We start from the raw sequence: 113,034 nt of genomic DNA, 5'->3' as shown, positions 1-113,034 counted from the left end.
TCTGGGCCAACCCTAACAGATGTTCCTCCCCAGCCGCCTGGCGAGGTGGGTGGGGACCTTCCCTTTGTTGGGTTTCTCTCCCTTCCTGCCTGGCTTGTGAGACTCAACCAAGGTCAAATGTTAACTTGGTCTGTCGAGCCAAGGGGGCAGAGGTCTCCACACGTCAGAGGAGGTGGGGGGGAAGGAGGCTCGGAGAAGCCAAACATGTTCTTGCCTCCTGGGACGCTGCAGGCTTCTTGACCCCCCTGAACCCTCCCACCCCCACCCCAGGATCTCCTTCCCACAGAAACAAACTGTTTTTCTTCCTCACAGAGACCCAGGGGGGAGAAACCCCTTGCTCATTCTGGAGATCAAAGCACACTGTTGCGCATTCCCAGCTCTTCTGTACAGAACTTCAGTCAGCTTACGTATCATACTAAAAGATATACTGTTGATGGGGAAAAGTTAATTGTGTTTTTCCAGTCTCCACTGTAGCCTATGGGAAGTATTACAGTCAATGGGCCCTTAGGGTTAGGGTAAGGGTTCGAGTCCCACTTAGGTTAGGGTTGGAGTTACAGTTAGGGTTTGGGTTAGGTTAAAGGTAGCTTACATATCATAATAAAAGTTATAATGTTGATGGGGAAAAGTTTTTGATGTTTTTTCCATTCTCCATTATAGCCTACAGTCAATCGGCCCATAGGGGTAGGGTTATGGTTCGAGTTACATTTAGGGTAAGGATACAGTTATGGTGGAAGACAGGAGGGCCTGGCGTGACTTTGTCCATGGGGTGGCAAAGAGTCGGACTCGACTGTGCGACTGAACAACAATAAACAGTTATGGTTAGTGATAGGGTAAGCTTACATAGCATACTAAAATGTAGCATGTTGATGGGGAAACGTTTTTGATGTTTTTCCATTCTCCATTAAAGCTTATCAGTATCATTACAGTGAATGGGCCCATAGACTTAGACTTAGGGTTAGGGTTCAAGATATAATTAGGGTAGGGGTACAGTTATGTTGAGTGTTATGGTAAGGTTACAGGTGACTTACGTTTCCCACTGCAAATAATACTGTTAATGGGGAGAAGTTTTGGTGTTTTTCCATTCTCTATTATACAATTTGGGAATCATTAGAGTGAATGGGTCCAAAGGGTTAGGGTTACAGTTTGAGTCACAGTTAGGTTAGGGTTGGAGTTAGGTTTAGGGTTAGGTTAAAGGTAGTGTACAAATCATACTGAAAGCTATTCTGTAGATGGGAATAGGCTTTTGGTGTTTTCCCATTCTCCATTGTAGCATATGGGAATCTTGAAAGTGAATGGGTCATTAGGATTAGGGTTACGGTCACGATGAGGTAGCTTGCATATCATACTGAAAGGTATAGTGTTAATGGGAAAATTTTTTCATGTTTTTCTATTTTCTATTATAGCTTATGGGAATCATTACAATCAGTGTGTCCAGAGGGTTAAGGTTACGGTTTGAGTGACATTTAGGGTAGGGGTACTGTTAGGGTTAGTGCTAGGGTAAGGTTATAGGTAGCTTATGTATCATACTGTTAAGTGTAATATCGTTGGTAAAATGTTTTTGATGTTCTTCCATTCTCCATTATAGCCTATGGGAATCATAATGTGAATGGGCCTATAGGGTTTGGATTAGGGTTATGGTTCAAGTTATAGTTAGGTTAGGATTAGATGAAAGGGTAGCTTAGTTATAAGGTAAGGTAAGGTAAGGTAAATTTATTTTTGTATCCCGCCCTCTCCCACCAAAGGCAGGCTCAGGGCGGCTCACAGACATGGAACAACCATGATTTCAATAAAATACAATCAATACAATAAGACAAATTAAAATGCAATTAAGTTACCGGTATAAATTAAGATAAAAATTAGATAAAACAGCTGTTATATGTTAATAATTAGGTGCTACAATTCACAGTCATATATAAGATGGCTAGATGGCTAGAAGTCAGTTTAGCCGGGTTCTGTCTTGAAAGCGAGCTGAAAGAGGGTGGTTTTGCAAGCCCTGCGGCACTGATTAAGGTCCCGCAGGGCTCGCACCACCTCCAGGAGTTGATTCCACCATCAGGGGGCCATTGCTGAGAAGGCTTGCTCCCTCGTTGTTTTCAATCTAGCCTCTCTTGGACCAGGGATTTTTAAAAGATTTTGAGAACTAGATCTCAGTGCTCTCTGGGGAACATATGGTGAGAGGCGGTCCCTAAGGTAGGCAGGTCCTTGGCCATATAGGGCTTTAAAGGTAATAACCAGCACCTTATAACGAACACGGTACACAACTATCATACTGAAAGATATAGATGGGTTTTTTTTTTTAATGTTTTTCCATTCTCCATTGTAGCCTATGGAAAGCATTACAGTCAATGGGCCCTTAAGGTTGGGTTAGGTTACAGTTTGACTTACATTTAGGGTAGAGGTACACTTACAGTTGGTGTTAGGGAACCTCCATCCCACTTCTGATTTATCTGCTGTGTTGTGATACCCCTGAAGCTTCTTTATGTGGAAAGGGAACACACTCAGGCCTGGATTCACCATGCCTATCAGTGATGTGAAAGTCCAAGAATCTTCTGCATCCACAGCAAGAGTTCTGAACTTCCCCCATCTAAGAGTAGAACAAATTTTGAGTCCTGCGGTGCCTTGAATGAGCTTCTGATGGTCTTAAAGGTGTCACTGGACTCAGATTTGTTCTGCTGCTTCAGACCAACACAGCTGCCCACCTGGGTCAAACAACTAAAAATCAATCCAGATGGGCAGCCGTGTCGGTCTGAAGCAGTAGAGCAAGGTGAGAGTCCAGTGACACAGGTGTTTGTCTTAAATGTGCCACCGGACTCTAACGTTGTCCCACAATTCAAAGTACGAGAAAAGAGCAGGAAGCCAAACTGTGGCTCAGGAGTCGCATGTGGCTCTTTCACACATATTGTGTGGCTCTCGAAGACCCCACTGCTCCATCAGGTGGCTTGAAGAAAGGGTTTGTCTCTTGAAATAACTTCTCCAAACCAAGCCAGCTGGCAGATTGGAGAATGCATGTAAAGTTAAAGTCGCTTTCTTTCCACCTCTCCTTCCCCTTCCTTCCTTCCTTCCTTCCTTCCTTCCTTCCTTCCTTCCTTCCTTCCTTCCTTCCTTCCTTCCTTCCTTCCTTCCTTCCTTCCTTCCTTCCTTCCTTCCTTGTCGCTCTTATGCAGGGGTGGAATTCTAGCAGGAGCTCCTTTGCATATTAGGCCACATACCCCTGATGTAGCCAAGAGCTTACAAGGCTGGCCCATAATTAGAAAATTTTTGGTGTGTGGGGGGGGCAGGGAATAAAATTTCAGATGGAGGATCTCCCCGCTCTTGTGGGCCCTGCTCTCTCTGCCACCGCCTCTCTGGTGGCACCGCACCCTCCACGGCACCTCCCCCTCCCTTCCTCCCTCCCCATGAAGTGCCGGCTCCTCCTGGGGCTCTTTTCAGCCCCCCCCCCCAGCCGATGACGGGAAAAGCTGCCAGGAGGCGGGAGCTCCCCTGCCAGCCTTCCAGCACCGTCTGAAGCTTTAGCCGGGGCAGCAGTGAAAGGAAGCACCAGTGCTAAAGCTCCAGACAGCGCTGGAAGGCCTCCCTGCGGCTTTTCCTGTGATCGGGGGTGGGGGGGCTGGAAAGAACCCCAGGAGGAACCGATGCTTCACGAGTGGGAGGGAAGGGGAAGTGCGGTGCGGAGGGGAGCGAGGGCCACGAGAGCCACATAGTCAAAGGGGGGGGGTTTCGATGGGAGGGCCATGCCCCCCCGTGTCTATGGGCCTGTTACAAGGCTCTTTTTTGTAAGCTCTTGGAGGATTGGCTACATCAGGGGGTGTGGCCTAATATGCAAAGGAGCTCCTGCTAGAATCCCACCCCTGGGCCACACCCCCTGACACCAAGCCAGGTGGAACTGTGTTCCTGTGCATCTCTGCTCAAAAAAAGGAAAAAGCCCTGGGGTCACCAGCTTCCAGGGCAGCTAGGATGTCCCCTGCGATTACAACTGATCTCCACAGAGTTCAGTTCCCCTGGAGAAAACGGCCACTTTGGAAGGTGGGCTCTGTGGCATTAGACCCCATTGGAGTCCCTCCTCTCTCCAAACCCCACCCTCCTCAGGCTCCACCCCCCAATTTTCCAAGTATTTTCCAACCTGGAGGTGGCAGCTCTAACTGATGTTCCAGGGGTGAGGGGGTAGGGTAGGGTTGGGTTGCCATCTCCGGGTTGGGAAATACGTGGAGATTTTGAGGTGGAGCCTGAGGAGGCCAGAGTTTGGGAGGGAAGGGACTTCAGGAGGGTATAGTCCCCCTTCCAAAGCAGTCCTTTTCTCCAGGGGAACTGATCTCTTTCATCTGGAGATCTGTTGGAATCCCAGGAAATCTCCAGTTACCACCTTGAGGTTGGCAGTCATAGGCTGGGTTCAGTTGGGCAGCTTACGCCAACACAGGGATGGCTCACAGATGCAGGGCTTTTTTTGTAGCAAGAACTCCTTTGCCTATTAGGCCACATCTCTTCTGATGTAGCCAATCCTCCAAGAACTCACAGAGCTCTTAGTAAAGGGCCTGCTGTAAGCTCCAGGATTGGCTATATCAGGGGTTGTGGCCTAATATGCAAAAGAGTTCCTGCTACAACCCCCCCCCCCGCACAGATGGATTAAAAAATCAAGTTCAAACGCACACACCTCCCTCCTGTCCCACTCCCATACTTCCCCTGTCCTCCAGAGTCTCTGAGGCAGCTCAAAAAGCTACCTGTTCGAAAGGGGTAGCAAATTCTTTTGCCACAAGCTATCCACCTTTCCCAGCATCTGAACGTGGAAGCACGCAAGTGAGGCAGATTGGTGGTGTGGACCTGCCAGGGCACTCCAAGCTGCTTCCCACAGGCCCGGCCCTAGGGCACATGGCACCCCAGGCAAGCCTGCCGCCTGCGTGGCAAAGTAGGGCAGGGAGGAAAGGGAGGTGAAGGCACACAACCCATCCAGCCAGCTGGCTTTGCTCCTCCTCCCTTCTGATTGGAGGGAGGCGGAGCAAAGCCAGCAACCCATCCAGCCAGCTGGCTTCGCTCCTCCTCCCTTCTGATTGGAGGGAGGCGGAGCAAAGCCAGCAGTTCTGCACGATTGGAAGGGAGGTGAAGCAAAGCTACTGGCCACAGTGCAACCGGAGCATTTGCCTAGAGCACTGAGGGGGGGGGGACGCTCAATTCGGCACCCCCAGCCTGGCACCCTAGGCAAATGCTTTATTTGCTTAGTGAAAGGGCTTCCGGTATTTTTTTATTGGGAAAAAAAATAGCCGCCAAACACATGAGCACATATGCACATGACCGATAAAATGATCATGGAAAAAAGAAACCCAAACCGAGCTGCGGTAATGGTACACAACAGCAACCGTCTGACGATGCCAAAGCACCTCTTGTGCAGGAAACAGGTGACTCGTGTGGATTCAGCTGCTCCATTTTGAACTGGCCTGATTTGGGACGCCTCCCAGGAGCCCGAAGCTGCCAGTGTGGACCTAGCTAGCCATGCTGTTGTTTCATCTCTTTTTGACCTTCCGGAGAACATTTCTGTTCTGGAGGGCCATGCGATCAATCAGCTTATGATACCATGGTGGCCCAATTTATATCATTTGATATATTTTTTTTAAAGTTTTAAAATCGTTGGAGGGATGCTGGGGTGCTGAAAGGTGATATACGCTTCAACAAAATAAATACAAAGACCCCCCCCCCCAAAAAAAAACCTCAATGAAATTGCTGAGCAGTCGAGTTAGAACAGATAAAAGGAAATACTTCTTCACCCAAAGAGTGATTCACACATGAAATCCACTGCCGCAGGTTATGGTGGCAGGCAGCCACAAGCATAGATAGCTTTAGGAGGGTATTGGATAAACATATGGAGCAGAGGTCCGTCATTGCCTATTAGCCACAAGGCATAGATGGATCTAAGAGCCTCGTGGCACAGAGTGTTAAAGCTGCAGTACTGCAGTCCTAAGCTCTGCTCACGACCTGAGTTTGATCCCTGATGGAAGCTGGGTTTTCAGGTAGCTGACTCGAGGTTGACTCAGCTTTCCATCCTTCCGAGGTCGGTAAAATGAGTACCCAGCTTGCTGGGGGCAAAGTGGAGATGACTGGGGAAGGCAATAGCAAACCACCCCGTAAAAAGTCTGCCGTGTAAAACATTGTGAAAGCAATGTCACTCCAGAGTCGGAAACGACTGGTGCTTCCACAGGGGACCTTTCCTTTCCTATAGATGGAACTCTCTGTCTGGGGCAGTGATGCTCTGTATTCTTGGTGCTTGAGGGGTAGCAGTGAGAGGGCTTCTAGTGTCCTGGCTCTACTGGTGCACCTCCTGATGGCACCTGGCTTTTTGGGACTAGATGGGCCATTGGCCTGATCCAGCATGGCTTCTCATGTAAGACTGGAACACCCTGTACTCTAAAATCCACTTGGTTGCCAGATTTTTGTTGAAAAACTCCTGACCTCTGGGGGTGGAACCTGGGGAGGGACAGGGACCTCAATGGGGCACAAGGCCAAAGCATCCACTTTCTCCAGGGGGATGGATCAATTTAGTCTGGAGATGAGCAGCAATTCCAGGGATCTCCAGGCCCTACCTGGAGGCTGGCATCCCTACTCCCAGCTCATTTGCTGCTCAGACACCATCCTGTTAATTTGCTCCTCTTTGACCTCCCAAAATACCATAAAAGGACAGTATTTTGCAGAAGAGCTTTTTCTTCCTCCAGAACAGACCGTTTCTTCTGCAGCTGTGCAATTCCCTGAGCAATCTTTAAGCAAACCAAGTGCATTAAAAAAAAAAAAAAGTCAAGGGCTTGAGTTAAGTTGTTCCATTGATCTGTCAGACTGGGGACAGGAAAGCTGACATCAACAGGAAATCCCTTAGAGCATTCCACAAACCAATTGGATCCATTAGTATCGGTGGGCGGGCTCACTTAATTGGCCTCTCCAAGGCTGGAGGAGCCCCAGAGATGTCTCCGAAACGGGCCATTGTGATGGTGCCGCTGATATCTTCCCGTCATAACAAACCACAGGAGTCGACTGGATTTCCCTTTTCTGTTCCTTCATTGATCTATAATTTTTCTGCCTGTTCTGCTCCTTCTTCATTCTAGTCTGATCAGCAGAACTTGGAATATTAATTCTGGAATTGGAGCATGCAGAGATTTGCTGCGCTTTTCCCACACATGTACTTTCATTATATATTTTGGGGCGGGGGGGGGGGGGAGTCACCTTGATGGAATTATAATACAGTTTCTCTGTTGATCATATCAAATCTCCCTCTCTGTAACCTCCCACTGGGAGTTTAGGACTAGAGTGGCTTCCTTGTTGGTGGCCCTGGAACTCTCCAGGGCAGGGGTGCCAAACTTGCTTAATGCAAGAGCCACATGGAATAAACTTCAGATATCTGAGAGCCATAAGACAGGGAGGGAGGAAGAAGAAGAAGAAGAAGAAGAAGAGGAAGAAGAGGAAGAAGAAGAAGAAGAAGAAGAAGAAGAAGAAGAGGATGAGGAGAAGAAGAAGAGGATGATGATGATATTGGATTTATATCCCTCCACTCCGAAGAGTCTCAGAGCGGCTCACAATCTCCTTTACCTTCCTCCCCCACAACAGACACCCTGTGAGGTGGGTGGGGCTGGAGAGGGCTCTCACAGCAGCTGCCCTTTCAAGGACAACCTCTGCCAGAGTTATGGCTGACCCAAGGCCATTCCAGCAGGTGCAAGTGGAGGAGTGGGGAATCAAACCTGGTTCTCCCGGATAAGAGTCTGCACACTTAACCACTACACCAAACTGGCTCTCGGAGGGAGGGAGGGAGGGAGGGAGGGAGGGAGGAAGGAAGGAAGGAAGGAAGGAAGGAAGGAAGGAAGGAAGGAAGGAAGGAAGGAAGGGAAGGAGGGAGGGAGGGAGGGAGGGAAGGAGGAAGGGAAGGAGGAAGGGAGGGAGGGAGGGAAAGAAGGAAGGGAGGGAGGGAAGAAGGGAGGGAGGGAGGGAGGAAGGGAGGGAAGGAGCAAGGAAGGAAGGAGGGAGGGAAAGAAGGAAGGGAGGGAGGATGGAAGGGAGGGAGAAAGGAAGGGAAGGAAAGAGGGAAGGAGACAAGGAGGAGGGAGGGAGGGAGAAAGGAGGGAGGGCAGGAAGGAGGGAAGGAAGGAAGTAGGAAAGGAAGGAGGGAGGGAGGGAGAAAGGAAGGAAGGGAGGGAGGGAAGGAGGGAGGGAGAAAGGAAGGGAAGGAAAGAGGGAAGGAGACAAGGAGGAGGGAGGGAGGGAGAAAGGAAGGGAGAGAGGAAGAGAGGCAGAAAAGGAAAGGAGGGAGGGAGGGAAGGAAGGAAGGAAGTAGGAAAGGAAGGAGGGAGGGAGAAAGGAAGGAAGGGAGGGAGGGAGGGAGGGAAGGAAGGAAGTAGGGAGGAGAGGCATCTGGATAGAGATGGCTCGGCGGTACTGATGCTTCTAGATCTATTGGCTGCATTTGATACGGTCGACCATCAATTACTGACCTGCCACCTTGCTAACACTCGAATACAGGGGTTCGCTTTACATTAGCTCTCCTCTTTCCTACAGGGTTGGGGACAAAGTGTGGTGATAGGGGAGGAACTGCCCTGACGGCACCCACTTGTATGTTGTGCACCGCAAGGGGCAGTTCTCGCCCCCATGTTGTTCAACATCTATATGCGCCCCCTTGCCCAGAGGTTTGGGCTGGGATGTCACCAGTATGCAGATGACACCCAGCTCTATCTGCTGATGGGTGGCCAGTCCAAATCCTCCCCGGAAGATCTGTCCATGGCACTTCGCTGTGGCAGGGTAGCTCAGGCAGAGTCGACTGAAATTGAATCCAACTGAGGTCCTGTACCTAAGTCGTGGCTGTCCAGGATCCAAGGTCCTATTACCGACCGTCGACAAGGCGCCACTTACACTGCTGCCCAAGGTTAAAAGCATAGGGGGTGCTTCTGGATCCCTCTTTAAATATGGAGGCCCAAGTGGCAGCCACTGCCAGATCAGCCTTTTATCATCTTTGGCTAGTAAGGCAGCTGGTCCCTACCTCGAACGCAATGACTTAGCGACAGTGATCCATGCTACAGTCACCTCGAGATCGGATTACTGCAATGCCGTCTACATGAGGCTGCCTTGTCTCAAACCTGGAAGCTCCAACTAGTGCAGAATGCTGCAGCCAGGTTGCTGATGGATCTTCCCCTACGGGAGCACATCCAACCTGCACTGAAAGTGTTGCACTAGTTGCCCATTGCATACCGAGTTCCTTTCAAGGTGCTGGTTCTTATCTTCAAAGCCCTATAGAGCCAGGGACCTGCATACCTTAGGGACCACCTTTCCCTGCATGTTCCCCCAGACAGCACTTTGGTCTGGGTCAAAACACCTGCTTTCAATCCCTGGCCCTAAAGAGACACGGCTCATGTCAACTAGGGCTAGGGTAGGGTTGCCAATCCCCAGGTGGGGGCAGGGGATCCCCCGGTTTGAAGGCCCTCCCCCGCTTCAGGGTCGTCAGAAAGCGGGTGGGGGGGAGGAAAATGTCTGCTGGGAACTCTGTTATTCCCTAGGAGATTTATTCCCATAGAAAATCATGGAGAATTGATCCGCGGGTATCTGGGGCTCTGGGGGGGGCTGTTTTTTTGGGGTAGAGGCACCAAATTTTAAACACAGCTTCTAGTGCCTCTCCCCAAAATACCCCCCAAGTTTCAAAAATATTGGACCAGAGGGTCCAATTCTATGAGCCCCAAAAGAAGGTGCCCATATCCTTCATTATTTCCTATGGAAGGAAGGCATTGAAAAAGTGTGCCATTTAAAGAAAAGGTCCCTTTAAATGTGATGGCCAGAACTCCCTTTGGAGTTCAATTATGCTTGTCACAGCCTTGATCTTGGCTCCACCCCTAATGTCTCCTGGCTCCACCCCCAAAGTCTCCTGGCTCCACCCCCAAAGTCCCCAGATATTTCTTAAATTGGACTTGGCAACCTTAAACTAGGGCCTTTTCTGTAGTAACCCCACACTGGTTGAATGAGCTCCCTGAGGAGGTCTGGGCCCTTTGAGAGCTCATACAGTTCCACAGGGCCTGTAAGACGACACTCTTCCAGCAGGCATTTGCAATTGAGATCATTGGCTACTGCAGTGATCCCAAAATATCTGGATTACCTCTTGCAATCGGCTTCATATTTGGGGAACATCTAGCCAGAGTAGCAGGGTAACATAATTAAGATCATAGCACCTGAATTGTTAATTTCTATGTTTTAAATTGTTTTTATTGTTTTATGTTTATTACATGTCTATACTCATGTATAGTCATGAGCATGTGAGCCGCCCTGAGCCTGCCTCGGCAGGGAGGGCCGGATATAAATTGAATTAAATAAACAAATAAATTAATAAAATAAATACCTCCTCCTAATGGCCATCCAGTCTCTGTTTAAAAACTTTCAAGGAAGGAGAGCCCACCACCTCCCGTGGAAGCCTGTTCCACTGAGGAATCACTCTAACGGTCAGGAAGTTCTTCCTAATTTTGAGTTGGAAACTCTTTTGATTTAATTTCAACCCACTGCTTCTGGTCCTGCCTTCTGGGGCCACAGAAAACAATTCCACACATTAATAAATATTCTTCACAAGTGGGAATTAAATTGTTTATTTTGCGGAGGGGCATTCATTTTTGCACCCTATGCATTTTGAAAATACAGAGCAGAAAGATGTCTTAACACATTTGACTTTTCTGAAGGAAGCCTCCTTCAGAAGCTTCTCTCTCCATTCTCATGTTCTCCGTCATTAGAATTGTCTTCTTTTGAAGGGACTGTTCAGCCCAGCTGCGTTTAATGTCAAAAGCATTTTTTTATTGTTATAATTCCTTATGCAGCCAAGAAAGTCAAAACATATAAAACTGCGTAAAAGGGAAAAAATGAATTTCTATCCTTTGTAATTGTCAGTTTATTTTATCCTGGGATTATTTAAAATTTTATAATTAATATTTAATGGCTCCCCCCTTCATCTTCCCGTGCAGTCAAACCCAGAGGCTTCCCCTCTCTCTTTCTCTCTCTCTTCAATTTAATTTTTCAGCTTCCGTCTCTTCTCACTCGTTAATACTCGCTGTTCTAAATTATTCAACAGCTTCTACTTCAAATTCATTAGAATGGAAGTTTCCTTCGCAAAAACTCTTCTGCTTCTCCCAAAGATCTGATTATGATGCTTTTACTCTGAATCGAACATCAGTTTCAAATGACAAAAGTAAATGTATAACTCTCTCCCCAAAGCCGTTCTACAATTCAGTAGGATAACTGGAGAGAAATTTGGCAGTAGAGAAGGCTCTAAAAATGCACCCAGCGTCTGCTTACCTGGCGAGTAAGATCCAGAGAATGAAACAAGACTTTCTTCTCCATCACGGCTGGCCCTAGAGCAGGGGTGTCAAACTCATTTATTATGAGGGCCGGATCTGACATAAATGAGACCTTGTCAGGCCAGGCCATCTTGGGCCGGGCCATGTGTTTACCTATTTAAGATTAGGTAGCAGAGATATAAACTTTTTAAAGGACACAGACAAACATGATTAAAGATTTTAAAAACCCTTAAAATAAAACATGCTTAAAACATTAGCACTTGCTGGTCTTAAAGGTGCTTTCTTTGTATTTCTCCCATGGGATCCAGGAAACTGGGCAAAGGAAGCTCTGGCTCTTTCCTTCCTTCTGTCAAGCATGCATATTTCTAAGCACAATGGTGGGTTCTTAGACAGAAAGGAGACTGTTAGTATCCCCTGCCTCCCTCCCTTTTATTCCAAAGGTTGGGCAAACAGTAATTCCATCTAGCCCAAGGATGTTCTTGCTGCAGCCGGACTGTGAGGTGCCTCTCCCTCACATTCACACAGACAGCTCTTATCAGGTCTGGAAGAAGTGTGAGAAACGGAGATGTTTTTAATAATCTACATTCCTTAGTAGTAAACTAGATACAGTGTACTAACCTTTGAACCCGTGACTCAAAAAGCATTTGTAGTCCTTTGAACTAATCCTATATAGCAGCAGTATAATCATGTATATGTCATTACTTCCAAGGATTCTGTCCTTGTTAAAGCTTCAGAGTTTCTACAATAAAGCAACTTTTGATTTCACAACAAAAAACTGATTATTGAGAAATATCAATGCTTGACACCTTCCCCAGGGGACCAGGAGGGGGAGGAGCCTCTGCCAATGGAGTTAATAGTGGTTTTGCTCTGTGGCTCCTGTGCAATTGAGCAAGCCTTGCAAAGCAAGCTGTGATGCAGAAGGAAGCAAGAGAGAGGGAGAAGGAGGCAGATGGCAGCCAATTGCTCGGGGGGCCTGATAGGAGCCCTCTGGGGGCCTGATTCGGCCCCTGGGCCACATGTTTGACACCCCTGCCCTAGACTGTCTGGCACCCTAGGCAAGGCAAACTTCTAGCAGCCCCCCCCCCCCCCCCGCCCTGATAACATCGCTGTGTCACACTGGGGGTAGCCCAATTCGGCGCCCCAGAAGGTCAGTCCCCTAGACAATTGCCTAGTTTGTCTAGTGGCAGGGCCGGCCCTGTTCTCCGTAAACCTGCACAGAATTGCACTGCAAACTTTGCATGTGCATCTGAGCCAATATTGAGAGATCTCCAGGTGCTACCCTGAGATTGGCAACCCTTCTTATCATTCTGCCGCCACACATATGAAGAAATGCAAGGCTGGAAATTCTGGGGTTGAGAACATACAGGCTTATTTGGAAACGAGAGAGAGAGAGAGAGAGAGAGAGAGAGAGAGAGAGAGAGAGAGAGAGGGAGGGAGGGAGGGAGGGAGGGAGGGAGGGAGGGTGGAGGGAGGTGGGGGCTGAAGCTTCTCTTTTTTGGCCACTTTTGTGTCCCGGGGCCAGAAAACGGGCTTTGGGGAAGCTGGAGGCTGGAATTCCTCCGGAGATCAAACGGTGTGGCCAGCTGGACAGAAATGTCAAAACAGACACGGGCTCTGTCCAAGGAGGAGGGGAAAGCTGGGCCCAAAATGGACAGATCTGATTTCCTCCTTTATTGGGGAGGTTATTATTTCAGGGATGGGAGAGGAGTGGGAAGTCGGGAGGAGGAGAGGGCGCAGGCCATAAATCAGTCGTTGGTTCAGCTGCAGGGAAGAGAAAGGCGGCCAGATGCTGCAAGCTGTGTGTGTGTGGGGGGGGTGTCCAAATAAGACTTTGCAGGAAGGCTTTTAGTGGAGGGGAGGAAAAAAAAACAGGGCACAGTTTGGCTTGCACTGCACTGTGAGCATGTAAGAGCTACCATGCTGGATTCTGTGGCATTCCACCCTGCTGAGGCCCCTCCCTTTTCTAAACCCCAGAGTCCCCAAGGTCCACTCACAAATCTCCAGGTATTTCACAACCCAGACTTCCCAATGCTATAGATTAGGGGTGGCCAAACTGCGGCTGGGGAGCCACATGTGGCTCTTTCACGCATATTGTGTGGCTCTCAAGCCCCACCCCCCCATCAGCTGGCTCGGAGAAGGCATTTCTTTCTTTAAATCACTTCTCCAAGCCAAGACAGCCGGTGGCTTGGAGAATGCATTTAAAGTTAAAATTGCTTTCTTTATACCTCTCCCTCCCTCCTTCCTTGTGGCTCTCAAACATCTGATGTTCATGACTTGCGGCTCTTAAACATCTGACGTTTATTCTACGTGGCTCTTACCTTAAGCAAGTTTGGCCACCCCAGTATGGATGAACTAGGGTTACCTCCTCCAGTTTGTAAATTCATGGAGATTTGGGGGCAGAAAACATGAAATGTCTAGGCTTTGTGAGCTATTGTACATAAGTTGTATTATGTACAACTTATGGGCTCTCCTTCCTTGGAGCGGTGGGCTCTCCTTCCTTGGAGGTTTTTAAACAGAGGCTAGATGGCCATCTGACAGCAATGAAGATCTTGTGGATTTAGGGGGAGGCGTTTTTGAGTTTCCTGCATTGTGCAGGGGGCTGGACTAGATGACCCCGGAGGTCCCTTCCAACTGTATGATTCTGTGATTTTATGTGTTGATCAGCCAATGGAGAAAATAGAGACTTTGCCCTGTAGCACCTAAGCGATTGAGCAAGCCTGGCAAAGCAAGCTGTGATGCGGAAGGAAGCAAGAGAGAGGGAGAAGGAAGCAGATGACAGTGAGTTGCTCACGGGCCTGATAGGAACCCTCTGCGGGGCCTGATCCAGCCCTTGGGCCGCACGTTTGACACCCCTGTGCAAGAGCCTGCCTTAATTTTAAAATGACATCTGGGAATTCAGAGAACTCGATAAGATTGCTATCCTGTTATAATGCTGTAACCGCACACCAATGGCCGATTTAAAAAATGAGATCAAAAAACCTAGCGGCATGCGAGAGTAGAGGGTGGGCTGCGGTAGAGAACTGCGGCAGTGAAAATACAGATGAACCTGCCCTGTAAACATGCCGCTACCGCCACCCCGTAGCAACAGCTTCATCAGTAATGGGGAAACCACCAAGTCCTTCCCTGTATGGAAAACACTTCAATAATGACACTCAGCAATCACGATAACAGTCTCAAGCACATCCGGAAATATTTACTGTCTCTATGGCAGCAGCACTGTAAAGGTGAAAACAGAAGGGAACTTGGTCTCTTGCTTGCTGTTTCTCTGCTTTGTTGTTTTCATATATTTAGGCACTGGTTCTCAAGTATCTGTCAAGTATCTGAGGTTTCAAAATAAAAAAAGTCATCATAAAGCATGAAAACACTTCAAGACCTGGAGCCATTAGGACTTTTTAAATATATATAGCAGGAATGCATAGGAATGCAGTTCCGGCTGGTTTGGCGTCGGGGGTGTGTGCGTGTGGCCTGATATGCAAATTAGTTCATGCTCAGCTTTTTGTACAAAAAGCTCAGTATGAAATAATGGGGACACCAGGGGGTATGGCCTAATATGCAAATGAGTTCCTGCTGGGCTTTTTCTACCAAAAAAGCCTTGGGAGTCAGAAATGTCAATCTCATTTTTGGGAAATTCCTGGAGAGTTGGGGGTGGGAGGCATGGGGGCAGTGGAGTTTAGGGTGGAGATGGAGCTCAGCAGGGAGGGGTGTCCATAAACTTCCCCTTCAAAGGTGCCATTTCTCCCCAGGGGAACTGATCTCTGTAAGTTTGGAAATCGGTTGTGATTCTGGGAGGGCTCCGGTCTCCACTTGGACGCTGTTAGCTCTAACCTCATAGGGTTGTTGTGAGGATAAAATGGAGAAGGGGAGGACCTTAGTCCTTGGGGGAATGGTGGGGTAAAAATGGGGGTCCTGACGGAGGGGCATTTGGCTGCTGCCTGCCCTCCCTCTTGTCATATCCTGGCAAGTTGTGAATTTGGTGATGTTCCCTTATTGCACTGTTTAGTTGGTCTCCCCTAGTCCAGGGGTGTCAAACTCACTTGCTACGAGGGCCAGATCTGACATAAATGAGACCTTGTTGAGCTGGGCCGTGTGCGTCATAAACGTGATAAAGGACAGAGTTAAACACAATTAAAGATTTTTTAAAAAACTTAAACCATGCTTAAACATCAACACTTGTTGGTCTTAAGGGTGCTTTCTTTGTATTTCTCCCATGGGATCCAGGAAACTGGGCAAAGGAAGCTCTGGCTCTTTCCTTCCCCAGAGGACCAGGAGGGGGAGGAGCCTCAGCCAATAGAAGGAAGAGAGGCTTGGGTCAGTAGCTCTGCTGTGCAATTGAGAGAGCCTATCAAAGCAAGCTTTCCTTCCCCCACCTTCCTCCCCAAGGGAGGAGCCTTAGCCATTGGAGAAAATAGAGGCCTTGCTCTGTAGCTCCTGTGTGATTGACAGCACCGGCTCTAGGGCATGTGGTGCCCTAGGCAGGCTACCTGCCTGAGGCCCATCCCGCCTCCGCCCTTTTGATAAGCCATTGCTCCATATTTTAAAAATATTTCTAAATGCTCCATATTTACAAGGAAAGAAAGATTGTCCCTAGTAAATAGTAGGGTTGCCAGGTCCAATTCAAGATATATCTGGGGACTTTGGGGGCAGAGCCAGGAGCAAGGGTGTGGCACTAACAAGCATAACTGAACTCCAAAGGGAGTTCTGGCCATCACATTTAAAGGGACCAGACACCTTTTAAATGACTTCCCTCCACTGGAAATAATGAAGGATAGGGGCACCTTTTTTGAGGCTCATCAAATTGTACCTCCTGGTCCCATCCTTTTGAAACATGGAGGGTGTTTTCAGAAGAGGCACTGGATGCTATGCTGAAAATTTGGTGTCTCTACCTCAAAAAACAGCCCCCAATGAGCCCCTGATACCTGTGGATCAATTCTCCATTATACCCTGTGGGAATTGGTCTCCATAGGGAATAAAGGACTTCCTAGCAGACATTTCCCTCCCCCAACCCACTTTCTGATGACCTTGATATGGGGGGAGGGACTCCAAATCAGGGGATCCCCTGTCCCCACCTGGGGATTGGCAACCCTATTTAATCTTGACCAATTTAAAGCTCTCATGATGGCAGCCCCCCCCCCCCCACCTTCCGTTTGCAAGGCCACATCAGAGGTTCCTCTTTTGTTCAAGCAAGGAACTCTGGGGAAGATGACAGGAGGAAAAGGAATTCCCCAAATTTATGCCTCTTCCTTCACCCACCCTCTCTGTGTTTCTTTGTTTGCCAATTCTGCCTAAGTCAGCTCTTTGCCCCTTTCCAAATTCCATCCACAGATTTTGGAGTTGGGAGGAAACAGAGGCAGAGAAAAAAGATGACTAAGAGTCGTAGGGCTTTTTTTGTGACTGACCCAAGGTCATCCTGCAAGAAGAGCCCTGTATGCTCTTGGGGAGGATTGGCTACATCAGGGGTGTGTGGCCTAATATGCTAAGGAGTTTCAGCAACCTAAAAAGCCCTGGATTTAGGAGTTGCAAAACTGAATTTGTTTTATTTTTTAAAAAATGGTATAATCAGCTTTAAAAAAAAATATTCTCCAAAGAACCTGCTTGAGGTGGCTTCTAATGAAAACATGATAAAAATATAAAATGGTGTAAATTGCTAACAATTAACAAATGATCAAAATCCCAGGCCCAGCATTAGAAGAAGGGTAGCTTTGAGTTCGATCCCGGCAGAAGCTGGGTTCAGGTAGATGGCTCCAGGTTGACTCAGCCATCCTTCTGAGGTCGGTAAAATGAGTACCCAGCTTGCTGGGGGGGAAGTGTTGCTCGGGAAGGCAATGGCAAACCACCCCGTAAAAAAGTCTGCCGTGAAAATGTGAAAGCAACATCACCCCAGAATTGGAAACGACTGGTGCTTGCTCAGGGGGCTACCTTTACCTTTTTAGGTTTTTATACCCTGTTTTTCTCTATCTTAAGGAGACTCAAAGTGGCTTATAATCACCTTCCCTTCCTCTCCCCATGTGAGGCAGGTGGGGCTGAGAGAGTTCTGAGAACCGTGACTGGCCCAGGGGCACCCAGCAGGCTTCATGGGGAGGAGTGGGGGATCAAATCCAGTTCTCCAGGTTATAGTCCATCGCTGTTAACCAGTATACCACACGGACTCTCATTAAAAGCCCAACAAAGGTCCCTCGAAAGCACAGTACACAAAATAAGAAGCTGGCGATGCAACAGGTACAAAGGTTGGTCTTAGACCAGGGGGAACCGGGGTACAAATGCCCAGTCCACAAACCTGATTGGCTGCAGGTTTCCATCTCTCAGCCTAGCCTACCTCACAAGGTTGTTGTGAGGATAAGGAAGGGAGTAAGAAAACGTGTACGGTCCCTAAACTGCTTGAAGGGAGTGGGATAAATGTTTTATTGCTAATAGTTTATTTATAAGGCTATATAATTATTACGAATAGTTCCTTACAAATACATTCAGTAATTACAGTACAGTACGGTACAGTAATGTTTAATTACTACTAATTGGCAAATGCAATACATTTCTATGATCTCAAATTAAAAATATACATTAAAACCACAGAAATGCCCTAAGCATTGTAAAAACATTTTAAAAACCCCCACAACTCTGAATATATACATCAGCAGAAATAAGGCCAATAAGCTGATTGGTGACGCTACTCAAAACGGAGAACAAAAGATCCTGTCTAAACAGACCAATTTTATTCATTTTTGTAAAACAAACAAACAAGCAAACTTTTAGCCAAAAAATGGGGTCCTCGCCAATAAAATATTATTCCAATGCAAAGTTTAGTATGAAGTGGCTCTTTGGTGGCAGGGAGTTCCACAAGCAAGGGGCCGTTACCAAGAGAGATCTGTTTAATAATCGAGGACTATTTTCTGTTTGGCGACGGAGTAAAGTTATACTATTGGATCTCGGGGTGCGGGTGAAGATGTGCCTTGAGTAGCTTGGATCGAACTTTAATGCCATTGTCCCCCCTCCCAGTTTTATTCTCACAACAACCCTGTGATACACTGGTTAACCCTGTAACTGCCTGAAGGGAGTGGGATAAACGTTTTATTGCTAATAGTTTATTTATAAGGCTATATAATTATATACTGTAAAATATATGTATATGTGCTGTAATTAATTATATAATTATTACAAATAGTTCCTTACAAATACATTCAGTAATTACAGAACGGTACGGCCAGGCTGAGAGAACAAGATAGACTCAAATCAACCGAGTGAACATCATGATTCAGAGGCGTGTTTCTGCGGGTGGGCAGATTTCTGCCACGGAAAGGGATTTTCTTACCTTCCACCTCTAACACAACCTGGAACCCTTTGGTAGGAGAAGGTACTCTTCCCACCTGTGTTAACTCTCCACTGTATCCAACCTGATCCCTTCCCTAACAAAGTGCTAGGGTTGCCAGCCTCCAGGTGAGGCCTGGAGATCTCCCGCTTTTACAACTGATCTCCAGCTGGCAGAGATCAGCTTCCCTAGAGAAAATGGCTGCTTTGAAGAGGGGACTCTAGGACATGGTACCCTGCTGAGGCCCCTCCCTCCCCTTTCCTCCCCAACCCCCCCCCCCCCTCTCCTGGATCCACCGCAAATTCTCCAGGTATTTTCTAACACAGACCTGTCCAAGTGTAATGTCATGAGTGCTGGCGACCCTGCAGAAGAAGCTGAGCCTGCAGAAGAAACTGTGCCCCTGCCACCTGCACCAGGGCCCCTGCCTCCTGCCAGAGAAGATCCAAGCCCTCCTGCCTCGCCCTCTCGGGCGGCTCGTGTGCGTGACCACCTTCGTCAGGACCTCAGGGATCGGAGGACGGCACGCTCACGAGCAAGACGCTCCCTGAGCCCTGAGTTTTAAAAGGATCCTGGCCGCCCTCTGAGTCAGCAATTAGCCCAAAAGGGCAACAGACAGCAGAGGGCTATATAGCTGTGGGCTTTGGGAGGAGGCTTCATGGAAGCAACTAGTCACTCACCTGACATTCTAGCATCCACTTTGGTGTCTGACTCTGGCTTCTGGACCCCCTAACTTTGGCTTCGACTTCTGGACTCCCTGACTTTGGCTTCTGAACCTCTGACCTGTGATACCTGGACTGTGATTCAGTTTTGGCGCTTTGGACCCTCTTCGTGCACCAGCTACAGACCTTGGACTGCCCCTGGACTTCACCTGACCTGGCCCTAGCCTGTGACATGTAACCTTTTACACCGTACTTGAATTTCTGGAAACATGAAAGAGATACACAGTGAGACTTGATGGAACAGTGCAGGATAGAAAAGAAACAATGTGGGTAAGAAGCCAGCTGTGATTAAGAAGTTTTTGATTTCATCTGGCCCCGGGGATGTTTAGGAAACTTTGCCAGCCTCCATGAGTGGATGCAGCAGAGTTCTGAACCCGGGAGATCACACCCTGACTTTTAATTTTATTACACTGTTATCCCGCCCATGCAAACCTTTCTCTGTCTCTCAGCCTTGCTTCTTCCACCTGTAATATGGGGATACTGATATTCCCCTGCCTTACAGGGCTGTTGTACATACTACGACTGGCAAAGGTGCTTTGGAAGCATAAAACACACGACTGGTGTTAATAGTATTCCCATTAGGTCTCCCATCCACATGGGGAAAGTACCAGGGAAGAGGGATAACAGAAAAAAAAGAATGAGCAGAGAGAGGTGCAAAATAACAGAAGAATGTGCAGCAGAGAGCCAGCATAGTCTAACGGTTAAGAGTGGCAGACTCTAATCTGGAGAACTGGGTTTGGTTCCCCACTTCTTCTCCACATGCAGCCAACTGGGTGACCTTTGGCCAGTCACTGTTCTCTCAGAGCTGTTCTCTCAAGAGCAGTTGTCTCAGAGCTCCCTCAGCCCCACCTATCTCACAGGATTTCTGTTGTGGGGACAGGAAGGGAAGGAAATTGTAAACCATTCTGAGACTCCGAGTGAAGGGTGGGGTATAAATCCAAACTCCTCCTCCTCTACACAGGGATAGGCCTGGTTTCAACCAGGGTGGAGGTTTCATATTGTGCTGTGGTTAGATCTGGATGGCCCAGTCTAGCCTGATCTCATCAGCCTATATAAGTGGTGGCGAACCTATAGCATGGAGCCCTCTCTGTGGGCACTCGCCCCCCCCCCCCCCCCGCCTGAGGCTATGGAGTCATATCTCATTGAAGCTCCTCCTCTCCCCAAACTCAAGCTCCTTCCTCAAAATCTCCAGGTATTTCCCAACCCAAACCTAGCAACCCTAACTGGGCCTCCTTCAGAGAGACAAAAGGGCACTCCAACCTTTATATCCTGCCCTCCACTCCGAAGAGTCTCAGAGCGGCTCACAATCTCCTTTCCCTTCCTCCACCACAAGAGACACCCTGTGAGGTAGATGAAGATATTGGATTTATATCCCGCCCTCCACTCCGAAGAGTCTCAGAGCGGCTCACAATCTCCTTTCCCTTCCTCCCCCACAACAGACACCCTGTGAGGTAGATGAAGATATTGGATTTATATCCCACCCTCCACTCCGAAGAGTCTCAGAGCGGCTCACAATCTCCTTTCCCTTCCTCCCCCACAACAGACACCCTGTGAGGTAGATGAAGATATTGGATTTATATCCCGTCCTCCACTCTGAAGAGTCTCAGAGTGGCTCACAATCTCCTTTACCTTCCTCCCCCACAACAGACACCCTGTGAGGTAGATGAAGATATTGGATTTATATCCTGCCCTTCACTCTGAAGAGTCTCAGAGCGACTCACAATCTCCTTTACCTTCCTCCCCCACAATAGACACCCTGTGAGGTAGATGAAGATATTGGATTTATATCCTGCCCTTCACTCTGAAGAGTCTCAGAGTGGCTCACAATCTCCTTTACCTTCCTCCCCCACAACAGACACACTGTGAGGTAGATGAAGACATTGGATTTATATCCCGCCCTCCACTCCGAAGAGTCTCAGAGCGGCTCACAATCTCCTTTCCCTTCCTCCCCCACAACAGACACCCTGTGAGGTAGATGATGATATTCGATTTATATCCCACCCTCCACTCCGAAGAGTCTCAGAGCGGCTCACAATTTCCTTTCCCTTCCTCCCCCACAACAGACACCCTGTGAGGTAGATGAAGATATTGGATTTATATCCCGTCCTCCACTCTGAAGAGTCTCAGAGTGGCTCACAATCTCCTTTACCTTCCTCCCCCACAACAGACACCCTGTGAGGTAGATGAAGATATTGGATTTATATCCCACCCTCCACTCCGAAGAGTCTCAGAGCGGCTCACAATCTCCTTTCCCTTCCTCCCCCACAACAGACACCCTGTGAGGTAGATGAAGACATTGGATTTATATCCCGTCCTCCACTCTGAAGAGTCTCAGAGCGGCTCACAATCTCCTTTCCCTTCCTCCCCCACAACAGACACCCTGTGAGGTAGATGAAGATATTGGATTTATATCCCGCCCTCCACTCTGAAGAATCTCAGAGTGGCTCACAATCTCCTTTACCTTCCTCCCCCACAATAGACACCCTGTGAGGTAGATGAAGATATTGGATTTATATCCTGCCCTTCACTCTGAAGAGTCTCAGAGCGGCTCACAATCTCCTTTACCTTCCTCCCCCACAATAGACACCCTGTGAGGTAGATGAAGATATTGGATTTATATCCCGCCCTCCACTCTGAAGAGTCTCAGAGGGGCTCACAATCTCCTTTACCTTCCTCCCCCACAACAGGCACCCTGTGAGGTGGGTGGGGCTGGAGAGGGCTCTCACAGCAGCTGCCCTTTCAAGGACAGCCTCTGCCAGAGCTCCATTCCCAAATCTCCGGGAGCTTCCCAAATTGGAGCTGGCAACCCTATGTGACCCCCCATGGTCAGGGAGGACTTGGCAACCCCCATAATGCCAGGCTTGGCAACCTCCATAATGCCCCTTATAATGCCAATTCATAGTGCCCCCATAATGCAAGACTATTTTACTGGCAGCCGTAATCAATAAGGCTCCAGCCAGCTGGGATCTTCTGTGGGATTCAAACAAGTTGAAGGGTGTCCCTCATTTGTGCTGCATCAGCCTGTCCCAGACTGCAAATCGTTACTGGCTGCAGCAAGGCAGGAGAGCAGGTGGTGGGGCAGGGGGTTGTAACCCCCCCTCCCCCGAGGACCTATTTGGCTCGGCTGGACCGATTCGACCTGCTGTAGAGGAGGGGACTCCGTGCTCGGTGTGTGAGAAGCAGCGACATTGATCGGAGCCAAACAGCTGCTCCGCAGAGACCCTTGGCCTTCGTTCCACGCTGCGGCCCCTGTCATCTTGGTTTCCTCTGTCTGCTACTGGACTTTGTCCCAGGGAATCTTGCTTTTGAGATACAAGGGTCAGATAGCTTTGCATCTCCACGGTGTCCTCACTGCTGCTCCAAATTTGTTTCTTTTCTTCATCGATGGCCCATGTTAGTCCCTGACTTTCCAGTTTGGTGTAGTGGTTAAGACTGTGGACTTAATCTGGGAGGATCGTGTTTGACTCCCCACTCCTCCATGTGCTGCCAGCTGGGTGACCTTGGGCCAGTCACAATTCTCTCAGAGCTGTTCTCTCAAGAGCTCTCTCAGCCCTACCTGCCTCACTGGGTGTTTGCTAATAGGGAGGGGAAGGGAAGGAGATTGTAAACTGCTCCATTCTTCTTCCTCCCCCTTCTTCTTTCCTCCTCCCCCCTCTATTTTATCCTCACACCAACAATGCGAGGAAGGTTAGGCTTGGAGAGTGTGACTGACCCCAAGTCACTCGGCGAGCTTCCACGGCACGAGTGTGGATTTGAACCTGGGTATTCCCAATCCCCAGGTGGGGGCAGGGGATTCCCCGGTTTGGAGGCCCTTCCCCCACTTCAGGGTCATCAGAAAGTGGGGAAGGGGGAAAATGTCTACTGGGGACTCCATTATTCCCTATGGATTCCCACAGGGTATCATGGAGAATTGATCCATGGGTATCTGGGGCTCTGGGGGGGGGCTGTTTTTTGAGGTACAGGCATCAAATTTGCACTATACCATCCAGTGCCTCTCCTCAAAACACCCTCCAAGTTTCAAAGGATTGGACTGGGGATCCAATTCTATGAGCCCCAAAAGAAGGTACCCCTATCTGTCTTTATTTCCAATGGAGGGAAGGCATTTAAAAGGTGTGTGGTCCATTACATTTGATGGCCAGAACTTTCTTTGGAGTTCAATTATGCTTGTCCCAACCTTGCTCCTGGCTCCAGCCCCACAGTCTCCTGGCTGCACCCCCAAAGTCCTGTGCCTGAGGAGGGCAGAAAGGCAGAGTATAAATTTTGTAAATAAATATCTTTTAGCTATGACAGTGAAATAGACCCTCCATAATCAGAGGCAGCGTATCTCTGAAGAATGACAGGCACAAATGGAAAGGCCAGCATGTTTGCCCCATGCTCGGAAGGGTTCCAAAAGCATCTACCAGGCCTCTGTTGGGCTGGTGGACTAGCTGGAGCCCTTGATCTGATGATCCAGCAGGGCTCCTCTTACATTCTTAATCTTGCAAAATGGGTTAGTATCAGAATCCCCTTATTTTAAATACAGATGCTAAGGACACAGAGTTATCAGCAGGGGTCGTTTTGTAGAAAAATACGTAGTGGAGCTCACTAGCATATGCCACCCCCCACCATCCTAAAGCAACCCAACGCAAGAAATGAGAGCCCCAGGTAAGCGAGGCCTGCTTGGGCTGGCTAGAGATCCAGTCAAAAGGCCAGTAAGCAACCTGCCACCCAAAATCACATAAGAAGTTGAGAAAGGGTGCTGTCCTTCTGTGAGATCCTGCTTAATTCAAGGCCTGGATATCAGCTAGCTACTGAAACCAGCTCATACATTCATTCACAACAAAGCAATATCTGAACTCAACAGGGCTATTTTTGAACAGGCACGCAGTTCCGGTTGGCTTGGTGTCAGGGGGTGCGGCCTAATATGCAAATGAGTTCTTGCTTTTTCTACAAAAAAAAGCCACGTGTGAAACAATGGCTGTGACCACACACTAAACAATGCAGTTTCAATCCACTTTCAGTGCATTTTACAACTGAATTTTACTGTGGACTGGAAAAAATCCAGTTGGAAAGTGCATTGGAAGTGGATCAAAAGTGCATTAATGTGTGTGTGTACGATCATAGCCAATGGTGATGTTGGGGGTGTAGTCTAATATGCAAATGAGTTCCTGCTGGGCTTTTTCTTTCTTTTTTCTTTTTTTTAAAAAAGCCCTGGAACTCAGTATTCTCACTTCTGCTCTTGGATGTCTGAAATGTGTCATGTGCGAATATGAAAATGTGGGCATCCCCAATTGAAACCAGTTCTATGAAGATCTACAACACTTTCTAGAATTAACACCAAAAAAAGATGTCCTCCTCATCACAGGGGACTGGAATGCCAAAGTAGGAAGTCAAAAGGTGACCGGAACAACTGACAAGTTTGGCCTTAGAGAACACAATGAAGCCGGGCAAAGGCTAATAGAGTTTTGTCAAGAGAACAAGCTGGTCATAGCGAACACCCTCTTCCAACAACCTAAAAGGTGACTCTACATGTGGACATCACCTGATGCGCAACACAGAAATCAGACTGATTATATACTCTGCAGTCAAAGATGGAGAAGCTCCTTACAGTCAGCAAAACAAGACCCGGAGCTGACTGCGGCTCAGATCATGAGCTACTCATTGCAAAATTCAGGCTTAAACTGAAGAAAACTAGGGAAGCCATTAGGCCATTCAAGTTTGATCTTGATCACATCCCTTATGAATATACAGTGGAGGTGAAGAATAGGTTTAAAGAACTAGAGTTGACAGACAGAGTGCCTGAAGAACTATGGACATTGTACAGAAGGCAGCAATCAGCACCATCCGAAAGAAAAAGAAATGCAAGAAAGCAAAGTGGCTATCTGATGAGGCTTTACAAATAGCTGAGGAAAGAAGAAAAGTGAAAGGCAAAGGTGAAAAGGAAAGATTCACTCAACTGAATGCAGATTTCCAGAGAACAGCAAGGAGAGATAAGGAGTCCTTCCTGAAGGAACAATGCAAAGCAATAGAAGAAAATAATAGAATGGGAAGGACAAGAGATCTATTCAAGAAAATTGGAGAAATCAAGGGACCGTTCCGTGCAAAGATGAGCCGCCCTGAGCCACCTTGGTGGGAAGGGCGGGATATAAATCATGAATAAACATAAAAAAGATGGCCATGATAAAGGACAAAAATGGTAGGGACCTAACAGAAGCAGAAGAGATCAGGAAGAGGTGGCAAGAATACACAGAAGAATTATACAAAAAGGATCTCAATGTCCTGGACAACCATGACAGTGAAATCGATGATCCTGAGCCAGACATCCTGGAGAGTGAAGTCAAATGGGCTTTAGAAAGCATTACTAACAACAAAGCGAGCGGAGATGATGGTATCCCAGCTGAGCTATTCAAAGTCCTATGCTGTTAAAGTGATGCACACACTGTGTGAACAAATCTGGAAAACACAACAGTGGGCACAAGATTAGAAAAGATCGGTTTATATTCCAATCCCAAAGAAGGGTAATGCCAACGAACCTTCAAACTATCGCACCATTGCACTCATTTCACATGCCAGCAAGGCCATGTTAAAGATCCTACAAACTAGGCTTCAGCAGTATGTAGATCGGGAACTACCAGAAGTTCAAGCTGGGTTTCGGAGAGATAGAGGAACTAGAGATCAAATTGCCAACATTCGATGGATTATGGAGAAAGTACGGGCATATCAGAAAAATGCCTATTTCTGCTTCATTGACTATGCTAAAGCCTTTGATTGTGTAGACCACAACAAACTGTGGCAAGTCCTTCAAGAGATGGGAGTACCAGACCACCTCACATGTCTCCTGAGAATCCTGTATAAGGGTCAAGAAGCAACTGTCAGAATGGGATATGAAATAACTGATTGGTTTAGAATAGGAAAAGGAGTTCGACAAGGATGTATATTGTCACCCTGTTTATTTAATTTATATGCAGAGTACATAATGAGGAATGCTGGCCTGGATAAAGCACAAACCAGGATTAAGATTGCCGGGGAAAACATCAACATCCTCGGATATGCAGATGACACTACTCTAATGGCAGAAAGTGAGGAGGACCTAAAGAACCTCTTGTTGAGGGTGAAAGAGGAGAGCACAAAAGTAGGCTTGAAACTCAACATCAAAAAACCTAAGATCATGGCATCTGGCCCCATCACACCTTGGCAAATAGAAGGGGAAGACATGGAAGTAGTGACAGACTTCACATTTCTGGGATCCAAGATCACTGCAGATGGTGACAGTAGCCATGAAATTAAAAGATGTTTGCTCCTTGGGAGGACAGCTATGGCGAACCTGGGCAATATAATAAAAAGTCGAGACATCACCCTGCCAACAAAAGTCCGTATAGTCAAAGCGATTGTATTCCTAGTAGTAATGTATGGCTGTGAGAGCTAGACCATAAGGAAGGCCGAGTGCAGAAGAATAGATGCTTTTGAAATGTGGTGCTGGAGAAGACTCTTGAGAGTCCCTTGGACTGCAAGAAGATCAAGTCAGTCCTAAGTGAAATCAACCCAGACTGTTCACTGGAAGGTCAGATGCTGAAGCTCAAATACTTTGGCCACCAAATAAGAAGGGAGCACTCACTGGAGAAGATCTTGATGCTGGGAAAGACAGAAGGCAAAAGATGAGATGGCTGGACAGCGTTACCGATGTAACAAGCATGAATTTGAGCAGACTTCGGAGGATGGTGCAAGACAGGAGGGCCTGGCATGACTTGGTCCATGGGGTCACAAAGAGTCGGACTCAACTGTGCGACTGAACAACAACAATTGAAAGTGTGAACAAGCAAAGCCCAACCGGCCATGGCAAACAGGTGTGAAATATACATAGCCGTTTGGGAAGCCATGCAGGAGTGGCAGAATAATCATCATCACTGGCAATAATGGGTTTAAATAACCAGTGGAAAGATACCAGCTGGATATTAGAATTTTTTTTTTGCAGTAATAGTTCCTCAGTGGAATCAGCTGCCTAGGGAGATGTTGAGCTCCCCCTCCCTGGCAGTCTTCAAGCAGCACCAGGGATCCTGAAGGCTAGGGGTGGCCAAACTGTGGCTCAGGAGCCACATGTGGCTCTTTCACACATTCTCCAAGCCCCCACTGCCCTGTCAGCCGACTTGGAAAAGGCATTTCTCTCTTTAAATCACTTCTCCAAGCCAAGCTCGCTGGTGGCTTAGAGAATGCATTTAAAAGTAAAGTTGCTTTCTTTCCACCTCTCCCTCCCTCTGCCCCCATCTATTTCCTTCCTGCCTGCCTGCTCTCAAACATCTGACATTTATTGTATGTGGTTCTTACATTAAGCAAGTTTGATCTAGGTTGATCCTGCATTGAGCAGGGGGCTGGACAATGGCCTGTATGGCCCCTTCCAAATTCTATGATTCTACATTCTCCGAGGTGTGTGTTCAGGATTACTGCTCTGTCATGTGCAAATGCAACAGCCAAAAGGCCCTGAGCCCTTGGCTCCCTGATAGTTTATCTTCCAGAGAATGATCTGTAATGGAACCAACTGGCAGCTCTTATTCAGTTCTTCCATCCTGTATGTGTACATGAGTGGTCAAAAGGTCTTTAAGGAAAATAATGAAGAGTTCCGTAATTCCTGTAACCGAATCTCTCAAGCACGGAAGCACCCAGCTGACCCCTTTACACAAGGAAAGCAGCGATGAACATTGGCAAAATGGAGCCTCTGCCCTTTGCCGCCCCATGGACATTCTTTCCTTTGGAGGGGTTGTTTAAAAATTAATTTTGGAGAGGGCTGCTCTCTTATCCTCCCCTCCACAATTCTGCAGAGCACAGCTCTTTCGAATCAGGTTTTTTGGCAGCCTTGTCAATTTCACTTCCTTTCTTTCTAAAAGCCCCTTGTCCCTGGGTAACTGATTCAACATCTGCCTTTTGCTTCATTTGTATCCCTCTTGTCACCCCTACGGTGACCTGGAATGGCTCACATCCTTCCTCTTTCCTCCATTTTAGCTTCATAACAACCGGGGGCTTTTTTTGTAGCAGGAACTCCTTTGCATATTAGGCCACACACCCGATGTAATCAATCCTCCAAGAGTTTACAGGGCTTAGTACAGGGCCTACTGTAAGCTCCAGGAGGACTGACTACATCCGGGGTGTGTGGCCCAATATGCAAAGGAGTTCCTGCTTACAGCAAAAGCCCTCATAACAACCCTGTAAAGTAGACTAGGTTGAGAAACAGCAACTGGCCCAAGGTCACCCAGCAAGCTTCCTGCTAGAGTGGGGATTTGAACCTGGGTTTTAGTTTAGTTTAGTTTGGTGTAGTGGTTAAGTGTGCGGACTCTTATCTGGGAGAACCGGGTTTGATTCCCCACTCCTCCGCTTGCACCTGCTAGCATGGCCTTGGGTCAGCCATAGCTCTGGCAGAGGTTGTCCTTGAAAGGGCAGCTGCTGGGAGAGCCCTCTCCAGCCCCACCTACTTCACAGGGTGTCTGTTGTGGGGGAGGAAGGTAAAGGAGATTGTGAGCCGCTCTGAGACTCTTCGGAGTGGAGGGAGGGATATAAATCCAATATCATCTTCATCTTCGATTTCTATACTACTCCATTTCCTGCAAACAAGGCTCTGGGTGGCTTACAATACATAAAATATGTAAAATGCAATTATTCTGCTCAGCAACTTAATCTACTAGATGGCACGGTATATTAATCCTATGGTACAGCTATATCAATGGTACTAGCTTCACAGCCTAAACATTAGATTAGGAACTTGTGACGTAGTATTTACCTAAGAGCTTCTTGACCCACCAGTACAGATAATATACTTGAAGAAATCCTAGAATAGTGTGACCCTCATAGTATTTCGACTAAGTCAGTTCATGCCATACTGTATGATAGGGGTTGGGTTTTATCAAATATACCTCAGATGTTCATCGCAGACCTGGCTGCCGATTACATTTGCTCCTATGGATGGAAAAAGGTATTTAATATGTGATTTTATCCTTGCCCCTTGTTGCTTTGGACAAACACTTTATAGGTCTTTGGGCAGAGCAATCAGGATTCATTCTTTAAGAAATATTAGTGGGCATTAATTGGGTATTTGTGTAATGTACTAAAGTGAGTATGCTGCACACTAGAATACTATATGATTAACAATAACTGCAACATAGTTTTAATTTTAAGAAACGGTTTTAACTTTGGAACAGGTTTCTCTCTGTCTCAATTTATGGGGTTCTTGCCAGTCATTCCCCACACCCTTACTGAACCCGGTGGGAATGGGAGTCCTAGAAAAGTCTCTATACTCCAAAAATCCCCTCATAGCATACATGCTGTATTCTAGCCATAGGGAAGGATCTTAAACAGAAGAGGATAAAGGAGGAGAGAAAGAACCTGGGAGGCCACTCTTCTTTCTAACAGTTGCTGTTCTCAACTGTATGCCCAGTGGACATGCCCACATACAGGCCCCTGTGGAACTAAACCAAGTCCCGCAGGGCCCAGATCTCACTGGGAAGAGCGTTCCACCAGGTTGGGGCCAGGACCGAAAAGGCCCTGTTGAGTTGGATGCTCTTACCCCTAAATCAGGCTGGCTCGACTTATTTTATTAATTTGGAATACATTTCCATGTGATCAGTATGGTCAGGTATTCCAGGAAGGTGAGGCATCCTGAGAATTTAAAATAGAATGTTCATTTTCATACGGGCATCTTCAGTTTATTCTTCTTCATGCCTGATCCCAGTAGCGCTCCGGACCCAAAACAGCCTTTTTCTTAAACGTAAACAAATGTGCCACCTCCCGCCCCTCGCCCATTAAAATTTCCCTTTGCCGAAGGGAAAAAATGTCCCCCGGGGAATTAATCATGGAGAACTGCTCTCTCTTTTCCACCATCGAGTTGAAACCAATTTATGGAGACCACCCCCCCCCAATAGAATTTTCAGGGCGAGAGACATTCAGAGGTGGTTTGCCCCTGCCTGTGCCCCTCGCATTGAAACCCTAGAAGACTTCCTTGATGGTCTCCCATCCAAATGCTAAACCCAGGGCTGACCCTGCTTAACTTTCAAGAGCTTCAATTCGAGCTGAGAACATTTCAGTGACCATCCTATAAACTTTGGGTGGCCAATTTGCAGCGCAGGAGCCACATATGGCTCTTTTGCTCATCTTGTGCGGCTCTTGAAGTCCCCACCACATCATCAGCCAGCTGGGCGAAGGCATTTGTCTCTTTAAATCAGTTCTCCAAGCCATCAACAAGCTTGGAGAATGCATTTAAAAGTAAAGTTGCTTTCTCCTCGCCCCCCCCCCCTCCCTGTATTTGCCAGCCTGCCTTCCTCTCATGCTCTACTGTTCCCCCCAAGATGATGGCGGTGGGTTTGAATTAACAGGTCGCCATTTGCAGGAATGAGGTTCGGCTTTTGCGCCTGGGCTTTTTAAAAAGCAAAGCGAAAGGAACTTTGTACTTGCTCGGAGAGTCCCTTTTCTGTTCGGCGGGGAGCAGTAAAAGGTACTAGCTTCTCAACTCATGGGTGAGAGAGGCCTGGGCGTTGGAGAGGCTTCGAAGTGGTAAAAGCACGCCGCACGTGGCCGGCAATACGAGGAGGGGGGCCGAATCGGAGCGAGGCTTAGTACGCGGGGGAGCAAAAGGGGAAAAAAAAAAAGCTCTCTGCGTGTGCTCAGGAACCCCGTCACCCCCGGGCTCTGTAGCCTGGAAAGTCCAGTTCAGGCGTGCGCATTGGCGAGGTTGGCTTGGCTGGAGAGGCGGGCAGGAAGCGGCGGGCCGGGCGGGGGCCCGAGGCGGGCCGGCGGAAGGGGAGGGCCGGCGAGGGAGGAGCGAGCGCGGCGGGGGCTGCAGCACCAAGGAGCAGCAGAAGCCGCGGCTGCACGGCCGAGTCCTGCCGGGGCCTGAACTTTGCGCCGCCGCGATGCGCTAAAGGGAGCCGAGCCAGCGCGCCCCGGCCGTGCGCCCTTCTCTTCCCCCCCGCGCGCTTCGGCCCCGCCGGGCAGCCGGAGGAGAAGTCGAGCGAGATCGAGGCCGAAGAGAGCCCAGCGAAGAGCCTTCGCGCCGCACTGGGTGGCGCGCCATGGGGCCGGCGGGCGCCCGCGGGAGAGAGCCTCCCTAGAGGCGCTGGGCCGCGGGGCTGCCCCTCTTTGGCGGCGCCGGAACCGAGCGCCCCGCAACTTGGGACAACTTTATTATTATTATTTTTTTTACCATTGGATCCCCCCCTCCCCCCTTCCGCTTTTTCCCTCCCGGGCTCGCCGCGACGGAGGCGACCGTGCAGAATTCCTCCCTCCTCCCCCGGTGGCAACTTGGAGACACCTTTGGAGCGGCGTGGAGACCTTTGGAGAGGCGGTCTGGATTGAACAAAAAAACCCCCCACCAGATTGGGGAGCACCAACCCCCTCCAGATTTCTCTTGCGGACTAACGACGGCCGCCCTGCTTGTGATCCGCCCCCCCCCCCTTAATAATTAACCTACCTGACCTCAATTTTTGCTAGAACTGTGCGCCCCCCCCCCCTCTTTTACCGTCGCCCCCCAAACGGCCCCCTCCGAGGCCCACGTTGATCAAACATTAACCCTCTCTTGGGTGGCTTCTTCCGCTTGGCTTCCCTTCTGGCCTCTTTCCGCGTAGGTCGCTCTTCCCACCGCTGCTTTTGCTGGGGGGGGGGGGCGGCGGATTTTTTTAACACCCCCCCCCCCCCAAAAAAAAACACCCCGCCTCGGGTCGTTTGGAAGAGAAGCGATTGGCAGCCTCCCTCCTCCCCCGGTTGCGCCCGAGGCGCTATGGCCATGGTGACCGGGGGCTGGGGAGACCCGAACGGAGACGCCAACGGGGTGGAGAAGGGCTACCCCCGCAATTCCGAGGACGACTCGGCCTCCCCCCAAGGCGGCACCAGCGACCAGGAGCCCGGCGACGACGACAAGGCCGGCCTCCAGGTGGACTGCGTGGTGTGCGGCGACAAGTCCAGCGGGAAGCATTACGGCGTCTTCACCTGCGAGGGCTGCAAGAGCTTCTTCAAGAGGAGCATCCGGAGGAATCTCAGCTACACTTGCAGGTAGGCGAGAGGAGAGGGGGGGGGCCTCCTGGGGAAACGGGGCTTTCCGAGCTCTTTGCAATGCTGCGGGAAGGAAGGGGAGGGGGGAGAGGAAGCCTCACGCCGCCCCCTCGTTTGAGAGCGGGTCGCCAGCGGCCCCCGTTGCGCCACGACGACGGTGATCTGGCCTCAGGACTCTTCCGCCCCAGAGACCTCTTGGGGCCCTGCCTGGATTTCTTAGGCTTGGGCTTGCCTCGAAATGGCATCCGCCACGTTTCCAGTTTCCCGGACGGAGAGAAACAGGCCTTCCCGTCAAGGCTTTTCTGGTCAAGGCGGGGGGGGGGGGGGGTTGCAAGGGCGGCCTCTGTCAGCTCCTACGGAGGGTGCGGCCTCCCTTGCTGGCCAGAGCAACTTGGTTCATTCTCCCTTTTGCTTTGATGCAAGAGGTCCTGGACGACTGCAGTTGCCTTGCCTTGGTAGCCCAGGGGAAAACCTTTCCCAGACTGACCCCCTCCCCCACATGTCCTGCCCAGCCATACTGCCCAGTTACCGGAGTTGCATGGAGTTCCCCACACACAAACACACCATCGTTGGGAGTGTTTCCGGGGATGGATTCTTTGCTCCTGCTTAGGACCATTTTTGCCTTGCTTCCTCAGATTTTGGGCTGTTTCCTTTTATTCTGTCTGGCTTGGCTCGCTGGCTTGAGTGATCTAAAGATCCTGCTCTGCAGGGGGTGTTTTCCTGCGGTCCGCTGTCTTTGGCACACAGAGCTGGCACACATTGAGGTTTAGGGGTGCCGGCCTACCCAGAGTTTGGCCCTGATTGGTACGTTGCTCCTCAAGTGTTCTCTGTGCAGGATGCGCTTCTTGGATGTCTTTGGTTTACCTATCGCTGTGCGTTAAAAAAATTAGACTGTCACTTCTTGCAGCCGTTGGGGGAGCGTGCAAATGGTGGGGTGGGCGAACGGCCTGGATTTGCCACAGCCGAGTGGTCTCTTTCAGGCTTGTGAATGAGCCAAGCGATGCCCCTTGAAGCGGAAGGAAGGCCACCCGGTAGTTATTCTGGGAATTCCTTTCTGCTCCTTGGGCCTCTTCTCTTCCCGCTGGCCTGTGTTTCTGCACACGCCTTGTGGTGCCTTGGGCCTCTTCCAGTGTGCGTGGCTGTGTTGCACTGCCAAGCGGAGGGGTTTCTATTGCTTGCTGGTGAGTGATTCTCTGGTGTCCTCCGAGAAGGCGTGGTATGGTGGCATGGGTAGAAATCAGGGCAAGATGTGGGCATTTTTGCACAACGCAGTGGAGGAATTAAAACCCCAACGAGCTATCTCTCCGCGTCATGGGGTCATTTCTTCGCCGAGGTCTATGGAAATTATAGCCGCATCTTTTTGGAGGTAGACAAGACGATGGAAGAATCGTAAAAGCTGGCGTGCAGTTTCAAGGCTGGGAAGGCAGAGCTGAGTTCAAATGCCACCGCTTTTGTGAACTCGCTACATGGCCTTTCTTCGCCCCTCATCTGGTCTGCAATTCGGTGCGCACTTACTTGGGAGTAATAAAGTGAGATTTCCTTCTGAGCGTGCAGTGGCTTGCATTGTGAGAACTCTGGCCTACTTGACATGGTGGTCAAGGTCTTTGTCCCTTTTCTGATATCTTCCAGGCAAGGTGCGCTTTATCCCTAGAACTTCTGGTGGGAGGGGCTGTGCCTCAGTGGAAGAGCATCTGCTTGGCATTTAGAGAGCCCTGGTTCAATCTCTGGTATCTATAGTTAAAAGATCTGGCAGTAGGCAATGAGGCCTTGGAGAGGTCTGAGCGGACGGTAATTACTTTGATGAGCCATGGGTCTGGATTCAGCATAAGGCAGCTTCCTGTATTCATGTGTATTTCAAAGGACCATTTTAAAGGTATTTATCAGCTTTCTGTCCTGGATTCAGAAGTGGATTTGCATTCAGAAGTTCAGTAATGGGGTTAAAAATCTGGATAGCAGCTCTGTATGTGTGTGTGTGTGTGTGTGTTCATATGTGGCCTCCAAATGGCTCTTTTCAGGAACAGAATATTTCTTTCCGGGTTGGGGAGTGTCAGTGGGGTGTCTCAGTACTGTTCAGAAACGGTCCCCCAAGCGAGAATTCATTTGCAAGTTATGGACCAGAACTGGATCGGATTGCAAATTGAAGTGTTGCACAATTGTGCTATGGTTAGTAGAAGGATACTTTGCTTCTTAGTTGTGTAGCAGACTGCCCAAGAACCAAAAGGGAAATCTGAATCAGTGTCTGCCCCTGGGGCAACCAATGAGTTTTGGTTTTACCGTTCCTCCCAGTAAACCCTCCAGACCAGGGGTGGCCAAACTGTGGCTTGGGAGCCATATGTGGCTGTTTTGCATATATTGTGTAGCTCTTGAAGTTGGCCCTGTCAGCTGACTTGGAAAAGGCATTTATCTCTTTAAACCACTTCTCCAAGCCAAGGTAGCTGGCGGCTTGGAGAATGCATTTCAAATTAAAATTGCTTTCTTTCCACCTCTCCCTCCCTCCCCACCTATTTTCCTCCCTCTTTCCTTCCCTCCCTCACACATTTGACATTCATGTCTTGCAGCTCTCAAACACCTGACATTTACTCTGTGTGGCTCTTACGTTAAGCAAGTCTGGCCACTCCAGGTCCAAATCCTTCCCAGTTTCTCTTCTGTTTCTCCTAACCTTGCTTCTTTGCTAGAAACTCCTGATAGATTTGTGTTGTGTGGCTCCTCATCATTCTGCAGGAGGACCGCTGGTGGATTGGACCCCTTGTGAATATGTACTGTTCAGATTTTTTGCCTTTGGATCCTGCCCCCCTGCTGTCAAACAAGCAGACTACTGAACCATCACACAGACGCTGCAAGGGAAAGGCATTCAGTCTGCGTGAATGTCACTGACTTTCTGAATTAGTTTTCTTTTTCCTTTTGGAAGGGGTCTTTCTGATCCTTATGACCAAAGAGGGGGCAAGGAGGTAGAATCTGGATACAGCTGCCATGGAGGCTGGTGAGAAGCCCGTGTTTCTCAGATGTTGCAGGCCAGTTTTTTTTTTCAGTGTCACATGCCTTTCCAAATTTCTTTCCAGGAAATCCCATCCCCAAGCCTTTTGTGTGAGGGAGAGCCAGTTTGGTGCAGTGGTTAAGTGTGTGGACTCTTATCTGGGAGAACCGGGTTTGATTCCCCACTCCTCCACTTGCACCTGCTGGAATGGCCTTGGGTCAGCCATAGCCCTGGCAGAGGTTGTCCTTGAAAGGGCAGCTGCTGTGAGAGCCCTCTCCAGCCCCACCCACCTCACAGGGTGTCTGTTGTGGGGGAGGAAGGTAAAGGAGATTGTGAGCCGCTCTGAGACTCTTTGGAGTGGAGGGCGGGATATAAATCCAATATCATCATCTTCTTCTTCTATCACAGATAAAGATATAAGGTAATAACACCATCCATTTTCTATCTCAGTTCAGGGACAATTGCCTGGGACGCTTTTTGGAAAGTTGGATATTTTTAACCCCACTATCCGGTTATTTCCAGGACCTAATTTTTCTGCAGATCTCCAACCTGAAAATGATACAAGAATGCCAACTGCATGGCAAATCAGAAAAGGGCCTTCTGTAGTTGCCAACCTACAAATGGGCAAAATCAGCAACTGCTTGTACAAGTGCCTTCTCTGTGGTGGCCCTTGCCTTGTGGAACATTCTGCCTGAAGAGGTCATGAAAGCTCCTCTCTCCTTGTTTTTTGAAAACCATGCAACGCTGAATTATTCAAGAGGGCTTTTCTACACAGGCAGTCGAGTTGCAGTGTACTGGGGTGGCCAGACTTGCTTAACGGTAAGAGCCACGTAGAATAAACATCAGATGTTTTGAGAGCCGGAAGGAAGGAAAATAGATGAAGGGAGGGAGGAGGTGGAGGTGGAAAGAAAGCAACTTTAATTTTAAATGCATTCTCCAAGCTGCCAACTGGCTTGGCTTGCCGAAGTGATTTAAAGAGAGAAATGCCTTCTCCAAGCCAGCTGACAGGCTGGTGGGGGCTTTGGGAGCCACACAATATGTGTGAAAGAGCCACGTGTGGTTCCCGGCCACAGTTTAGCCTCCCCTGCACTCTATTAAAAGATTCGCAAAGGTACCTTCAGTCTAAGTAAGAAAGGTGGCTATAAATAACATAAATAAATTATTATAACGGACCAACATGGTTTGTTTTAACGGTTCAAAGCGTATTGCAAAAGGTTATTTCAGTAATCTGGCCCTTAATGCAATGTTACATGCATGGTGAGTGAGCACAAGAGACTGAGATGAGCTGTTTGAAACCCACCTGGTTGGCCTGTGGCAAAGTCAAAACATTAACCGGGGCCTCAGATTCATAATTCAGCCACTGTGCTGCGTAAAAAAATGGCCCTCAAAAAGGAGAGCGATGAGGTCCCTTTTCGGACCCATGTGAAATAGCCGTACAGGAGAGCAAACACCACAGTGCAGTGCTGCGTTGTTTCTCTAAGCTGCTGTCCACTGAGATAGCCTTTTCAAAGAAAGATCCATGCGGGCAGCCATGTTGGTCTGAAGCCGTAGAACAAAGCAGGAGTCAAGAGGCATCTTTAAGACCAACCAAGTTTTATTCAGAATGTAAGCTTTCGTGTGCTAGAAGCACACGTCATCAGACAAGAGGATGGAATGGCAAGCAGTCCTAAATATAGAGAAAGTGGGCAGTGAGTTAGTATGCAAAGTCATGGAAATGGTTTTTAGCAGATTAAATGAATCACAAGTGGGGGTCTGGTGATTGTTAGTTTGTGTTGACTGGGCTGAAACAACTACAAAGGCAATATAAGTCAGAATAGCAGGTTGATGTGTATGTCATTAGATGTGAAGTGCAATAAATAATAGTCTGTTGTAATGTTAGCTCTGGGTTAAAATGAGGGCATTAGTTTAGAAAGTCACAATCAGCCAAAGAATCCTCTTCACAGTACATCGCTAGTGGTAGACAGCACCTTCCAAAGGTCTGTCAGATTTCTTCAAGTGAGGGTAGCATCTGTTTCTGCCTCCGAATTTGCTCAGCCCCTGGAGTTTTTTTTTTAAATCAAGAACATCAGTGAAAGGTGCAAGCTTCAAACTTCCTTATTCAGTTAATTGCTGCAGACAAGAGACTTGCTTTTTCCATTAGCACACCACGAAGAGGACATCCCAGCATCCTCTGCAACGTTCCAAGAGTTTGTATGCCGTGTCTGTCGGACTGCATGCTGCTTCATTGGCATCTCGGTACCTGAACATTGCCCTAACCTTGGGTAGCTTGTGCTGTTGGGCCAGACTAGCACTTCCTTCCAGCATCCAGAATTCTTTGCTAGGAAGTTAAAAAGATAAAGGGAACCCCCTGTGCAAGCACCGAGGTTACCTACCCACGGGGTGACGTTACATGTCATTTTCTGGGCAGACTTTTTGTGGGGTGGTTTGCCATTGCCTTCCCCGGTCATCTGCACTTTACCCCTAGCAAGCTGGGTACTCATTTTACCAACCTTGGAAGAATGGAAAGCTGAGTCAACCTTGAGCCAGATACCTGAACCCAGCTTCCGTCAGGATCAAACTCAGGTTGTGAGCAGAGCTTGGACTGCAGCTTATCACGGGGCTCCTAGGAAGTGAGTTGCACCACAGGGCTCCTAGGAAATTAGCTGGCCTTAAAACCAGTAATGAGCATTAGATTCATAGTTGTAGCTTGCTCAGGCTATGAAGGATGCCCATATCTTGTCCCTGCTGCACCCCAAGACCTTTCTTTTGCGATGCCTTAGCTTGGACATGTCTCTTTGTTGATAGCTCTGAAAGACATGCTTGGCTGCTGCTACCAATATGCTTTGTATGGAAGGCTGATAGCGACTTGGAGAGGTAGTGTACCACTGGCCGTGTGTGTTCAGAGTTTGAATCTTGCTTCTATGGTGGGTGGCTTCTGTCTCCAGGATGCCAAGTTAAAAGAATTTTACTCTCAAGTTTTGGGAGGAGCAATCTTTGTGCCATTTTCGCGCCTTGTCTTCTTTCTCCTGCTGTTTCTTGTGTTTCAATGGGGTAGGGAAGCATGGGAGACGCGCCTTCAGCAGTTAGAAGTTGTAGTGTGGGATGTCTTTTGATAGGTATTTATTCCCACGCGCGCTTTCTAGGAAAGAGCATTTCCAGGAATTTGAGGCAGGCTGTGGGATAGCGGGTCGCCTTTTCTTGCCCAAGCCCATAGAAATGGGTGGGGCTGTGGACATTTCATTATTTCGCATTTGGAACTAGGCACAGAGTTCAGCATTGTGCAAGTCTCAGCTTCAAGTTTTCGAAAAAACTATGCCAAGTCTCTAGTGCCTTTTAAACATTATGTATACTTTGCCTTTGCAGGGAGCTCCCAGCAATGGTCTCCACTTTGTTACCAAGCTCAGCTTAAAGTCCTGGCTGTCACATAGAAAGCCTATCATGGCCTTGGTCCCTCTCATTTGGGAGACTGCTTTCCTCTCCCCTCCGACCTTCTCCTTGCTCCGCCCTGGCACATTTGCTCATGTCAGCAGGGGCTCCTGTAGGCAGGGCTTTTTTTTTGTAGCAGGAGCTCCTTTGCATATTAGGTCACACCTCCCTGATGTGGCCAATCCTCCTGCAGCTTACAGTGGGCCTTGTACTAAGAGCACTGTAAGCTCTGGGAGGATTGGCTACATCAGGGAGGTGTGACCTAATATGCAAAGGAGTTCCTGCCACCAAAGAAGCTCTGCCTGTAGGTGCCAGCCTGTAAACCGCTGGGACCGCCTCTCTCAATAAACCTCCAATAGGGTGTTGCAATCTGGTACAAAAAAAATAAATAAAATCTCCTGGTGGTCCTTGGCCTGAGAGAGATCTGGCTGTCCTCAACCAGGGCCTGGCCCCTGCCTAGTGGAACTCTCCACCAGAGAACATCTGGGCCCTGCAGGATCTGCTGCCCTTCTGCAGGACTTCCAAGACAGAGATGTTCCGCCAGGCCTTTGGTTGGGGACAGCGATGGGGCAATAAATACTTGGGTGTTGTCAGGTTCCCCTGTCCCCCTTACCTGCTCCCAGGAGCTAGGGAGTAGTTACATCTAATTTTGCAGGGCTTTTTTTGTAGCAGGAACTCCTTTGCATATTAGGCCACACACCCCCTGATGTAGCCAATCCTCCTGGAGCTTACAAGGCTCTTAGTACAGGGCCTACTGTAAGCTCCAGGAGGATTGGCTAAGTCAGGGGTGTGTGACCCAAGGATTTTTTTGTAGCAGGAACTCCATTGCATATTAGACCCCCCCCCCCCCATGTAGCCAATCCTCCTGGAGCTTACAGTAGACCCTGTACTAAGAGCACTGTAAGCTCTTGGAGGATGGGCTGCATCAGGAGTGTGTGGCCTAATTGCCAGGGAGTTCCTGCTACAAAAAAAGCCCTGTTCACAATGAGGTTTCACAACAAATTCAAGGTTTGGATTTTGACCTTTAAAGCCCTAAGCAGTTTGTTGTAGTGGTGAAGTGTGCGGACTCTTACCTGGGAGAACCTGGTTTGATTCCCCACTCCTCCACTTGCACCTGCTGGAATGGCCTTGGGTCAGTCATAGCTCTCGCGGGAGTTTTCCTTGAAAGGGCAGCTGCTGTGAGAGCCCTCTCAGTCCCCCTACCTCACAGGGTGTCTGTTGTGGGGGGAGAAGATCTACGAGATTGTAAGCCGCTCTGAGTCTCTGATTCAGAGAGACGGGCAGGTATAAATCTGCAGTCGTCGTCTTCTTTAGTTGGAGACCAACATACCTCCAGGACCATCTCCCGGTGGACCAGGAGCTGCTGGTGGTCCTCGGCCCCAAGGAGGTCTGCCTAGCCTCGTCCACAGTCTATTTGGCTCTGTTGCCACTTGGTGGGATGCTCTCCTTGCTGCGATCCAGGCCCTGCAGGATTTTAATGCAGTTCTGCAGGGCCTGCACGACAGCTGTTCCACCATTGTCAACGGTTGAGGCGGTGGAGATCTAATTGTTTTGGCCTCTCCCTCCCAGCACTGTCTGCTTGCTTGCTGTGTGCAGTCTATTTTGTCCTCTTCTGCCCCATCAGCACTAATGGTCATCCATCCGCACATACGTGGGGAACCTCTGCAGGAGCAGTCAGATAATGGCATAGCTGTTGACACCATCTATTGTTATAATTGTGTTTCTTTTATTCATTGAGGTTTTATTGTCATTTATTGCTTGGGTTGATGTTTTAGGACAGGGGTGGCCCAACTTGCTTAATGTAAGAGCCACATAGAAGAAATGTCAGATGTTTGAGAGCCGTGAGATACGAATGTCATAAATTTGAAAGCCATAAGGGAGGGAAGAAAAATTGAATGAAAGGTGGAAAGGAAACAAATAGATGGGGGGGAGGGGAGCAGAGGTGGAACGAAAGCAACGATAACTCTAAATGCGTTCTCCAAGCTGCTTACGGCCTTGGCTTGGGGAAGTGATTTAAAGAGATTAATTAATATACATATATCTATATGTATGTGTATACACACACACACTCTTGTAAGGAGGCTGAGCCAATTTGCTTCACAGATAAGTAAGAATTTGAACTTGGGTTTACCCCAACCCTCGTCTGACCTGTCTACACCACACCATGCTGACATTGTGACGGAGCTAGCTGGGCATTTGTGTCATCTTAACTCCTTAAAAAGATACGCCCACAGCTGATTGTAAATTTGACTACCAATTGGGACAGTTGTATGGTGCATAAAATGTGATTTTTTTTTTTAAAAAAGCGTTTATTGCAAATTCTCAGCTGCCGGGTATTTTGCCAGCCAAGAGAAACACATTTAAACGTGGAATAATTTCACGAGCGAGGAGGAGGTGATCTGCTAACCCGCATAATTAACGCCGGTTGCAAAAACCAGCTTTCCCAGGTACTGAATCTGGATCTATTTTGGGTGCTAAATCGACGCCGCGCCCGGGAGGGCAGGTTAGGCTAGGTGGTGGTGGCGGCCAGGCCACCCAGAAAGCTTCATGGCAGAGTGGGGGATTTAATCTCTTTCCTCATATTTGGCTTTTTAGGGCTTCTTGCAAGCCATCCTCGAAAACACCAAGCGCAATGCGTTTCGGTGAGCACTCATTGCTCCCTGGGCATGCTGTGCTCAGAAGGAAGTCTATCACAGCCACGGATCCGTGGCTAAGCAAAGAAATGCCTTGTGTGTGTGTCTGGGTGTATACACATTGGCCACGTTTTCATCACGGTCCTCCTTGTCATGTCTTCAGATTCAGCAGCTGCAAGGTACAGCAATAACCCCAGAAGGTTTTTTGCTAGAGTTATGGAGGAAAAGCCTGTATGTGGTAGCTAGATAGAACCTTCGCATTCAGAGTCATTATACTTCTGAATCTCACTTGCTAGGACCGGAATGTTGAGGGTGGGTCTCTCTCCAGGGGTACCTGGCTGTCCTCTGCTGGAGACAGGATGCTGGACTAGATGGACGCAGGTTGGTTTGATCCTGCTGGGCTCTTCTGCTCCGTGTCTGGCTTTATTTTCCTGGAACACTGTGGCTCTTACGAGGTCTTTGTGTTAATGGGCATGGATGGACTGGTGGGAGGGACGTTAGCAGCAGATGTGTGAAGGAACAGAATTCATGACTTATATGAGATGTGGTACATTGACCCTCTATTTCGGCAAGAAAAGAGATGGGAGTGGTTTGTTGCAGGCATCCGGAGGCTTCTGCTTATGTTGCAGGCATCCGGAGGCTTCTGTAAATCTTGATATTCTTGATGGCCCTGTGTCTGGTTACAAGAGATGGTTGGTGCCTGATAGGGTATAGAGTGGGGGTGTCAAATTCATTTGTTATGAGGGTCGGTTCTGACATAAATGAGACCTTGCTGGGCCACGTGTACCATAAAATTTAATGCCAGGTAGTAGAGACATAAACTTTATATAGGACGGGGGTTTTTTTGTAGCAGGAACCCCTTTGTATATTAGGCCACACACCCCTCTTAGATAGCCAGTCCTCCCAAGAGCTTACAGGGCCTACTGTAAGCTCAGGGAGGATTGGCTACACCAAGGGTGTGTGGCCTAATATGCAAAGGGGTTCCTGCTACAAAAAAAAAGCCCTGAGACACAGACAAATACAATTAAGGGTTTAAAAAAAAGGAATTCAATGAAACATGCTTAAAAGATTAGCACTCTTGCAAAATTTCATTTAACAGTCTCTGATAACTGAAGGAAGCAAGAGAGTGGAAGCAGACCTGCTCGCAGGCCTGATAGGAGCCCTCCAGGGGCCTCATTCGGCCCCTGGGCCACATGTTTGATACCGCTGCTTAGCATCAGATTTTGCCTGGAAAGGCCTGGGTTCAAGTCCCCACTGAACCATTAAGCTCACTGAATAACTACAGGCCCAGTCACTGTCAGCTCACCCTACCTTTCAGGCAGGGCTCTTCTTCTAGCAGGAGCTCCTCTGCATATTAGGCCACGCCCCCTGATGTAGCTAATCCTCCAAGAGCTTAGAGGGCTCTTAGTACAGGGCCTACTGTGAGCTCCAGGAGGATTGGCTACATCAGGGGGGCGTGGCCTAATATGCAGAGGAGCTCCAGGGTTGTTGTGAATATCCAGGGAGGGGAACGAGAACCATGTTGGGAGGTTTGGTAGATGACAAGATGGGGGGAAATTTGCTGCTCCCAAGACATCAAAAGAGCTCCTCTGGATCACATCAAGGGGACAACTGCTAGAGGACTAGCTAGGTTCATGTCCAAATCCGTGGGGGGGAGGGATGAAAGAAAAGTGCCTCAAAAACAAATGCTTGTGATTGTAAATATAAGGGAAACAGACAGTTACTGGTTTCATTCGCTTCTATGGCTTGTCTAGATAGTTCAAGGTGATCCATCCAGGAGAAATTGTATGTGTGTTAACTGCCATCAGGTTGCTTCTCAGAGGCCCTGTGCGGTGTAGTGGTTAAGAGAGGCGGACTCTAATCCGGAGAACTGGTTTTGATCCCCCATTCCTCCACCTGCAGCCAGCTGGGTGACGTTGGGCCAGTCACAGTTCTCTGAGAGCTCTCAGCCCCACCTACCTCACCCGGTGTCTGATGTGGGGGAGAGGAAAGGAAGGAGACTGTAAGCTGCTCTGAGACTGAGGGAAGGGCAGAGTATAAATCCAGTTCTCTTCCTCCTCCTCAACCTTGCTTAGGCCTTGTGACCTAAGGGCCGTGGCTTCCTTTATTGAATCAATCCATTTCATGTTGGGTCTTCTTCATCTTCTTTTGCCACCTTCACGTTCCCCTACAATTGCTGCCTTTTCCAGTGATGTGCTCCCATAGCATGATCAAAGTCTGATAGCCTCAGTTTATTCATTTTAGCTTCTAGGGCAGGGGTGGCCAAATGGCGGCTTGGGAGCCTCATGTGGCTCTTTTACACGTATCGTGTGGCTCTCAAAGCCCACCCTGCCCCTTTGGCTGGCTTGGAGAAGGCATTTGTCTCTTTAAATCACTTTTCCAACCAAGTCAACCAGCAGCTTGGAGACCACATTTAAAGTTAAAGTTGCTTTCTTTCTACCTCTGCCTCCCCCAAACTCTTTCCCTCCCTCCCTCCCTTCCTTCTTTCCTCTGACGTTCATGCCTTGCAACTCTCAAACATCTGATGTTGATTCTATGTGGCTCTTGCATTAAGTAAGTTTGGCCACCCTGTTCTAGGGAGAGTTCAGGCTTGATTTGATCTCAGAGCCACTTATTTGTCTTTTTGGCAGGCCACAGTATCCGTAAACCATCTCCTCTCTAACGCCACATTTCAAAGGAATCCACTTTCTTCCTGTCGGCTTTCTTCATTGTCCAACTCTCACACCCATACATAGTAACGGAGAATTCTGTGGCATGAACTAACTTGATTTCAGTCACCAGAGACACTTCCTTACACTTAAGAATCCTTTCTAGTTTTTTTTTTCATGGCAGCCCTTCCCTTTCTCAAACCCTTTTTGTTGATGGAGCCAAGGAATAGAAAACATTAAACAATTTCCATTTCTTCATCCTCAGCTGTGTTGTGTTATTCCTCAGTAGTCCTTCCTTTTGTCTTCTTGATATTTGGCTATAATCCTGCTTTAGTCCTTTCTGCTTTAACCTTTATCAGTGCTTTCAAGCCTTCACTTGATGGAAGAGATTAGGAGGTACGAAACTGACATTGAAGCTCTCTGGTCACCCCTCTCGAAAGCTCTCGCAGCGGAAGCAAGCAGGATCATGCACTGCTTGCCGAAATAACTGAAAGGGAATAAATTGAAGTATTTTTCTTAAATCATTTATCAGGCCTCTGTATCTCTTTCTGATTGTGAATTCCCGCTGCTTTTATGCCAATAAAGGTATGAAACTGAAACTGAGATTGAAGTCTTATTTGTTGGAGAAAGGAACACACAGGGCTTTTTTTGTAGCAGGAACTCCTTTGGATATTAGGCCACACACGCCGATGTAGCCAATCCTCTAAGAGCTTACAGGGCTCTTTGTGCAGGGCCTACTGTAAACTCCAGGAGGATTGGCTACATCAGGGGTGTGTGGCCTAATATCCAAAGGAGCTCCTGCTACAAAAAAAGGCCCTGGGAAACACATAAGGAATATAGTAAAAACAAAACTTCGTTCTGGAAACAGAAAACTGAAATTGTAGACAGCTGGTCTAGCAGTGGGATGGCCTTGGAATTCTGCCTGTGATTTTCCCTTGGAGTGGATCGAAGGCACCCCTGCAGTCTCTAGTGTATGTGGGAGGCGGCTGCAGGCAAACGCCATTCTCGGGCAAGAAGCGTCTTGCAAAGGCACTGAGAAGTCAGCTTGAAACCGAGCATCCAGTTTGCATCGCTCTAGGGGTGGGTTGCGGGGAGAAGACATTTTAAGGCAGTGACCCTCGCATTTTACAGGATTAGAATTATGTGCAGAGTTGCACCCACAGGCTCCATTGACATGTTTCACATGTGCTACCGGGAGTCTTCTTCAACCTCACAGCCAGGAGAGAATGCAGAAATGCAAGTTTGAGCCCTCTTGGATCAGATTTATAAATAGATCAGCGGCCATGCAGGAAGGTGGATTGACAAGTTGCATCTCAAATGGGTTCTGTCCAAACTGTATGTCTTAATGCAGGGGTGTCAAACATGTGGCTTGGGGGCCGAATGAGGCCCCCAGAGAGCTCCTATCAGGCTCTCAAGCAACTGGCAGTTGTCTGCTTCCTTCTCCCCCTCTTTTGCTTCCTATCTTGCTTTGCTAAACTTGCTCAATCACATAGGAGCTATAGAGCAAAGCCTCTTTTTTCCATTGGCTGAGGCTCCTCCCTTGGAGAGGAAGGGAGACGGAGGGATAGCTTGCTTCAAAGGAAGCTCTGGCTCTTTCCTTCCTTTCCCAGAGGACCAGGAGGGGGAGGGGCCTCAGCCAATGGAAGGAAAAGAGACTTGGCTCAGTAGCTCTGCTGTGTGATTGAGAGAGCCTGGATTGCACGGGAGAGAGACAAAAAAAACACCTTTAAGACAAACAAGTGCTAATGTTTTAAGCATGCTTTGTTCTAAGTTTTTTTAGGTGTGGCCTAATATGGTTTTTTTTTAGGTGTGGCCTAATATGCAAATAAGTTGGGCCTTTTCTACAACCCACCCCCTGCTCGTAACAACCACCCTGTGGAGTGTATTAGGCTGAGAGTGTGTGACTGGCCCAAGGTTGCCTAGTGAGCTTCTGTGGCAGAGAAGGGATTTGAACCTGGGGCTCCCAGATTTTAGTCTGACACTGTTGCCGCTATTTGATGCTTTTATTTTTTGCTTCTCCTCCCTGCCCTGGAAGATTATTCTCAGTATCGCCGTTCCTTAGCTGTCCTCCACTGCTCTCTGGAGAAACTGAGGAGGCTAGGATATGCTTGCTGTTCTCATTAAAAGCAATCTTTGCCCATGCACCTCACTACTGTAGGGTCTTTGAGGCTGCTTTTGCCCCCAAGAGTGTGTGGGTGTCGATGCAGAAGTTTTCCTACTCAAATGCATGGCCTCATGGGTCTCCTGCGCGAAATCTCTATTGAACAATCATTACATTTTCAGAAGGGGGTCATTCCCCAAAAAGCCAGCTAAATGCTCCTTTATTTGCCGATCATGGATACTGAATTAGTTGAGCTACTATGTAGCTTGTTATGATGTTAAAATCCTTGCTTTTTTTCCATTGACTGTTGGAATGCTGCCCCTTATTGTTTTGGCTTTGCGTAGGCCTACCTAAGTAGAAACAGATGAGGTGTAAGTGGAAACTGTCAAGGCCTTCCCCCTCTAACCTTTTCTCATTTGCACTAGAGCAGGGATGTCGAACTAATTTGTTACGAGGGCCGGATCTGACATAAATGAGACGTTGTTGGGCCGGGCCATGTGTGTCATGGAATGTAATGCCAGGTAGTGGAGACAAAGGACACAGATGAACACAAATACTTTTTTTTAAAAAAAGCTTTAAATCAAACACGCTTAAAAGATTAGCACTATTGCAATATTTTATTTAACAGTCTCTGATAACTGAAGGAAGCGAGAGAGAGGAAGAAGGAAGCAGACTTTCTTGAAGGCCTGATAGGAGCCCTCCGGGGGCCTGATTCGGCCCCTGGGTTGCAACGTTTGATACCCCTGCACTAGAGAAAGGGAATAGTGAAGCAAGCTAGAAGGATACCTGTGAGACTGCCTCCAGATTTAGTCTCAGGGTGGTATTGGCTAGCATCCGTGATGCGGCACGATATAAGAGAATATATAAGAGGAGCCCTGTTGGGTCTGACCAGTAGTCCGTCTTGTTCAGCATCCTGTCTCCAACAGTGTTGAGCAATAACCCTATTCATGGATCTGTCCATATAAAAATCCATCTAAGCCAATAACTTATCACTGCATCTGACGACTGTGAGTTTCACACCAGATTGTAAGATGTGTGTAACAGTGCTGGTTTTTTTTTCTTTGGGTTGAAGCTACTGCAGTCAGTTTTAGAAGGGATTTCTCCCCTGCCCTCCAGCAGGTTTTATAGCTGCATTGAAAGCAGGAAAATCCTAATGGGTGACGGCAGGCGAAGCGTGTTAACTGAAGCAAGAGTGATCTTATAAGTGCCTTAAGAAAGCAGATTGTGATCTTGACCTTGGCTTGAACTGCAGTGCATCCTGACCTCTTGCAGCAGGGGTTGAAGGGGCCATCATCCCCCGTCCTTTTCTCCTTTCTTGCCCTCCCTATTTTGATTTAGACCAAGGGCTTCCAACCGGTTTTTTTGAGCCTGTGGAAATTTTTGGAATCCTGACATGGCATGGTGGGCTCAGCCACAAAATGGCTGCCGCACGAGGTGGAGCCAGCCACAAAATGGCTGCCCCAGCTTAACTTCAGTCATACAGTGCAGATCCTCATGCTGTGGTGGCAGCTTCTGCCAAAGCAACACTAAGCAAACAAACAAACTGCACAGGCAAGTGTATCTCCAGTAATCAGAAGCAAAAGACGATTGAGGGGTGACATGATAGATGCTTACAAGATTATGCATGGGATAGAGAAGGTAGAGAAAGAAGCAGTTTTCTCTCTTTCTCACAATACAAGAACTTGTGGGCACTCAATGAAATTGCTGTTGTTGTTGGGTTAGAATGGATAAAAGGAAGTACTTCACCCAAAGAGCGATTAACACATGGAATTCACTGCCACAGGATGTGGTGGCAACTACAAGCATAGACAGCTTCAAGAGGGGATAGGATAAAGGATATGAAGGAAAGGTCCATCAGTGGCTCTTAGCCACAAGGTTTAGAGGGAACTCTGTCCGGGGCAGTGATGCTCTGTATTCTTGGTGCTTGAGGGGGGCAACAGTGGGAGGGCTTCTAGTGTCCTGGACCCACTGGCGGACCTCTTGATGGCACCCGGGTTTTTTTGACCACTGTGTGGCACAGAGTGTTGGACTGGATGGGCCATTGGCCTGATCCAACGTGTCTTCTTTTATGTTCCTACCTGGCCCAATACACTTCCTCAAAACACTTGGGTGGCACCAGAAAAAATATCAGCCCCACAGAGCTGAGACTTCCTTCCTCCCCTTTGCTTATTTGGTGAAGCCTGAGGTAGACTTCATTATGCTTTATTATTACCCATTTTTCCTTATTACTGGACTGGTTCTCTTACTTTGTTCTGAGAGGAGATGCTGTTTTTGATGAGGAAAGTGCTGATAAAGATGTAAGATGCTCATGGGCTTGAGCCAGAGCTGAAGAACTTCTCCCCTTTGACCCCCTACCCTCAAACCAGAGCCGGATTCTCTCCTCCCTTCCCCCCAGATTGTGTTTGAATACGTTTATTTTGTTTGGAGCCGATGCTGTCAGGCCGCAGATTGGGACTGGGTTCAGATTTCATCTCTGATGCAGATTTGGGTGAGCAACTCTCCCCAGCTCTGCCATGTGGGGATGGCAGCGCCAGCCCTATCACACAGGTCTGTGGTAATCAGGACTTTTTTGTAGCAGGAACTCCTTTGCATATTAGGCCACACACCCGATGTAGCCAATCCTCCTGGAGTTTACAGGGCTTTTAGTACAAGGCCTACTGTAAGCTCCAGGAGGATTGGCTACATCAAGGGGGTGTGGCCTAATATGCAAAGGGATTCCTGCTGCAAAAAAAGCCCTGGCGGTAGTGCTTACTGGGGTGCTGGAGGGAGGATTCATCGTATGCCAAAAGCTGTGTTTAAGTATTATGGAATCATAAGTATTTGGTGTTGCTTTTCAGTAACCCCTCCCCCCCTTCCATTATGGGAGTCAAGGTGGTCTGGGGTAAATTCACAAGGCACCAAACTGCATGTGGAAGGGGCCATGGCTCGGTGGTATACAGCAGCTCTTCCCAACTTTTTAGAACATAAGAGAAGCCATGTTGGATCAGGCCAATGGCCCATGTAGTCCAACACTCTGTGTCACACAGTGGACAAAAACCAGGTGCCATCAGGAGGTCCACCAGTAGGGCCAGAACTCCCGAAGCCGTCCCGCTGTTGCCCCCTAAGCCCCAAGAGTACAACACATCACTGCCCCAGACAGAGTGTTCCATCTATACTTGTGGCTAAGAGACATTGATGGACCTCTGCTCCATACATTTATTCAGTCCCCATTTGAAGCTGTCCAGGCTTGTAGCCTGCGGCTGAATTCCACATGTTTTCTGTATGGCAGCCCACAAGTACTCAGTATGGTGACCCGGCCAGGACTGGCCCAAGATTTTTGGTGTCCCAAGCAAACTATAACCTTAGCGCCCATCTGGTTCAGCATTCTGTTTTCTACAGTGGCTACTGGGAGGCTTTAATGGATGCTGAGCAATAACACTTTGACTTTCCATCCACTCTTGGTGCACTTTGCAATTGGATTTTATTGTGTGAAATGGCAAAATCTACTTGCAGACAGTTGCTGAAGTGCACTGGAAGTAGACTCGACGTGCATTTATTCAGCAGGTATGAAGGCACCCCAGATGTTTTTGAGAAACCCACAAACATTGCACAAAGGATGCCTGTTTCCCACCACCCAGTATGACCCCCATGCAAGCATCATTCTTGCCAGTTTGGTGTAGTGGTTAAGTGTGCGGACTCTTATCTGGGAGAACCGGGTTTGATTCCCCACTCCTCCACTTGCACCTGCTGGAGTGGCCTTGGGCCAGCCATAGCTCTGGCAGAGGTTGTCCTTGAAAGGGCAGCTGCTGTGAGAGCCCTCTCCAGCCCCACCCACCTCACAGGGTGTCTGTTGTGGGGGAGGAAGGGAAAGGAGATTGTGAGCCGCTCTGAGACTCTTCGGAGTGGAGGGCGGGATATAAATCCAATATCTTCATCTCCCTCACAGGGTGTCTGTTGTGGGGGAGGAAGGTAAAGGAGATTGTGAGCCGCTCTGAGCCTCTGTCCTTGAAAGGGCAGCTGCAGTGAGAGCCCTCTCCAGCCCCACTCACCTCACAGGGTGTCTGTTGTGGGGGAGGAAGGGAAAGGAGATTGTAGGCCGCTCTGAGCCTCTGTCCTTGAAAGGGCAGCTGCTGTGAGAGCCCTCTCCAGCCCCACCCACCTCACAGGGTGTCTGTTGTGGGGGAGGAAGGTAAGGGAGATTGTGAGCCGCTCTGAGACTCTTTGGAGTGGAGGGCGGGATATAAATCCAATATCATCTTCTGCTTCTGCTGCTGCTTCTGCTTCTTCTGCTGCTTCTTCTTCTTCTTCTTGGAACTGACATTCTTCCAACCTTTGACCATCCCTCTCTTTCTCCATTATGCCTTCTAATCCCACCCCAAGAGCAGGGCTGACCCTGCCGCTAGGCAAACTAGGCAATTGCCTAGGGCGCCAGCCTTCTGGGGACCCAAAATTGGGACTTGGTGATGTTATTCAGTGCAGGGGGGCTCCAGAATTAGCCTTGCCTTGGGTGCCAGACAGTCTAGGGCCAGCCCTGCCCAAGTGTCTAAGAAACTTAATCTAGTAACCCTCAGGATATATTTTCTTTGATCCACATGCATATGCAGTGAAGGGAAAATGCCGGTTGATGGATGACATGAAAGATAACTGGAGTCCAGTGGCACCTTTGAGACCAACGACGTTTTATTCCAAGTGTGCTCCGGGGTCACATACTTCAAATTAAACTTCGTTGGTCTTTTAAGGTGCCACTGGACTCCAACTTTGTTCTGCTGTTTTGGACCAACTTTGCTGCCCACCTGGATCTATGGAAGATAACTGATTTTAAGAGTTAGATCTTGGGTTCCAAAATACAGCAATGGAAAGAAAGGGCAGTGCCAGCCATTAAGGAGGCTGGCCTGCAATGCGCAGGTCGGGAAATCCTGGTGTAGACCATCTGCTTGGCATGCAGAAAGTCCCAGGTTCAATCTCTGGCATCACCAGTTAAAAGGATCAGGTGTCAGGGAGCCATTTTGGTGTAGTGGCTAAGTGCTTGGTCTCTTATCCTGGAGAACTGGGTTTGATTCCCCACTCCTCTACTAGCAGCTACTGGAATGGCCTTGGGTCAGCCATAGCTATCGCAGAGTTGTCCTTGAAAGGGCAGTTTCTGGGACAGCTCTCTCAGCCCCACCTACCTCACAGGGTGTCTGTTGTGGGGGAGGAAGGTAAAGGAGATTGTAGGTCACTCTGAGACTCTGTCCTTGGAAGGGCAGCTTCTGGGAGAGCTTTCTCAGTCCCACCTATCTCAAGGGAAGAAGGTAAAGGAGGAAGAAGGTAAAGGAGACTATAAGCCACTCTGAGATTCAGAGTGAAGGGTGGGGTATAAATCCAATATCTTCTTCTATATGAAAGACGTTGGATTTGAGAATGGCTGCCAGGAGGAGACAACGTGGACATTGCAAGACCAATGGCTTGCTGCAACGTAGAGCTGCTTCATGCGTTCATTTCTCCAACCGTACTCTGGGAATACAAATGGGTCACAGTCCATATAGGTCCAGATAGCCCACTGCCATCTGTAGGGGCTGCTGGAGGTACAACGGAGGTCTTCTAGAGAGCAAACAGAACAGGAATCTGGCTAGTCCAGTTCAGGCACATTCCGGCCTTGTGGGTGCGGAGGGATGGCTTGGAGGATGGATTGTCGCCGAAGAACTGGGAGCCAGGGTGGCTTCAGCGCCCACCTGTTCCTTGTGGCTTCCCGCCTGTGGTCTGCCTTGTACAGACTGCCTTTCACTCTTTGTGCTCCATCCAGATAGTTGGAGCCGAACTTTTTTTTAAAGGGGGGAGGTGTTTATTATGTTGTCCCCTTAATAAGGGGACTTTTCCCTTCTCCTTCCTCTGTTTTTCCCCTTGCCCGGCTGGAGTCCGTTGAGTCAAAAGAATCTGAAGTCAGCTCCCGAGAATCTGAGCTAATTTGACTTATTTGAATTGCAGCAGGGAGGGCCGTGATGGCGTGTGCGTGTTTTGTGGCAAAATAATTGCCCGTCCTAATGATGCAATTAGCACGTCCAGCACAATTGGGAGAGTTTCCCGCCTCTTCATGCCTACCTCCCCTTTCAGTGTTACCGTATTGGTGGTGCTTTCATGGATGCCACAGCAACCAAAGGCTATATCCAAATTTATATCTTCAATGAAGGTTTCAAATGTAGAGGGGAAACTGGAACACTTGAGATTGTATCCTGGGGCAGGCAGGCCCTGACAGGTATCTCTTCTCTCCCACCCTGTCTAGATTTGGAGAAGTCTTCTTCTTCTGAAGAATATGATGATGATGATATTGGATTTATATCCCACCCTATACTCTGAATCTCAAAATCTCAGAGCAGTCACAATCTCCTTTACCTTCCCACACACACACAAACAACAGACACCCTGTGAGGTAGGTGGGGCTGAGAGAGCTCTCCCAGAAGCTGCTTTTTCAAGGACCGAGTCTCAGAGTGGCCTACAATCTTTTTTCCCTTCCTCCCCCACAACAGACACCCTGTGAAGTAGGTGGGGCTGAGAGGACTCTTGCAGCAGCTGCCCTTTCAAGGACAACTCCTGCGACAGCTATGGCTGACCCAAGGCCATTCCAGTAGCTGCAAATGGAGGAGTGGGGAATCAAACCAGGTTCTCCCGGATAAGGGACCGCACACTTAACCACTACACCAAACTGGCTGTTTGTTTGCAAGGGACCCAGTGGATTTTGATTATCCTTGTGAGCCTGCCTGGAACATTTCATGGGTTACACATCTGAAAGCTGGAAATGGTTTCTGAATTCATCAGTGTCGTGTGGGCACATGCGCTTGATCTTGTGCTGTTCAGGGGCGAGTTCATTTTCCATCTCCTAGATCAGTGTTTCCCCACCTGTGGGTTGGGATTGAAAAGTGGGCCATGAGCCATCCTTCCCTAATGGCTGTCTCTGCCCGTTCCCTTGCTTCCTTTTGTATTTGGAAGCTTGAGATCTGACCCTGGAAACAAGATCTTCCACGTTGTACATTGGTTGGTCTTTTTTTCTTTACTGCTTATACATGTCGATCAAGTAAAACGTGTTTTGAAGGTTACTAGAATGAGCTTCTCAGAATAGGAGTGGAGTTAGGGGGAGTAATGGAGAAGGAGAGGGTGGAATGTAACCTTAATGTGCAAAGGCTTCGTATGTTGGAATGCTGCTTGCATGGGCAGCAGTGTTCTTTGTGCTGTGTTGGTTGGTTTCTCAGAAACATCTGGTTAGCTAGATGGGACGTCCGGTTAAATGGAATTCTGAACTAGGCGGGTGCCGAGGTCTAGTTTGCTTAGGGTGCCAACAAATCTTGGGCCAGCCTGCCAAGTAAATTTGGACTTTTGGATTACCATACCAAAAAAGATTAGGAACAGCTGTCCTGGATGGTGTCTTGCCATGAATTGGATTGCCCAGGCTAGCCTGATTTCACTAGATCTCAGAAACCAAGCAAGTTCAGCTCTGGTCAGTATTTGGATGGGAGAAATACCAAGGCTGGGACACAGAGGCAGGCGAAGAAGGGAGGGGGAGGAGGGAAGGAAGGAAAAAGAGGAGGAGGAAGGAAGGAAAAGAAGGAGGAAGGAAGGAGGAGGAGGAGGTAGAGGAGGAGGAAGGAAGGAGGAGGTAGAGGAGGAGGAAGGAAGGAGGCAGTGGAGGGAGGAGAAGGAAGGAAGGAGAAGGAGGAGGAGGTGGGGGAGGAAGGAGAAGAGAAAGGAAGAGGAAGGAAGGAGAAGAAGAAGGGAAGGAAGGAGGAAGGAAGGAGGAGGAGAAGAAGAGGAGGAAGAAGAGATTGGATTTATACCCCACCCTTCATTCTGAGTCTCAAAGAGGCTTACAATCGTCTTCCCTTCCTCTCCCCACAACAAACCACCTCTTTATGTCTCTTGCCTTGAAAACCCCACAGAGATCACCATAAGCCAGCTGTGACTTGACAGGGCAAAAAAGGAAAGTGTCTGAGCTTGTATTATCCTGTAGTTTAAAACAGTTAAAAACAGAATAAAATGGACTGCCTGGTTAAATGGTGGGGGGCATGTTTTTCAATGGATCCCAAGTGTTTGTGAGCAGGCGTCCTGGTGTGCAATTTTCTAGCACTGACCTGTCCTTGGCAAGTCACTCCAAGTTAGTCCTTCTTTCCCCCGAGGCTGGAATGTGCCTGAACAAGATTAGCCAGATTCCTGTTTCGTTTGGTCTCTGGAAGACCTCTGTCACGCTGCCAGCTCCCCGCAATCTGCACAGGTCTCCTGTGTGCCCCCTGCTGTCTATATGGGCTGCTGGTTTGCATCCTGGAAAAGTGCAAAATGGTTCTGTACAGGGCTTTTTTTGTAGCAGGAACTCCTTTGCATATTAGGTCACACACCCCTGATGTAGCTAATCCTCTTGGAGCTTACAGTAGGCCCTGGACAGGGGTGTGTGGCCTAATACGCAAAGGAGTCCCTGCTACAAAAAAAGCCCTGGTCTGTATCTCCAGAGCACGAAATGGCCTGGTGCTGGCATACCTGAAGACTGGCCTTTTCCTTCCAGTTAAGATGGGCATTGAAAGCCCGGCTTTGTAGGCCCTCATCTTCTGAAGGGCAGAGATTGGTTGTTAAAGACAGGGCCTTTCCAGGGATGGCTCCTTGGCCGATAGAACCTCCCTGTGGAGATTCATTGGTGGCCTGGTCTTATTTATTTTTGCTTCATTTACTCCTTACTTTCTCCCCAATAGGGACCTGAAGCGGCTTGCCTAATTCTCTTCTCCTTGGTTTTTATTGTCACAACACCCCTGTAAGGTAGGATAGGCTTGAGAATGTGATTGTCCCGAAGTCACCTGGCAGGCTTCATTGGCAAAGTGGAGATTCTAAGCTGGGTCTTTGAGATCCTAGTCCTGGAACCTCTGCTTCACGCTGGCTGTTCTTCTTGGGCACCAGATAAAAATGTTTCATTTCTGGTCCATATGATCCTGTATAAACAGCCATAAAGTCTTTTTTAAAAACATCATTTCACTTGCCTTGCAGAGTCTGCACTGCAAATTTTTAGGTGGCTGTCCCCCCCCCCACCACCACCACACTGCTGTTTCCCCTAATTTCACAGATTTGGTGTCTTTTCTTGAGCTTTCATGTGTGGTACTTAAGTGGCAAGAGAGTTGTTTACTGGGGAAGCGGCAGTCGGGCAATCTGGATAAATCCAGGGTGGGGCAGAATCCTCCCCAGCAAGGACAGTAATTTTGCATTTTCACCTCTGGAACAGTTTTCCTGTGACCTGCTCCTATTGCCCTGAGCTGTGCTTAAATTTGTGGAGAGCTTTTCTCTCTGTGGTACTTCAGGGAGAATTAGAATCCTCTTGCCCCAGGGCACCATTAAAAATGTGATTTGGCAACTGAAATCCATTCGAACAAGAGGTGGTAATTTACCAATTCCAAAAACCTTTATTGGCACAACCGCAACTGAAATCACTCCGATGTATAGGACAGGTGGGCTCACGTTCCAGCTGTATCTGAAGGAGTGAGCAGTGACTAATGAAAGCTGCCCTGCCCTGCCACAAATCTGGTTAGTCTTGAAGTTGCTACCGGGCATTTGTGCTTTTCTAGTGCTATAGATAAACATGACAACCCATCTTGATCCATTAAATGTATGGGGGAAGGAGGGGTGCCACCCTCCAGGTGGGGCCTGGGGATCTTCTGGAACGACAGCAAATCTTCAGGCTACAGAAATCAGCTCCCCTGGGGGAAATAGATGCTTTGGAGGGTGGACTCTGAGACATTGCACCCCACTGAAGTCCCTATTCTCCCCACACCCCCAGAAGTCTCCCAACCCCCAAACCTCCAGGAGTTTATCAGTGTTTAGTTCTCATGGTCCCTTCTTATGCTCCCAGGAAAGTGCCCATCTCCAGGAAGCAATTTTCTCCAGGCCACTTTGGCTAAAGATCCTGGAGGGTTGGTTTTTTTTTTTTGCCATCTTTTTGGTACGGAGCAGGGCTCACTAGAGGTAGGAGGGCAGGGCTTCATGTAGAAGGAACTCATTTGCACATTAGGCCACACACCCCTGATGTAGCTAATCCTCCTGGAGCTGACAGTAGGCCCTGTAAGTTCTTGGAGGATTGGCTACATCAGGGGGTGTGGCCTAATAGGCAAAGGAGTTCCTGCTACAAAAAAAGCCCTGGGGGGCAGTATTTGTTGATTCCCTGCATTGCGCAGGGGGTTGGACTAGATGACCCTGGCGATCCCTTCCAACTCTATGATTTTATGATTCTAGCCCAAGGGAGAAGCCTCCTGTTTTTATTAGCCTCCTGCCCCCCTAAGGCCACTCAGGAGCTCTGCTGGGTGAAAGCTCCACCTGGTCCTGCTAGGAATGCCAGCCTCCAGGTGGAACTTGGGGATCTCCCAGAATTTCACCGATCAGTTTACTGGAGAAAATGGCTGCTTTGGAGGGTGTGCTCTGTGGCAGTGTACCCCATTGAGGCCCTGTCCTCCCCAGGCACCATCCTCAATCTCCAGGAATTTCCCAACCTGGAGTTGGCAATTTCACCTCCCCCATCCCCTTCTGGTGAAGGAGAGCTGGTTTGGTGTAGTGGTTAAGTGTGCGGACTCTTATCTGGGAGACCGGGTTTGATTCCCCACTCCTCCACTTGCACCTGCTAGCATGGCCTTGGGTCAGCCATAGCTCTGGCGGAGGTTGTCCTTGAAAGGGCAGCTGCTGTGAGAGCCCTCTCCAGCCCCACCCACCTCACAGGGTGACTGTTGTGGGGGAGGAAGGTAAAGGAGATTGTGAGCCGCTCTGAGACTCTTCGGAGTGGAGGGCGGGATATAAATCCAGTATCTTCTTCTTCATCTTCTGGTGGCCATGGGGGGACCTGGCAACTCTTGGAGAGGACTCCTCATTTTATTAACTCCCCCTCCCAGTTGTGTTGGGCAAAATGGCCTGTCTAACCGGAGTGTGAATTCCCACTCCTCCAGTGAGATAGGGCCCTTTGTTCTCACTGTGTCTCAGCTTAACCTACCTCCCTGGGTTGTTGTGAGGAAACAGGGGAGAGGGGGAGACTATTATAAACCAGCTTTTGAAGAAGAGTTGGATTTATACCCTTCCCTTCACTCAAGAGTTTCAGAGCGACTTACAATCTCCTTCCCTTCCTCTCCCTACAACAGACAACACCTTGTGAGGCAGGTGGAAGTGAGAGAGCTCTGAGAGAACTGTTCTTGAGATAACAGCTCTGAGGGAGCTGTGACTGAGAAGGGGGAGGAATTGGTTCTATATCCTGCCCTTCATTCAGGGTCTCAGAGCAGTTTACAATCTCCTTCCTTTCCTCACCTCACAACAGACACCCTGTGAGGCAGGTGGGACTGAGAGAGCTCTGAGAGAACTGCTCTTGAGAGGGCTGTGACAGTTTCAAGATCATCCAGCTGGCTGGGGAAGCAAACCCGGTTCTCCAGATTAGAGTCCCCGGATCTTAATCACTACATCAAAGTGGCTCTTTTGGGAAAAGTGGGGTATAAGTGAAGTAAATGAGTAAACCAAATTGTTGTTATCCATGCCAAATTGTTATCTACATGCTGTTGGGTGGTTTTCCGTCTATATCTATAAGATTTACTGTGCTGCTCCTGTTTATAATGTCTGTTTTTATGATATTATTTTAACTCTGTTCTTTTACTGTTGTAAGTCACCTTGAGCCCGCTTGTGAGATAGGGCGGGATATAAATCCAAAATTAAATTAAAGCAGGACAGCTAGGGCAAGAGACTTGAAAGTCCATCCAGTGGACCCTTCTCCAAGTTTCGTGTTGTAGGGAAGTGGCACCTCTTTGGAGCATGGGCTTTTCTGTGGTGGCTTCCCTCGAGGTAAGGTATCTGTTTGTGTCCCCCCTCTCTTTGTGGGCATGCAAAGAGTTTTTAGGAAATCATTTGGAGATCCAGTGTGGCATAGTGATTAAGAGCGCTTGTCTAGTATCTGAGAGATCCAGCTTCAAATCCCCATCGCCAGGTGACCTTGAGCCAGTCACATTACTTCCCCAACCTACCTCACAGGGTTGTTGTGAGAATAAAATGAAGGAGGGGAGGATGATGTAGCCACTTTGGGGGGGGTCCGTATTGGGGAGAACGGTGGGATATAATAAATGAATTGGAGATTTCCCCCCCCCCCAAAAAAACCCCTTATCCTTTAAATCTATGTTAATCTGTGTTAATTGGATTGATTTTATATGTGTGCATGTTTGCTTGCTATATTGTGAAGCAGTCTCTGGAAATATCCCAGGTGAAACAAAGGGGTGGAAAGTGTGAGTCGAAGGCACATTGAAGCAGGGCTCGAGATCTCCGCCACCAGCCAGTGATGTGGGGAGAATATTGCATACTTCCTCAGGCTTTGGGGAGGCCCCCCCACCCTGTACTTCTCCTTCAACCGATAACCTTCCCCCCTTCCCTGCTCGGTCGCTCCAGGTTTATGATAGATGGATGTCCAGAGGAAATTGCTGGAATTCCTCATCCCTTCTGATGCGTTTGCTCCTTCGCTCTTGCGTGACGGGAGGGCGTGGGGGGAGGACTGATTGTTCCTGGCATTTGGCAGGGGGAATGATGGGGAGGCATTTTAAGGAGCAACGCGGGGAGATTCCTTGCAAGCCTTTTGGACAATGAATGAGGTGGATGGGGAGGGCTTTAGGTTCCCTCGTGTTTAATGCTTAGCCGTGTTCAATAAGGGCTTGGAGACATCTGAAAAGACTGCATTTTACTTGTATTAAGACTGTCCAGGGGGAGTTTTAGGGAGGGATTTGGGTGGGTGGGGGAGAAGGGAAACCAGGTAGGTGTTCTGTTGGCAGGAAAAAAAAGGGAGGGGGGGGCGCAAGACTGGGAAATGAAATGGGAGGGGGAGAGAGAGAACACCCATGACGTTCAACATCTACTGTTGATTCCACACTAGTGGGCTTGGGTCTCCTGGGGTGGGTGTCTGTAGGAATCTGTGTAAATGTTTGCCAGGCGAACAGAGAGCCATCGCTTCAGTTTTGAAGCTGTAAGAGTTGTGGCTTGCTGGCTGGGCAGGATCTGGCCAAGCCTCGCCTTTTTATTTTTGTGAAAATACAGCAGTGTGGTGCTGTGTAGTAACCTTGTTCGTGCCCTCGTGCCCGTGGGCATAAGATGTGCTTTTCCTTTGGCTGCTTTCTGGCAAGCCGCTCAGTGCCCGCTGGTTGCTCGGATGCTTGCGGTGAATGCCAAGTTGGTCTGATCCGGCTAGGCGTGTCCTTCGAGGACTCTGCCAGCACCCGTCAGCCAGATGGAGCCTCCCTGTACGAGGTCAGTCTACCTTTGCATGTTGCGTGCAAGACAGAACCCTTTCTGATCTGCTTATGCTGGCTTCCAGGAAGCATCTGCCTTTCCAGGGCTATAGCCGGAACTTAAAGTTTGATTGGGGCCAGGAGACACAGTTTTTGATGGGGGGGGGCAGGGGGCCGCCAATAACTCCCTCCCCAAAACAACTGTGGGGATGATCTACTTCCTGATAGAAGTGAGGAGGAATTAGACCTATTTAGAAACAGAAATGGAGGGGGAAAGGACTGCCGAGGCCACTTTCACCCCCACTAGGGATCGAGAGGATAGCAGCCGGGGCAGAGACCGCAGAAGAGCCGGCCCTAGCAGCAGAGATGGTGGCAGGAGAGTTAGTGGCAGCAATAAAGACAGTAGCTGGTAACGGCATGTGATGCTGTTTGCCTCAAGGTTTGTTAACGCTGGTTCTGGTGGAGGACGGGTGGCCCGTCGTGGTCAGAACAAACCATTGAACTGCGGGCACTGAGGGGATCGCTCTCCGAGCTGGTTTGGTGTAGTGGTTAAGTGTGCGGACTCTTATCTGGGAGAACCGGGTTTGATTCCCCACTCCTCCACTTGCACCTGCTGGAATGGCCTTGGGTCAGCCATAGCTCTGGCAGAGGTTGTCCTTGAAAGGGCAGCTGCTGTGAGGGCCCTCTCCAGCCCCACCCACCTCACAGGGTGTCTGTTGTGGGGGAGGAAGGTAAAGGAGATTGTGAGCCGCTCTGAGACTCCTCGGAGTGGAGGGCGGGATATAAATCCAATATCATCATCATCATCATCATCATCTTCTTCTTCTTCCTCTTCCTCCTCCTCCTCCTGCAGGACCCCGCCAGAGGGACTCAGTGCCACAGTGCAGTCTCCCTGGGCTGCCCGCTGCTGAGAGCCGGCTCGGGCCTCCTTGCTGCTGTCACACCCAGGGCTCATTTTGTAGCAGGAGCTCCTTTGCATATTAGGCCATACACCCCTGATGCAGCCAATCCGTTTGGAGCTTATAGAACGCCCTGTAAGAAGAGACCTGTAATCCGTTGGAAGATTTGCTACATCAGGAAAGTGCGGCCGTTCCAAAATGTGTGGTTGCTTCCCCTCCCCTGCCCTGGAACATTAATCTGATGCAAGAAAAGCAAAGCGGAGAGGGTGGTGCAGTGTGCCGGAGCAATGGGGGACTGATAGGTGGGGCCACAAAGTTTAACAGGAGTTTGATTGGTGGGGCCGGGATCTCTTGGGGCCCCACTATAGCTACAGGCCTGAATGCTTCTGTTAGAAACAGGAGAGTAGGCTAGGTGATCTGATCCAGGTCTCTTGCAGCTCTTATAATGGTCCAAATCAATTCATGGAGGAGATATATTAGCTAAAGGCAGAGCTTTTTTGTAGCAGGAACTCCTTTGCATATTAGGCCACACAACCCTGATGTAGCCAGTCCTTCAAGAGCTTACAGTAGCTTCTGTATTAAGAGCCCTGTAAGCGCTTGGAGGATTGGCTACATCAGGGGTGTGTGGCCTAACATGCAAAGGAGTTCCTGCTACAAAAAAAGCCCTAGCTCGAGGGAACCTCCATACTCAGAAGCAGTCTACCTCTGAAAGCCAGGCACGGAGGAAAAAATCAGGGAAGATCCCCTACAGTTCTAATAATGGACCAAATCAATTCATGGAGGAGAGATTAGCTGAATGCTAGCCTCCATACTCAAGAGGCAGTCTACCTCTGAACGCCAGGCATGGGGGGGGGGACAACAGAGAAGGGGCCATCACAATATGTGTGAAAGAGCCACATGTGGCTCCCAAGCCACAGTTTGGCCACCCCTGGCTTAATGCTTGCTTGTGAGAATCTGGGTGGGGCATCTTTGGGGCTGCTCTTGGACACAGGGATTAGAGGGACGGAACAAATGATGTTTATGTTTAAAGAAATCATGAAAAAAATTTTCTGCCAGCTTTTCCTCATCCTCGGTGAACGGAACCTCATGTTGCCAACAGTGTGTACAGAATAAACCACAGGGTAGAATGCCAGTTTGGTGTAGCTACCTGAATCCAGCTTCCACCAGGATCAAACTCAGGCCGAAAGCAGAGCTCAAGACTGCAGTACTGCAGCTTTAACACTCTGCACCACGGGACTCTTTTTGAATTGAAATTAGCATTTTCCTTGGCCAATTTCATCATCAATTTTTCTGCTGCATCAGGATTATCAACCTGTCTTCTGATTGCTGCCCGAGGACAATTGATAAAGACTAAACAGGGCTCTTGTGGCTTTTGACAGACAGTTGCAAAACTATGGGCTGGTTTCCCTATGCCCATATCTCTGATAGCCTTTACCAGTAAAAGGTCAGGCAACTCTTCCCCTGTCAGGGCAAATAGACAACATTTCTGCCAATTCTGGGACATCTTCCAATTTTGCCTGATCAAGTTCCTTCTCCAAAACTTGACAGACCATGCGTCCCGGGGCGTTAGATGGTGGGCCCACGGGTAGATCTGTTGGTGGAGGAGGGGGATAAGGAGGAGGAAGAAGAGGAGGGGCAGGGGGCACAAGTTGAACACCAGTGCCTTTTAGGGGACAATCTTTGGAGAGCTGGCTTGGGTTAGAGACGGGCATATATTTCTCTACTGCATACCTGCATTTATGCCAGACTTGCAGCAGTTCAATAGAAGCTCGGGGCTCTGTGTGAAAGGTCTTCCCTATCTTCTCCCAGCCCCGAAGTTTAAAGGAGTCTCCCTTCGGATACTAGGGGCATTGCTTACTGATCTCTTGTAACAGAGTCTTAAGTTGTAATAGAGTCTTAAGTGCAGAGTCTAATCTGGGAGAACCGGGTTTGATTCCTCACTTCTCCACATGCCGCTGCTGGTGTTACCTTGGGTGAGTCACAGGTTCTTCCAGAGCTCTCAAGAGCAGTTTTGGGAGAGCTCTCTCAGTTCCACCTACCTCACAGGAGGTCTTTTGTGGGGAGGGGAAGGGAAAGGAGATTGTATACCGCTCTGGGACTCCCAAGTGAAGGACAGGGTATACATCCGATCTCCTCCTCCTCAGTGGTAGAACATCTGCAGAAGGTCCCAGGTTTCAAGCTCTGGCACTTCCAAGTAAAAAGATCAGGAAGTAGATGATGTAAAAGACCTCAACCTAAGATCCTGGACAGCAGCTGCCAGTCTGAGTAGACAAGGCTGACTTTGACAGACTAAAGGTCTGATTCAACGTAAGGCAGCTTTATGTTGGTTTTTGGTGGAAACAGGATGCTGGAAATAGGCGAGTCTTTGAACTCTTTAAGCTGGAACCGAGACGCAGATTTGCTTTTAATACACCTTAATTCTACATCTGGAATCTATCAGAACAAAGTTTTGAGTCTGGCGGCACCTTTAAGACCAACAAATTTTTATCCAAGGTATAAACTTTCGTGTGCAAACCACGCTTCTTCAGATACGGTGAAAACAGAATTTCCTCAACCATTACTCAGTTAATTACTCTCAGCATTCTATAATTAAGGATACATCCATCTCCAATTTTGACATATTTATTTCCTTCACTGGTTTTGCCCTCGAATTGAACCCAAATAAATGGTTACCATATAAGCTAAGCTTATTTTTCCTGTTTGATCCTCAAATCTGTTAAACATCTTCATTATGCTGTGTGATAATTTATTGCTAACCCCCTACCCATATGGATGGAATGATGAGTTCCAATTTTGTTTCTGTCTGCGTCTTGACTCTAATTGGCCCTTCCTAGCCATTAACCCCCTCCCTCATCGCTTTCTATATATAATGGTTGATATCTAGATTTTATCTTAACATCTTGATTTTCAATTCACTCAGCTGGGGAGTGTTCAGTTCAGTACCTTTATTGGCATACAAGAGAGAGTTCAGAGAGCTCTATCACATCTCCCTGGAAAGCACAATGCTCACATTTTTGTGACAGATGGAAAATAGTCTGGCAGGCTGCACCACAATCACATTCAGATCTTCGTATTTTGCTCCGTTTAAACCGGGTAGCTACCAAAGCCTGTTTGTTATTCTGTTATCCGTCTTCCATACTTTACGTTCCAAGTCAAATCCTGCGGGCCTCTTGTGGGTGTTTATCAGGCTATGGAAATCAGGCAGAACAGATTTGCATCCATGTTGGTAACCATTCATTTTGTAGGATGGAATTTTGTGATTGCAGGATTTGTGCAGATTTTATTGCTGGGTGTTGGGATCATAGTTTGGCTAGGCCTGTTCCACCCGTGTCTTTGTGGGTGGGCAACTCTGTGTGTTCACAAAGAAGAGCATCTGGTCTTCGGAGATGCGGGGGAAGCTGTGTTTCCTCTCTACGCAGCATCTAGCTTTTAATCTGTCTATTGGAATGGACAGGGAGAAATGTAATTCTTTTTTTTTTTAATTTTAAAAGACTTTTATTGAAAAATAACTGAAACCATACAGCTATATCACATACAACATTAGAAATAAATCAAACTAAAATATACAGTTTTGAGGTAAAATATTTTCTTTTGTGAGGTAAGTGACCACAGGAAACTGAGGTACCACCATCTTTCTCTCATATACCTGAGGAGAAGACTGTGAATAAGAATATGCCAGTTTGGTTAAAATAAATTCCTTGGTATAGTTAGCTACAGCTAAAACATTGTTTGGAGTCTATGCTGATTAAAATGTATGAAGTCAGAGCAACAGCCTGGTCTTGTAACTAAATTGTATTTAATTCTTGGGGAAGAAAGTTTGCCTTTTTCCCCTTCTGAGAACAATAACCCCATTTGTCGGAGGGCAAAAATACATACATTTATTTAAATTTTTGTATGAATTGTCAACCAGTCCATAACAGAATTTCCCCTCCAGAGGCTGTGTTTGTTACCCTGAACAAGGGATGTTTTGTGTGTCTGTGTTACGAACAGCTGATCTCCAACAATGCTTGGTTTTTAAATTTGCACAGGTCAAACCGAGACTGCCAAATTGACCAGCACCACCGCAACCAATGCCAATATTGCCGCCTGAAGAAGTGTTTCCGTGTCGGCATGAGGAAAGAAGGTAACGTGCCTTTCCCTTCCAACTTGGGCATTAGTTCGGCCTTTAAAAGACAGCATGATGCACCTGCCCGTTTCCACTCAAATTGCATTGGAGGTAATTGAACACTGCGGAGTCCATTGAAATGCCTGTCTCTGTAACACCTCAGTGGCTAAGGGGATTGCAGCTTTGGAAGCTGGAAAAACAGGTCTACTGTGGGCAATTGGGTATGCTCTTAAGGTTAACTTTGCACCTTTCACTGCAGGGTGTAAATAATCACTAGCATGAGGTAGTGGTAGATTTTGCAGGACTTCGATCTAGGAGACCTGGGCAAATCCTGCCTCTACCACTCAACTTGCTGGGTGACCTTGAACCAGTCAGGTGCTTGTTGTCTGACCTCCCTGACAGGGTTATTGTGAGGATATACAGTGGGGAAGAGGAGAACAACATATGCTGCCATGAGGAATGGGAAACAAATGTACTTAAATTGGCTATGGGAGTTTCTAAAAACTCTTTCAGTCTGGTGCTCATAGTCGTGTAAGCTTGCTCTGGCATTGTCGGTTCGCATTTTTTGTGTGTGTGAGATAATTCCTACACGTTTCCTTTTTCAGTGAGGCCAGAGAGCTGGCAGTGGGTATAAGGCTGGCCTTGCCATTAGGCAAACTAGGCAATTGCCTAGGGTGCTGACCTTCTGGGGGCAACCCACCCCCCCATGTGATTCAGTGCAGGGAGGCACCAGGCGTTAGCCTTGCCTAGGGCGTCAGATAGGCGAGGGCCGGGCCTGAGTGGGGGTTGAAATTGTCTCCATATTTTTGTGGGCCAGTTGAGGGCCATCCAGACTCTGTTCTCATATGAGCAGCATAAAGCAGCTCTGCACCTCGCTTGAGGAACCTGGAGTGTTTCCAAGGCAGATGTGAATCTGTTTGATACTTTGGCCCAGAGCTCTAGGAGTCCAGGGTTTCCTCTCTGTGCCCCGGGCACCTTTGGGTGTGGGTCTTCCCACCCAAGAGTGTGGCTGAATAGATTGTGTAGTGTGTGGACTCTTATCTGGGAGAACCGGGTTTGATTCCCCACTCCTCCACTTACAGCTGCTGGAATGTCCTTGGCTCAGCCATAGCTTTCACAGAGTTGTCCTTGAAAGGGCAGCTGCTGTGAGAGCCCTCTCAGCCCCACCCACCTCACAGGATTTGTGCAGATTTTATTGCTGGGTGTGGGGGAAGAAGATAAAGGAGATTTTAAGCTGCTCTGAGACACTGATTCAGAGAGAAGGGCAGGGTATAAATCTACAGTCGTCTTTTTCTACACTCAGGCTGCAATGTGGGCACAGTGTCTCTGGAGGGTGGCATTGTCTGGGTGACTGACTGGAATTCCCAGTCATCCTGTACCAGTTCTGAGCCCAAACGAGCAAAGATCTGACTCCTTATAAAGCCAATGAGAACGTGAAGAAAAAGACTAGGTTTTTATACCTCGTTTTTCTCTTAAGGCGTCTCAAAGAGGCTTACAATTGCCTTACTTTCCTCTTCGCACAAAGGCACCTCATGACAAAGGTGGGGTTGAGACAGCTCTGAGAGAGAGAGAACTGTGACTGGCCCAAGGTCGCCCAGCTGGCTGCATGTGGGGGAGGGGGGGAATCAAACCTGGTTCTCTGGATTAGAGTCCACCACTCTTAACCACTACACCATGCTGTCTGTCTGCCAGATCAACCGTTTACACAAATGGAAACAATGACCCAGTGGGAAATGACAGATAAATATCCCAGCAATAAACTTCGCTGTTTGCCCTGACCTGGGTAGTCCAGGCAAGCCCGATCTCATCAGATCTCAGAAGCTAAGAAGGGTCGACTCTGGCAAGTACTTGGATGGAAGACCTCCTTGGAATACCAGCAGTTAGGAGGGCAAGGGCAGGCTTTATTCAGCCACCTCCCTGAATATCCTCCAAGCCCCCAGTATCGGTCAGTCACCAGAAGTTACCATGACTTCCAGGTACCCACACACATACAATTTTTAAAATCACCAATAAATAAATAAATGTCCCTGTTAATTGGATGCTGCCCCTCTAACCTGTGAAGAACTTTATTTTTTAAAAAATATTTTATCATTATAGAATCATTATAGCTCCACAGAGCCTAGTGAGGATATATCCTGTTTTATTCACTTATTTAGATGTCCGTATGCTGGTTTTCACCTCAAAGCTGCTTACAGTGCAGTTCTCTTCTCCTCCATTTTAAACCTGCAGCCAGGGCTTCTTTTTGTAGCAGGAACTCCTTTGCATATTAGGCCACACACCCCTGATGTAGCCAATCCTCCAAGAGTTTACAGGGCTCTTAGTACAGGGCCTGCTGTAAGTTCCAGGAGGATTGGCTACATCAGGGGTGTGTGGCCCAATATGCAAAGGAGTTCCTGGTACAAAAAAAGCCCTGCCTGCAGCAATAAACTTGTGAGATTCATTGGGCTTGGGAGGGGGGTTGCTACCTCTGGGCAGGGACCTACCTGGATATTTTGAGGGTGGAACTCAAGGAGGGGTGGGGTTTGGAGAAAGGAGAAGGGACTTCAGTGGAGTACAATGCCATAGTGGCCACTTTCCAAAGTGGCCACTTTCTTCAAGGGAACAAATCTCTGTTGCCTAGGGATCCATTAGAATAGCAGATCTCCTGCCACCATCTGGAGGTTGGCATCCCTAGCTGGGAGTGTGTGACTGGTGGGGATTCGAACCTGGGTCTCCCAGACCGCAGCCTGACACACTATAACCCAGGGTAGCCAAACTTGCTTAAGAGCCACATAGGATTAATGTCAGATGTTTGAGAGCTTCAAGACATGAACATCAGATGAAGGAAGGAAGACAGATGAGGGCAGAGGGAAGGAGAGGTGGAGAAAAGCAACTTTAACTTTAAATGCCTTCTCCAAGCCAGTCAACAGGTCAGTGGGGGCTTGGAGAGCCACACAATATGTGTGAAAAGGCCACAGTTTGGCCACCCCTGCTATACCCACTGTCTTTATCCTGAAGGGTCTTCTGGGAGAGGGAACTTGGCTCTCCTGTCTGTATGTCTTGATATAGCCTGTGGTGTGTGTGGGTGGCTTAGAAGTTACAAATGACAGGAATTGTAAAACAAGCTCTGGCCGTAGATCGATAGAAGTTTCTAGATCAGCTGGAAATCACCCCCTTCGTTTTCTGGCTTGGTTTGAAGTTGGGCCTCTGAGGTCAGAAGGAGCCTGCTGACGAAGGAAAGGGCAGGTGTGCTAACCTCACCTGGGCCCCGGCAGGTGGCTGCCTGTAGCCGAAACCCTGTCGCTTCTGTTAGAAGCTGCCTGAGGGCCTAGTGGATGAACCGGTAGAACAAGGTGGTGTTTGTTTGGAGAGCCTCAACCTTTTTTTTGCTGTTGTATCCGCAGGGCTCGGAGGTCATGTGCCACAGTAGTGGTAAAGGTCGTCGCTGGAAAACAAGAGCAAGTTGTTGTGGATTTTGACTGCAGGGCCCGTTCCTTTTGTTAGAGTTCGGAAGGCTTTTCGAACATCAGCACACCTTGTTTTCTAGAGTTGGAGGATTTGGTGGCTTTCCAGAAAGCCACAGGCCTACCTAAGAGATGCCCAGACTTGGTTAGGCATGTTCCCCAATATCTTTCTGAGCTGACCCGGATGGCCCAAGGTAGCCCCATATCCTCATATAAAGCAGGGTCAGCACCAATGTTCCCTCTAAACTGTGGAGTCTTATGAGCAAAAATTCTACTTTGTGAGCTGCTGGCATTATAGTTGTGAGCTACTGCATAAATCAGCGTGCTCTGGGGCCATTTATCCTGAGCTGAGGCAAAATTGTGAGAGCTGGAGGCAAAAAAATTGTGAACTAGCTCACACTAACTCAGTTTAGAAGGAGCACTGGTGTTTGTGTGGGAGACCCCAAGGAGCGTTTGTGTGGGAGACCCCAAGGAAGTCCCGGGTTATGACATGGGAGCAGGGAACGACAAACTGCCTCTGAACATCTCTTGCTTTGCGAACCCCATGAGGAGTTGCCATAAGTCGGCTACACCTTGATAATACTTTCTACCACCTAGAAATGCAAAGACTGAGAAAAAAAACTGAAACATTTAGAATGGGAAACCCTTATTTTTCCTGGCCCCCAAAACCTTTGTAAAAAAAAACAAACCCAATTTTTCTGAGGGAAAAGGGGAAATTTTGTGGAGTGCCGAGGGGGGAAAAAACCACCATGATTGTTTTTTTTTTTTAAGGAGTGGAATGCTTTTTAAGACAAGGTTTTTACTTCGTCTCAATGTGCGGCTTGAAATTATTTGGATTTTTTTCCCCACTGAAAACTACCATGAGGTGTTTTTTTTTTTTTTTTAATGACTGGCATCCCCCCACCCCCGTCAATATTTTATTTGCAGTCAACCACTTCACCATATCTCCAGTGTGCGTACCAAGCACCCTCAGCTGCTTTGTTTGGGTCGCAGCCACCATTATTTATTTCCACGATTTATGCCCCGTCTCTCTGCTCTCATTAGGGCACTTAAGGCAGTAAACAGATTACAAACACACACAATAAAAACAAACCTTTAGAAACTATTAAAGCCAAATAAAAACACATCCTTAAAACTGAGCTGAAAGGCTTGTATGGGACAATAAAATATACATACATAGTAAGAACAATCTGAACAGGGCATGAAGGAGGGACCACTGAGAGAACACTGGGTGAAACAGCAACAAATCTTTACCCACTGGTGGAAGATGGAGCAAGTAACCGGTACTCCCTCTAAGCTGTGGAGTCTTGTGAGCAAAAATTCTACTTTGTGAGCTAATGGCATTAAAGTTGTGAGCTACTGCATAAATTAGTTTGTGCTGGGACCATTTTTCCTGAGCTAAGACAAAAATGTGTGAGCCTGAGGCTAAAAAACTGTGAGCTAGCTCGCACTAACTCAGCTTAGAGGGAACACTGCAGGTGGGCCTCTCTGAGGAGAGATTCCCTGCAAAGCTGCACAAAGAACGTGTTTTGCCTTTTCTGACATAAAATCAGGGCCCCAGGACCCTTTTTAAAACATTGCAGGCCCTGACTTGAATAGCCCAGGCTAGCCCAATCTTGTCAGATCATGGAAGCTAAGCAGGACCGACCATGGCAAGTACTTGGACGGGAGACCTCTTTGGAATACCAGGGCTGGGTCACAGAGGCAGGCTGTATCAAGCCACTTCTCTGAACATCCTTGCCTCCCAGCCCCACTTGGGGTCAGCAGAAGCCAACTCTGACTTCCAGGCATACAAAAAAAAAGGGGGGGGGGAGAATGCCCTGTGGGAAAAGTCCACATTGAGGTTTTGCCAGCCCAGTATCCTGTTTCCAACAGTGGCTGGTCACGTGCCCTGCCATAGAAGCCCAGAAACAGGGCAGAAAGGCCTTGCGGTAGCATTTAGGCCTGTACTCGATTTTCAAGCTGAAAATCTCTCCAAAGCCCCTGTAGGAGGACAGGGAGTCCATGTGAGTAAGACTTTGGGCCCTCTTCTGTGTCTGAATGACTCTTCTCCGTCTCTCCTCCCAGGGCCAGTTCTAGGTTTTGAGAGTGTCAGACAGACAGTGATCTGGGGACCCCCCTCCCTTCCTCCACCTGCTCTCACCTCCCTTCTGGCTCCCCACATCCCCCCCAACCCTGTTTTTGCACCCCCACCCTTCTCTTGCTTGTTCTTGACCACTCCCGCCACCCCTGCTCGCAGCTACCAACATGCCTTTCCCTCAAGGGCACCAGGCAGTGTGGGTAGCTGCGACTGTCTGGAGTGCTCGCACACCGATCCCTGGAGGTGCTTGGCAGCCAGGAACATAGGAGGTGGAGCTAGGGTTGCCAATCCCCAGGTGGGGGCAGAGGATCTCCCGGTTTGGAGGCCTCCCCCCCCGCTTCAGGGTCATCAGAAAGCAGGGGGTGGGGGAGGGAAGTGTCTGCTGGGCACTCCATTATTTCCTATGGAGACTGATTCCCACAGGGTATAATGCAGCATTGATCTGTGGTTATCTGGTGCTCTAGGGGGGCTGTTTTTTGAGATAGAGGCACCAAACTTTCAGGATAACATCCAGTACCTCTCCCAAAAATACTGTCCCAAGTTTCAAAAAGACTGGATCAAGGGGTCCAATGCTGTGACCCCCAAAAGAAGGTGCCCCCATTCTTCATTATTTCCAATGGAGGGAAGGCATTTAAAGGGTGTGTGGTGCCAGAACTCCCTTTGGAGTTGTTGTTGTTGTTATTTTTTTTTCAATTTATAGCCTGCCCATTCCGAAATGGGCTCTGGGTGGGTAACAACAATCAATACAAGATTAAAATCAAATGCATATAATAAAACAATCTACAATCTAAAACAAACTCCAGTTCTGCAGTTGGTAATATCCATCATGCTTGTCACACCCTTGCTCCTGGCCCCACCCCCAATGTCTCCTGGCTCCACCCCCAAAGTCCCCAGATATTTCTTGAAATGGAGCTGGCAGCCCTAGGTGGAGCTTTCTGCTCACAAGCGAGTGTGGCAAGGGAAGCGTGAGCCGGGAGGTAGCCGAAGAGGTGTGTGGACAGGGTTTAGCACCTGCTTGCCCCGGAATCTGCCCACCTAAGGGTTACACCCATGGCTTTTTTTGCCGCAGGAGCTCCTTTGCATATTAGGCCACACACTCCTGATGTAGCCAATCCTCCACGAGCTTACAGGGCTCTTCATACAGGGCCTACTGTAAGCTCCAGGAGGATTGGCTACATCAGGGGTGTGTGGCCTAATATGCAAAGGAGGTCCTGCTGCAAAAAAAAAGCCCTGGTTGTGGCAAAAGTCTCCTCTCCCTGCCCAGCAACTTGGAAGTCTTTCTCTTTTTATGTTCTGGTCTTTGGTCTTACATCCAGCCCAGAAGCAGCGGCACAGATATCCATAGTGGGCCTGGTGTTCCCCGCAGCAAGCGGCCGACATGTCCCTTCGGCTCTTCCATGTGATTTATGGCAGCAATTTACGCTGCACAGGAGAGCAGTACATAAATTAATTACCAGGCCCAGCCAGTAATGGGATTTGGAGCAGATGCTTGAGAAATGGCTGGCGGCAGCTTAGAATGCATCGTGTGTGTATGGGGGGGGGGGGGGGGGAGAACTGCACTGGCTCTGCCCTTTGCCTTTACCCCCCCCCCCATTTCTCCCCAAGGGATTCCCCTGCTGCAGATGGGGACCACAGACATCCAGGGGCCAGTCTTCTTGTGATCAGTAAGCCCTTCATTATGCTAGAACAAATGTTGAGTCCTTTAAGACCAACAAAAGTTTATTCAAGATATGAGCTTTCGCATGCAGGCACACTTCCTCAGATTTATAGAAGTGGAAACTAACAGATGCCTCTAGGTGAACAGCAAATTAGCATACAGCTTAATGAAGATGTTTTGATATATGCAAGGACTAAGTAGCAATAACAAGCTAAGTTTATAGGTCACAATATGTTTGGATTTAGTTGGGGGTGGGGAACAGTGGAGCAATAAACATGTCAAAGGAGGAGATTAATGTGTAAAAGTATCCTTCTGGATTGTTAAGAGTAATTGAGATTCTGTTATGCTCCAGTCATCTCCTCTCAAGCATGAAGTTAACTGACAGCATTGTTTCCTTTGAGGTGTGGGGTGCAGTGTTTAGTCAGAGGAACCTATTCCAATATACTATTAAAAAAAAGTACACTGAAATACAGAGGATGTTTAGCCCTTCTTAGTGAGCAGCTGTTTGTCCTTCCTATGTAAGGACTGGATGAGTTTAGCATATGTAATGAGATTAAAAAAACACAATATTTCTGTTAAGTCCTGGGGGTCTGTCTGATCCTTGCTATGAAGTATTGTCTTTACTTGGCAACTTTTTTATTTGGTAAGTTTGCGATCCTTGCTATGAAGTATTGTCTTTACTTGGCAACTTTTTTATTTGGTAAGTTTGCGATCTTATTTGGAAAGCTTGAGATCTGCACTGCAGATTCAAGAACCCTGAGAATATTTGTGATTTGGTTTAAATCCAAGTTTCTAGCACTTAAGAAAGCAGCAGTTGTATGTACTTGGGATGTGTCTGGTGTAAGGAACTGGGCAGAGTGGCTCATCCATAAGCAGAATTTCCACTGGACCGGGAGTGGAGATTCTGGGGCCTGTATGTTCCCTGTGTTTGTGACTGGATCCTTTGTGGGCAGAAAAGCAGTGGCGTTTGATAGATAAGTTTTGATAATTGGGAAGGGGGGTATGGATTCTCTTTAATATATTTTTGCTAGATTTATTTCTTTTTTGTTCAAGTATAATTTTAACTTGAAGAGACTAGGCCCTAATAGCTTGAAATAAAACTTTTTGCAGGGAGCAGTGACGGAGCCCTAGTTCAGGGAAGACATAGAATATAAACAAACATTCAGTCAGTCAAGTTTGACATCCCAAAGTGGACATGTTTTTTTTCCCTTTCCCATTGCCGCATTTTGGGCAGTGCAGACTTCTGTTAGGTCTGCAGTCTGAACCTTTTTCTAAATCTTCCGTTGCAGCTGTCCAAAGAGGCCGGATCCCTCCCACCCACTCCAGCGCCAGCCCCAACACCATGCCCAGCGGGGAATACTACAACGGGCAGCCCGTGTCAGAACTGATCTCTCAGCTGCTGCGGGCCGAGCCATACCCCACGGCCCGCTTCAGCTCGCAGTACGCCCAGCAAGGCAGCGTGATGGGCATCGATAACATTTGCGAGCTGGCGGCTCGGCTTCTTTTCAGCACGGTGGAGTGGGCCCGCAACATCCCCTTCTTCCCGGACCTGCCCGTCTCGGACCAAGTGGCCTTGCTGCGCCTGAGCTGGAGCGAGCTTTTCGTCCTGAACGCGGCCCAGTCGGCGCTGCCCCTCCACATGGCCCCGCTGTTGGCGGCAGCTGGCTTCCACGCCTCCCCCATGTCCGCAGACAGAGTGGTGTCCTTCATGGACCAGATCCGCATCTTTCAGGACCAGGTGGAGAAGCTCAACCGGCTGCAGGTGGACTCGGCCGAATACAGCTGCCTCAAAGCCATAGCGCTCTTCACGCCAGGTGAGTGGGTTCCCAGCTGGCTGTGTCCCTTTTTTTGCAGTGAGGGGGGACAGGATTGCTCTCTTGAAGTATTGGAAGGGCTGTCACTTAGAGGAGGGCAGGGAGCTGTTCCTGTTGGCAGCAGAGGAGAGGACTTGCAAGAATGGGTTTAAACTGAGGGTAGGACGCTACCAGCTGGATATTGGGAAACGCTTTTTTACGGGAAGAGTTTGGTGTAGTGGTTAAGTGTGCAGACTCTTATCTAGGAGACCTGGGTTTGATTCCCCACTCCTCCACTTGCAGCTGCTGGAATGGCCTTGGGTCAGCCATAGCTATCGCAGAGCTGTCCTTGAAAGGGCAGCTGCTGTGAGAGCTCTCTCAGCCCCACGTCACAGGGTGTCTGTTGTGGGGGCAGAGGTAAAGGAGATTGTGACCCTCTGAGATTCAGAGTATAGTGTGGGATATAAATCCATCTCCATCATCTCCTCCTCCTCCTCCTGGCACTGGTATTCCAGAGGCTGGCTGCCTCTGAACATTGGACCGAATTGTCCTCCACGAACCTGTCATAACCCCCCTTTAAACCGGTATGTATTTTCTGACTCCGAATTCCACAGTGAAATGACTCATTCAATGCAGTAGTTCCTTGTGCATGCCTGCAGCACCCCCTGGTGGTCAGATGGATCCCATGCATGCTGACAGATATTGTGACAAACTGCAGTTTTTAGTGCACACATTGGACCAAATGCGGTATAGGCATGTGTTTATGCACATAATATACATCAGTTTATTTGTGCAAAAGCACATAATTGCAGTTAATTCCTTTTGTCTTGTAATCTTTGTGAGAAATACACAGGTGTATATAAATATAAAGGAGGCTTTTTAGCTAATTCAGTAGAAAGCAAGGATAATTTTCAAAGAAAAGAGTAAACTGCTATGCCCTGAGGAGACGCTGGACACTCAGTGGTGAAGGTTAATTTGATGGGGGGGAAATATACAGGCCTTTCACTCTTCTGTTTGTTAATCTTTGGAACTCCTTCCCCCATGAATTTGAGGGTGCCCTTTAGCTGCAGACCTTTCTAAATTCTTTTGAACTTGGATTTTTAAGAAACTGCCCTGTTGCTAACGCTTGAGTTGCTTTCAGCAACTGAAACTGATAAAGGCGGCATAGCAAAACACGCAATACCCCTACTATCAACAAGATGAATCGAGATAAAGAGGTCATCATAAAGTTGTAAGCCACTTTGGGGTATCCATTGGGAAGAAAAGTGGTGTCTAAATGAAGTAAATAAGTAAGGTGCCCGGTTCAAAAAGAGGGAGAGAAATTGGCAACCATTAATTCCAGAGCAAATGGATAAACTGACCAAGGCGATGAACGACAATCGTTAAAACTTTTCTTGAGCTTTTCACACATGCTGAATGATGCACTTTCAGTCCATTCTCAATGCATTTCAGCGATCATTTCAAGTGGGCTTTGCAACCGGATTTTACCATGTGAAGACAGTAAAGTGCATTGAAAGAGGACTGAAAGTGCATTATCTGGCACTTTCAGCGCACTTTAGCAATCATTTGCAAGTGGATTTTACTGTTTTCACATGGTAAAATCCGATTGCAAAGTGCATTGAAAGAGGACTGAAAGTGCATCATTCAGCGTTTTCAGGACACTTTAGCGATCAGTTGCAAAGTGCATTGAAAGATGATTGAACGTGCATTGCTCAGTGTGTGCGTGCAAGCGATGCACCTGACCGGTCAACAAGAAAAATGACATAAAATTGCTAGGGGCCAACTTCATACAAGTTCAGTCCAGTGTGTACAAGCTGCTCAGTTCCAGCTTAGATGCAACCTAAGCCCTGCTCTTTTTCTTTTCCAGACGCCTGCGGCCTCTCGGACCCAGCCCATGTGGAAAGCCTGCAGGAGAAAGCCCAGGTGGCCCTGACGGAGTACGTCCGCTCTCAGTACCCCTCGCAGCCCCAGCGCTTTGGTAGACTCTTGTTGCGCCTCCCGGCTCTCCGGGCTGTCCCCGCTTCCCTCATCTCTCAGCTCTTCTTTATGAGACTGGTTGGCAAGACGCCCATCGAAACGCTAATCAGAGACATGCTCCTCTCTGGGAGCACCTTCAACTGGCCTTACGGGACGGGGCAGTGAGGACAAGCTGGGGTGCGCACCCGTCCCCCGATGCCACCCCACGTTTGCTGCCACTGCTGCCATGCCGACAGTCTGGATGTTTGCCGCCACCTCTCCTTCATGGATTTTAGTCATCAGACATGCCACGTTGGTAGGCATGATACTTCCTGGGATGTGGATTCCCCTCTCGGTGGCAACGAGGGAAGTCCCGCCTCTCGGGTGTCGAGAGAGACCAAGGTGGGCTAGATTTTGGTTTGGTGGTTCTCTTCTTCCACAAAAAAAGAGGGGGAAAGAACCCTAATATTCTTTTTTCTTTTTTGGTTTTGATTCCTTTCTGTACGATGTTTCAAATGACTAGTCATGGGCTTCCCTGTCTTGATTTTTTATTTTCTTTATGTCCTCTATGCATGTTTTAAAGAGCTGAGGGCTGGTTGTCCCAGGTTGGAATGCCACCAGATTTCAGTTCAGAAATATCTGTGTTCCTGTTTGCCCCCATCTCCCTCCTCCTCTTTTCTAGAACAAGGTCTGTGTGAGATATCTTCTCCGCCTTGAGCCAAACACCCACTTGTTCTCAGTTACACCTGGTAGAGTACTTTTGTTTTGGGAATAAGCTAGAAATCAGGATGCATTCTCGTAGACTCTTGGAAGAGTTGAATTTTGTCCCTTGGGGGCAGCGGTTGTCATTTGCAGATAGATTGCTTCTGAACCTGGAGGTTCCACTGAGCTACTGTGTATTTAAAGTTTGATTTAAAATTTTGAACTTCTCCCTTTCTCCCCTCCTCCTCCTCTTCTTCTTCAATCATCATACACATTTCTAGTCACTCAAATATATACGCCTTGGCCCAAAGTACTTAAACCAATCATATCTGTTCCTATTTGTTGTGGATTCTGCTCCTTTCCAAATCTCGATTTTTTTTTTTTGCTGTCTTTCATATAACAAGGTATTAAATTATTTAAATGGTACTACTTGTTTAAACTGTAGATTTGAGTAGTGCCATAGTAGAATCCACATAAACAAAGCTGAACAATAATTTCTACTCACTATAACACTGGGGGGGGGAATCTTTTTTTTCTACGTAAGTTTTATTTCCTTTAGGCATTTCATATTGAAATATATAACACTGCAGTCTCTTCTAATATGTGATAACCACCTGCAATTCTACATACTAGAGGAAGTCAGACTTTGCTAGTTAGAGGGAAAAAATTCTTGACAGCCAATGTAACTTCTGAATCCACCCCAGCCAAAAATCTTTTCGGTTTGTTTCCCACCGATGCGCCCACGATCTTCCCACAAATCTCTCATGTTTCTGAAAAAAGGGACATTCCAGTATATCAGTTTTCTCAGTAGCACGCAGGAATAGCTTCTCCAAACAGGACGCCTTCTTATAACGACCGTTCCGTTTATACAACAAAATATTCTATTTCTTCCTCCTGTTCTCATATGCAACAAGAGCCTTTCCAGATGAGGCTGTGCTGGGAAAATTCCTTGTCAGCCAATTCTCTCCCCCCCCCCCCCCGGAATTATGCAAACACTATGCAAACAGTTAATTGCATGCAAAATGAAATGCACCAATTAATTAATCATGGCCCACCTGCTTCTGTGGTTGGCTTCCAGCCTCATTCGCTGGATGATCCATTCAACCACCATGAGCTGCTGTTTCTCATTTATAATCCCTTTTTTAAAAAGTCTGCAGGATGGAAATTGCCCTTGAGCCCGTTTTACAGATAACAGGGTGGTGGCAACTGAGGCCAAGAAGATGACTGGGCTGCCCAACCGCAGTCATGGAACTTGCTCAGGTCGACCAGGTCCAACATTAGCTGGTTGTAACTCTACGCAAACTGCCCTATCCAGCCCCTCCAAATTGGGGAGAAAAGGAAGCCAAACGTATGTGAAAATGGCAGGTAGCTAGCTGCGTCGATCGATGGTGATGGTGGGGAAATCCCAAAAGCAGCAAGCCATCGAGTTCCACAGAAGTATTTGTCAAGAGTATAAGTGCAAAACATATCCAGGTGGAGAAATGCAAAATACTCCAATAAATGGATCAAAAATCAAGTCACACTGACAGTTTTCAAAGGTCTGCAGGCACTAAACAGGTGAGCAGCTGTAGAGCTGCTAGTTGCTTGCAAAACACAGAGGAGGTGCTGATCCTGCCTCCCTTGTAGCTTTAGGACTTCTGATCTATTTTCTGAGATTGTCAGAAGAGCTGGGGCAGTCCAGAAGCCACTCCGCTCGCCAAAAACCTCTGGGGATCCTGGAGGACTGGTTCATTATGAACAGAATTCGGATACCTCCTCCTGGGATAGCGTCACCTGGATCAGTGTGCTCCTTGGTACCTCTTTTGTGTATGCCCTTTGTCACCCACCTCCCTCTGAAGATGGCAGCTACCTTTTGTTCCTACTGGGGCTTCATAGGACCACAGAACAGTCAGAAACCCGTCTGGTGAAACTGTACCCGGTAGGGAAATGGAAAGGAACCCTGGGTCCGTTTCTGCCTTCTGTGCAGCCAAGAAAGTCTTACCAGACCTGAAACAAGGGCGTCAGATGTAACTGCAAATGCCCTTGCCAGATCTAGCACTTAGTTTCCGCCAGCCCTGCTTACCTGTCTTCAATAGGAACAGAAGTCTAACCACTGGAACGTTTTCTCTGGCTGGGAAGAAGCTCCCGCCTGTTCCTTGGTCCTGCGTTGAGCTGCTGTTAATGAGCACGGGAGCAGGGGCAGTGAAAAAGTTGGCAACCTTGGCCGCCAAGTAAGCTGTGGAAGAAAGATGGGCAAAGGGTGGCTTAGAGCCAAAAACCCGGCAGGAGTTATGAACAGGGAATGAGTCTTTCCTGACACCTCCAGCTGGGAGATAGATCCATTTTAAACTGGAGACACTGGGCACTTTGGACCTGGGACATTCTACGAGGTAAGCAGATACCACTAACCCAAAGATTTGAGGCTCAGAGCTTCCCCAGGACCTTTCTCTGCCTTCTGCATCATACGGTGGATAGCAAGTATTCCTGCGTTACAGGGGAACACTCTCTTAGAGACGTTTAACCATCAGGTTTCTTGCTGCCTGCCCTCTTGTGTTTAGGCTGCCGGGCTGGGTTACAAACTTTTGGAATTCTCATTGATTTTACTGCAAGTTGATACACACATGCTTAACATGCTAGTAGCTCACGTCATCTGGACCAGGGGCCCCCAACATGATGTCTGTGGGCATCCACCTAAACCCTTTCTGGCATCTGCCCAAGTATTTCTAGAATAAAAATGTCGCTTTTGGCAGCAGTGGCCATAAGGCAAGGATCTTTTCCGTGTGACTGAAGATAAACTGTGGCAGCCATTTTGTGGCTGGCTCCACCTCTTACAGCTTCCATTTTGTGGCTGGCTTCACTTCCTACAGCAGCCATTTTGTGATTGGCTCCACCTCCTACAGCAATCCTTGTGTAGCCACCATGCTGTTTCAGAATTCCAAAGGTGCCCACAGGCTCAAAAAGGTTGGGGACTCCTGATCTGGACCAGGTCTGACGTATTCAGCATCAGTTATCAGGGCAGGGCCGATGATTCCATGGCAGCTGGTTAACGCCACTGAGTCCCTTCATTCCTTTGCCCCCTGGAGATTCTTCTGTAGCTCCCCGTTTGCTTTTGCTATAGATAGAAATTGGATTTTTGGATGAGGTGGGCAGGGGAGAGTTGTGACCACAAAGCAAGAAAAGGGGAACAAATGGGGAGGAGGGGGGGGGATTTGTAAATTGATTTTTTTTTGTTGCAAATATATTCCTTGTCTGATTGCTCAACCAATGACCCAATAAAGATATTTCTTAGAATAAAGGATCGCGCTTGTGGGTTGTATCATTTGAGAATGGATGGAGACGGTGCAAGTTCCATTCCCGCTGGGAGAGCAGATCTGAGCAAACCACACACATTGTCAATACATACCATACAATCGAAAGAGATCCTTGCCTAGACACGGCTGAACCTGCCACTATGCAAACTAGATGATTGCCTAGGGCGCTGGCCTTCTCGGGGTACCGAATTGGGCCTTGATGACATTGGCAACATTATTGGGGGGGGGCATCAGAAAGTTAGCCTTGGCTAAGGTGCCACAAAGTATAGGGCCAGTCCTTCTTCTGGATTGGATCAAAGGTCCAACTAGCCCAGATTCCTGTTCCCAATCGGAAATTTCTTGAAATTTTGAGGATGTTGAGTTTTTTCCTGGATTTGAAAGAGAAACTGAACTGACTTTTCCTACAAAACCCAAGTTTACTGTTTTTAACAATATCAAATGCATCCATTTATAATGTAGCACATGAAACTGTATGAATTGGCTTGTTTATGACGTTTGAACTTATAGATGTCTGCTTTTCTATAAAAGATAAAGGTAGTCCCCTGTGCAAGCACCAGTCATTTCCAACTCTGGGGTGACATTGCTTTCACAACATTTTCACTGCAGACTTTTTACGGGGTGCTTTGCCACTGCCTTCCCCAGTCATCCACATTTCCCCCCCAGCAAGCTGGGAAGTCATTTTACCGACCTTGGCAGGATGGAAGGCTGAGTCAACTTGGAGCCGGCTACCTGAACCAGCTTCCGCTGGGATCGAACTCAGGTCGCGAGCAGAGGGCTCTGACTGCAGTACTGCAGCTTTACCACTCTGCCACGGGACTGCTTTTCTACAAACTGAACTGTAAATACACCTGCCACTGAAGCAAGAGAAAGCTACGCTCTGTGTTCTATAATAGCACATTTCAACTAGTCCAATATTTTTCTTTAAAACGAAGTGGTTTTTTTTTTCCTTTCTAGTTTCCCAATTTTTGCAATAGAAAAACTGAGCCCTCAAGAAGAGAGGGGAGTTTTTCTCCCAATATTCCTATCCTCCAGTCTTCTTTGTCTCCGAGGAAATCACGTGGTTTATTTCCATAATTCTGATGGCAAGTAACTGACTTTCTGGAATTCATGATCAGTACCACCTTAGACACCAACAAGAATTTGAGGATATAAGCTTTTGAGAGTCTTTGGAGCCTTTATGTGCCTGTCAGAAGCTGGAAGGGCTGTTAAAAATAATGTTTGTAAAGGACGCAAAGGTAGGTGGCTGGATCAAAGCAGAAGGGAAATACTTGGGAGTCAGGGAATTAGGCATCTAAAGAAATCAGTCAGAAATCAAACAATGGCAAAAGGAAATACAACTGAAGGGGGACACTGCAACAATTGTAGATAAGAAAGGTTCTTTTCAAAACCATATTCTTTTGTATTTTTTAGGATCTCTGTGTCTAAGGTTTCATAAGAGAATAAAGGTTCAAGGTAGGTTAGGCCAAAAGTATATGACTCAGCCAGACTTCCATGGCTAAGTATAGATTCAACCCTGGGTCTCCCCGATCCTGTTCCAGCCACTACACCACACTACCTCTCACTATTACTAAATAATTAGCCCCTATGCAGATGACAAACAGTAGAACCAGGGGGCACCCAGAGACATTAGTGGTCTCTTACATAATTAAGGGACTTCAGAAAACACATGTATCTGTTAATTCACCAGAAGGAAAAACAGCTTGATGAGGACGGAACCTGGAGATAATTGGGAAATCAGGTGGAATTTCCAAATTGTTGTGCATGTATTCCTCATTCACATGCAAGATCCCTTACAGCTCCCCCACCCTGGTCCATGTCAATTAGTAGGGCAATGAAAAATGGATAGCTTCCATGGCCAAAAGTATAAACCATTTTCTTCACAAACATTTCCAATAAGATGTCATAGAATCATAAAATTGGAAGGGACCTCGAGGGTCATCTAGTCCAACCCCCTGCACAATGAAGGAAACACACAAATACCTCCCCCTAAATTCACAGGCTCTTCATTGCTGTCAGATGGCCATTTAGCCTCTGTTTAAAAACCTCCAAGGAAGGAGAGCCCACCACCTCCCAAGGAAGCCTCAACAAGCAGCAATCCAATACCGAATCAGAAAATTACATAGTCCTCGGTAAATAAATTCAGAGCCTATAAACTTAAATTGTTGAATTCCCTTGTTTCCAAGGGAAAGGTGCTTTGTGATAAAGACTGCAAAGCCATGTAACAGGATTTGGCTGAGTGAAGCTTATGTAAGTGTTGTAGATTGTAAATGGGCAAAGATTTTAACCTTTATGGATCCGTGCAAGCTCAAATTTTGTCCTTTTTAGTATGCCTCTATGTTTTTGAAGATATTAGGGCATTTTATAATTCTCTTTAGATATTCCACACGCTTCTGAGGGAGATCCTGGAATAAACATATCTGGAAGTCTTGTCATATGATATGGCTATTTGGCTATTTTGTTGGAAACAAGGGAATTCATCAATTTAACCAGGACTTTTTTTGTGGCGGGAACTCCTTTGCATATTAGGCCACACACTCTGGATGCAGCCGATCCTCAAAGAGCTACGCAGGGGTGTCGAACTCTTTTGTTATGAGGGCCAAATCTGACATAAATTAGACTTTGTTGGGCCAGGCCATGTGTGTACCTATTCAAGATTAGGTAGCAGAGATATAAACTTTTTATAGAGACACATACAAGCACAATTTAAGATTTTTTTTTTAAAAAAAAACCCTTAAAACATTAGCACTCGTTGGTCTTAAAGGTGCTTTCTTTGTATTTCTCCCATAGGATCCAGGGAACTGGGCAAAAGCAACTCTGGCTCTTTCCTCAGGGAACCCAGAGGGGAAGAAGCTTCAGCCAATAGAAGAGAGGCTTTGCTCGGTAGCTCTGCTGTGTAATTGAGAGAGCCTGGCAAAGCAAGGTACTCCTCCTTCACTTCCTCTGCAAGGGGGGAGCCTCAGCCAATGGAGAAAATAGGGGGTTTGCTCTGTAGCTCCTGTGCAACTGAGCAAGCCTGGCAAAGCAAGCTATGGTGCAGAAGGAAGCAGGAGAGGGAGAAGGAAGCAGATGACAGCCAGTTGCTTGGGGGCCTGATTCAGCCCCCAGGCTGCATGTTTGACACCCCCAGTTTACAGGGCTCTTAGTAAAGGGCCTACTGTAAGCTTCTGGAAGATTGGCTACATCAGGGCGGTGCAGCCTAATATGCAAAGGAGTTTCTGTTACAAAAAAGCTCTAAATTTAACAGACAATTTGTGAACTTTTTGGGCCAGAAAATGAGCATCTGCAGTAAAATAAGAATCCTACATCACCGTTCAGCTCTGGGGTGGTCTGTTGCTCTGAACCTGAGAATGGACTCAAGCATTTTTTACAACACCTCTTCTACCTTTTGACTGGGATATAAAGACTCGGAGATCTTTCCTACTCATATCTGATGAAGAGAACTTTGATTCTTGAAAGTTTATACCCCCAAAATCTTGTTCTTTAAAGCTGCTGCTGGTCCTGAATCAAACTATTCTCTCACAGACCAACATGGCTACCTTCTGAAAACTGAATTTCTGTATCTTTTGGATGATTAGATTGGCAAAATGGGACAGGATCACAACAGAACTCCATCAGGGTTAAATCAGGGTCATTAATATGGCACACATGTACATCTCAAAATACATTCCACAGCCGAGCTTTTTCCTGTCATAGAATCATAGAGTTGGAAGGCACCTCTAGGGTCATCTAGTCCAACCCCCTGCTCAATGCAGGAAACTCACAAACACCTCCTCCTAAATTCACAGGATCCTCATTGCTGTCAGATAGCCATCTAGCCTCTGTTTAAAAACCTCCAGGGAAGGAGAGCCCACCACCTCTCGAGGAAGCCTGTTCCACTGAGGAATCGCTCTAATGGTCAGGAAGTTCTTCCTAATGTTGAGCTGGAAACTCTTTTGATTTAATTTCAATCCATTGGTTCTGGTCCTACCTTCCGGGGCCGCAGAAAACAATTTCACACCATCCTCTAGATGACAGCCCTTCAAGTACTTGATGATGGTGATCACATCACCTCTCAGCCACCTCCTCTCCAGGCTAAACATCCCCAGCTCCTTCAACCTTTCCTCATAGGACATGGTCTCCAGACTCTCCACCATCTTCGTTGCTCTCTTCTGGACTCATTCCAGCTTGTCTATAAACTTCTTAAAATGTGGTGCCCAAAACTGAACACAATACTCCAGGTGGGGTCAGATTCTTTCACATAATTGGACACTTAGAACCCACCTTGGGCACTGTGGAAAGGTGGTCTTTTAAATAAATAAACTGCATATGTTGGGCAAAGGATCTCACCAAGCTGAGCCCTGGGAGAAGGTGCTCTTAATCAGCGGGGGAACATCATAAAAAGGTAAAGGTAGTCCCCTGTGCAAGCACCGAGTCATTACCAACCCATGGGGTGACATACATCACGACGTTTTCTTGGCAGACTTTTATGGGGTGGTTTGCCACTGCCTTCCCCAGTCATCTACACTTCCCCCCCCAGCAAGATGGGTCCCTATTTTACCGACCACAGAAGGATGGACAGCTGAGTCAATCTTGAGCCGGCTACTTGACCCCAGCTTCTGCCAGGATCGAACTCAGATCATGAGCAGAACTTAGGACTGCAGTACTGCAGCTTTACCACTCTGCGCCACGGGGCTCATCATAGCCCTTGTGAAATCTGTGATCTACGAAGAGGTTTTTTCATTTTATGTTTCCAAGCAAGACACTTTTTTGTTGCCATTGTCCTCGATCAACTTATTACTTTTACAGTATTTCACATGCTATTTTGATAGCACTTTCAAAAAAACAGGTGTCAATTTAAGTGGTATTTTTTTTTTAAATCAAATGATGTTAGAGGTTTTGGTTCAAGAACGGGGAATCCATTTCAGAACCTGGGACTTTCGAGTTGAAACTGGGTATTTACAATACTGCTTGGACACAAAACACTCTCTGGCTGGTACCCAAATGAGCATCACTAAGTTTGTATAAAGGATCAATACCCCACCACAATGATTCAGGGTCTCAGCAGGAACACAAGCCAGGCACGGCTGGATCAGTCCTTGAAACTGCTATTTACTCGCAAGGAAGGTAATCCTGAATGTAAGATGACCTCCCTACCCCAAAAAAGACGTTATACACCAAAACTGGTTTACTGGGCATTACTGTGATTTGTGTGCAAATCTAAGACGATATCTGTTTAACAGCATTTTTTTTTTTTTTGCTGGCAAGTTGCATGGCGACCCTGTGGGGTCCTTCAAGGCGAGGGATGGTCAGAGGTGGTTTGCCACTGCCTGCTTCTGTGTAGCAACCCAGAACTTCCATGATAGTCGCCCATCCACATACCAGACAGGGCCGATCTTGCTTAGCTTTTGAGATCCAACTAAATTGGGCTACTGTGGACTATCCCCACCTGCAAGAATTTCCCTTTTCGCTGTCTGGAACAAGATCCTAACCAGCTCATAATGTTTAGAACAGGGGTGTCAAACTCATCCGTTATGAGGTCCAAATATGACATAAATGAGACTTTGTCGGGCTGGGCCAGGCCAGGCCATGTGTGTCATAATATAATGCCAGGTAGCAGATATATAAACTTTATAAAGAAGATGATATTGGACTTATATCCCGCCCTATACTCTGAATCTCAGAGCAGCCACAATCTCCTTTACCTTTCCCCCCACAACAGACACCCTGTGAGGTGGGTGGGGCTGTGAGAGCTCTTACAGCAGCTGCCTTTTCAAGGACAACTCCTACAAAAGCCATGGCTGACCCAAGACCGTTCCAGCAGGTGCAAGTAGAGGAGTGGGGGAATCAAACCCGGTTCTCCCAGATAAGAGTCCGCGCGCTTTAACACTACACCAAACTGGCTCTCACGATTAGGTAGTAGAGGGTTTAGGAGAGGAAGCCAATTGAAGGAAGAGAGACTTGGCTCAGTAGCTCTGCTGTGCGATTGAGAGCGCCTGGCAAAGCAAGCTCCTCCTCCCCAAGAAAGGAGCCTCAGCCAATGGAGAAAATAAGAGGCTTTGCTCTGTAGCTCCTGTGCAATTGAGCAAGCCTGCCAAAGCAAGCTGTGATGCTGAAGGAAGTAAGAGAGAGGGAGAAGGAAGCAGATGAGAGCCAGTTGCTTGGGGGCCTGCTAGGAGTCCTCTGGGGACCTAATTCTGCCCCCGGGATGCATGTTTGACACCCCTGGTTTAGATAATTGTGAACTGATCATGAATTTTCACCCACAGATGTTCTCATTTTACATTCTGAACCAGACAAAGGATTCTGCATGTCTGTGGCTGGCTTGACCGGTCTGCCTCGTGGATGTGTGTGCAAACATGTTCGAAGGAGAGATTCTTCTTGAGAACTGACGGCCAAAACAGCTACATGCAGATCTTCACAGTCAAACATTTTCATGTTTATTAAAGGCATAGATTAGGTACTTAACTACATTTCTTGCGCCCGCACCCACCCACCCCCTTCCCACATATGGAAGAATAGATCATGCCGCTTTGGAAGAGAGCTTAACTCAATACAGTTTTGTAAAAAAAAAAAAAAAGGTAAATGCATTACAGTAAGAAACAAGTAGAGAACTGAAAAAGTAAAGGTAATCCCCTGTACAAACACCAGTCGTTTCGATTCTGAGGTGATGTTGCTTTCACACTGTTTTCATGGCAGACTTTTTACAGGGTGGTTTGCCACTGCCTTCCCCAGTCGTCTACACTTTCCCCACCTCCAGCAGCAAGCTGGGTACTCATTTTACTGACCTCAGAAGGATGGAAGACTGAGTCAACCTCGAGCTGGCTACCTGAAGCCAGCTTCCGCAGGGATCGAACTCAGGCCGTGAGCTGAGTTTGACTGCAATACTGCAGCTTACCACTCCTCTGCCATACGGCTCTTAGAGAAGAGAACACTAAGGCAATTTTAAAAATGAAACTGTACAAAATCTTGATACGGGGCTTTTTACATGTCCACAATCACCACGTGATTCTTTCAGAGAGCAGCAGCCTATCATTTTGGCACCGATTTTTTTTCTTTATATAAAAAAAAATTGAACACAAGGAAAATGATATTTGCAACATATGGTTTTTGGGGATGGGGGAAACCCTCAGAGCTCTGCTTACAAAAGAATGAGAGAGAGTTGTGAAGTTGCAAAGTCTAGTGTGCCCAAAAAAGTTTTTTCAGCTTCCAAAATTGACTCACCGAGAGATCGATGACGCTGCTTCAAGGCTGGTACCAAAAAAAGAAACTGCTCCTTGAGAAGACCGGATGAGGAAAAAAGGAGCTTTTGGGGGCCACCTCCTCAAACCCTACTTTAGTTGTGCCAGAGTCTCCTCGCCTGACTTAGTTTCTGCTTTTGTCGTACTCGCTCACCATCCGCTTGATGTGGAAAAGCTTGCTCCGGAGGGACTTGGTTTCCATTTTCTTGCTCTGGTACTCAGGAGTCTAGAAAATTAACAAAGGGAAGGAAGGAGGGAAAAATACACAATTGATGTTGCGCAAAAACATACGTCCTAGCGTGGAAATTGCAGAGGGGTTTTTTCCCTTCGAAATATATTTTTTATTAAATCTTATGTCAGATACAATCAACAAGTATGCATTTTCTGATGTATAATACAATATCAAACTTTAAAGTCTTCAGAAGAGTTATAATGCAGCGTTCTAAACACTAAAATACTGCTGGTAGGATCATAAATGTATTGGGAGATAAAGGAAGTAAGCCATGGGGCGCCAAATCCAAAATGAATTATAAGGAAGTTCCAACTAAAAAGAAAGGGGCTACAAAACCAATTTTTTTTTTTTAAAAAAAGAAACTCTAAAAAGCCTATGCACTCAGAAGTGGGAATTAAAAGCAAGAGAGGATATTAAAAAGTAGCAAGAGTATTTTTCAGAAACGTAACCATGACTAGTATATACTGCTGGATAAAAGGAATTCATGTTCTGGATAAAAAGGAATTCATGTTCTGCTGCCATGTAATTCAATAATGGGGCCCATGTGGAAACAAACTTATTGTATGCTTTTGCCAAACAGGAATGAGTGTGATCTACAATGGTAGAGCTCTTGTGCATTATAAGCTTATCCCAGATTTTGTCGTGCCAAAGTTGAAGCAACTGCAAGAGTGTGAAACAGAAGACGTTGCAAAGAGATGCTGATGGACTTCTAGCGACAAAACTACAGCTTTGCTGTTCAAGTCGGTCTTTCTTTTGGACAATTAATATTTGTTTAGGGCAGGGGTGTCAAATGTGCAGCCCAAGGGATCTACAAGTCCCCTGAGGGCTCCTATCAGGCCCGAAAGCCACTCACTGTCATCTGCTTCCTTATCTCTCTCTTGCTTCCTTCTGCGTCACAGCTTGCTTTTTCCAGACTTGCTCAATCACACAACAGCTACAGAGCAAATCCTCTATTCTTTTCTGTTGGATGACCAGCATATGAAGCAACTTGTGTTCAAAAGCTTGCAACGCCGAGCCATTTCATGTTTTCCCCAGGTCATAGGCTCAAAGCACTGGCCCTGAGATTTCTGGAATGAATGTCAATAAACCAACAGCAGGTTTGCAACTGACACACCTGAACAGCATACTCAAGATTGCTACAGCACAGACAATCTCTCCAGATTTTTATGCAATAATTCAGAACAAGAGGTGTCAGTTATCAGAAACTGTTTAAAAAACAAAATATTTGCAAGAGTGCTAATCTTTTAAGGATATTTTATTTCAAGTTTTTTTAAATATATATATTTAACTGTGTTTGTCTGTGTCCTCTATAAAGTTTATATCTCCGCTACCTGGCATTATATTTTGACACGCATGGCTCAGCCTAACAAGGGCTCATTTATGCCAGATCTGGCCCTCATGAGTTTGACATCCCTAGTTTAGGGTTTGTTCTTTTTCCCCAGGCTAGTTGTCATTTTGTTATTCTTGAAGGGATGACATTGAATACTGCCTCGTGGGTACATTTTGCATGTTTTGGCAACAAGATGCAAGAATAAAATGCATCACTGCTATTTATATTATCATTTACACTAAATGCATCATTGCTATCCACATAGCGCCTTCCGTCTGAATCAAAGCACAAGGCCATCTGCACCAGCATTGCTTGCTCTGACTGGGAGCAGCTCTCCAGGGGCTTAGGCAGAGAGAAGTTCTTCCCGGTGCCAGAGAACCTTTAACTGGAGACACCAGAGAGACACCCAGCAGAGGGTGAGGAACAGACATGGATAGTCTGCCATATAATCAGGGCTTTCTTTGTAGTAGGAACTCCTTTGCATATTAGGCCACACACCCTTGATGCAGCCAATCCTCCAAGAGTGTACAGGGCTCTTAGTACAGGGCCTACAGGAAGCTCCAGGAGGACTGGCTACATCAGGTCTCCAGGCCCCGATCATCCTCATTGCTCTCCTCTGCATCCGCTCCATTCTGTCCACATCCTTCTTGAAGCGAGGCCTCCAAAACTGCACAGAATACTCCAGGTGTGGCCTGACCGTACAGGCTTGTTATGAGAACAACATTACAGAGGAGGGGAAAGTGATGGTTAAGCTGCTCTGGGGAAAACATATCCGGATAGCAGAGGTGGGGACGTGATGCTCTGTGTTTTGGTAACACAGGAGCGAGCAGTGAATGATATAAAAGGGGCGAGAGAAATTGTATTCTCCAGTTCGGGAATTTAATTTTAGGAATCTTTCAAGTTCGACCAGAACAGAGAAGGAAAAGAACGAGTGACAAAAGGAACAGGCCAGTGCAAATCTGATCGGATAGGAAATCAAAAATTCCTGATGGGTGACTGCTAGAGGCAAACGGGAGGGGGCAGAGGTTACTCACGCGTTTTAAATCCTTCAGCCGGTTGTATTCCTCTGCCACACCCTGCAGGAGAGAAAAAAATAACAATCAAGGGCTGGACGTGGTCAGTGCTGGAGATTCCTTGCATTAATCTGATCGGAAATCAACAAACGTGGAATATGACCAGAGAGGCACGTGACACCCAGTGTACAATGCAGGCCTTTCAGGATCTCTGGTTTTATCCTTAGCCAGCTGGGTGGTCACCTGTCTGGTCAGTTGAGGTACATGGATGTTAGCAACTTACTAGGAAACCTGAATGGAAGCTGATAGTTACCTGCAGAACACCTCAGAGCTGCATAGCATCAAGTCTGGGTCCCTAGGAAAACCTAATGTGGCCTCAGAGTTTAACTGGGGGTTTGAACCCTGAACACCCTAGAGCAGGGGCGTCAAATGTGTGGGCCAAGGGCCGGATGAGTGCCCAGAGGGCTCCTATCCCATGAGCAACTCACTTTCATCTGCTTCCTTCTCCCTCTCTCTTGCTTCCTTCTGTATCACAGCTTGATAAGCAAGCTGTATTCTGGGCAAGAGGCTACTGTTAGGACAGAATACAGAGAAACAGAATGGTTTCCAACTGGCAGAGATGTTAGACAAAGATGTATTTAATCTACCTTTCTGTTCAATCTATATGCAGAACATATAAGGAAAACAGGATTAGATTTGGATGAAGGTGCAGTGAGAACTGGCAGGAAGAGCATTAATTTTCTGAGATACCCAGATGACACCACATTAAAAAGATAAAGGTGCAAACATTGGGTCATTACTGATCCATGGGGTGATATCACAGCAGGATGTTTTCATGGCAGACTTTTTACGGGGTGGTTTGCCATTGCCTTCCCCAGTCATCTACACTTTCCCCCCAGCAACCTGGGTACTCATTTTACCGACCTCGGAAGGATGGAAGGCCGAGTCAAACGTGAGCCAGCTACCTGAACCCAGCTTCCGCCGGGATTGAAGAACTCAGGTCATGAGCAGAGCTTGGACTGCAGTACTGCAGCTTTACCACTCTGCACCACGGGGCTCCACATTACTGGCAAAAAACAGTGACAACTTGAAAGGACTACCGATGAAGATTGAAGCAGAAAGTGCCAAAGCAGGATTATAGCTGAACATCAACAAGACAAAAGTAATGACTACTGAGGAACTGCATAACATTATGGCTGACAATGAACTGTTCAAGATTTTCTATTCTTTGGGTCCATCATCAATCAAAAGGGAAACTGCAACTAAAAAAAAATCAGAAAGCGGAGCCTGGGAAGGGCAGTCATGAAGGAGCTAGAAAAGATTCTTAAGTCTAGGCATGGGTTGCTGACAACAAGGATCAAGATAATTCACGCCACAGTATTCCCCATTACTAAATATGGGTGTGAAAGTTGGACGAAGAAGAAAACTGGCAGGAAGAAAGTGGGTTCATTTGAAATGTGGTGTTTGTTGGTGAGGATTTTTTTTTTTTTGAAACTGTAGACCACCCAAAAAAGACAAATAAGTGGGCTGTAGATCAAATCAAGCCTGAACTCTCTCTAGGACCTAAAATGACTCAACTGAGGCTATTATACTTTGGTCACATCATGAGAAGACACACTGGAAAAGACAATAATGCCAGGAAAAGTGGAAGGCAGCGGGGGGAAAAAGACGACCCAAGAAGAGATAGATGGACGAGTCACGGGAAAAGACAATGCGAGGAAAAGTGGAAGGCAGCAGGAAAAGAAGACGATCCAAGATTAGATGGGTGGATGAGTCACTGGAAAAGACGATAATGCCAGGAAAAGTAGAAGGCAGCAAGTAAAGAGGAAGACCTAAGATGAGATGGATGGACTCCATGAAGAAAGAAAGACAGACAAGAGCCACTGGAGAAGACAATAATGCTAGCAAAAGTGGAAGGCTGCAGGAAAAAAGGAAGACCCAAGATGAGACGGATGGACTCCATCAAGGAAGAAAGACAAGAGTCACTGGAAAAGACAACAATGCTAGAAAAAGTGGGATGCAGTGGAAAAAGACAACGACCCAAAATGAGATGGATGGACACCATCAAGGAAGTCACAGTCCTCTGCATGCAAGGCCTTAGCAACACTTTTAATGATAGGACACTTTGGAGATCACTGATTTGCGGGGTTGCCATAAATTGAAAGCAGCTTCATGGCAATTTAATGCACAGACTGCAGGCATCTCTTGGTTAGGGTTGGGGTTTCTGAAGTTTTGTTTCATTCTGAATGTTTCATGGTGTGTTTTGTTAGCCACCTGGAGGAGGAGGAAAGAGAGATTGGATTTCTACCCTGCCCTTCACAGGGAGTCTCAGAGCAGTCACAATCTCCTTCCTTTCCTCTCCCCAAAACAGACACTCTGTGAGGTGGACGGGGCTGAGAGAACTCTGAGAGAAAAAGCTCTGATTGACTCAGATTGACTCAGCTCCGATTGACTCAGATTCACTCAGCTCTGATTCACTCAGCAGGTTTTATAAAGGTTTTACATAAATAAAATAAGATAGTGGTCGACTGCACATGGGTGACCCCTTGATCCAGCTCTCTCTTTATTCACGTCACCAAGCCTACCTGGTACTGCAGGCTGTCTTCTGGCAAGTGATCCAGCTGTTTGCTGAGCTGGTTGATCTGATCGTTGATTCCATCCATCTCCGCACACAGCCGCTTATAATGCTTGAGGTCCGAGGCAAAATCTTCTTTATATTCCTGCCGGATCCTGTCTGATGTAATGGGCGGGTACAGGCTGAGCGAGAAGAAGGGGTGCGAGGTTCAAAATGGAAAGGAAACGGCTTGTTTACACTACCTATGCTAATTTCCAACCTGGCTGCTTTGCACGACAATCTATAGATCTATTTCCCAAATGTGACTCCCATGTGCAGATAGCTAAACCCACATATCGGGGCCATGCTTGCCCCAGTTAAGAATTTTCAGCAAACCTGAGGGGAACCCCCCACCCCTCCCTGGTTTGCAGGAAAATCTGAAAAGTTAAAAAAAAATCATTGGTGTTTTTTAAATTCTTCCAAAGTAACACTTTGCATATGTGCAGACAATGCTCTTACCACTGAACAGCTGGAGAACGCCTAACAGGTGGCCAAACTGCGGCTTGGGAGCCACATGCGGCTTTTGCACACGTGTTATGAGGCTCTTGAAGTCCCCATCACCACATCATGGGGAAGGCATTTATCTCTTTAAATCACTTCCCCAAGCCAAGCCAGCCAGTACCTTCGAGAATGCATCTAAATTAAAGTTGCTTTCTTTCCACCTCTCCCTCCCTCCCCCATCTATTTGCCTGCCTTCCTGCTCGCAAACATCTGACATTTATTCTATGTGTCTCTTACGTTAAGCAAGTTTGGCCACCCCTGGCCTAACGCTTGTTGCAGCAGCGACAGAGCCTGGAAGCTACTGGCAACCTTGGCCACGGAGCCAGGGGGCTATCAACAGGCCTTGCCATGGCCACGGTGGAGCCCAGCAGCCCCTCCAAGCCCAGCTGCAGAGTCCGGGAGTTGCTCCAAGCCCAGTTGCCCCTCTGAGCTCAGACTGTCATGCTGGGCAGTGATGAGGGGGGGAGACAGGGATTCCCTCCCCCATGAGTTTTATGGGCCTCCCAGTTGTCTGATATAATGACTATGTATCCAAGACAAGAACAAAGAGGTTCAGTGACAAAATGATTTATATCAACCACCACTGTGGGTCACCTGGCAACAGCGTGACATCACTTCCAGGAAAACTCAGAAACGATGTCACACTTCTCCAGGTATTGCTGGAAGCTCTATAGTAAATTCTATGTCAAGGAGCTAGACCACTTTGCCACCAATGGTCTCAGCGTAAGATCATTTTTTACGTTCAAAAACCATCAAACTGTTCATTTAGAAAGTTTCAGGTTCAACCTCTGCCATCTCAAGGCCTTGGAAAAGCATTTTTCTGCCTAAGATGCTGAAGGCCCATTGACAGAAGACACCGTTTGGGACAAGACAAACCAACAGCCTGCCTTAATATTTCCTGGGTTTGCTGAAACCTTTTTAAAAATATCCAGATTTCATTATTTTTTTTCCGACGTTCCTGAAAGCCGAGAAAGCATTAACTGCATATTTGTAATAGTAACAGTCCTACTGTGTTATTTCACTATTTTTCATTTCATTTTACTTTGACAATCCATAAGGATCTTAGTTTCTCTCGCCGTGGCAAAAAGCAAAAGGAGGACATCATTTTCCCTTTCAACAATGGCTTCCAGTTCCCCTTCAGTCATAGTAGTTTTTCTCCTCATCAGCCTCGTGCTACTTCCTGTCCAAGATGGCAGCACTTCCTCCTCACCTTTTCCATTCATCCGGATCTTGCTCATCACTGGACTCCACAGCTGTGGTGTAGTCCGTCTCATACTGGGATTCTTCAAGTTCTGGATTCCTCCGTCGCCTCCGTCCCCTGCGGGCTGAAGGCTTACTGGGAGTCTCTCTGGCCTTTTCTTCTAAGGTGCTGGAGCTAAAAGTTCTGGCAGGAGGATCAGCGGATGAGCGTAAAGGTGTACTAGAGAGAGACAAAAAAAGCCAAACGTGAACTAGGGTTGGTAAGTACTGCAAGACAAAGAAGAGAAAAGATTGGATTTATATCCCAAAGGAGTATCACAGCAGCTTACAAGCTCCTTCCCCTCCCCACAGCAGACACCCTGTGAGGTAGGTGGAGGAGGAGATTGGATTTATACCCCAACCTTCACTAACCAAAGGAGTCTCAGAGCAGTTTACAAATCTCCTTTCCCTTTCCTCCCCACAACAGACACCCTGAGAGGTAGGTGGGGCTGAGAGAGCTCTCCCAGAACTGCTCTTGAGTAGAACAGCTCTGAGAGAACTTGTGGCTGACCCAAAGTCACATCAGCAGGTGCATGTGAAGGAGTGGGGAATCAACCCTGGATCCTGCAGATAAGAGTCCGCGCACTTAACCGCTACACCAAACTGACTCTGGAGCTGAGAGAGCTCTGACAGAAACTGCTCTTGAGAGGAACAGCTCTGCAAGAACTTGTGACTGACTCAAGGTCACATCAGCAGGTGCATGTGGAGGAGTGGGGAATCAAACCCGGTTCCTGAAAGGGAGCTTAAGATCCATTCATAGAAGGGGGGGGGGAATCTATCACAACTACTACCAATTATAGGCAGAAGAAGCTTCCAGCCTCAGAGGCAATGTATCTTGGGGACCTTTTGCCTCCGTGTTATGTTCAGGCTTTTTGCTGGCCACACAATGCTGGACTAGACAGACTTTAGTCAACAGGGTTCTTCTTCTGTTCTTATTAGGAAGGGGGTATCGGCCATCAGAGGGACACTTGGTTACAACAATTGCCATAGAGACTGAAGAAATTCAGTGTGGACTTCTTGCCTTTCTTTACCAATGGCTCTTAATACAAAGCTCTGGTGGGGGTCAATCCAAAATCCTGTGTCTTTCCCATAAGGGAAGGGACTCCCTGCAAACAACGGATGGCTCCCAACTCCCTGGCAGTCCACTAGATGGCCCCAGGAGGGGTCCACAGCCTGCAGCCACATCTCCAACTTTTCTTTAACCAGCTTTCTTTCTTCCTCTCTGCTCTGTCCTGTCTCCCCTCCGTCACCCAGACCTCCTTTCCCCCTTTCCCATCTCTCTTTGCCCCACCTGCCTTCTTTCCCTGTCCTGGCCGACAAGAGCCAGTATAGTGGTTAAGAGTGGCCTGTGATGTTAGTTGCTCATGATGGTGGGAATTACAAAGCAAATACACTGTAATGTACAGTGGTGGGAATTACAATCCAAAAACAACAATCACACTGTGTAAAATAAAACTTTGCCAGAATATTATTACTATTAAGAAAAGTACAATATATCTGCCAACAGCTTCAAAGAGTTCTTCAGTGCATTTAAAATGATCTTAATTATTATGCAACCAAGTTCTATGTTCTACGTTCCAGTACTAATTCCCCAAAAGTTCTTTTTGTACTTTCCCACTGACAGTAAACACCACTGGAATGCAGAACACAGAACTTGATTTCATAGTAATTAACTGTATTAAATGCCTGCACTGTTACAAATTCTTTGAAGCTGTTTGCAGATATATTGCACTTTTCTTAATTGTAATAATGTTTTGGCAAAGTTTATTGTACACGGTGCAATTTTTGGATTTGCATCATTTTCCTGAACGGCCATATCTTCAAAATGTTTATTTACTGTGCAATCTTTTATTGCACACAGTTATCTATTTAACCTACTAGTCTGGCTAGAACATTAGACTGGTATTTCTGTTCTTTATGTAATATATATTCTTGAGACTTTTTAAAATTTGTATATGCCTTCAATCATCAATAAAATCCTTTTGGAATTTTTTAAAAAATAAACCGTGATATAAGTGCCTTAAAATTACATTTCTGGCTTTCATGCAGAAAAAGCTTCAAATTCACTGAAATGCAAGTTTGGTATACAAACAAAACCTCTCCCTTCCTTACTCACCTGTTCCTGTTTTCAGGTGCGTAGTAGCCATCCACAGAGGCCCGGTAGCTGTATGGGCTGGCTGAAGCATTGACGGGGTTTGTGGGTTTTTCTGAGTACGCCAGAGTAGCCGTCTCATCATGGGTGCTAGCTACATCAGCAACATTCTTCACCTGGAAAAAGATGGTGGAAAGGCATTTGGTGGATGGGAATTCCTTGGAAGATGCCCTGAAGAACATACGAGAAGCCATATTAAAGGCAAAGGTAGCCCCCTCTGCAAGCACCAGTCGTTTCCGACTCTGGAGTGACGTTGCATCATTTTCTGGAGAAAGTCCAGAAAAGGGCAACTAGAATAATTAAAGGGCTGGAACACTTTCCCTATGAAGAAAGGTTGAAACGCTTGGGGCTCTTTAGCTTGGAGAAACGTCGACTGCGGGGTGACATGATAGAGGTTTACAAGATAATGCATGGGATGGAGAAAGTAGAGAAAGAAGTACTTTTCTCCCTTTCTCACAATACGAGAACTTGTGGGCATTCGATGAAATTGCTGAGCAGACAGGTTAAAACGGATAAAAGGAAGTACTTCTTCACCCAAAGGGTGATTAACATGTGGAATTCACTGCCACAGGAGGTGGTGGCAGCCACAAGCATAGCCACCTTCAAGAGGGGTTTAGAGAAAAATATGGAACAGAGGTCCATCAGTGGCTATTAGTGTGTTGGACTGGATGGGCCATTGGCCTGATCCAACATGGCTTCTCTTATGTTCTTATGATGTTTTCACAGCAGGCTTTTTACGGGGTGGTTTGCCATTGCCTTCCCCAGATACATAAAGATGGAAGACAACCGTTCAAACTTACAGACAGAGGCTGAACAGCAAATTATCATATAACAAGATGAAGATATTTTTAAGTTATACCAAAACAAAATAGGAATAAGAAGTTTATAGGGTCAACAGCTGTTTGGACTTAATTAAGAGGGGGGGCAACAGTGAAGTAATAAATATGTCAAAATAGGAGATAAATGTGTAAAACAATCCTTCCTAATTGAGGGAAGTTAACTGAGACTCATCATACCTAGAATGACTTTGTTGGTCTTAAAGGTGCCACTGGTTTGTAACTTTGTTCTATTATTTTGAAAAGCTAGCAACTTCCTTCATAGATTAACTGCCTACAACCCAAAGAATAAAACTACCACAGAGGCTCATCAAAGGCATCAAAAGACCTGTGCAGGGTCAGACTCAGGGGCTGTCCAGTGCCCAAATGACAGCACGAAGGCTTTCTCTCTCGCTGCTTGACTTGAACATCTAATATTCCAAGGTATACTACCTTTGAACATGGAGGTTCTATTTAACAGTCCCAGCTAACTTCTTTTGAGAGACTGCTCTATTAGTGTCAAAGTAAGTAGAGTACATTGAGTCCGTTGAAGGAAAGCCCAAAAACAAAACGTAAAAGTCAACTGCCCTTTTAAAATACGTATAATCTTGTATTCATAGGTAGACTACCCTTTAATTTGGAGGCTCCATCCGAAACAGAATTACATTCTAACATCCCACTGGGGTTAGAAGGGTGTCATTTTGCATCAGAGCGCACTGTAAATGTGGGGGCGTTACCAACTCTGGGTTGGGAAATTCCTGGAGATTTGGGGGATGGAGCCTGGGAGATGGACCTCAGTGGGGCATAACGCCATACAATCCACACTACAGAGAACCATGTTCTCCAAGAGAACCGATCTATGTAGTTTGGAGATTAGCTGTAATTTTGGAGGCTGGTAGCCCTATTAACAAATGCCACAATGCACAAAGAAGGGAGGAAGGAAGGACCTACTTTTCCCCTCGAGGGGCTGACCTCAAGTTCTTTGTCACATGCAAGAGGAGAGAAAAATCAGTCTCAGTTCCTTTCCGCTACACTGCCAAAAGGTCATCTCCACACATCAAAGATAAGTGGAATAAGCAAGGCCTGCTGAAGATTACGCGAACACCCCAGTAGGAACAGTGTGGGTCAGTGGGGGGCTTCCTCCATCTGCCAGACCCTCGATGTTCAAGGCCTTTTGGGCTTCCTTCCACGGCCCTGCAGCTACGTGCTCTGAGATTTCTCTCTCTGCCTCCCCCAAGCTTATCGCTCTTTGCCGGCACCTCCTGAAAAACTTGGACTTCTGATTTCTGGGGTGTGTTCAGCCACGGGTGAGGCGGAGGAGGGCCAACCTAGGGAAAGCACAGGATGATCTCAGAGCCTCAGAAGCAGGCGTGGGGGGAAGAGTTGTTTGTTTAGGCTGTGACATCAATGGAGGAGGCCTCCCACCGCCTTTCCTTCCTCGGCCTTTTGTGGACCAGGGCCGCAGCCGCATGTATTTTTGTTAAGATCAGAATTAGGAATGCGCTGGAATTTGTTGTGAGGTGGGCACTGGTGGGGTGAGGGAATCGGCTCAAACCATCGCTGAACCTATGGAACCGTGAGTTGTCAGAATGGATCGGCAACTAGTCTGGCTCCCGGAACGAAGGGGCCAAGCCCTCTGCTCCCCTCTTTCCCTAAAGTTTGATGTAGTGGTTAAGTGTGCAGACTCTTATCTAGGAGAACCGGGTTTGATTCCCCACTCCTCCACTCCACAAATTGGAGAGCCAGTTTGGTGTGGAGAGCCAGTTTGGTGTAGTGGTTAAGTGTGCAGACTCTTATCTGGGAGAACCGGGTTTGATTCCCCACTCCTCCACTTGCACCTGCTGGAATGGTCTTGGGTCAGCCATAGCCCTGTCCTTGAAAGGGCAGCTGCTGTGAGAGCCCTCTCCAGCCCCACCCACCTCACAGGGTGTCTGTTGTGGGGGAGGAAGGTAAAGGAGATTGTGAGCCGCTCTGAGACTCTTTGGAGTGGAGGGCGGGATATAAATCCAATATCTTCTTCTTCTTCTTCTTCTTCACTTGCACCTGCTGGAATGGCCTTGGGTCAGCCATAGCTCTCGCAGGAGTTGTCCTCGAAAGGGCAGCTGCTGTGAAAACCCTCTCAGCCCCACCCACCTCACAGGGTGTCTGTTGTGGGGGGAGAAAATATAGGAGATTGTAAGCCGCTATGAGTCTCTGATTCAGAGAGAAGGGCAGGGTATAAGTCTGTCGTCTTCTTCCTCTTGACAGCAATGAGCTAAATCTCCTTTGGAACAAAACGTGTTGGTAGCCTCCCCTGACCATCAGTGGGAGAACAAGGAGCAAGTCTGCCAGATCCTGGAGATGTGGGGATGGAGTCTGGGGAGGATAGGGTCCTCAGTGGGGTATAATGGCATACAGTCTACCAATACTCCCTCTAAACCAGGGCTGTCAAACTCATTTTGTTATGAGGGCCAAATCTGACATAAATGTGACTTTGTCAGGCTGGGTCTTATTGGGCCGGGCCATGTGTGTACGTATTTAAGATCAGGTAGCAAAGATATAAATTTTATAAAGGACACAAACACAATTAAAGATTAATTTACACTTAAAACATTAGCACTCAATGGTCTTAAATGTGCTTTCTTTGTATTTTTCGCATGGGATCCAGGGAACTGGGCAAAGGAAGCTCTGGATGGTTCCTTCCTTCCCCAGGGGACCAGGAGGGGAAGGAGCCTCAGCCAATAGAAGAAAGAGAGGCTTGGTGATTGAGAGAGCCTGGCAAAGCAAACTCTGCCTCCCCCCCTTCTTTCCCAAGGGAGGAGCCTCAGCCAGTGGAGAAAACAGAGGTTTTGCTCTGTAGCTCCTGTGCAACTGAACAAGCCTTGCAAAGCAAGCTGTTATGCAGAAGGAAGTGAGAGAGGGAGAAGAAAACAGATGACAGTCAGTTGCTCGGAAGCCTGATAGGAGCCCTCTGGGGGTCTGATTGGGCCCCTGGGCTGCATGTTTGACACCCCTAAACTGTGGAGTCTTGTGAGCAAAAATTCTACTTCATGAGCTACAGACATTATAGTTGTGAGCTGCTGCATAAATTAGCTTGCTCTGGGGGCATTTTTCCTGAGCTAAGAGAAAAATGTGTGAGCTGAAAGCTAAAAAAAAATCCTGTGAACCAGCTCACACTAACCCAGCTTAACTGCAGTCCACCCTCCAAAACATTCATTTTATCAAGGGGAACTGGTCTCCGTAGCCTGAAGATGAACTGTATTCCAGGGGATCCCCAGGTCCTTCCTGGAGGTTGGCATCCCTGCAGGGTGGGCTAACCTATAATCACCCTGGCCATGGTTTGCCTTATAGGCAGGCAGCTGCCATTTTGCTTCTCTGTAGCTGGAAGGAAGAAGTCCTTTTCTCCCTTTCTCACAATACAAGAACTCGTGGGCACTCAATAAAATCGCTGAGCGGTTGGGTTAGGACGGATAAAAGGAAGTCCTTCTTCACCCAAAGGGTTATTACCTTTAAAGCCCTATATGGCTTGGGACCTGTCTACCTGAAGGACCGTCTCTCCCCACACATTCCCCAGAGAGTACTGAGGTCGGGAACACAAAATCTCCTTACTATCCCTGGGCCAAAAGAAGCCCGCTTGAAAGCCACCAGAGAAAGGGCCTTCTCTGTTATGGCCCCTACATGGTGGAATCAGCTGCCGGAGGAGGTGAGGGCCCTGGGCCCTTGTTCAGTTCCGCAGGGCCTGTAAGACGACCCTCTTCCGGCTAGCTTATACCTAGCTTGAGAATTTAATGCAACTTGCCAGTTTTCCTCTTTTATATTTAGAATATTTATTAATTTTTAAGGTTTTATCTGTTTTAAACGTTTAATTCTTTCATATTTAAATATTGTTTAATTTTTATGCTGGATTTACTGTTGGAAGCCGCCCTGAGCCACTTGTGGGAAGGGCGGGATATAAATTCTAAAAAAATAAAAAAAATTAAAAAATTAACACGTCGAATTCACTGCCACAGGAGGTGGTGGCAGCTACAAGCATCGACAGCTTCAAGAGGGGACTGGATAAACATCTGGAGCAGAGGTCCATCAGTGGCTATTAGCCACAGGGTATTGATGGAACTCTCTGTCTGGGGCAGTGATGCTCTGTATTCTTGGTGCTGGGGGGGGTGGGGTGAGCAACAGTGGAAGGGCTTCTAGTGTCCTGGCCCCACTTATGGACCTCCTGATATCACATGGTTTTTGGCCACTGTGTGACAGAGTGTTGGCCCATCAACCTGATCCAACATGGCTTCTCCTCTGTTCTTAAGGCCTCTGTCTGACCACTGTTGGAAGCAGGATACTGGCTCGGTTGGCCCCAATTCGATCTGACTACACTGCAGGGCTGGCTCTCCTCCGCCAAAATGGGAGCAAAACTGAGAGCCTGAAGGGGGTGAGGGGGATTTCCTCGGGGAATCTGGATTGCACGTCCTTGAATCCTACAAGGGAGCACCTTCGATTACTGTGCGCTGGGCAGGCGCCCTCCTTATCTTGGCTTCTATTGTAAAAAAACAAGGCACAGGATGTCCTGGTGTGGTGCTTATCTGGCTGTGGGAGGGGAGGGGGGCTCTCTTGTAGCCTCCTGGACCGCAACTTTAACAAGCAAATCCCATGAGCGGCTACAGGATGGACGAGGTCAAGGTGGATTTGCATATGGCAAGAGCCAGAAAAGCCCTGCGGGATCACACCAAAGGGTCAGCATCCTGTTTCCCGTAACAGCTGGCCAGGTGCTTCCAGCAGGCCTGCAGGCAGGAGGGCAAAGGCAACAAGGGTTATTCCCTCCTCCCCCCAGAATTCATTACTCCAGGGCAGGGGTGGCCAAGCTGTGGCTCTTTCACCTATTTTGTATGGCTCTCGAAGTCCCACCACACCGTCGGCCAAGAGCTCCTTTGCATATGAGGCCACACCCCCTGATGTAGCCAATTCTCCTGGAGTTTACAGCAGTCCCTGTAAGAAGAGGGGTGTGAGGCCTACTATGCAAAGGAGCTCCTGCTAGAATTCCACCCCTGCTTTAAATCACTTCTCCAACCCAAGCCAACTTGCGGGCTGGAGAATCCATTTGAAGTTAAAAGTTGCTTTCTTTCTACCTATCCTCCCTCCCCATCTATTTGTCTTCCTTCCTTCCTACCTACATCTTGCATTCATGTCTTGCAGCTCTCAAACATCTGACACTTATTCTGTGTGGCTCTAATCAGGAAGGTTCCATTTGGTCCACACAGCTACTATTTGGTCTCCTCCTCTATGAATTTGTCTCATTCCACTTTAAAAGTCAGCTATACTGCCGGACGTCCCCCCATGCGTTGGCAGTGAGTTACACAAGTTCACTGCTTTTTCAACAAGCAGTATGCCCTGTTCTAGTCTTAAGAGGGGCTGTGGCTCAGTGACAGAACATCTAATTGACACATGGAAGGTCCCAGGTTCAATCCTTGGGATCTCCATTAAAAGGACCAGGCAATAGGTGACATGAAAGACCTTTAGATGAGACTCTGGAGAGCTGTTGCCAGTTTGATTGGACAATAGTGACTTTGATGGACCAATGGTCTGATTCAGTATAAGGCAGCTTCCTGTATGTAGGGACGAGAGAGCAATAACTCTCTCTCTTTCCATTTCTTCCACCCTTAGCCAGTCTGGTGTAGTGGCTAAGTGCGTGGACTCTTATCTGGGAGAACCAGGTTTGATCCCCCACTCCTCCACTTGCACCTGCTGGAATAGCCTTGGATCAACCATAGTTCTTGAAAGAGTTGTCCTTGAAAGGGCAGCTTTTGGGAGAGCTCTCTCAGCCCTACCTACCTCACAGGATGTCTGTTGGCGGTGGGGAGGTAAAGGAGATTGTGACCATTCTAAGATTCTGAGTATAGGGTGGGATATAAATCCAATATCTTCCTTCTTAGTTTACAGGGAAGGTGTGCCAGCCTCTTGATTGTTTTAGTAGCCCTTTGCTGCACTTTTCCCAGCTCTCCTTTCTGATGGTACAGGCCTCGCCTGTCTAGAGGACTGTACCACTTCAAGTTGCAAATGGTGGAAGCATCGGGACAGGCTTGGGTTAACTTTTGTAGGTTTTTCCTTTCCTTTTTGTAGGTTTTTCCTTTCCTTTTTGTAGGTTGTTCCTTTCCTTTTTGTAGGTTTTTCCTTTCCTTTGTGAACCCCAGCGGTTCACAGAAGTCAACATTCCAAGATTTCTGAATACTTGCGTTACATGTGAAATAGCCTTCTGCAGAATGAAACCACTTAGCCAATACTGTCTTCTCTTTTTGGCGGTGGCTCTCCAGGCAGTCTTTTCCAACGCCCAGGGCTTTTTTTGTAGCAGGAACTCCTTTGCATGTTAGGCTACACACCCCTGATGTAGCCAATCCTCCAAGAGCTTACAGGGCTCTTAATACAGGGCCTACTGTAAGCTCTTGAAGAACTGGCTACATTAGGGGTGTGGGGCCTAAAATGCAAAGGAGTTCCTGCTAAAAAAAAAAAGCCCTGACATAGATTCTTTATCTAGAGATGTTGCTTGGGGCTGAACCTGAACCTTTTGCACCCAAGGTAAGCACTACAAGCATAGCCAGCTTCAAGAGGGGATTTGATAAACATATGGAGCAGAGGTCTCTCAGTGGCTATTAGCCACAGCATATTATTGGAACTGTCTGGGGCAGTGATGCTCTGTATTCTTGGTGCTTTAGGGGGGGGCAAAGTGGAAGGGTTTCTAGCCCCACTTGTGAACCTCCTGATGGCACTTGGGGGGGTTTTTGGCCACTGTGTGACCCAGAGTGTTGGACTGGATGGGCCATTGGTCTGATCCAACATGGCTTCTCTTATATTCTTATGTTCTTATGCTATCAAAGTCCCCCTGTAATGCAAAACAAACCCCACTTTCATGTTACATTCTGCGTGTCCATGCATACCTCTTTAAGATAAAGTAAACAAGGTGTTCTGTTAGATAGTCTTTCCTTACCATCTTATAATCAAGAAAATAGGTTGATTGCCTTTTCCTACTAAATGACAACGTAATAGATATCACAAGAGCTGTTGCCAAATTCTTGGCTGAAATTGTCACAATGAAACCTGCTTAAAATAATTTTCTAAGCAGGTTTCATTGTGATTCTTTCATTGTGATTCTTAATCTTATTTTAGCTTTTAATGCTTTGAACAGATATAATGGATTGCTTGTTTGGCTGACAAGTTTCTGTATATTCATTTCGGTTATGCCAATAAAGGTGTGATATTGATAAAGTAAACAAGGGTTCACTTTGCAGGAGGGCTGTGGCACAGTGGTAGAACATCTGCTTGGCATGCAGTTCAATCCCCGGCATCTCCAATTAAAGCATCTGGCAGTAGGTGATGGGAAAGACCTCTGGCTAAGACCCTGGAGAGCTGCTGCCAGTCTGAGTAGACAATACGGAGGGACTGACTCAGTAGAAGGCAGCTTCCTGTGTACAATGAAACTGGGGACCAGAACCTGGATAAATGTGGAGTTGAAAGCACACCTTCCGCTGTATGTGTCGAATGTAAACAAGACTTACTTAAAGCACAGATAAAAGAAAAATCAAGTGTACACTGTACAGATCAACAGTGGCCAAACTTGCTTAATGTAAGAGCCACATAGCAGAAATGTCAGATGTTTGAGAGCCACAAAACATGAACATCAGATGTTTAAGAGAAGGGAGGGAGGGAGGGAATAGATGAAGGTGGAAAGAAAGCAACTTTAAATGCATTCTCCAAGCTGGCCGGTGGAGGCTTCAAGAGCCACACAATATGCGTGAAAGAGCCACATGTGGCTCCCAAGCTGAAGTTTGGCCGCCTTTGGTACAGATGGTTAAATTCATTTACTATAACATGTGAACATGCTGGGGAGGGGGTGTGGCTCAGTGGTAGTGGGATCCCAGGCTGTCTCCAGCAGCACCGGTTGGGCAGTAGGTGATGTGAAAGGCCTGAGACATTGGAGAACTATGGAGAAGGGCTGTAACCCAGTGGTAGAGCACCTGCTTGGCACACAGAAGGTCCCAGGTTCAATCCCCGGCATCTCCAGGTGAAAAGAACCAGGCAGGAGGTGATGGGAAAGATCTCTGTGCCTGAGACCCTGGAGAGTCGCTGCTGGTCTGAGTAGACAATACTGTCATGGACCAAGGGTCTGATTCAGTAGAAGGCAGCTTCATCTACGTTCATGCGTGAATAGGATTCTAATCTGCACTTAAGAGACCCTGAGTCAGCATTCCTGCCAAAGAACACGAGTGGATTTGCTGCTCGTAGCTCAAAACACCTTTTGCGAAAAGTCCTGTCAATCAGTATGCACCGAGAGGTTCCCCATAATTCGCAAATCCCCCCCCCCCATAATTATCTTCTGGGAAGAAACAGTGGCTTGCCTGGAATCATAATTTCACAGCCTCAGAGATAAGCTCCTCCTCCACTGCTTTTGGGGGGGGGCAGGAGCCGTGACTATGCTCTGAGCTTTCCGTAGGATCTCCGTGGGGCTCACCATAGTGGTTAATCATTGACGTGACCGAAACCAGAGCCTATCATCAGCAAACAGTCGAGAGAGCCAGAGAGCCACAACGGGAAAGCCAATCTCTGCTTCACGCTCTTTCTCTTTCTGACTCAGGACTGTGGGCTAGTGGCCCATCAGATTCAAGCCTTGGAAAGTCACCATGGGTATTTGTTATTCCCACCGGAGCTCGACGATAAAGGCTGGCCACATGGCCCATTTTGAAGGAGAGGAAAAGGAGGCCCAGAGAGGGACGCCCGACGTGCGGTGTTGTAGATCTGTAATCGGATCTGCAGACGGATCATTTTGTAGAAAAAGAGGTGCTGGAGCTCATTAGCCCAACTCATTTGCATATGCCGCACACCCTGGACATCACCGGAAGGTGCACTAAATTAGATCAGCTCAGCATCTACCTTAAAAGGCTTCTTGAATTAGAATTGTCATAATAAAACCTTATTCCCATCATATTTTTTAAATTTCTCCTATGTGGCCACAGTGGCATGATGAAGATATCCATCTGTCCGCTTTATATGTTTTGGTTATTTTCCCATTTTTTGTGGTGGAAAATATTAGAAAGTTTGTCAAATCTTAAGAATTCAGCAAAATTCTCACAGGGAGTTTGAACAACGGAGCCCAGAAGCAAGTATTTTTTTAGGGGGGGGGGGGGGAGGGTAAGAAAGAAAGAAAGAGCACAATTAAAATATAGAGGTTCCAGAGCTCCGCTTCTATGAGCTCCTGCCCAAAACGAGGCCTTCTTCTTCTCTCCCCACCTTGTGAAGTTGGTGGGGCTGAGAGAGCTGCTCTTGAGAGCCAGTTTGGTGCAGTGGTTAAATGTGCAGACTCTTATCTGGGAGAACCGGGTTTGATTCCCCACTCCTCCACCTGCAGCTGCTGGAATGGCCTCGGGTCAGCCATAGCTCTCACAGAGTTGTCCTTGAAAGGGCAGCATTTGGGAGCGCTCCTCAGCCCCACCCACCTCACAGAGTGTCTGTTGTAGAGGAAGAAGTTTAAAGAGATTGTAGGCCACTCTAAGACTCTGTCCTTGGAAGGGCAGCCTCTGGGGGAGCTCTCTCAGTCTCACCTACCTCTCAGGATGTCTGTTGTGGGCGAGGAAGGTAATAATTATTATTATTTCTTTAAATTTCTATCCCACCCTCTCCGCAAGCGGACTCAGGGCGGCTGACAACATTCATATTCACAAGTTAAAACCAGTCAAAACCAATAAAACATAATTACAATTTAAGATTTTATTGTAGGCCGCTCTGAAACTCTGATATTCGGAGTGAAGGGCGGGGTATAAATCCAGTACCATCATCATCATATTCTTCTTCACAGCTCTGGGAGAGCTTGTGACTGGCCCAAGCTCACCCCAGCTGGCTGCATGTAGAGGAGCAGGGAATTAAACCCAGTTCTCCAGATTACACTGCTCTTAACCACTACACCAAACAGGAGTTTGGAGACTCCTGGCTCAGTCCACCTCTGAGGCCCAGGAAAGACGAGGGGGTTATGGGTGGGAAACTACAGGGAAAGGCATTGGCATCCAAAGCGGGGCGACACTTACCCACTCCTCTACGTTGGGTCCCTCCTGGAAGGGTGGCGGCTTGTCCCAGTAAATGTTAGCTTTCCCGTACCTCCAGATCTTCGCCCGTGTCTTGCTCGCAAAGAAGCAGATGACACAAAGGAGGATGACAAGGAGGAAACCGCAGACGATTGCAACAGCCTGAAGGGGAAGAAAAAGGGGTACACAAGCGGGTGAGCCACTAGCCTAATCTGGCCCACTCCCCACCTCCTGCTTTGCTCACAAGTACCACAATAGAATCTAAAGAATGCTGCACTGAAGAACAATCTAAGTGGGCAGCCGTGTTGCCCACTTAGAACAAAGAAGGAATCCAGCAGCACCTTTAAGACCAACCAAGTTTTATTCAGAATGTAAGCTTTCATGGGCATGCACGCTTCATGAGCAATGGTCTTTCTAAGCCAGGGATGTCAATGTGGCCCAGGGGCAGAACCAGGCCCCCGGAGGGCTCCTATCAGGCCCCGAGCAACTGGCTGTCATCTGCTTTCTTCTTCCCTCTCTCTTGCTTCCTTCTGCATCACAGCTTGCTTTGCCAGGCTTGCTCAATCACACAGGAGCCACAGAGAAAAATCTCTATTTTCTTCATTGGCTGAGACTCCTCCCTTGGGAAGGAAAGGGGGAGGCAAAGATTGCTTTGCCAGGCTCTCTCAATCGCACAGCAGAGCTACTGAGCCAAGCCTCTCTTCCTTCAGTTAGCTGAGGACACACCCCCACCCCCAGTCCCCTGGGGAAGGAAGGAAAGAGCCAGAGCTGCCTTTGCCCAGCTCCCTGGAGCCCTGGTATTCCCTGGTGGTCTCTCTTCCAAATGCTGACCAGAGCCAACCCTGCTCAGCTACTGAGATCTGATGACATCAGGCTAGCCCAGAGGTGGCCAAACTGTGGCTCAGGAGCCACATGTGGCTCTTTCACACATATTGCGTGGCTCGTGAAGCCCCCGCTACCCCGTTGGCTGGCTTGGAGAAGGCATTTGTCTCTTTAAATCACTTCTCCAAGCCAAGCTAGCCAACAGCTTGAAGAATGCATTTAAAGTTACTTTATTTCCACCTCTCCCTCCATTCTCCCTCCCCCATCTATTTTCCTTCCTTCCCTCCCCTTTCCCCATCTTATTTTCCTCCCTCCTTCCCTCGTCTTGTGGCTCTCAAACATCTGACGTTCATGTCTTGCAGCTCTCAAACATCTGATGATTATTCTACGTGGCTCTTATGTTAAGCAAGTTTGGCCATCCCTGGGCTAGCCTGTGCTGTCTAGATGACGGTAAAGTTCTACCAGCTACCAATTTATTAGGGCACAAGTTGTGGTATTTTGGAGAAGATTGACTACATCTCCAAAAGTGCACTGTTTAAACCTTGACCACCTCCCCTTCTCCAAATCTACTTCAGCTGCAAAATTTATCTTGGCCGCACAGTCCTCCATAGCCTGGAGTCCACTTTCAGCTTCAAGGCTCACATCTGGATTGCACAAAGACAAATACATGAGCGCGCCTCTGAGCATGTACAGAGCATGTTTCACTCACGCTGCCCAAGGCACAAAGTCAGCTTGCCAATACACATACAGGGAGAATGACAGAATTCTGTATGAAAGATTTCAGGCTTTCACGGCCGGTAACATCATTAGGGTTTGTAGAATCTTTCGGGATCAAGTGCCGTGTTCTACTGGAGAAAGTTTTCCTTCCAGACGTTTCGTTCTCAGCTGCGGAGAACATCCTCAGTGGCGTTGCAGCCTGCTCCGGCTGCAACGCCACTGAGGATGTTCTCCACAGCTGAGAACAAAACGTCTGGAAGGAAAACTTTCTCCAGTAGAACACGGCACTTGATCCCGAAAGATTCTACAAACCCTAATGAGTTCTGTATGCCTCATGCATCCAATGAAGCTGATTAGCTGTAGGTTAAAGATGAATAAAGGAAATACTACTTTATGCGGTGAGTGAATTGGCTGCCAGAGGACGTAGTGACGGTTGCAGGAATAAACAGTTTTCAAAGACAGATTTATGGAGCATAGGTCTATCAATAGCTACTAGCCATGATTACTGAGGGGAACCTCTACATTCAGAAGCACTAATCCTCTGAATACTAGAGCCAGGAGGCAACATCAGGGGAAGGCCTCGGCTTCTGTGCCCTGTTGCTGGCCCTCCAGAGGAAGTGGTTGGCCATTGTGTGAGACAGGATGCTGGACTAGATGGACCACTGGCCTGATCCAGCAGGGCTCTTATGTTCTTACCGGGGAATAGTGGCAGAATGTTGATTTGGAGTCAAAAACACACGTTTGGGGAAAAAATCTCCCTGCCCCCTAAAAATGTACCACACTTTGAACTCTTGTTGTTCCTCCTTTGGCATCTCAGATTGTGGGATGTCTTCCACTAGCAGATATACTGTAATAATCTTTGGATTACCAATCTCACTAAAAGTGCCCCAGACCAGTCCAGCGCTTTAATTTTCACAACAAGCTGCCAGAGAATGACAATGAAAACCCAGAAACAGGGCACAAAGTAACAGCCCTTCTCTCTTTTTGACCCCCTTCCTCTCAAAACTGAAGCAGACTGCCTCTGAACTTGCAGCTGCTGTAGTCAATCACCTCTGACTGACGTCTCCTCTGCAAACCTGTCCGATCCCATTTGAAATCCACCATCGCATCCTAAGACAGTAAGTTCCCCAAGTTAACCATGCACTGTGCAAAGACGTTCAAATGCAAAAGCTACGCAAAGGTCGCAAATTTCCAAATTTGCAGTTTAAATGCCCAGTGGTTTTTCTATACAGGGGTGGCCAAACCTGTTTAACGTAAAAGCCACATAGAATAAACACCAGATGTTTGAGAGCTACAAGGCAAGAATGTCAGAGGAAGGAAGGGAGGAGGAGGAGGAGAAGGAGGAGGAAGAAGAAAGAAATTGGATTTATATTCCACCCTTCATTCTGAATCTCAGAGTGGCTCACAATCTCCTTTATCTTCCTCCCCCACAACAAACACCCTGTGAAGTGGGTGGGGCTGAGAGAGCTCTCCCATAAGCCGCCCTTTCAAGGACAACTCTTGCAAGAGCTATGGCTTACCCAAGGCTGTACCAGCAGGAGCAAGTGCAGGAGTGGGGAATCAAACCCGGTTCTCCCAGATGAGTCCGTGCACTTAACTACCACACCAAACCAGAGGGAGGGAGAGAGAGGTGGAAAGAAAGCAACGTTAATGTTCAATGCATTCTCCAAGCTGCTGGCTGGCTTGGCGAAGTGATTTAAAGAGAGAAATGCCTTCTCCAAGCCAGCCGATGGGGCAGCGGGGGCTTCAAGAGCCACACAATACGTGTGAAAGAGTCACTTGTGCTTCCCAATCTGCAGATTGGCCATGTTATATAATTAATTCTTTTGGGGGGGTGGATTGTGTACATTCTGATTTATGAACCCAGCAGGGCACATCACAGGGCATCAGAGGGGACTATCACAAGCGGGCAAGAACCTTCAGGCTTATCTTATCTGCCAGACTGGATGGTGGCTCAGAATACCAGTCCACTCCTTAACACACCCAGATTGTTTTCTGTCCACACTGAAACTGGTTTCCTAGGGTGCCACTTTTCTTATAAAATAACTGTTTGCTTTGGCATTGTGTGACTCAGTCTGTTGCCGAGCACAGAAGCGATCCGGGAACCAAAGGCCAGCAGCGGAAGCATCTAGTGAGGGTTTTCCCCAAAGACCATCTAGGTCTCTTTCCCTAAAGCATTTAGCGAGGATGCTTGAAGAGACAGCAAAGTCTTGGTGCAAAGCCTATTTAGCAGCGTTTGGGCTGGGGCGGTTTCTTTAGCGGAGTTTTGGCTTGGAAATGCAGTGCTGAAAAGCATCTGAAGAAACTTCTCAAACCTACGTGATGGAGTTACGGAGCTTCTAAAGGAGAATACATGGGATGGGGCCTGGGAGCTAAAGAGCAGATCTTGAGGGAGTAGGGGAGGAGCTTCTGAACGAAAGGGTGGAGCTTGCCAGAGCAGGAGGTGGAGCTCAAGGGTGCTGTTTGTAAAAGGAGAGGTGGAACTTTGGAGCGAAGAGGAGGTGCCTGTTAGAACAGGGGTGGGGCTCATTACGGGAGAGGTGGAATCCAAGACAGAGCAAGAACCTCATCCAATACTTTTTTTCTCACAGCCACTCCACAGATCTGGGCCCCCTGAGTGACCTTTTTGTCTCTCTTGCTGGGCCAGCCCCCTCCCCTCACTATCTTTCAGGCATCTTAGGAAGGATCTGTAGTTAATCCAACCTATCTCTTGCACCTTCCACTTTTAAAGTAGGGGTATGAAATTTCTTGTGGTTTCAAGAGCTTCACTCGTTTTCCTTTTATCAGGTGACTTTGTTTCCATTGGTTTATGATCGATTTCTTATCTCCTGATCCTTCCTGACTCTCTCTCCCTCTCATTTACTCCTGATCCACATCTGTTGCAAGGTTTGTTTGACCTTGTTGATTGGAAAGCTTCAATGTTAATCCAGGGGTGGCCAAACTGTGGCTTAGGAGCCACATGTGGCTCTTTCATACATATTGTGTGGCTCTCGAAGCCCCCACCACCCCATCGGTCTGCTTGGAAAAGACGTGTCTCTATAAAACACTTCTCCAAACCAAGCCAGCTGGTGGCTTGGAGAATGCATTTAAAGTTGTTTTCTTTCCACCTCCCCCCCCCCAATCTATTTGCCTGCCTACCTCCCTTCCTTGTGGTTCTCCAACATCCGAAGTTCATGTCTTATGGCTCTCCAACATCTGATGTTTATTCTGCATGGCTTTTACGCTAAGTGAGTTTGGCCATCCTTGGTTTAATCTTTCCAGCTCCTCTCCTTTCTCCCTGTCTGCTCAAACTTTGCTAGGTGTCACTGAAAAGGGTATTTGCTAGTTCATTAGTATTTCCATTTACTTCTGTTACAATAGTAAACAGGATAAATAGAGTTTTTTTAAATCCCCCCATTCCGTTTGTTTAAAAAAATGTGCAATCCCTAAAGCAAAGACTACCAAAAAGGCAACTGACTGCTTATACCTCTTGCGGGTCAACAGTGCAGTAGTGATAGAGATACTGGTTGATGTAGCTGCCGGTGGAGTAGATCTGGTTGCACATGGTCAGCATTGGGTTGTAGTAGTAGCTGCCGGACATCTGGGCCCGGGGGTTGACCCCCACGATGTAGACGATGGAAGCAATGAGCATGATGAAGGCCAAGATAGCACACACGATGATGACCACCAAATAGAACTTCCTGGAGCGGGACCCGCTGGACTTGGTGAAGCTGGTGATCAGGAGAGCCAGGAGGGCAATGAATGCCAGCACGGACATGGCGATCATGAAGCCGTTGGCAGCCCGGGGGTTGGTTATGCCTCCGTAATAGCTTCCGTAACCGCCGTAACCACCATAACCCCCGTACCCTCCTCCGTAGTAGCCCATGCCGCCGCCATATCCGCTCCCGTAATAGCTGCCCATCGTGTTTCCATAAAGGCCTCCGTAGCCATAACCGTATTCCCAGGCCAAGGTGGACGCCACACAAGCAAAGATGGCGACGCACAGCAGGATGCCAATGCCCTCCAAAATCCTCACCACACCCGGCGGAGAATTCCACTTGTAGAAATACTGGGGGACGTCTTCGGCGTAGTAGGAGCCGGGAGGGGGGGACTGGATTTTGTACCCGTAATCATCCCCAGGGGGCCCATAGCCGTTGGGGGGACCCTCGTATTGCTTCTTGCTACTGAACATTCTTCAAGAAAGCAGGAGACAACATTCAGTGGGGAGCAGCTATCAAGAAACACACAAAAAAAGACCTGTTAAAAGGGGTATCGTCTTCTGTAGGCTTCCAGTCCTTACTTCTTCAGTCCTTACATATGTATTCTCACCAAGAACAACTAAACATCCGCTGTATTTTAGTGTACTTCTTTTTTTTTAGAATAGTATATCGGAACAGTGAATGCTCTGTAATGCAATGAATATTGGAATGCGTTCCGCTGACATAACACAGCACCCCACCTCAAAGGAAAGGATGCTGTCAGCCAGGGCCTTTTTTGTAGCAGGAATTCCTTTGTATATTAGGCCACCCCACACCCCTGATGTAGCCAATCCTCCAAGAGCTTGCAGAGCTCTTCTTACAGGGCCTACTGTAAGCTTGTGGAGGATTGGCTACATCGGAGGGGTGTGTGTGTGGCCTAATATGCAAAGGAGCTCCTGCTACAAAAAAAAGCCCTGCTGTCAACTAATTCCATGCATGAAACACAATATGTGTGGAAGAGCCAGATGTGGCTCCCCAGCCACAGTTTGGCCACCCCTGTTCTATAGGCACTGTAAGACTTCTGTTTTGGGGTAAGTTTCAGTGATCCTATTAGTGCATTTTGCCATTGCTATCTGAGGTGATTCATGCTTAACTAAATTGGTGGCAGTAGACGACCTGAGCTGAATATGTTCACATTCCTCAAAAAGCACTTGTCACTGCACATTTAATTTAATCCAAGCATTTAACGTAATCTTGGCATTTACTGATTTTTCTTGTTTTAGTTGCTCAGTTTTTATTTTAGTGCTTCTCCCCTCTTTGGCACTGGTTTCACACTCTGCATAAGCTAACCCCAAATCAACAAAACTCTTGACTGGCGGCAACTATTAGGGGGCCACCATGTGCCCACCCTACCTTTTTTTGGCAAGAGTGGGAAAGCTCCGTATGAAAAGGAAAGCCCTCA

At 47.6% G+C, this 113,034-nt stretch overlaps 2 protein-coding genes across 2 annotated transcripts; one reads left to right on the top strand and one right to left on the bottom strand.

Moving 5' to 3' along the window:
• Positions 1-32,006: 32,006 nt before the first annotated feature.
• NR2F6 (nuclear receptor subfamily 2 group F member 6) lies at positions 32,007-76,148 on the top strand. The gene is made up of 4 exons (XM_060232680.1): positions 32,007-32,309; positions 64,212-64,306; positions 72,758-73,282; positions 75,129-76,148. The coding sequence occupies exons 1-4, from the start codon at positions 32,038-32,040 to the stop codon at positions 75,401-75,403; spliced, it is 1,167 nt and encodes a 388-aa protein (XP_060088663.1). The 5' UTR covers positions 32,007-32,037; the 3' UTR covers positions 75,404-76,148.
• Positions 76,149-85,602: 9,454 nt separating this feature from the next.
• Positions 85,603-112,082, bottom strand: LOC132567074 (occludin-like). The gene is made up of 7 exons (XM_060232679.1): positions 111,362-112,082; positions 106,360-106,518; positions 95,472-95,623; positions 93,327-93,536; positions 91,587-91,758; positions 89,023-89,064; positions 85,603-86,652 (listed from the first exon to the last, which is right to left on the bottom strand). The coding sequence occupies exons 1-7, from the start codon at positions 112,064-112,066 to the stop codon at positions 86,551-86,553; spliced, it is 1,542 nt and encodes a 513-aa protein (XP_060088662.1). The 5' UTR covers positions 112,067-112,082; the 3' UTR covers positions 85,603-86,550.
• Between the last annotated feature and the right edge of the window lie 952 nt (positions 112,083-113,034).

This window comes from Heteronotia binoei, chromosome 2, assembly GCF_032191835.1.
Source record: "Heteronotia binoei isolate CCM8104 ecotype False Entrance Well chromosome 2, APGP_CSIRO_Hbin_v1, whole genome shotgun sequence".
Taxonomy (NCBI): domain Eukaryota; kingdom Metazoa; phylum Chordata; class Lepidosauria; order Squamata; family Gekkonidae; genus Heteronotia; species Heteronotia binoei.
This window is presented reverse-complemented; position numbering and strand designations above follow the sequence as displayed.

Excerpts from the sequence above, each read along its gene's own strand:
- LOC132567074 (XM_060232679.1), bottom strand. The coding sequence starts at position 112,066 with ATGTTCAGTAGCAAGAAGCAATACGAGGGTCCCCCCAACGGCTATGGG. Across the intron at positions 95,624-106,359 it reads GACCCAACGTAGAGGAGTGG|GTGAAGAATGTTGCTGATGT; the intron begins GTAAGTGTCGCC and ends ATCTTTTTCCAG. Across the intron at positions 91,759-93,326 it reads GATCCGGATGAATGGAAAAG|CCTGTACCCGCCCATTACAT; the intron begins GTGAGGAGGAAG and ends CTTCTCGCTCAG.
- NR2F6 (XM_060232680.1), top strand. The coding sequence starts at position 32,038 with ATGGCCATGGTGACCGGGGGCTGGGGAGACCCGAACGGAGACGCCAAC. Across the intron at positions 32,310-64,211 it reads AATCTCAGCTACACTTGCAG|GTCAAACCGAGACTGCCAAA; the intron begins GTAGGCGAGAGG and ends AAATTTGCACAG. Across the intron at positions 73,283-75,128 it reads CATAGCGCTCTTCACGCCAG|ACGCCTGCGGCCTCTCGGAC; the intron begins GTGAGTGGGTTC and ends TTTCTTTTCCAG.